This window comes from Neophocaena asiaeorientalis, unplaced genomic scaffold, assembly GCF_003031525.2.
Source record: "Neophocaena asiaeorientalis asiaeorientalis breed wild unplaced genomic scaffold, Neophocaena_asiaeorientalis_V1.1 scaffold505, whole genome shotgun sequence".
Lineage (NCBI taxonomy): Eukaryota > Metazoa > Chordata > Mammalia > Artiodactyla > Phocoenidae > Neophocaena > Neophocaena asiaeorientalis.
In genome coordinates, this window is record NW_020174704.1 from 1,577,657 (window position 1) to 1,680,552 (window position 102,896).

A 102,896-nucleotide genomic window follows, 5' to 3' on the forward strand; every position below is an offset into this window, starting at 1 on the left:
AAAAAAAAAAAAAAAAAAAAAAATATAGTTAATTAGAAGCAAATATTTATAAATTCATAAAACAAATATTTACAATAAAATATATATTGCAAATATCCCCTTTTGAGGATTTTTCTCTGCGGAATTTCTTTAAATGAATTCAGAAAGTTTGGATTGAGATTGTTTTTCTCTGTTTCTTGAAAGATTCCTTGAAGCAAATACAGATGCTCTTCATTGATCAAGGTAAGATCTTCTGCCTTGAGAATTCCACTGTGCAGAGTTTTTGAATGGTAAATTCTGGAAGGCAGGGCTATTTTCATGATAACTCTATATGACTGATCATAGGGTACAAGAGGTAGAGATGAATCTGGACAGAGAGGCAGAGAGCAGTTCACGATGTGTCCTGTATGTTATGTACCATCTACAAAATTTGGGTCTAGATCCTTATAAACAATGGAGAGTCATTGAAGAGTTTTAACCATTTGTGTAGTGTGACCATATTGCATTTTATAAATATAACTCTGTCAATGTGAGGCCTGGATTAGAAGAAAGAAAGCATGAAGGCAGAGAGACCAGTTAAGAAGTCAGGGAAATGACTTAGGAGGCAGAAGGGATAGATTCAAACAATACTTAAAAGGTGAAATGGCAAGTCTTAGAGACCAATTAAATGTGAAGGGTGGGGTAAAGGAAGACATTTAGATTGGTTTCCAGATCACTCATGGCCAGAATGATTGGGTGAATGACGGTATCATTTGTTAAGGTAATTTGGAAAAGGAACAGGTATTAGTGGGAAGGTGATAAATTGCTTTGCACACATTGAATGTTCAATGAATGTTCTATGGAACATTCAAGAAGAGCTGTGTGTGGGAGCCAGCTGTATATACTAGTCTAAAATTCAGCAGAGAGGTTTGAGCTGGATCATGAATTCTGGCACGATTAGAATATGCTAACCAGAGGCACGAGATGAGTTTGCCTAGAGTGTTTTGTGGAAGAATGAAGCGGGCCAGGACCAAATCCTGGGAAATACCACAGTTTAAAAACCATTATATTTATTTATTTATTTATTTTAAAATATTTATTTACGTATTTATTTACTTTTGGCTGTGTGGGTCTTCGTTGCTGCACGCAGGCTTTCTCTAGTTGCAGCGAGCGGGGGCTACTCTTTGCTGTGGTGCATGGGCTTCTCATTGCAGTGGCTTCTCTTTGTTGCAGAGCATAGGCTCTAGGCACATGGGCTTCAGTAGTTGCGGCACATGGGCTCAGTAGTTGTGGCTTGGGGGCTCTAGGGCGCAGGCTCAGTAGTTGTGGCACACAGGCTTAGTTGTTCTGTGGCATGTGGAATCTTCCCGGACCAGGGATCGAACCCGTGTGCCCTGCATTGGCAGGCGGATTCTTAACCACCATGAGAGAAGTCCCAAAACCAATACATTTAAATAAAGTGTTTTCATCACGCCCTCCCAAAATTCGGTCCTCTCTTCTGATGAATATCTTTTCAAGCACTTAGGCTCAAACCTTCGGGTCATATTCCTTCCTCTCCTGCTGAGTCTATTCTCTTCAAGTGTCTCCTCTCTGACCCTTACTCTCCATTCTCCCTGCCCCTTCCCTAGACCCCTAATGTCACCCACCTGGCACGAGCCCTCCAGCCTCAGATAAAGCTCTCTTATCTGAGATCATCGGGGCCAATGGCTTGCAATGTCGTTTTTAAGTCTGTTTAAGCAGGGAATTGTAAAAATAATGACACTTAGATACCTTATGAACATATAAATATACACTCACTCACTCATCTTTTGATATAGCCATAACATTTTCCTGACTGTTGATCCATTTATTGCTATTCTTTTTTTTTGTTTTTGTGGTACGCGGGCCTCTCACTGTTGTGGCCTCTCCCGTTGCAGAGCACAGGCTCCGGACGCGCAGGCTCAGCGGCCATGGCTCACGGGCCCAGCCGCTCCGCGGCATGTGGGATCTTCCCGAACCGGGGCACGAACCCGCGTCCCCTGCATCGTCAGGCGGACTCTCAACCACTGCGCCACCAGGGAAGCCCCTTGTCCCATAATTTTGAGTTAGAAATGGTTGGAGAAGCCCCTCTCTTTGAGGACTACTTGCTCAATGTTTTTATCCCCAACTCCTACTGCCCTTTACTACCGGGTTCCACTGGAGTATGAAGTGGAACTGGGGGCCTGGACTTGCAGTCTCAGCCAACAGCGCCTCAGCCCAGGGGCCTCCAGTGCCTCCCCCCACCATCTTACCTGTGCTCCGATTTTGTCAGATGGCTGCCAGCACAGTATCGCTGGATGATTCTTTTTTCCTTCTGCGAACTCCTTAAGCTCTTGCTTAAGGAGCATTAACGTTGACTGTGTCAGTTAATGCCAACCTCAGTTATCTCAGGCCATCAGGAGAAGTGAAATGATAGTGTATGTGCTCCCTAGAAAATCACTTCTGCTTTAGAATTTCTTCACATACCAATCTGTGTTCAATAACAACATTTTCACAACATTGATCAAAAGGGGGCAAAATGATCACGGTATGCTGTGGATAAAAAAAGGGTTGGCGATATTTCGCTACTCTTGGCAGCTCTCTCCTATCACTAGTCCCCAAAAACTCTTCCTGCCTCTTTTTCCCCTGCAGGCTCTTCTTCATGTCCTTGCCTTTGCCTGGAGATCCCCGGAATTTTACCTGTCTTTTTTAGCTCAGTTCAACATGCCAGCTCCTTTAAGTAGCCATGCTTGGTGGCATCTTATCCAACTTTGTGCTCCTTCAGAATTTTGTTTATAATGCTTTTAAATCCTCTTCTTGGGATTAACGTTATCTGTAGATATGGATTATGTCTTTGGCTAGGTAGTGAGGTCTTTGTTAGTGTTTATGTCCTCTGCACTTAGCAGAATACCTTTCACATAAGAGATCCATAACACAAATTTGTTGAGTTAAATTTCTGAGTTAAATTTCTGAATGACAAAGAATGGTGAAATATTATACTAAGGTTATAATAGTACAATAAGGTTTATATGATATGTATTTATTATATATGATTATAAGCTTCAGAAATTTAAATCTGATTAGAGTCTTTGAGTCTGGTGTGTATGTGTACGTGTGTATATAGATATATACGTAAGTATAAAATATATATATTTACATGCAATGTAAATTAGTGTCTCATTTACTTCACATTTCTATAAATTATTGTTCCCAGTATTTGGGCTTAACTTTGTATTTAATTTCAGAAAAGGCTTCAAGGGACTTACCTGGGAGAACCAAGGAATTTTAGTGATGGCAAGTTATCATACACACCTAGTGTTTAATCTGGACAGTTGGTAGAAGTGTACCCTAATTATTTGGTTCTGATTAAGAATTAATAAACCCTTACAGCAGCTGAATGTGAAAATTTGAACATGAAAAGTGATAAAAAATATGACAAGAAGGAGCAAGAAAAAAATGTTAATTTTTAAAAGTATTTATTTATTTTTGGCTGCGTTGGGTCTTCATTGCTGCGCGCAGGCTTTCTCTAGTTGCGGTGAGCGGGGGCTACTCTTCGTTATGGTGAGCGGGCTTCTCACTGCGGTGGCTTCTCTTGTTGCAGAGCACGGGGTCTAGGCGCGCGGGCTTCAGTAGTTGTGGCTCGCGGGCTCTAGAGCGCAGGCTCAGTAGTCATGGTGCATGGGCTTAGCTGCTCTGCGGCATGTGGGATCTTCCCAAAGCAGGGATCGAACTCGTGTTCCCTGCATTGGCAGGTGGGTTTTTAACCACTGCGTCACCAAAGAAGCCCAATGTTAATGTTTTAACATAGCTTTTACTTTAAGTTAAAAAGTGTTATTAGCATATTTCTATTTCAAAATATTTGCTAGACTGAATAGCTTCTACTTTGGAAGTGAGATAAACTACATAAAATAATTGTTTAGAAAAAGTACACATGAATGAATTGTTCCTTACTAACAATATGATATACATCTTCCATTCAAAGATATTAATATCAATCCTTTCTTTATGCAAAACTTTTTCCAGCTACAGCATTTCAATTAACATACCCATCTATTTCCATATGAACAGGATCTGTGCTAATTTTACACTAATTCCTAAGATGAATAATTGAGATATTGGATGCAATGCCTCAAAAAACTGAATCTTGTTTGGCGCTTGAAGTAACAGGTCCTGAGCCATGAGTTAATCAAGAAAACTATAGATAGGTCTTCATTAACATACCAAGAATCAGCCCACCAATAACAAAATCACTGAACATGCACATTTAACGGTGCCAAATTCAATCACATTTAACTCAGCCTGAAAATATCAGTATCTTAATAATTCCTCGTGTTTATATAGATGAGAAACTTTCCTGTGGAGAGAGCAAAGTTCTTTTGCATATCTTGATTAACCACATTTAAGAGCAAGTGCCATTATCCGCACTTGACAAAATATCAAAAAGGTGAAGTAACTTAGCCAAGGTCATACTGACAGAGAGAGATCTAAATCAGCTCTAGACATCTTGGCTGCAATTAACACTCTCCTGAATCCAGAAATAAACAAGACAAAATATATTTCTATACTTGGATGCTTCCAAGATATTATAAGGTCTCGAATGGTACTGTCACCCACCTGTGCCTCCCTCCCAGTGCTATATGCAATGAGAGAGGAAGTGTGGAAAGCAAAGGAGGCACCTGCCAGCTGTTTTGAAGCCTTGATTCTGGAAGAGGATGTAAATGGAAACCAGAGACACATCTATGTACCCAACTATTTTGAGCTGTGGCTTGGTCATAAACATTCTGTAGTATGGTTCAAGGGTGCTGTAACGTGATTCTTTGTGACCATGGAATCAGACACAAAGCACCCAGTCATAATATGGACCCCTTTAAAAATGCTAGAGGATGAAGCTTGCCATGTATGTGGTACTGCGGAGCCCCAGATGCTGGTCAATCATGGAATAAGGGGTAGAGGAAGTCTGAAAGGGAGGTGAAATTGGCAGAGTTGTCCTAGGCTCTTGGTATGTCCCCAGTCCTTCCTCAGGTGTAATTTTGCGGCCTGGTTGGTACTTGTGTCTGGATAGAGAAATAGTTAAAAAAAAAAAAGAGAGAGAGAGAGAAGGAAAGAAAAGAAAAACTCAGATTAGAAGTTAGGGTTGATACTAGATCTGGATTGGAAAATAAAAGGTACATCTGTCCTCGTTCCTCTGTCCTGCGGCACTGGAAGTGAAGCTCATTTGTCACCCTGGACTAGATGCTCTTTAGAAATCCTTCTAGTTATATCATTTTCGTATCCTGCTTAAGTAAAGAGCTTTTGAAAATTACAGAACAAAAAATTTTTTTCCCAAATGCTCTAGTCTGTTAATTGCTCTCTCTGAATGCATGAAAGTGTGATTGTTTTCTTAAAGGTATAACTTAATGTGGATACAGCACTACAAGGTCATCTCAAGCGGAACAGGTAAAAGAGCGAGATGTCCTCTGTTTAGATACATCAATATCTAAAAAAAGCTCACAGAGGGCTTCCCTGGTGGTGCAGTGGTTGAGAGTCTGCCTGCCGATGCAGGGGACACAGGTTTGTGCCCCGGTTCGGGAAGATCCCACATGCCGCGGAGCGGCTGGGCCCGTGAGCCATGGCCGCTGAGCCTGCGCGTCCGGAGCCTGTGCTCCGCAACGGGAGAGGCCACAACACTGAGAGGCCCGCGTACCGCAAAAAAATAAAAAAGCTCACAGAGAATGTCAACTGACTGATTCAACACATTTCCAGAAGATGAAGGTATATTAGAATCCTGAAGAAAACCAGGCAGAGAAAACTTTGCTCATTAATCAGCAATTACTGGTAGCTAGGGAATATCACAGGTTTGATAAAGTACCAGAGCCCACTAATGGCATGAGAGCTTTAAGTCTTTGGTCACAAAGTCACAGCAAGACCTTGTTCAGATTTACTTTGCAGCTGTCTGGGCTTGAAGCTGTTGCTGTGAATAACAGATCTGAGATTTTTTTTATGCCCCCGTTTCTGTGCTGCACTTGCTCTTGGTGAAAACAAAAGCAGACCAGAGCAGAACAGCAGCTAGAGATTGGCATTACTGGTTGAGAACTTTGACACATAGAAAGCTAAACTCCTCCAGCTCATGTAGTCTTGGCACATGCCAGAATTCGGTCTCCAAAACTCTGCTAATACTGGCTGCTGGCTTCCTCAATTACCTTGAAAGATGGGCCAGCTACAGTCTTCTGAGACTAAAGGGATACCCACTTGGGCTATCACCTCATAGATTTTTCTCTTGAATTGGCCTTTTCAGTAAAATGAAAATAGAATCTAGATTACCTCCCCCTATTCCCAAGGAAATGTAAAACCATCTAAAGGAGCGGCACACATATTTAACAAGATTCTATCCACTTACCACCTTATTCAAGACTCCAGTTAAAGTTGAGATATTGCTCTGTAATATTGGGGCTTGGTCATGCTAACTAAATCTTCATAGGTCAGATACAATATTCGCGAGTGAAATGGCCTAAAGCTTTCTATTCAAAGTGTAGTTCAAGGCTTAGTAGCATCCATATAGCCTGGGAATTGTTATAAGTTCAGAACTCAAGCTCCACCCAAAATCAGAATCTGTCTTTTAACGTGATTCCCAGGACACTCAGATTCACATTAAAGTACTGGCATATATGACTTTTACTATTTTTACAACAAATGGTATTTGTCAGGCATTCCTTGTGAAAGAATGTCTACTTAGATTCCTACTTGCAGTCAGAAGCACAGACAGAACTGGAATAGAATAAACCACCAAACACAATTTGTATGTAAGGTCCAACTCTCTGTCTAAATGAACATAAATTCTTATTAATGGGAGAATAAATAGTGATATTGTCCTTACCAAAAAACGGCCCCTCCCATCTTCAGAATATGACCTTCACAGAAAGTAGCTCAAAAACCCACTCTTCTGAATTTCAAATACTTGTGTTGTTTCCCTAAAGAGGTACTTTTCAGTGATTGCATTAAGCTTGCTTCCTAGCTGCACTAAAGGCTATGGAAAAATATTCATTATTAGGGAAATAGGACATACAAATATGAAATTAGCTCAAGACCTCTCATCCTATAAAATAGTCCAACATTATATGAATAGCAATCTACTTAGGAAATAGTAAATAAAGTGCTCAGTTCCATAACTGATTGATCCAAGCTGACCATTGTTAAATCTCGTCTGGCCCGTCTCCAAGACGTTTGTGTTGTCCTGGCAGCCGCAGGCGTTCTCAGGGGGCAGGAGACCAAGACGCCAGCGGAAGGGGGAATGCTGCCAGGAGCCCATCCTGGATTCTCACCCTCGTCTTTTAGTGACTTGCTTTGTGAGTCATTTGATTTGGAGGAAAGACCCCCTACTCTAAAGCAATCAGATCTGTCACCATTAAAGGCTGAAATGATAAGCAAGAAAAAAAATAGCAGAAGGATAGTGTATAATAGAAACTTTATCCTTGGTAACGTTTTGAGGAACCCATTAAGGGGGAAAGTCAATTTCTCCTCAAAACTTGGAAAACTTCTACCAATTTATAACCAGAAGAAAGAGAGAGATAAAAAGAAAGCTACTTTTAAATTTATTTTCTATGTTTCTTTGACATAGAGGAATTTTTCCCAATAAGGCACTGAGGATTCTAACCAAGAAATCCCAAACAGTTATAGTATCACAAAGGATGATACTTACAGATACATTTTTAGGGTGCTTCTTGCCAGATGATGTTTGTCTGCTCACACGCTATCCAGAAGAGATAATGCTGGATGAAGGAAATAGGTCGTCAGTGGGTACTGGGTTTGGGGGAAGCTTTATAATAAAGGTTCACCAATTAGTGTAAAGATTTCATTTTAAATTATGCATAATAAATTATTCTTGGTTCATTTGTATTTACTATATAGGTGATATATTTTTTTAATAAGTTTATTTTTGGCTGCATTGGGTCTTTGTCGCGGTGTGCGGGCTTCTCATTGTGGTGGCTTCTCTTGTTGCGGAGCACAGGCTCTAGGTGCACAGGCTTCAGTAGTTTTGGCTCGCAGGCTCTAGAGTGCAGGCTCAGTAGTTGTGGTGCATGGGCTTAGTTGCTCTGCGGCATGCCCGGACCAGGGCTTGGACCCGTGTCCCCTGCATTGGCAGATGGATTCTTAACCACTGTGCCACCAGGGAAGTCCCTGTGATATTATTTATATTAACTTGATGGGGAAAATAGTTATGGCTCAATAACTAAAAGAGGGTACACTTCTTTATGTTCCAATGGATATACGTAACCTAGAAAATCATATTTTCATAATTTTCTTTTAAATAAATGCATAGATTATATTACAGTGGGGACAGGCTATTCACACTTGTGCCAGAACACAAATAAATGAATGAATACTGAGTGTTTATCCGGATAATCCAGTCCCCTCAAATCTTCCACTGAGGAGAAAATAGTTGTAAGGGATTAAAGACTTTGAATTATATGGAACATTACTACTGAAACTCTCAGTCACATATCATTTTTGCTTTACCTGTATGGACAGAGAATCTTTGCTTTTCTTCTGTGAATAGACCATAGGGATCTGCCTAATGCAGACACACAGGAGCTCTTTTAAAAGCATCTCCACTTCAAAAAGGAAAAGTAGGAAGGAGAGGGATTGTAGCCTCAACTGGGTTTAGTGGAGGTCCTGACCACAAGCTTCATTTTCACAGCTGTGTGCTCCAGCCATCATAGAACCACAGGTGTGAAGTTACTTCAGGAAGAGATCTATTCTGTCCACTGTCTCCAGGTGGTATTTCTCCTATATTATTCTTGACCAGTGAGAATCATTTATCAATGCTAAAATTTTAAGTAAATGATTCAAGCTACAGAAGAAAGAACAGTACAACTCAAAACAGCACAAACAGTCTGAGTTAGATAAGTTATTTTAAAAATATATTTTAAAAATATTTAAAAAAATATTTCAGTATATCCCTTCGAGGCCTGTGTAGATTGTCTAAAGTTTTATCTGGTTATCTTAAACCATCTTACTGGTTTGTAATTAGTAGTCACTTTTCAAAGATATTATAAGTTGTAAGTTAGGAGACCTATATTCAAGTCTTGGCTTTGCCAGCAACTTACCATAAGTCTTTGGGTAAATTACTCACATTTTCTGGGCTTTTCTCACCTCTGGTGACAATGGGAAGGATCAGACTAGAATGAACTTGAAGGTTCTGTTCTGACATTTTGTACTGGAAAGACTCAATTTCTGATCTTCAACACCTTGTAATAAATATTAATAATATTCATACACTGCCTAGTACTTTATAGCTCACAGATTACTTTCAAATATATGATTTCTTTTAAATCTCTCCAGTGCCTGTGAGTTAGGCACATTTCATAGACCTGAGAACAAGCTCAGAGAAGTTGTAACTTATTCAAGATCACAGAGTTACTTACATAGCAGAGCTAGATAGACAGGTCTTCCTACTCCCAAGTTCAATTTTCTTTCTATTGTATTCAGCTCTTTCAAGGTTATGGTAATATAGAAGCATGATTAGTTTAGTTTTTGTTAAATAATAACATGAAAATGTGGTATCATTAAAGAACAAAAAACAAGAACCCCAAAGCCTCTGGATTTAAAGTCAGAGAACTAAGTTTCATGGACAGTTCTGACACTTTGATTTGGGGAAGTCACCTAACTTCTCTGAGCCCCAGTTTCCTCATCAGTAAAAAAAGGGGTTTGGGGCTTCCCTGGTGGCACAGTGCTTGAGGGTCTGCCTGCCGATGCAGGGGACGCGGGTTTGTGCCCCGGTCCGGGAAGATCCCACATATGTAAAAAAAGGGGTTTGGGGCTTCCCTGGTGGCACAGTGGTTGAGGGTCTGCCTGCCGATGCAGGGGACGCGGGTTTGTGCCCCGGTCCGGGAAGATCCCACATGCCGCGGAGCGGCTGGGCCCGTGAGCCATGGCCGCTGAGCCTGCGCGTCCGGAGCCTGTGCTCTGCAACGGGAGAGGCCACAACAGTGAGAGGCCCGCGTACCGCAAAAATAATAATAATAATAATAAATAAATTTAAAAAAAAAAGGAGGTTTGGACTACATAACTTTTGGGCTTACTTCTGGCTTAAAATTCTTATTTTCTTCTTAACGGCTGTGACGATTTCTAGACTAATTTTGTGATAGGTTAATATTAAAGTGAAACTTTTCTAGACTGTAAGAGGTTTAAAAAAGTACACTGATAGACCACTTTCACTATTATTCATGCTCTTTGGCCACCTGCAAATTAAACACCTTGGACTAATATTACTGACTGAATGCCATTTTCCAATAAACTAGTTAACTTAAGATTTCACAGAGGGGTAAATTATTTTGGCTGAGTTATGTAGGAAATGTATGGAGTTGCATTTTCTGAGAGGTCTTGACAGAAGAACTTATTTGGGAACCAATGACAGAAAACCTAAGGGAGCTCACCACGAAGACATTTTGGGTCCTCTTGGCAGCGTATTGAATGACATCTCTGCCTCTCTGGTATAGTATCTTATTGCCATACTTACTCATTGCCCTGAAAGTTTATAACTGGTAGAAATTTCTTTTTAAGATGAAGAAAAGGGACTTCCCTGGTGGCGCAGTGGTTAAGAATCCACCTGCCAATGCAGGGGACACGGGTTTGAGCCCTGGTCCGGGAAGATCCCACATGCCTCAGAGCAACTAAGCCCGTGCGCCACAGCTACCGAGCCTGTGCTCTAGAGCCCGCAAGTCACAACTACTGAGCACGTGTGCCACAACTACTGAAGCCCGCGCGCCTAGAGCCTGAGCTGCACAACAAGAGAAGCCACCGCAATGAGAAGCCCGTGTACCACAACAAAAAGTAGCTCCTGCTCGCCGCAACTAGAGAAAGCCCGTGCGCAGCAACGAAGACCCAATGTAGCCAAAAAGTAAAATAAATAAATAAATAAATAGATGAAGAAAAATCACTTGAAAATAGCAAAGGGTTTGACGGTGAGTGTTTCAAGAGTTAGAGACAAAGAAGAGTTTTGAACCTGCTGCTTCTTTGCCCGCCTCCCCTTCTGAGCAGAACATTGTAACTTTTGAAGCTAACATAGAATGGATCATAAGCAACTTGCTGAGCTGGTGACTTTATGCACAATTAAGCTTTGTTGGGACTTTCTTTATTTGTAATAGCGCTGTTACGGCGTGGGATGCTATTCAGCTCCAAACAACATTCCATTTAATAACGAGGCATTAGTTCACCCATTAAATCAGTGCCATCATGAACTGATAAGTATCACCCTTTTCCTTGGCCTCAGTTGGCTCTTCTGCCCAGCAAACAAATCACGGCAATGGCATGGCCCTTGGGATGAGAAGGATGGAGGGAGGATAGATTGAACAATGATGATCGAAATTCCATCTACTCACAGAAATGGAACTTTGCCGTGGTCTTTTCCTTTCCTTAAATAGAACCTTATGTACGTTCCAAGCAGCACTTAAGTGCCTTTAAAAACAACAGCACCAACTACTACGTCTCTTACACACACACACACACACACACACACACAGTAGGAAATGTATGGAAGGGCATGCAAAGGATGTGCACTGACAAATATGAGTAAGAATGTTCATAGCAGCATCACTTGTAATAATCAAAACTAAAAGTACATCAGGAGTAGAATAGATAAATAACTTATGGTATATTTGTACCACAGAAACTCGAGAAACTACCACTACACTCAATAATATGAATAACTCTCACAAACCTAATTTTGAGAGAAAGAAACCAGATTCAAAAGACTGTACATATAATGTATGAATCCATCTACATAAAGGCAAAAGTTAGCAAAATGAATCTCTGGTATTAGAAGTCAGGATAATGGTTACTTTTTTTTTTTGCGGTACGCGGGCCTCTCACCGCTGTGGCCTCTCCCGTTGCGGAGCACAGTCTCTATGACAATGGCTCACTGGCCCAGCCGCTCCGCGGCATGTGGGATCTATCGAGACCGGGGCACGAACCCGCGTCCCTTGATTAGACCGGGGCACGAACCCGCGTCCTGTGTATCAGCAGGCGGACGCTCAACCACTGCACCACCAGGGAAGCCTGGGATAACAGTTACCTTTGAAGAGGAGTAAAGGGTAGAGATTTAGAAGAGCAAAGAGAGGCTTCTGAGTGCTAGTAATTATTTTTTTTTACCTGAGTGATGAATACATGTGTATGTTCACTTTTCATCAAACTCTGCATTGTATTTTGTCTTTTTCTAAAGACATTTTTTACTTCAATGAAAAGTTTATTTAGAAATTATATGAGAAATGAGAAACTGTTTTAGTAAGACTGAGTCTGAGTGCTCTGTGGACATCAGCTCAATTAAGTCTAGCTGGCAACCATAAACAGTCAGTTTCATTTACTTACAATTAATTTATTATTTGTAATCCACTCTTTATTTTAGAATAAATAGAGATTTACAGAAAAGTCGCAAAGATGATACAGAGAGTTCCCTTACATCACTCATCCATTTTCCTTTTATTGTTAATACTTTATGTTATAATAATACGTTTGTTACAACTAAGAAACCAGCACTGGCACATCACTACTAACTAAATTCCATTCTTTATTCTAGTAGAACTAGATTTCCCACTAATGTTCTTTTCATGTTCCAGGATCCCATTCGAAATACCATGTTACATTTAGTGGTCCTGTCTCCTAAGGGAGAGGGCTCTGGTCTGTGACAATTTCTCAGTTTTTCTTTTTTTTTTTTTCCATTAACTCGGCAGGTTCCTTATAGTTCAGGTTTTTTATAGGATACCTGGGCTTTCTGATGTTTTCTCAAGGTTAGACAGGGTTTACAGGTTTTGAGGAAGACTATCACAGAGATGAAGTACCCTTTTCCTCTCACCGTATCAAGGCACATGCTATCAACTTGGCTTATCTCTAACCGTGTTAACTTCCATCTGGCTAAGGAAGTGTTTCCCAGCTTTCTCCACAATGAAGCTACTTTCCCCTCCTTTCCATATTCTTTGCAAGCAAGTCACCAAGCGCTGGCCACACTCAAGGAGAGTTGAGGGTGGAATGGGGATTAAGCTTCAATTCTGTTAAAAATTTTCCATTTTTATATTCAATTTATACTGCACATCATGTATTAGCTCAGTCCATGTATATAATTTATAAATAAATATCCTTATTATTTTGCCTCTTTAGGAGCAATTAGATAGCAAGTAATGTGTAGGTCAACCTTTCTTCATTATTAAACGTTTTCCATCCTAATGGAAACCTTGCAATATGCAAGATAAATATGCAAACTAAAAAAAGGGTAATATTGTATCTACTCAAAACACATTAAAATGATTAAGGGAGACCGTAAGAGCATCTTCTTCAACAGAGGTAATGATCGCGGCCTTCGGAATGTTGGGAGGGAGATGAGCCTGCAGGAAGGACTTGTATCTGGGACAGAAGAGGTTTGCAAACTTGGTGAATTATGCCTTTAGGAGCGCCTATAACTTTTGTTCCACTTTTCCTCTGAGAACCTTAACATCAGTAATCCCTGTGCATCCCCTGACCCAACAACTCTGGACTGGAGAAGTCCTAGCAGGCTGATGAGAGGAAGAGATTATTTCCGCAGTACATTTGCAACCGCTGCCTTCTGGGGAGTAACAGGCAATTTGTAGGGTACGACTCCGGCAAGGAAAGCAGTAGGAAGCTCCTCCCCTCGGCCTAGGAGGGGCGGTCCAGACGCCGCCGTGGCCCCGCCCCGTCCCTGACCACGCCCCTCCGCGAAGCCTGCTTCTCTTCCTTCCGGGTCGTGCTCGGCCGGGCGCGCCGCCTTTGCGCCGCTGAGCGGAGCCTGGGAGTCGCCCCCGCGCCCCGGCCTCCCTGCGCCGGCTGGTCGCTGGTGGAGCCTACGGCGCGCGCCTCTACCGGACCCTGCAGGGTACGGCCCTTCCATTACTTCTCCCTCCTGCGGGTCTCCGTCTTCCTCTTTCGGCGCTGGGGCTGGGCCGGGCCCGGGCGGAGCCGCGCTTCGGGGAGCCCGGGCGTCCGGCAAAGGTCCCTCCCCGGCCTTACCGGCCCCGCCGCCCGCCTGCGCTTGCGGGGCTTGCTGGTGACCCTGCAAACAGCTTACTTGCCTCGGGCGCTGCTTCTCTGCTCAACTGTCCGCCGGGCGTGAGGCGTCGCCCAGTGCGCGCGGCGCAGGGTTGTTTACACCGCGGGGTTGGCGGGTAGTGCTGACCCTGCAGCCCTGAGTCGGCCACCTGCCCGCCTGTGTACTTGCTGCCTCCTGCGCGTGCTTCCTTGATTTCTTTTTGGCACCCGATGGTTTTTACCTAACCAGGCCCATGTCTTAATTCAGGACTGCCACGAGATACCCGGCAGCAGCCCAGTTTCTGTGTTTTAGGGATATCCTTAGAATACAGTGTGATGATGAACATCCACTTGGCCTCCTTGTCAGCATGTTTGCAATGGGAGTGGTTTTGGATTTCCTTGATGGTTTCCCAAATGCTCGTTGCCACAGAGCCTCGCTTGCAGTCACTAATTAAAATATACAAATAACTAGAAAGTCAAGATGCTATAAACCTGTGGTCAGGTAGTTGCGTTGGCAAGGATGCTGTGTCTGGCTTTATGCCCTGGAGGACTCACGGCAGGTGTGGGGATCTTGCTTGCTTTGATCTGTTAGAGTACACAAGCTGCCTTTACTGCTTCTTGGTATTCTTAAGTTCAGAATATAAGTACATTTTTTTCCACTTAAAGCTCACTTCATTGCTTCTGTTGTCCTATATTACATATTGTACCTGTTGGTTGAGTAGAGGGAGATTTTCCTGAGACATCAGTGCTTCTCTAGCCCTTTATTAGATACTAAGTTCTTGGGGGAAAGGGACATGTACTTATTTTTCTAGTGACAGTATGCATCACCCCGTAGTAGGTGCTCTACTCATTCATTGAATTGGATCCTTCTTTCCACACTTCCTTTCTGAGTACCATATCTTTTCTTTCTCTCCTTTTTTCTTTTTACTACTGTCCCAAATTTTGGCTTCTCTGAGTCCTGCATTTTCATACTCTTCCCTTCTGTTATGGACTTGAAAATCAGAGAGCTCATCAGCTCAATGTAAGATGGTTAATTCCTTTTTACTAGCGCCGTGATCCAGTAATGCAATTATAGTCCTCTGTACAGTGACATCGTAAAATGTTGCTGTTATCTTTTACTTCTAATTATGGCCAGTTAACAAAAACCGCCCTTTCTTTCTTTACTGGGTTAGTCTCATTGTCTCATCCTCTTAAATTTTGCTGTGATCAACATAATCGGTTTTAACTTCATAGATCTAACTCTGGTATCCTCTGAAGAAAGACCTTTTGCCACGTGAATTGTATATAAGTATCCTCCTCTCTTTTCTTCTAGTACTTTTAATGGTCTTATTCTTCATATTGAAATCTTTAACCTACCTCAATTATATTTTAGTATAAGGACGGAATTAAGGCCCTTTATTTCCTCTCTTGTAGTTGTTAGTCGTTGTCCCCATCATCATTTGTTGAATTCTGTTTTTCCCTACTGATGGCAAGTACTGTATTTATCTGAGGCCCTAATTCTTGTATATTCTTGGGACTTTTTCTGAATTAATGTTTAGCAATCTCTGGCTTCCTGTACTGACACCATACTGGTCTTATTACTTTAGCTTTATAATGTGTTTTAGTGTCTAGTGATTCAAACAGTGCCTAAATATTTTTGGAATGGACACATTTAGTGAGGGTAAGTTGATTTCCTTTTTTATCCCTTCCTCCCTACTCCACCCCCTCCTTAAAGTTTCTTGCCTCTTGTTGAAATTATTTTTTAGCTTGCCTTTCTCATGGTCAGTTGAATCATTAACCATTGTTAAATAAATCCCTTCTCTTGCTAACTCACAACTTGCCATGTTAGAGTTGCTCCTCAGAGATGTACCTAGAAAAGCAGCTTGATTCAAAATCTGCATGTCTTTTGACTTTGCATTGTGTACTAGTAAGTGGAGTGTGTCTCTCCTCATCAGCTGTGACTCAGGATGTTCTGTACCTGGTTTCAGTAGATCTAAGGGATAAATGCCTATAGAAGTGATCCCTGGGACTGCACCATGCCCATTTGTATTTTACTATCCCAGTTGAACATCTTAAATGTAATGATTTTCAAGTGTTGCTATAATAGATACTTCCAAATGTTATTGGATCATAAAATAAATGTATATGTTCTTTAAAAAAAAGTCAAGTAATACAGAAATAGCCAAAGGGGAAAGTGAAAGTGTGGTGTGCCCACCTATCTGGTAACCCCATTCCCCAGAGATCATCACTGTTTAATCACTTGTTCTCTTTCCTTCCAGACATTAAAAATACATGTGTATAAGCCTATGTGTGTTTAATAACTGGCAGTATACTACATATAATTTTCAGTAACTGCCAGTTGGTAATAACTGATGAACATCTTTCTGTGTCAGTGCATATAACATTATCTTTTTAAAGTATTTTGATATTTCATTGTAGGAATAACCCAAAATTTATTTAACCAATCCTCTGGTGATATTTAGGCTATTCCAAATTTATTTCTGTTAGAAACAAAGCCTCAGGGATTACTTTTATGTGCACATATTTGCACATTTACTTAGTTCCTTAGTGTGAATGTTTAGACGTGGAATTGCTGGGTCAAAGGCTATATACGTTTTGAAATTATGATAGATTGTTCCATATTTCTCTTCAAAAGGTTGCCATAAGAGTAAATTTATACAATTTCTGAGAATGCTGCCTGCTGTTGCTGTATCATTGCCAGGAATTGTCAAGGCTGAGTTTTACCCTACTTGCAAGCTCATAGTTTCATGGTTGCTGGTAGAAGACATGAGATCCTGGGTCAGAGACAAAACACAGCAATTACAGTAGCCAGAGGATCATCATTGTCTTGTGCCATTTCCTTGAACCCTAATTTCCACAGGGTGATGTGATGAGGGTCAGATGATTCTAGCACATGAAGTAGATTGTATTACAAGAGAGGAACCCTGAGCTTAGGGAACCTGACTCGTTCATAATAGGCTGCAAGTAAACCTGCCTAACCTTTGCCCTAGAGAGAGACATTATCTTTATTATGCTGGATAGTAAAAAAAAAAAAAAACCTTCCCTCTACTCCAGAGGGAGACCTCTCTTTATCTGCCAACAACGTTTGCTGTATAAATACCCTTGAAAGGATAGTTTGGAACAGAGATTATCAGTGACCCTGCTTATAGGATATGCAGAAATGTGAGAGACATGTGAAGAATTTTCCTGAAAACAAAATCACTGCTAAAATGATACCATTTTTTACATTTTAGTAATTTTATGGATGAAAAGTAGTATTTTTACTGTTTCAATTTTGCATTTGTCTGCTTATTGATGAAGTCGAATATCTGTAAATGTTTTGTTACTTACCTGTTCATATTCTTTGCTTAGTTTTCTGTTGAAGTGTTCCTCTTTTTCTTACTGATTTGTAATAGCTCTTTACATGCCATGCTATCAATGACCTGGTACACCATTTCTAGTATTTTTTCATAGTTTATTCTTTATAATGCTGTTTCTGGGATCTTTTGCCATGTAGAAATCTTTAATATGTATGTTGTCAGTTCTGTGTTCTCTTCCTTTATGGCCTCCTGAGTTTCCGTTCCAAGGTTTTTAAAATACTCTTTGTACATATTCTCTTATTGGATATTTTGTATTATATATTTAGATTTTTAAAAAATGGTTGCTTTGGTGCTTCCCTGGTGGCTCAGTGGTTGAGAGTCCACCTGCCGATGCAGGGGGACACGGGTTCGTGCCCTGGTCGGGGAAGATCCCACATGCTGCGGAGCGGCTGGGCCCGTGAGCCATGGCCGCTGAGCCTGCATGTCCGGAGCCTGTGCTCCGCAAAGGGAGAGGCCACAACAGTGAGAGGCCCGCGTACCGCAAAAAAAAAAAAGGTTGCTTTGATAATATAGTTGACCAGTGAATAACATGGGTTTGAATTGCATTTGCTAGTATGACGTGGATTTTTTTCAATAGTAAATGCTCAGTACTACACAGTCCACTGTTGGTTGAATCTGCAGATGCAAATCTGAGGATGAGGAGGAACTGTGTATATGCAGGGCTAACTATAAGTTATACATGGATTTTCAACTGCACAGAGGTCCCATGCACCTAACCCCTGCGTTGTTCAAGGATCAACTGTATTCTAAATTTACTTTTCTAAATGTATAGACATTTTCCCAAAGCATTTTTGATAAGCTGTCCTTTCCCTGTTTTTGGTTTGACACATTCATTGTACTATATCCTTATTTACTGTTTTCTCAAAGCTGACAAATCAGTAAGCAAAATATATTAGCCTCTTACTGTGACTGTGAATTTGGTTGGATTCATCCTTAAAGATGTTTGTTCTTAGTGGATTTTAATCTTATAAAATATAAATTTTTTGGTTCTGTTTAATGATTTCTGACATTACTGTTGCCATCTCTGTCAGTTTTGTGTATACTGGATAGATCTTTATTGCCCATATGTTTCTTTCAGTTATTCTGCATCATTTTGCTTTACTTGCCTCTCTTTAAATGTAAAACATCATCTAGCTAGACTTTCATTTTTCCTTAAAACCTTCCCCCCTCCCAAATTGAAAATTTGTCTTTATTTATTATTTATTTTGCATTGTTAGAAAACTTTTTAAAAAAGATAATTATAGATTCACAAGCACTTAAAAGAAATTATACAGGAAGATATTGTGTATATACTTCACCCAGTTTCTTCCTGTGGTAACATTGTGCTGTAGCACAATAATACATGCAGGCAATTGACATCGACACAATCTGCACACTTTACTCAGATTTCATCAGTTTTATCACTACAGGCACTTGTGTGTGTATGTGTGTTCTCTGACATTTTATGTAGATCTTGTCACCACCACCATAGTCAAAATACAGAATCACTCCATTACAAGGATTGCTTGCAAAAGGGCTTACTTCTTAATAGGAAAATTTAACCTATTCATATTTACATTTTTTCTCCCCTGCAAGTTTGGAAATTCTAAAACCATGTAGAATTGACTTTCTGTTGCCCTCACACCTCCATTTAATAAGGTGAGACCTTGACTCCTTGCCTTCCCCACATTCTTGGTTCAATTGATTTGATTTCCTTTTTAAATCACTTATCTTCTGTTTTTTTTCCCTAACCATCCTTTTCAACTTTACCACTACTGCATCTATAATGATTTAGACTTAACTATAAGGTCACTGGTTACTTGAATATTATGTCTTCCCTTTTTAAAAATTATTTACTTTAGTTCATTTGTTTTTTGACTGGAATACTTTCTTGAGTAATGTTTTTAAGAAGAGTTATGGGAAGTATACTTGCATGTCCAGAAACAGTTTTCTGTTTGTTGTTTGTTTATCTATGTGAATAAGAGTTTGAGTCAGTTCTTTTTCCTTAAGAATTTCTAAAATATTACAGTATCTTCTAGCAATTTTTTGAATTTTCATCAGCTTCAATCTCTTCTTGAATTCACTTTATATAGATATTAGGTTTCTTGCATCTGTGTTCCAGGTTACTTATTATTTTTTTCATTTAGATTTTCAATTTATTTTGAACACCATGACTTTAATTTCTACGAACTTAAAAGAATTTTTTTTCTAAATTCGCTTGTACTTATTTTATGGATCCTATGCCCTATTAATTCACACTAAAGATAATAGTTATTATTTTAAAACTCTTCTATCTTTTGCATTAACTTTTGTTGGAGACCATTTGCTCTAATTACCCAAGTTATTTCTATGTCTTTAAGATGGATAATTCTACTCATATATATAAATTCAGATCTGTAGTGACTGATTTGTTCCTGGTTGGGAATCTCTCAGAAGTCATGAAGGTCTCTTTTCTGGGCAGGTGGTCCCCAAAGGCTAGGTGAGTGGCTGGGGCTCTGAGATCAGGCTTTGCCCTGCGCATAATGAATGGGCAGGACATGCCAACTAGTAGATATCTTTCAGGGTGTGCTGGTCAAAAACAGACTAATAAGCTAGGATGCCCATAAACAAGCCAATTCTGGGATACCAAATCTCCAACTTGACTGTCTTGGTCCACAGCAAAGACTGAAAACAGAAGCATACAGAAGGGTTTCATTGCTGTACAAATTCTTTTGCATGGCCCCTTTGTAGTCATTGGAAGCAACCCTGTCTTCTCCCCTAACTCCCTGGTGACCACTGATCTGCTTTCCTTCCCTATAATTTTGCCTTTTCCAGAGTATCATGTACATGAAATTAAACAATTAGGTAGCCTTTGTGTGTCTTTCAGTCAAAAAATGCATTTTAAGAGTCATCTCTGCTATTGCCTGAATCCGTGACTCATTCCTTGTTATTACTGAGTAGTATTTCATTGGATAGGTGTACCACTGTTTATCCATTTGCCTGTTGAAGGGCATCTTGGATATTTCCAGATTGGAATGATGATGAATAAATCTGCTATAAACATTTGTGTACAGGTTTTTTGTTTAAATATAGGTTTTAATACACTTGGGTGAATACCTAAGAGTGGGATTGCTGGATGGTTTGGTAAGAGAATGTAAACTTTATAATAAACTGTCAGACTTTCCCAAAGTGGCTGTACCATTTTGTATTCCCACTGGAAGTATTTGTAGCATCCAGTTTGATATCTTAAAATTTGAATGATCTGTATTTAACTGTTCCCAGATTTAAGATATTAAACACTATCTGTCTTAGGGTTTATTCTTTTGAAACTGCTCTTAAGTAAAGCATTTGCTAGGACACACAAAAATATGTCATAAAAGACAAATGATAAATTGCCCTTAAAAATTGAAAACTTTTCTCTTTAAAAGATATTATCAAATAGATGAAAAGGCAAGGGCTTCCCTGGTGGCACAGTGGTTAAGAATCCGCCTGCCAATGCAGGGGACACAGGTTCAAGCCCTGCTCTGGCAAGATCCTACATGCCGTGGAGCAGCTAAGCCCATGAGCCACAACTACTGAACACGCGTGCCACAACTACTGAAACCCACGAGCCTAGAGCCCGTGCTCTGCAATAAGAGAAGCCACCACAATGAGAAGTCTGTGCGCCGCAATGAAGAGGAGCCCCTGCTCGCCGCAACTAGAGAAAGCCCGCTCACAGCAACGAAGACCCAATGCAGTCAAAAATAAATAAATAAAATAAATTTATAGGAAAAAAAGAAAAAAAGAAAAAAAAGGGAAGCACAGACTGGGAGAAACTATTTGCAAAAGATATATCTGATAAAGATTGTATCTAGAATGTATAAAGAACTCTTACAACTCAATAAATAATAAGAAAACAAAAAAACAATGAAAATGGGCAAAATAGACATTTCACTGAAGAAGATACGTATGGGAAATAAGAACATGAAAAGATGCTCCACATCATTACTAGTCCATTGAGAAATGCAGACTAAAACCGTAGGGTATCACCACCCACCCACTGGAATGTCCAAAGACTGACAATATTAACTGTTGATGAAGATGTGGAGCAGCTAGAACTCTCACTTATTGCTGGTGGGAATGTAAAATGTTACAGCCATTTTGGAAACATTTTGGTCCTAGAAACAACCCAAATGTCTATGAGCAGGTGAATGAATATGTCTGTATAATAGATATGATTTAGCAAGAAAGGAGCAAACTGTTACATGTAACAACAGGGAAAAATCTCAGTTATGCTGAGCAAAATAAATTAGACACAAAAGTACATACATATTTCACTTATATGTTAACTCTAGAATAAAGGACAATCTGATTTATAGTGACAGCAAGAAGATCCGTTTATTCCTGGCACAGGGAGTGGATGGGTGATTGGGAGAGTCGAGATATTCTATATCTCGGTCCTGGTGGTGGTTGCATTGGTATATGTCTTTGTCAAAACTCGTTGAACTGTACACTTAAAATGGAGTACATGTTTTGGAATGTAAGTTATACCCCAAAGTTAATTTAATAGTATTACACCATTTTAATTAATGGCTCTTTTAGCTTGAATGGCTAGCAGTGACATACCTATGATCTTGTACTTGGATTTTTGTTAGGAAGGCCAAATAAATTCAGTATATTTTTATTAGGTAAAATGCTCTTTATTTTAATGTACAAATGTATAGTTAGTATTTGGCTAAAATAACTTCACATTTACTTTGTGGTTTTAATAGCTAGAGAGAGATTTTTTCCTCTTTAGTGTGTCCATTAAAATTATCTGCCACCAGATATTCCTAGTTTTTAATACTGTAGGTTTTAGTTAAATATACATTGTGTGTCGGCTAGAGGTTTAGGGTTATTATAATTCTTCCCATTCAGATGGTTTATTCTTATTCATCATTAAACAATTAAGAAACATGTAAAATAGAGATAATATAGCATTAGTGACATTTGTAAGTAAGGTACTTTATAGTGTCATACCTGTGTAATTAGAAATATGTCCCTCTTTGTCACTTGTGAGATAGTATCTTGGGTAGGAAGAGGTTTCCAGATCTATTGTATCAGAAAATCACCATTCATTTATCCTACAGTTGTGTGTGTGTGTGTTTTTAACATTGACTCCTTAATTCCTTTTTCGTGCTACTAAAGATTGCTTATGAAATATTTCGTAAGTTTAGATATGCTTGTTAAAGTCTAGGAAAGAAAGAGGAGAAATAAGACATTCTGTAGAACTAACCATTGTCAATTCCTAGTTTAAATTGATTCTAAACCTCCTTTGTTTTCTGACAAGTGTATTCCTAGTTTCACTGGTTAGGCACTTCCTGCTTAGTCCTGGCCATTTGCTCATTAACTCAGCAGAAATTTTGAAGAGCCCACTGTGTTCCATACTTTTTGTATTTTCAAAACTGACCTTGATTCCTGGAAGAGAAATGGATACTGTTTACCTCTTTGGTTTTCAAGATTTTCCCCTGGCCTTTAGGTTTTTCTTCCTGGTTGGTTCCCTTGCCTTCTCCTTCTGCTTTATATGCCTGGATTTTCAAAAAGCCTTGAAGCTGGATGGGAGGCTCTCTTCTCTCTGTTCGTCCACATGGTTCAGTTAAGAGCTCAACCTGTTTATTCTATATTGGGGCCTTGTTGATTACAAACTATAGTCATAATAAAAATGTTTCAACTGGAGGAGAATTTACTTAGAGGAAGAGAGAGAAACGTGAAGTTATAATATTCAACCCCCCATAGTCTCCTCCCTGACACTGTCATATTTTTTCAATATAGTACATTGTAAGTAATTAAGGGATGCTTTTGTTTAGACTTTGCTCCTCCCTATAGCATATCTAATACCTGAACAATATGAACCTCTTTTTACCCTTACTCTGATATTATTGCCTCTCTTGGCCTGTCTCTTTTCTTTTGCTTGAGGTTATCCCTTTTTTGTTTAAGAACTTCTTTTTCATCCACAGTTTTTCCAGTTCTCCATAATCACCGCATGGTCTTAACATAGATTTGGAGTGTTAAAAAAAATCATCATATTTGAGAGAATAGCTTTCTTTTACTTCTCTAATCATCTCTTTCATGAATCTTTCTTTAATTTCAATCAGAGTTTCTTTGTGGCCAAGGTCAGGTCTTTTTACGTATTCAAAGCTGCTTTTGTACTAATAGAAATTAGTACAAAAAGTTACCACTGTTTTACATTCCCTTTGAACAGTAAAATTTCAATATATATATACTATTCCTTATTGGAGGGCTTCAAGGAAGGTAATACATTTGATTCTTACCTATTGTGTTTCTGTTTTCCTTATCCATTTCCCCCCTCTTTTTCTCTATATCAAGATATGGAACTTTTTTTGCTTCTTTTTTTGGTCTACATGTGCCTTGTATTGAAGGGTTTTATTTCTGTGTCTATTTTAAACTTATATATTTAAATTCTCTTCTGCCATCTACTCTGCCAGTCTCCCCAAAAATGGATAAATGTTTATTGAGTATATATTGGCATGTGCTAAGCCCTAAAGATGTAGTTCTAATTAAGACACATTCTTAGAACTTGAGGTGTTCGTAGTCTATTAAGGTAGAAAAACTATCTCAGCATGTAAGAAATGGCACACGAAATGTAAGAGCAAGGAAAAAGCGGGTAGTAGATAAGGTCTGAACCTTAAAGATGAGTAAGAGGGTGCCAAGCAGAGGAAGAGCAAGGGAATTCCAGAGCCACACAGCCTCAGTGGGAGACTTGAAGATGCAGAGGTGTGAAAGCACAAGTGCAGTTGAGGCCGTGGTAGAGGTTCTGGTGGGTCTATAGGAAGGGTGGGGTGTTTAGAAGTGGAAGGGACAGGGAGAAGACTGGTCCAAGGTAGGTGGGAGGTTCTCATGTATCATGTTATCAGGAAGACAGCCTTCCTTTAATGGGACCTCTGTATATTTTAGAAGAATGAGGAGGGAGAAGGCCCAGAGAGGAGGCTGAGAAGTTACCAGAGGGGTGGGAGGAGATAGGAGAGCATAGAAGTTACCTGAGAAGTTACCAGAGGGGTGGGAGGAGATAGGAGAGCATAGAAGTTACCTGAGAAGTTACCAGAGGGGTGGGAGGAGATAGGAGAGCATAGGAGAGATAGGTGGCGTAGAAGCCTACAGGGGGCAGGCCAGGGGAGGGGGCTGGTTATGTCAGCTGCTGCACCAAGTTCAAGTGTAATTCCATTCTTTTCTTGATTGATATTTTCCTCCATTCCCTCGTGTCTTGATGTCTAGACTCAACCAGAAAAGTCCTTTCCTGAAAGCAGTGTCTCCTGATCAGTTTCATCAGGATTCAGAAATGACAGCATTTAAAGTTCAGCCATTTTTTCTTGATCTGTTACCACATGACGCCTTCTGTGACATTTTGGTAACATCCTGCGAGGCTGCCAAAACCCTCGTTTTTTTCTGTCACTTCATTGACACATCTCTGTGGGCTATTTTACAAGTAAGTATTGTGTTATGACTTGCCTTCAGTGTAGGACTCTGCCTTTTTGCCTGGCCTTTTTATCTTTCCCATATCTTTTGACTTTAATATAAGTTGAGAATCCTCTTTGGAGATTTAAACTTGTTTTCCAGGTTATTCCATCACACCATGAACCTAGGCTTTCGAGTTCATCCCAACTGCCTCCTTTTGTTGATTTCATGAAAAGCCCTTTTCCTTCCTCCTCTTTCCTCTGCTGTCTTCTCTGCAGTTCCTGCCATCCTGCTTCTCTCCGCCTCATCGACTCCCCATCTCACTTCAGATCTCAGTAGTAAACATATGTTCTCCCTTGTCTATACCTCTTAATTTCTCTTTTCCACTGTTATTGCTTTCTCTGTAATTGTATTGTTTAACTTCATTAAGCATTTTATAATATGAAAGATGTGGTTGAAAATAAACTTGTATTAAAATGATATCATGTCACATAAAGCAAGTTGTTTCCCGAGGTGTATGAAAGTCTCCTGATGCAGGTTAAAATGGCTGTTGTTTTGTATTCCTTGATTGTGCTAGTATAAAATTTCAGTGAGTTGTGGGGAATTTCTTACTTCGTAATCATTGTTGACAATTGATTAGATAAAATAACTTGTAAAATAAAGATCACCCTATTTCTATTTCAGACTTTTTGTTAAATGGAAAATAATATTTTTTATGTATTGTGAGAATCCTTAAAATTAATGTAGCTTTGTTTTGTTTTGCTCAAATGTTTTATTATAGTCAAAATTATTTGAAAAGCACATTTAATATATTACAGACATTTCACTGTAAAAATGATCCTTGTATAATGTAGCTTTTTGAATGAACTGGAAAAGAAAGGTATATACCTCCCAAAAGGTATATCTTATAGTCACCCTCTTGGACAAATTTAGTGTACCAGACTAATATTTGTTTATTTGCACCAGGTGGGAAAAATCATTTTGTCTTTGAATTCCATTCTCCTCCTAAAGGGGAGTTATTGTATCTTTTGCATTTGGTTCAGTGCCCATTGGGATATTCACTGGTTATCACAAATTGCCTCAATGCCTTGGCAAAAGTCCAGATAGTACATGGACAACTTAAACTTCTGCGTTGGTTGTTGCTGCCCACATGAGTCCTGAAACTGCGGCTCTCTTCCCTTTTTCAGCTTCGTTTCCCAGGGAAAAGTAGAGTGAGCTATCCTTTCGTCTCCATATGTTCGTCCCCACCCCCCAAATACTTTTATGTGTCATCTTAGTTGACTGGAAAGGAGTTTAGAATCAAGAAGGATGTTAACAATGGGTTTACACATTTCCCTTTTTTATTTCCATGCCGTGTTTGTTTTCAAAAACAGGTTTTAACTTCATTACATTTTTCCAAATAGTATGGCTGGAAAAAGAATAAATGTATTTGCTTTTCCAGTGCTTTCTTTCCAGTGCTTTTTTTTTTTTTTACACCGCTTTTCCTTCTTTTAAAATTTTTTGTCATTTTAGCTTTACCTCACAAAAAATTAACTCTAAAGATTATTGTTATCCATAGTTGGAAAAAATCAAGCATCCATTTACATCTCTCCACTGAGAAGTTTGAACTTCTTCATATGTAAATGTGAAAATGTAAACTTCATGTGTAAATGTAAACTTCTTTATATGTTATAAAGTTAGAACTCACTTGTACATATGTTACTTCAGTGCAGAATTTTACTTAATTTTAACAACAGCTTAAAAATGCTATTGCCCACACGACAGTCTTGCTGTTTTTGATATTATCCCATAATCTATGATGGTAAAAGCTAGCGGGGAAACAGTTGTAAAGTTCATGGCTTGGTAGGTCAAATAGAATTTGTCTTCCACAATTTGTCTCAACCTTTTTGCCAGGAATGATTATGAATGTTCACATGAATGATGATATCTTATTTTGCAGGTGTTTCTTTGGTTTTATAAACTATTACTTTCTGATAAATGCAGTTTTATAAAGAAGGTAAAAGGAGCTCGGTTGCAGCAATTTATAGACTGTGGAGAGAGAGGTGATGTCCATAGATTATACAGTCAGACCCATCCATCCACCTTGGCAGATGGGTTTCTGTCCTTCCCTTGAAGATTTCCAGGAATAAAACATCCACAGTCTTCCAAATTAGCTGAGCTGTCAGTTGAGTTGGATACTTGTACATTATTCTTTATTTCATAAATTTCATTTTTGCAGTTTAAATTTGTTTCATTAATTTTCTTTTAAGAAAGAGATGGGCCAAGTAACTTCTTTAGAAAATTACACTTCTTAATTTACCTGGGGGCCTATTTTGAAATAAAGTGTATGTGGTAAAAGAAAGAGCTATTTCATTTCAGGTTTTGGTGTTAAAGATTTGATATTTGTGCATTTGTAAATTTTTTTATTTGACATATTTATACTTGTGGTAGGTGGAATGTTTGAATAAAGAGGTGATATTCTAGATAATTATTTTCCCCACATTTATAACCTGTCCTATACTTCAGCACTTGGTGTTGTATGTCCTGAGGTGAATCTGATTTGTCAACTCATGATATGTCAGCATTAGAGCATGTGCTGCAGAAACTCATTTATTTTAATACATGCTTTGTTAGTCTTTTCAGGAAAAGTCTTGTTCAGAGTGTTCTATTATTTCTTGTTTTTAGGGTGCAAGTTCTTCCATTTAGTGTGTCTGCCTACTGACTGTCCGTCCCTGTGGTTCATTTTCTTTTACGGTCTGCAAGTTTGTACTGTGATGCATCTTTAGTAAGGGTTTAGTCAGTCTCGTGTTGTGGAAGCATCCCCGCAAAGAGGTTCACATCTGCCCCTACCAGTTCAGGACCACTCTTTCTTTTTAGATCTTTTGGCTTAGGGATGGTGTAGGGATTCTCAGCCATGAAGACAGTGTGAATTTAGGCCCACACTCTGCGTGGTACACGCCTAACAGGGTTCTGATTTCCCTCCGGTGACTTTCCGCCACTGCCTAGGTTGATGTCAAGTGTACTTTGGCTTCCTGGCCGATGAATTAAGTTTTCGCGTTCCTGGCTTTACAGATAGGGTGATTTTTCCTGAATTTGGCTTTATGAAGTTTCTTCGAAATGTGACCCGTGGCTTGAAATAACCTCTCTGCATGTGTGTTAGAAAGCCCCCTTATTACAACCACTAAGACCCATAATTGGTTCCCGGACTCATACTAGCTTCAGCTCCTGCTCTCCGCCCTTTGACTTTCCTCTCTGTTTCTCACAACTGTGGGTTTTCCTCACATGTTTCTAACTCAGCTCTTTATTTACTGTTTTGCCGGTTATATTTTCGTCAGGCGTTTCAGTGTGGTTCTGACTGGGATTGAGAGGAAGAGGATGCTGTTATCTAATTTTAAATTATTTTAGATTTGTATAATTTTTTTGTTTGCTCATCATCTTTCTGTCAACACGTGACATATTTTGTGCCTACTGTGTACTGAGTACTTTGATAAATGAAATCTTTGGCTAGATTACTTCTTTCAAGAAACTTGGTCCTAATGTAGGCCCTTGTGGAACAAGGGTATATATCTGATACAAAGGTGGTACCAGATAATAAGCCTACTTATGGAATAAAGTGGCTGGAAAAGGAATGTAGAGGTAGAGTTAAAGTAAAATAGGAAGGGTGTTCAGAAAGTGAAAGAGTTTACTGCATTAGACAAAAAGAAATGGGTCTAGCTTGAGGAGAGCCTTGAAATGTCAAACCAAGGGATTTAGATTATATCTTGTAAGTAAGAACAAAAAGCTGTTAGAGGTTTTGGGTTGGAGAGGCGTTTAATGTTTTATAATCTTAGTGTTAAGGTTTTGCTCTACTGAAGAAAAGTTGTTTTATTTTCCTTCTTTTACTTAGGAGAAATTAAACTCAAGACTTTACAGGTAGAAAAATGAATATGCTTGATTTCCCTGTTTGTGTAGACAAGAGATTACTAGTCAATGCAGACAGGGGCCAGGCCTGTGTTGTAAACTAGTAGAGCTGGCTGGGAACAGGAGCGGCCACCAGGCCTCTTCTCAACAGGGTTTTCTGGATTGTTAAAGGTTGCAAACTCATCCAAATTTTAAAAATCACCAAATATATTTGGACCTAATATATTTGCTGGCATGGTTTGACCCATAAGCTATGGGTTTGCAACCTCTATATAAAAAGGGTTCATTAATAATATTCTTATTACATTCTGTCATAAAATTTTAAAAATATATTAATTATTCAAAATTGTCCACACAATTCAGAAAGATGTGATGTGTTCAATTTGAACGTTCTGTATCTAGTAAGTAGCTATTTATCTATGATAATAAACTTGTTGGGATATTTGACTTCCTAAGTCAGAAATAAAAATATTTTCTAAAACTCTTGTCTTACAGGTAAAAGAATGTCATATTTCAACATTGGTACCTGAAATCAGAGTGTAATTGCCAGGCCACATGGATGAGTGCCAACCTTTGCATTTCTGGTGTGTATCCTGTGACCATTCTATCTGGGGTGAGTGATTTCTAAGAGTAGCTGGCAACAAACCAGATGCCAGCCAGCCATGGACTACCCTCACAAATGATGCTAGGGGTTATAAATTAAACACTGTCTGGTGATCTGTGATGTGTAAGGCAGTTAATATAGTTGGTCTGGATTAACTGTCAGCTCCAGAAATCTATATTCCCATAATGTGAAATCTGTACTTAGCATGTTCGGAAGTGAGTCATAATTAACAATAGGGAATCATTTGTTTAAATGTGAAGTTATAAAATGCCTAAGATCCTTTTGGATTTACAGCAGTATTTTAGTGGTTCCCCATATATTTTAGATAATTTTAATTTTAAAAGTTCAAGGACTTAGTATTTCTTGAAGGATAGTTATAATTTTGCATAAAATATGTTTTTTTTGGGTCATACATCTGCCATTGCCTTATAATATCAGTTTTTCTTCCCATATAGCATAAAATTGTATACATTTTCAGTATTCAGTTTTCTTAAAAGTACATTAGATAAATTATACCAGAGAGTCTCATTTACGTGAATGTTGTTTTTCTCAGTTTCATTCTGGGAAATTGCATTGGGTAAAAAGCTGTTTCTTACCTTATCCATGCATTTTTCTGTTTATTTAAATTATTTTACTTCAACAAGCCATTCATTTTTTTAGAACATCCTTCGAAGAGTTCGCGCGTCTTACCGAGGACACCTGACCTTTTGAAGCTTCATAATTCACACCTAGATGCCACCAGTCTTTCCCATGTTAACAGTTCTGACTATGTTTTATTATATGTGCCTTCGGCGCCGAGCCAGGACAGCTACAAGAGGAGAAATGATGAACAGCCACAGAACTATAGAAGCAAACAGCCAGACTTCCCCTCTCAATGCAGAGGTGGTCCAGTATGCCAAAGAAGTAGTGGATTTCAGCTCCCATTATGGGAGTGAGAATAGCATGTCCTATACCATGTGGAACTTAGCAGGTGTACCAAATGTATTCCCGAGTTCTGGTGACTTCACTCAGACAGCTGTGTTTCGAACTTACGGAACATGGTGGGATCAGTGTCCCAGCGCTCCTGTGCCATTTAAGAGGACGCCGCCTAATTTCCAGAGCCAAGACTATGTGGAACTTGCTTTTGAACAACAGGTGTATCCTACAGCTGTTCACGTTCTGGAAACCTATCATCCTGGAGCAGTCATTAGAATTCTAGCTTGTTCTGCAAATCCCTATTCCCCAAGTCCACCAGCTGAAGTCAGGTAAGACTCATTTTTTAATGACCATGTTCTATGGCTGAAAGGTTGTGGTAGTTTTAATACTGGAGGTCTTTTTTCACTGGAAGCATTCTCTTAAGTCATTTAAACAAATTGGATTTTTAAAATTTTCCTTAGTTTTCTGATAGGGAAAGAAAGATCAGACATATGAAATGTAATGCATTCTTTATACCTATAAAACCTCACACCATAATAATCATGGATTGCGAGATTTGTGTGTGAATTTACTATAAATGAAAAGCACGATTTGAACTAATTGGGACATGGGCCAATCTGAGAAGTTAGTTGGAAATATGATTTCTAACAGATTTTCAAACAGACATCATATTACTGCTTTTAAGTACTTTGAGTAACTCAAAGTCGACCTACAGAGTGACACTTTAGAGGAAGTCCGTAGGGGATTAGATTTAATCTTTAATCTTAGGATGTTTTCGTAACAAGTATATTCATTTAAAAATAAATGCTGGGGACTTCCCTGGTGGCGCAGTGGTTAAGAATCTGCCTGCCAATGCAGGGGACACGGGTTCAAGCCCTGGTCCAGGAAGATCTCACATGCCACGGAGCAGCTAAGCCTGTGTGCCACAACTACTGAGCCTGCGCTCTAGAGCCCACGAGCCACACCTGTTGAAGCCCACGTGCTACAGTTACTGAGCCCGTGTGCCGAGAGCCTGTGCTCCACAACAAGAGAAGCCACTGTAATGAGAAGCCCGCGCACCGCAAGGAAGAGTAGCCCCTGCTCGCCGTAACTAGAGAAAGCCCGCGTGCAGCAATGGAGACCCAGTGCAGCCAAAAATAAATAAATAAATAAATTAATTAAAATAAATACATATTGCCTTAAGTATTCATGCATTCTCCCTAAAGGCGCTCTCTCTCTCTCTCTCTCTCTTTCTCTCTCTCTCGTTTCTGTAGTTCAGCCTCCTGATTTTTTAAAATATAATTATTTGACTAGGTAATATATTCACATGGTTCAAAAATCTAAAAATTACATAATGCAGTCTTGCATGTACCCTGTTCCCCATGTGCCTAGGATCCACCCCTCCCTCAAAGAAACCACTTTTATCCACTTCTTTGCATTGTTCCAGAGTTTCTTTATGAAAATATAAGCAAATACAAATGTATTTATTTTATTTTTCTTTATACACAAAAATAAGCACACTATTTGCATTGTTCTGTACCTCATTTGTTTCACTTACTGGTGTATATTGTATCTTTTCATGTAAGTGCAAAGAGAGCTTCATTATTCTTTTCTACAGTTTCAAGTAATGCCGTGTATGTGTACCCCAACTTATTAACAACTCCCCTATTGATGGGTTCTTAGTTGTTTCGATACTTTTGCTATTATTAATATTAATGAGTGAATAACCTTGCCATGAGTCACTTCGCATGTGTGCAAGTATATCTGTGGGATAAGTTGCCAGAAAGATTGCTGGGCCAAGGGTCTATGTATTTGTAGTTTTAATACGTAGTGCCAAACTTCCCTCCAAAGAGGCTCTCCTATTTCTGTTCCCACCAGCAATGTATATGCATGCATGTTTTCCCGAAGCCTCACCTACAGATTGTTTTAATAAATTTTAGCATTTTTGTCAATTTGTTAGGGGAAAAATGTTATCTCATGTTAACTTTCATTTGAAATGCTTTTATCATCTCTGAGGTTGAGTATCTTCTCATGTTTAAGAGCCATTTATATTTCCTTCTCCTTGAACTGTCTGTCATGGTATTTGTCCATTTTTCGAGTACTTATTGATCTTATCAGTTTTTAACCTTTATATTGCTTGATTCATTCATTAAGTATTTGAGTGTCTACTATGTGCTAAATTACTGTTCTGGGTAATGAGGATACATTAGTGAACAATGAACAAAATAGACAAAAATCTCTGCCCTTATGAGCTTATTCTAGCCCAAGGGCAGTCGGTGACACCTGTTAAACTGTAGGAGCCCAGCTGCCTGTGGAGGAGGAGTGAGGGCCCAGATCACATTGCACGTTGCATCTAACACACTGCTTCCTTGAAGTCCCTGTCCCCTCAACTCCCAGGGAGCACCTCCCAGTCTACCAGGAAGCAAATGCAGAGTACAGCTCAACTCAAGCTGGAGACTGCTGGTATAATCTTTATGTGTTCTTATCAGAACGATTTTGATAATTCATTGTGAACAATATTATTAATGGGTCGGTTTTTTTTAAAAACAGGAAACCAGCATCCTTTAATATACAGGCTTTTTTTCCTGAGAGGAAAAAAAAATACTTTGAGTAGGATCCTTTCTTATGTGAGAATTGTTTCATTGGACTCTGTCATTTTTTGCCTCTTTCCTACAAAGCTATCTAGTTTTTTTCTAAAAAGATGAACCAATATGGGGATAAGATCTATGCAACATGTAATGTCTTTCCTCTGATCTAAAACTTAATGTCTGCATAACTGATTTTGAGTATGAATCATGCTCTTGGGTTCCTAGCTGAGAGCTGTAGTGCGTGATTGTGATCAAAGTGACAGCTTTATTTATAGATGTATCTCTACTTTGCCTAACTGATTTTTAGCCTTATTCCACAGAAAATACCATTAACTTTTAAGAGAAAAAGAAGCTAACCAATATATATTATTGCAGAATAAAAAAGGGCCTTTTAAATTTTACTGATTATGAAACCAGTTTCAGTGTTTAAAAAAACTTGTTAGAAAATACCAAAAAAGAAAATATATAAAAAAAAACCCCACAGTTCTTCTGCCCAGATTCAGTAACTGTTAACGTTTTGGTGAATTTCTTTAGACAATCAGAAACATTGATTGAACACCTTCTCTGCTCACTCACTGCCAGGAACAAAACAGAGCCAGACAGATGTGGGTCTTGTTCTTTGAGTTTTACAGGCAAGCCTGGAAGAGGGCCGTGAGATTGCAGGTTGCATGTGCGGGCAGACGGGAATGCCTAACCTGTGGGGCTCCGAGAAGTCCTCCCAGAGGAAGTGACTTAACTGGGACCTGAGGGTTGAGTGAAGCTTTAGTTTGGGTAGGAATGGTGGAGAGAGAATACTATGTGCAAAGGTGAAACCATGAGGTGAGATCTTGGTGTTCTAAGAAGTGAGAAAAGCCCCAGAGTGGAGAGAACAAGCTGTTGAAAGGCCACAAGCTTTGGGATTTCATAGAGCTCTTGGATCCAGTTTCCCAGAAGCAGACCTTGAGAGGACTGTTCCTCTACCAAAGGTTTGTTAAGGAAGTGCTTCTGAAGAAACTGGTAAGGAGTGGGGAAGATAAGGGAGTGGGGAAAGCACTGTAGGGAAGGGAAGAAATCAGGCAAGGATGCAAAGTCCTGTGAAATCCCAGTCAGCCTGGAGGCACAGTTGCCCGGGAGCTGGGCTCTTATGCTCCTGCCTGTCTGTCTTGGGCTGTGGGCTGGGGGAGTAGGAAGGGGAGATGGAAGTCTTCCAGGCACATGCCACTCTCAGGATGAAGAGGAGGCTCTGGGAGCCTATGTAGTTCTCTGTAGAAGGCTGCAGGTGGGAGCCCTTAGGAACAAGCCCACACATCTGGGACATGGGCACCAGACCTACCAGGAGATCTAAGCAGAGCACAGGTAGAGAAAGGCAACTCCAATAAACTGGTAAACATAATGGTATAAACATAGTGGTATTGATAACAAAAGTTAGAGAACTGATATAGGGTTGTCAGATTATTTACTTTGCTACCAACATCATTCTTCATCACTATCATTTCATAAAAGAAACCCCAGTTTATACTGAGAAATGAGCATATTCAGAATCTTGAATGAAGAGCGGTTGGCAACTTACGTGTAGATGTGTGCATGTCTGTATATATACCAGTGTATTCTTTATTTTTTCACATTTAATCATGGAAAGCTCTATCACACACTGTGGCTTAGGACCCACTGGACTGTACTGCCTGTTACTTTAATTAATTGCATAGGGTTTTATTTCTCCCTTAGGAGTTAGCAAATAAGAGAGTGTGTTGGAGTAGCTCAGGAATTTATGGGAAATGAACTTGTCCCAGAACATTTAAAATTTAAAAGCAATCTTTCTCCATTTTGTCTGATCGCATTTCTTTGTTCGGTGAGTGAGGTAGGAAAGTTACAGGTAGTTCTGTAAGATCTCAGAGTGTTCTGACTTCGGGCCTAGTGCTCTACTAAGAGAAAAGAAAAACGGTAGTATAGAGTGTCCTGGTTCTGAGTATAAGATCTTAACAGATGCTTGTGTAAGAGTCAGAAAAAAGGCTAGTGCAGGGTTACACATGGGAAAGAGACGGAAAAGAGGAGGAAGAGAATGACAAATTGAGGTCATATTAAGGAGGCTGACTGGAATGAAGCTATTTGGGGATAAAATTTAGTGGTATGGATTTTTTTTTTTTTTGAGTGTTGAAAGCATTTTCACTACAGAATATTGAAGTTAAGAAGGCAGGGAGAAAGAAAGTGGCCATCACAGAAAGCATTTGTTGCCAAAGGAAGTTGCTTAAGCAATGATTTCACGAATTGGTCATAGTCTGGTCCCCTTGACTTTGTGAGTTGAGAAGCATGGTTTTGTCATTTAAGTCAGAAATGATCAGACCCTTTATCGGTTAGTTCTTTTTAAAGCAGATGCCACTTTGTTAGTTACAATTAGAGACAGGCTGGGAAGCAGGGAGTGAGTAGGTATACCTATTAGAGTACTTAATTTTATTCTAGTTTGTTTTCCTATTCTATCCCTTCACTTTCAGCAGGTAAAATGGAACAGTGTTGGCAAGAGAACTTTCTTTTTGCTGGTTACTAGTTGTGCTTACTAACCGGAGGAATTTTGGTTATAGGGAAGCTCTTTGCATCCATGTGCCTGGCTTCCAACCTGAATATGTTAGAAAACTTGCATTCTCCGGTTTACATTGATGAACATCTCTCTTCCTCTCTTGTCTACCTGCTGCTTCCTGGGAGCCCTAGAGAGATGTTCTCAGTGAGTAACAACAGGTCAGCAGTTACAGAGACAGAGTGCTTTGTGTCCAAGCACTGGACCTATAGTAGGCATTCAGTGCAATCAACAGAAGGAGAAATAAGTGGGCTGGTAAAGAGAATGCTGGTTACCAACCCAGAATTAAGGGCTCCAAGTGCAGACAAAGTGCAGCCTGATAGGGATTCCATGCCGAATTTTGCACATGACACTGTAGATTTAAAATACTTACAAAGGACATTAGTGTTTGTCAAATTTGTCCAGTAGATGAATACAGTGTGTGGGCATATATAGTCAGCACGTAAACGTGCAGACTACAGAGGCCATGACTTAAAGCAGTTTAATCTCATCAACACTGTTCTGGGTCTAGAGGATTAAGAGTCAGGGCTATCTCATGGAAAATTGTGTGTGTGTATGTACACACATGCACGCACACGTGCATTTGCTTGTATTTGCTTATTTTCACTGACTAGCTTTTTAAATTCTGGCATTAATTTTCTAGAATAAAAAGAGATTGGCATAGGAAATATAGCCATTATTTTATAATAAACTTAAGTGGAATATAATCTGTAAAAATATTGAATCACTATGTCACACACCTGAAACTATTATAATATTGTAAATCAACCATACTATAATTAAAAATTAAAAGATTGACATATTCTCTTGTTGGATAAAGTAGATATCTTTCTCTTTCTAACTTTAAAATAATATATTCTAGTTCTATTAGAATTTTAAACAAAAACACCTAAATACACATACCCCTAAATCAATTTGTATTGGTCTCAGAGTTAATGTTAATTTAATTCAACTGGCCACAGATCTATAAAATAATTTTTCCATCTTTTTACCACTTTTCTTTATTACTTCTTAGGCTATCAAGAAAAATCAATGATGAATCAATGATGAATCAATGATGAATATAAATAAACTAATGATACTTGAATTTTTTTTTATGTTTAGACATTTAAAAATATTTCTAGGGCTTCCCTGGTGGCGCAGTGGTTGAGAGTCCGCCTGCTGATGCAGGGGACACGGGTTCGTGCCCTGGTCCGGGAAGATCCCACGTGCAGTGGAGCGGCTGGGCCCGTGAGCCATGGCCGCTGAGCCTGCACGTCCGGAGCCTGTGCTCCACAACGGGAGGGGCCACAACAGTGAGAGGCCCGCGTACAGCAAAAAAATATATATATATATTTCTAATAACTGATAAGGTTTGATATTTTTCAACTTTAAGTATGCTCTGATATTTAAACTTATATGTATAACTAAATACATAATGTTTATGCTATATAAAGTCAGAAGCAAAAATGATGCTAACATAGCATTAAACATTTAAACATGCTAGAAATGTTAAGGAAGTCATTTTAAAGCATCATCTTAACCTTGTCCATTATGCAAGGTAGAGAGAGAGAGAGAGGACTTTAGTAGATTAATACATTATTACAGTAGAATATTTCTGCTCTAATCAGTGCTTGGCAAGGGACCTGGCAGAGGTGATTTCTGTATTACATTTTCAGTTTCTGTTAAGGCTCATAAAAACTTCTAATTGAAGCTAAACAATAAAATAGGCTGCTTTAGAGTCCACATGTGTTGTGAACCAGTACAGGCAGTTATTTCACAGGGTCCTGAGTGGTCCTTGTTTCTTGGACATGAGACATTCCTCCAGCATCATTTCATGTCATTTTCCAGCAGCAACAAAAGGATGAGTAAAACCACAGTTTGAATTTTCTAATACCTTCCACCATTTACCCCAGGATTCTTGGAAATGTACTGTTCAAAATTAGGAATGCGTTTTCCCACGAACATTGTTTTAAATGTTTTGTACTTCTGTTCTTGTATGGCTAGCTCTATTTAACGGTGTGGATTTTCAGTAGAGTGTTCAAATCAATTCCATTGTTAGAAACCCTAAAGATTTTTGCATTTAGGCTTTAGGGGCACTTCTTAGGTCTAGGCTGGCATTCCAAATTTGCTTTTCTGCCTTGTCACAGAAAGTGAGAAGATGCCCAGCTAGCTTTCCTTTCCTCCTCAAATCTGCCGCAACCTGCTCTGTTCCTTAGAACTCTTCCCCTGCCTCCCAAGATTGGATGTAGAGAGGGACCAGTCTCTCCATTCCTACTTTCAGGTTGTCTCTGAATACAAATACTCACAGGTTCTTTATATGTTTGATGGGTTTTATTCCTAGTTTTCAGGAGAGAAGTAGCAAATCTAACAAATATGGGGTGATTATAAGGGTTCTGTTAACTGCAAAAGTCCTACTGTTATGGTTAGTGATATGTTTACTGGAATCTCATTGAGTTTCTGCCTTATGTTTTTATTCCTAAACGTAGAAATTAACCAAACTTCCCTTCTCCTGAGAGTGGTGCTATATGGCTTTCTTGCCCCCATCTTGGCCTAAAGACTATTATGGTACTTGTATGTCGATGACCTCTATAGTCTCAGCTCAGATTTCTCCCCTGAGTTTCATACTCTTTTGTCTATTTCAGTTCCCTAAATGCCTTGCTGTAATCAGTTTTTACCTGGATCTCAATAGGCCATTGGCTTATCAAGAAAAAGAGGGAGAGGACTCAAATCAATAAAATTAGAAATGAAAACGAAGAAGTTACAATGGACACTCCAGAAATAAAAAGCATCATAAGAGACTACTACAAGCAATTGTATGCCAATCAAATGGACAACCTGGAAGAAATGGACAAATTCTTAGAAAGGTATAACCTTCCAAGACTGAACCAGGAAGAAATAGAAAATATGAACAGACCAATCACAAGTAATGAAATTGAAACTGTGATTAAAAATATTACAACAAACAAAAGATCAGGACCAGATGGCTTCACAGGCTAATTCTATCAAACATTTAGAGAAGAGCTAACACCCATCCTTCTCAAAGTCTTCCAAAAAATTGTGGAGGAAGGAACACTCCCAAACTCATTCTATGAGGCCACCATCACCCTGATACCAAAACCAGGCAAAGATGCTACAAAGAAACAAAATTACAGACCAATATCACTGATGAATATAGTTGCAAAAATCCTCAACAAATACTAACAAAGAGAATCCAACAACACATTAAAAGGATAATACACCATGATCAAGTGGGATTTATCCCAGGGATACAAGGATTCTTCAATATACACATATCAGTCAATGTGATACACAATATTAACAAATTGAAGAATAAAAACCATATGATCATCTCAATAGATGCAGAAGAAGCTTCTGACAAAATTCAATACCCATTTATGATAAAAACTCTCCAGAAAGTAGGCACAGAGGGAACCTACCTCAACATAATAAAGGCCATATACGACAAACCCACAGCAAACATCATTCTCAATGGTGAAAAACTGAAAGCTTTCCTCTAAGATCAGGAACAAGACAAGGATGTCAACTCTCGCCACTGTTATTAAACATAGTTTGGGAAGTCCTAGCCACGGCAGTCAGAGAAGAAAAAGAAATACTAGGAATACAAATTGGAAAAGAAGAAGTAAAACTGTCACTGTTTGCAGATGACATGATAGTATACACAGATAATCCTAAAGATGCCACCAGAAAACTACTAGAGCTAATAAATGAACAAAAAAATAAAATTCATAAAAAGTAAATAGGCCGTTCGGGCAACGAAATGAACTGACAATATATTGGAGGGGGAAATTTTGATATGATTAATAAGCATATGAAAACATTTTAAGTGTTATTAGTAGTCAGTGAATTATAAATTGTGTCACAGAGACCTGGGTCACTGTGGAATTAGAGATTAATTTTAAAAATAAAGAGTGCTTTCAGTGGTCATTCTTATATATTGTTGGCATAAGCTTCTTTGAAAGCAGTTTGTAGTATGTATTGGGAGACTTAAAAATGTTCTTAATCTCTGACATAAAATCTTTATGTAAAAGTTCTGCTAGCTAAAGTAAATAAATAGAAATAGAAGTATTTATTGAAGTATTTTTGTCTGTGTTTTTAACTTTCTCTGTTATACTAGAAAACAATATTAGAGAAATGGTTATTTATGCCATATATTGGAGAATATTATATATCTAATGATGCTGTGTTACAAAGAATCTTTAAATAATTTTGGAAACTAATTTTTTAAGAAGACCTATATAAAGACATGGAATATGAGTTAGGCCTTGAAGAAAAGATGGGCAGATAATTGTAGGTTAGGCATTTCATTGGGAGGGGAAGACAACATGAGCAAACAGCTTCGTGTGGAAATAAGTTTATTATCTGGAAAGTAATGATTAACCTGGCTGAAAAGTAGAAGTTCATTTTGAAGGAATAGGAGAAAATGTTATTCACCTGTTACGTGTTAGCTACTTGCTATGTACTGAGGATACAAGGATGACTAAAAGATGACAATAATGGAAACTTAGGAGAAGGGCATATATGAGACAATTTCATGAAAACTCTGATAAAATTTAATGACTAGATAAAAGAAAATCAAAGAAAATGATAGTTTTGGGACTTCCCTGGTGGTCCAGTGGTTAAGACTCCGCACGCTTCCAGCGCAGGGGACACGGGTTTGATCCCTGGTGGGGGGATCTAGGATTCCACATACCGTGTGCTGTGGCCAAAGAAAAATATAATGAAAGTTTTGAATTTGTATGGCACCAGTAACAGAAACAGAGAAGGAGACCTTCGTGAGGCAAGGTGAGCAGTTTAGTTTCCACAGTTGGTTTAGGGCATGCACACGGGAGTGCTTTCTACTGTGTGCGTTAATACTTCGTGTTTACTTTATCTGTAAAACTGAGTGTTGTTCATGTACCGCTGACTACCTATTCCAGTTTTTAACTTACCAAAGTGAAATCTGCCAAAAAGGACTTTCTAGGGAGTTGTAAAAATAATTTAAGTAGTAAAAATATTTTAAGTAATAAGGTCTATGTCATTTCGGTTTAAAATTTATTTCATGTCCTGGAAACAATTCTTGGTTTGATCCTATCCACCTTGTTTAATGCTTTTGCTTCACACTGTAACGTATTGGGCTGGGCCCCTAACATTAAGGTAACAGTAAATCTCATTCTAAACTGTATTATAGGGAAGTTTCTTTCTTTGGCAGATGGGAGATTCTTTGGTCAGAGAAACCTACGAAGGTGAATGCTTCCCAGGCTCGCCAGTTTAAACCTTGTATTAAGCAGATAAATTTTCCCACAAATCTTATGCGGCTGGAAGTAAATAGTTCTCTTCTGGATTATTACGCTGAATTAGATGCCGTTGTATTACATGGTACAAAGGACAAGCCAGTGCTTTCTCTCAAGACTTCACTTATTGATATGAATGATCTAGAAGATGACTATGAAGAAAAGAATGGATGTGGAATGGACAATCTGAACAAAAAGTTTAGCAGTATTGCCCTCAGGGAAGGGACAAGTAATGGATATTTTGATAAACTACCTTATGAGGTAAGCCAAAGATATTCAGTAGCATTATTGGACATACTATCATTTAAAAATGTTTGGATGTTAATGTTTATTTTGCTAGATGTCAGAGAAATCGGAGCCTTAGCAAGGTATACATAATCTGATGTATTGTGTATTTTGATTTTGGAAAGACTAGACAAAATTGTGTTCAGTAACTTCACCACCTTTGTTTTGGATTGACTTTAGTGATTCTGGATAAGCTATTAAATATATGTTATTTTATCACTGATTAACAATAACCAAAATACATAAAGCAATGATAAATTACACTCCACTTTAATTCATAATTACACAGTGTTAATATGGGCAATATGTGCTTAACTTGATACCGGTTATATTAAAGATGATTTGCTATGAAAAATAAGAGTATTAATTAGACTGTGAGAGAAATGCTAATTCTGTTTAATAGTGCACAGTGTCTCCAAGTGTCATATACTCTTCTATACTAACTCTATTCTATATTCTAACTAGCTATGATTTTTGGTCTAGGCAGATATAGAGTGCCTTTTACCTAAAGTCTTGTTTTCAGTGTGTCACTGCAGGGGTGTTTCCAGGGTATATTTAGCACTCCTGGCTCCCAGGCATCGAATGCCATTAGCACACCCCCTGGGGTGGGAGTAGGGCCAGGCATTCCTTCCCCTGCTGAGAAGAGCTGTGTGTGGTTAAAAATAATATAATCAGACCTTTTAAAGAAAAATTTTATAAATTTAGACTTTAACCAGTTCAACTATCCTCCTTCCACACTGGTGGGTATTTCAGGTTTCATTGTAATAATACAAGTAGCTTAACTTGCATGGAACAATAAGGTAGCCTCTTGAGTGCCTAACAGGAGCTATAATGCCTGTTCAACATTTCACAGTTCAAATGCTATGGTACATCCTGTGAAGTAGCTAAAGTTGCCACATAAAGATGAATTTAAGGATCTAAGGTAATTCAGTCAGTAAGCCATGGAACCAGGATCCAGCCCAGGCCTTCTAGGTCAAGTCTTGTGTTATGGAAGGAAGCTTCATAGGTGGACAAGACACCCTGGCCCTTAGAGGGAGGAGGGAGGAAAGATGGAGGAGCAGCTGAGCTGGGAGAGAGGAGCGTGGGATGTTGACGGTGTTGTTCCCTGGGGGCTTCAAGGAGGGTCTGTCCTGGCAGCAGTGGCAGCAGCTCATCTGGAGGAAGCTCACTTCCTTGATTCTTACCCGTTTCCTAAAACTACAGTATAGAGATTTAAATTCAGGAAATGTATTTTAAAGAGTTTGTTGAATTTTATCCAGACCTCGTAAAATGCTTAACATGTCACATTCAAATGAATAACGGGAACTTCAGGCAAAGGGAAGAGAGTGTCCAAAGGTGAGAAGAAGTGAAACTGTGTGACCTGTTTGGGAACTCCAGTATTTCACTGTGGCTGGAATAGGATTTGATAGCAGAAGCTGCAAGAGATGAACTTGGACACAGGCTCAGGGCTGCCTCGGTGCATCACTCCATAGGCCACCATCCACACAGATGACAGTGATTGGGACATCCCAGCCCTGGCAGTGCACAGCCCACCCTGCCACGTTGTAGAGGGCTCTGTGGGTTTTACCAAGAGGTTTGCATTTTCTCTCTTCAGCCAGTGGTCCTCAGGCTGCTGTGTCTCTCCTGTACATCGCAGAATCATTTGAGGGGAGTCATAGAGACCTTAGATTTTATAAATCATGTACTTTTGGTAAAAAATTAGAACAAATCCAAGATTATACCTGTAATAATTTCACACTCACTTTCTTGTGTTCTCTGAATTCTTCATATGCTTTTTTTTAGTGGGAGAAAAAGATGTGGAATAATAGCTAGCATTCCAGAAATTATCCATAACATGCAGGCATTTTTGCACATGCTTTGGCCCACAGTTAGAATGACTGCCCAGGTGTTTGGCCTCATGTAAAGTTTGTTTTTCGTATGTGTCATGGTATGAAGATTGTGAACCTTTTCTGTAGTCAGTAGGGAAACATTGAAAGTTTTATTTACTTTAAAAGAAGAATAACAAAATGAGGTTTCCTTCTTAGATTATTCTGTTGGTAAATGAAGAATAGACCAAAAGGAGGTCAGGGTGGGAAGCAGGGATACCAGTCGGGGAGCTACTGCAGAAATGTAGGCAAGAAGTTATGAAGCTCTGGGTACTGGAAAGTTTGGAAAGGAGGTAAGCCGGAGAAGTATTCTAGAGATGCAGAAGGTAGAAATCAAAGTAACTATTGAATGTGGACATGAAGCAGAGCATCACAAGGACTTTTAGGCTTCTGGTTGAAATGACCTGGTGGATGGATATGCCATTAATCATAAACCAGTGGGTGAAGGTGGAAGGCTGCATTGACTTGGAGGTGCCTGTGATTCATCAAAGCCAACTTCTCTGATTGAGAAGTTGACAGTAGGCAGTTGCTATTTGAGTTTGAAACACAGGAGGAAGGTCTGAGTTTACATTTGTGTGAGTCTTCTCAGAAGAGGAGAGGGCTACCGTGGTAGATGAAACTGACCAGGAAAACTCGGAGGGTGTGAATAAAGGGCCAAGAATAGAATTCTGGGATTACTAACATCTAAGAGTCCAGGAGAGGAAGACAAGTCAGAAAAGGCACTTGGGACAAGGATGAGATTGTCTTAAAAACAACGATAGGAAGCTAAAGAGGTATAGAGAACAGAAAATGGGTGTGGTTGGCCACACCGCTGCAGAGAGCTCAGTGACAAGTGCCCACTGGTTTTGGTCATCGGGAGATCTCTGATAATCCTTTACCATTATCGGTTCAATGGAACTATGACCATAGGGTGAGAGATGAGAAAAACCTTACCATATCTGGTTAAGGCATCAAGGAGCGGGGGAGAAGCAGAGACAAAAAGTGTTTGCTCTCTGAGCATAAGCAGAAAAATATTTCTATTAAATATACACCAATCATGGGCAAGACTGTCCACCAGTAGTGAATAATACTTGGCATCCTAACACTCCACCCCTTCATGTCACACTCAATAAGGCATATCAAAATGAGGAAGAGTATGAAATTATTATAGATATTATTTGCTCTGATTTATCTTTTAAAAGGAGAAAAGACGAGTGGCAGAAGATGTAGCAGGGTGGGAAGGTTTCTGTTTGTGATGCAAGCTGGGAGAGATTTCAGTATGCTTTTATGCTGTAGGGAAGGAGCCAATAAAGAGTAAAAGCTTCCAGTACATGCAAGGGGTTTAATCAATACAACAAAATCACATAAACGAAACCAAGAAATAGAATCAGTCGTCCTGAAGGACATTAATTAGCCATGATGAAAGCAGTACAATGCATAAAGAGTTGATGCTGCAAAACACTGAATGATCTCACAGTGAGTAAAAAGAGAAACTCTTTTTTTAAAAGTTGCCCAAATTATATAATCCAAGTTATTTAAAGGAAAAAAAAAAACCCACATTTAAATATGTCAAGTGACATAATGTTTCCTTCGTTGAAAATAATTGTATTATGAGTAGAGTGGGTTTTGAGGGCAGATCAGCTGTGTTTTGAGACATACAACATCCTACAGACAACATCTTACTTTCACCGTGGTGTCAAATGGTACTTTAGGCTAGGATACCCCCATCTAAAAACATCTTTTGACAGACACTAGATACTAGATGAGTAATAATTAATAGGTATTATCTTGTGGGCCTGAAGCCTGTTATCTTTTGCTTAATCACAATCCAAAAGTGCTTTTTCACATGCCAATGTCATGTTCTCAATAACTTCATTATTCTTTTTCTACTTGGATATTTGCTTAAAATATAATATTAAGGATCAGAAAATGTTTTCACACAATATACATCTTTTAATATTGGTGACTTTGGAATGATGCCAGCAATTGCTGGGAGTTATTTAAATTATAAATCATCTGGAAAAAAGTAAATTATTTATCCTCTGATACATGGATATATTTAACTTTTAATGCCTCTTTGCACTAACTGCTTAAAAATTTTACTGAAATAGCTTTTAATATTGTAGTTAAAACAACAAATTTTAAATTCATTCTACAACTATTTAAGGTCCTACGGTTGCCAAGCCCAGATGGCTCATAGGTTCTTTCAGACATTTAAGAAGTGATCAAACCCTGTATTATTTAAACTCTTTCAAGGCATAAAGAAAAAGGAAAGTTTTTAACTTCTTAGTGAAGCTGTTATAATACTCTAGCACATAAAAATAAAATTACAGACCAATTTTACTTCTGCAAACAAAATATAGTGAATAGAATTATTTTAAAATATAATACAGGGGCTTCCCTGGTGGCGCAGTGGTTGAGAGTCCGCCTGCCGATGCAGGGGACACGGGTTCATGCCCCGGTCCGGGAGGATCCCACATGCCGCGGAAAGGCTGGGCCCGTGAGCCATGGCCTGTGAGCCATGGCCGCTGAGCCTGCGCGTCCGGAGCCTGTGCTCCGCAACGGGAGAGGCCACAACAGTGAGAGGCCCATGTACCGCAAAAAAAAAGAAACTCAACCTTCTCTCTCATCTAAAGATTTTTTTACCATTTAGCAAATATTTGATATTTTTTCTTAGTATTTCTTGGTTCAGAATAGACTATTTAGCAGTGATTCTTTGAAAATTAGTTTAGGAGCCCCCGACTGTTCACCATGAAGAAAAAACAAATCTTGAACTAGTTCAAAGAAACTGTTTTAATTAGAGATAAAAATCTTTTTGGTTCCTCCTCCTTAATACTTTTTTGTATCTGTTAGCTACTCCCTAGTCACTGCCAGTTGCCTTAAGCAGGCCCCTGATTCCTCTTCCTTGGAATCTACAGTAGCCGCCAGGCGGGTTTCCCTGCCTGCCTCCGGTAGTGCCCCCTGCAATGATCTTTCTAAACCATAAATATGACTCTGTCACTCTGCAGTTACATAAATCCCTTCAAGACTCCTCATTGCTTTCAGAGTAAATCCAGGCTCCTCGGTGAGGCTCTCTGTGATCCAGTCCTTACCACTAACTAATCTTTCCTCTCCCCAGTTTTGCCTCTCACTCTTTAAAGCTGAGCCTTGCTGGTCCAAGTCCGCTTTCACTGAGGTTAGGCCTGTGTCTTGTGTCAGGCTCTAGTAGCAGCCTATGCGTCTATCCAAGCTATTAAAACATATCATCGTACTTACCAGTCCCCACTGGACTCTGGAAACCCTGAAAGTGGGAGCTCTTCTCACCAGTGTTTGACGTGTAGTCGATGTTTAGTAAATGTTAAGTATGTGAAAAATTGTATTATTCAATAGATTACCAAAATATATCTTTGCACTGTAAAAAAAAAAATAGTCGACATGAATTGAATATACTTTGAATGCTCTTGAAATGTAATATATATTGCCTTATGTATGTATGGTTACTACTGATTTGGATAATTCTGTTGAGTTATTTAGTATGTGAAAGTATTGTTATAAAATGTATGATACTATTGTTCTTTATTAGATCATATCATATGCTTCAAAAAGTGATATTGTTTTTTCAGTCTGGGTGATCTTGGTTTCTCTGTTTTATGTAGCTCATTCAACTGATTCTGAATCATCTGACACTACCAGACCTGTGTAGATTAGCACAGACTTGCAAACTACTGAACCAGCATTGCTGTGATCCTCTGCAGTACATCCACCTCAATCTGCAACCATACTGGGCAAAACTAAATGACACCTCTCTGGAATTTCTGCAGCCTCGCTGTACTCTCGTCCAGTGGCTTAATTTATCTTGGACTGGCAATAGGGGCTTCATCTCTGTTTCAGGATTTAGCAGGTCAGTGCCAAGCCTTGTTGAGGTTATTTAAATCAGCAGGCTATACTTACTATGTGGTAGTTTCGATAATAAAAGTTTGAAATTATATATCGCGTACTTTAGATCATGTTCAGAGTGCTTCTGCTTACAAAAGTGGATGAGTTAGTTTCACCATCCTCTTCAGCTAGACTTCACAAGATGGAGGGAAATTATGCCCTTTACCTCATATTTTTTAAATCCCAAGGAACTTTCAACAGAGCTCCTTTTTTTCTTTCTCATATTTTCAGCACAGATGATTAACACATTCTAAAAACTATTTCCAAATCAAAATCTACCTCCCTAATGTGATTTGTCAGAAATGGAAAACAATTTATTATAGAACATTTTTAATTAAATCTTAATTACATGTGCAATACATCACCCAAATTTAGAAGCTCATTTAAACTAATTATGTTGAAAATGCAATTGCATGTTAAATAGGCGACCACACTTGCAGACCTGCCCAGGTGTTTCTGCTCCTTTCTATTTAAGCATTTAGTTTCCTTACTATTAAATGTCACCTGTTAAACATTTGAAAGCTTGCACGAGTACATATTCATTTAGTAATGCCATAGTCATTTTTCTTGTGAAACAAACAGGTGTTTTTCTCCTAACCTTGATGGTTATTCTCATTGTATGTTACAGTATAATCCGTTTCATTAAGTTAAACAATGAAGAAGTAGACACTTTGGGGAAATTACCTGTTTGTTTGTTTGTTTTTTGCGGTACGCGGGCCTCTCACTGTTGTGGCCTCTCCCGTTGCGGAGCACAGGCTCCGGATGCGCAGGCTCAGCGGCCAAGGCTCACGGGCCTAGCCGCTCCGTGGCATGTGGGATCTTCCCAGACCGGGGCACGAACCCATGTTCCCTCCATCGGCAGGTGGACTCTCAACCACTGTGCCACCAGGGAAGCCCTACCTGTTATTTTTGATTAACGAATAATCTCCTATCCTGTTTTTAGAAGTTAGAATGAACTACAGCCCTCCCTACACATATCCCCAGTGGATACATTCCTGAACAGTGGTTTATGAATTAGAAATCTGTATTTTGAGCTTTGTTCCCCTTGACTTAAAGTATAAAAATAAAGATGCAGTTCCAGAAATAAATATTTGATACCATTAGATTCAGATGAAGTCATGTTTGACATAGCACCAATGTGTTCAAAATGCTAATATTGATAGTTTATGCATCAAAGTAAAAAATAAACACAAGCAGTAATGGCTTATAGCACATGTTGAAACCATGGATGCACTGAGTTTCTTTCTTTTCTGCCAGAAATAGAGCCAGGGGAAGGGGTTCTTAGATAAAACAGGATGGGATTGTGGGTCAGAGTCTAAAGATTTTACAACAGGCTATGTATACAAAATTCTTTTTTATTATGTAAATTTGCTTAAAAGGGGATATATATATATTATATATATATATAGTAGAAAATTAGGCATTTCTTTTTGGCAGTGTGATTTTGGTAAATTTTCCTAGAATCCACATTTTGAAAATTGCTGGATCTTTGACAGCTCTCCAGTGGAACACAAGCTTAGTCCTTTCTACTTCCTTTTGCTGCAGACACACACACTTCATTGGCTAATTTTCCTCGCTATTAATGGGACCAAGAAGAACTGAAGCTAATGATGACTGTGGGTATTGAGAGCATGCACTATAGATCATAAACCAAGACTAACTGACTCTGAGAGCAGATAGAACCATTGGTATCAGTAAGCATTATTTTACGTTATAAGGACTTTTGGGTGTTTTAATCCCTCATAGCTCTTTTTTCAATGTTTCCCACCATTAGGAACTAACTTTGTTTTCACTCTTGGTGTGTAAGGCATTATGGTGAGTGTCGTGGGCCATGTAAAGAGATAGATAAATAGTTCCTGCTACAGAAAAGATAAAGATATAAGAATAAACATTTAAACATATCCTTCCTATATTTTATAAATAAAATAACAGGGAGGCAACTAATGAGTTAAAGAAAATATTGGTAATGAATGGCTGAAGTCCAGCTTCTTTGGCAAGATGTTGCATATAACCATGGTATAATGAATAAAATGTAGAGATAGTATTAAATCAGTTTTTAAAAACTTTATGTAGCTTCTTCGGGTGCATGAGCAGAAACATAAGTTGTGAGAAGAAAATTTCGCAATGCTATTGTTGACATTTTAGACACGTGATGGATAAAGATCTTCTTTTATGAGCTTAAAGCTCCAATCTACTTTCTAACCAGCAATTTCTCTTCCATTTTCAATTCAGCCATTTAGTTGCCATGGGGCTGTTTAAATAATCACAAAAGTACATACATTAATTTAAGTTTTCCATATTTCACAGGAATATTTCAGCCAGTAAAACCATAAATAAATCTTGATAGCATTTCTTTAAGTATAGTCATTGTTCTCATTAAGAAAATAAAAAGGTTAAATAACAGGGAGAGAGACTCTTTTTTGGGTGGGAGATACTGGAGTTTTGCCTACTGATTGCTGTTGGCCCCCTTGACCTGACTGCTGAATTGATAGTCATTATGGCTTATAGGCAGCATTCCCAGAATAAACAATAAATATTCATGGCTTGATTATTAATGAATAATCTATGAGTAAGTATGGTCTATTTATGCTCATTACTGTGAAGAAGACTTACTTGTAATACTTTAAAGAGAAAAAGTACATTTTTAAAATAGAGACCAATGATGATGAGCTTGCTTTTTTTTTTTTTTTTTAAAGAAGATTTTGTGGGTAGGGGTTTATTAATTAATTAATTTATTTTTGACTGTGTTGGGTCTTCGTTTCTGTGCGAGGGCTTTCTCTAGTTGTGGCAAGCGGGGGCCACTCTTCATCGCGGTTCGTGGGCCTCTCACTATCGCGGCCTCTCTCGTTGCGGAGCACAATTTCCAGACGCACAGGCTCAGTAGTTGTGGCTCACGGGCCTAGTTGCTCCGTGGCATATGGGATTCTCCCAGACCAGGGCTCGAACCTGTGTCCGCTGCATTAGCAGGCAGATTCTCAACCACTGCGCCACCAGGGAAGCCCGAGCTTGCTTTTTGAGTAAGTCTTTGGGAAAAGTTTGATATAGTTTATTTTTGTTACCTAAAAACCTTATCTTCACAAGCTGGAATTGTTTCACTGGATTTTAAAGAACTTAGGAATTTATTTTATTCAAAATAACAGGGAAATTGGAATAATAAGAACTTAAAACTTTTAATCAGTTATTAAAATCCTATCTACAGATTTGTGATTTGTAACTTCAAGTACTGCTCATTTATATCATTACTCATTAAAATCACATCTACTGTAATTCCACTTTTCTCTTATAAGACACTTCCCTAAAGTCTTGGATATGCCTTTGCCTCCCTGCCTGTTGGTGCTCTGAGGCTTAATCATATCATTCTGATGTTCAAAAAGTCTTAGGTTCTATTTATTTTTCCTCTATCGTTTTTCTTCAGGTAGTTGCTCAAAATAATCACCTTGAGCTCCACCTCAGTTATGTAGAGATTTCTATCCCTCACCCTTCTACTTGTTCCCTTCAGAAAACATTATTGGATGCTTTCTAGATTTAAGAACTTGATGTTTTGACACAGAGCTACAGTTTTATGGAATAGAGAGCTTTTTGCTTATTCATATATTTGTTTATACAGTTGCCTGCCTGTGTTTTACACTGTTGTCTCTTTTAGATGGTCAATTCCTAGAGATTAAAGACAATTTAAGACTTTCTTTTCCACTTCCTTCTACCATTGCTAGATAGTACCGTACACAGTTAAGCAAGAAGTTTTGTTTTTAATGACTTTATTTTGGATCGGCTATAGTAAATAATGCTCCAGCTATTTGGGATTAAAATTATCTTAAATATACTGTCTTATAAAACTCAAGTGAGGGTCAGCTAACAAAACATGAGATTAGCAATCAGAAGCCGTGGATATTTATACCTAATTCTCCCCTTTACCTTGATACTTCAGGCAGCTTGTAAGATTTAGTGCCTTTTATGTTGTGATGAATAAACTCAGATTAAATCATTCATTCATGTGATGTTAATTATTTTAGGGTGCAAGTTACCATTTAGTAAATTACTTTTTATGTACTTATATTAATCTGGACAAATGAATTCACCTCATAAAGATAAGCAACTTATTTCTCTCTCCAGAGACTCCATTTCTCGTAGTAAGAGACCTCGTTTGGGATTGTTTATCTGAACTTAGGTCTTCTCTTAATATCCTCAATATCAAGAAATACTTGATGAGAATTCATAACATGGTATGAACAGGCTGCAGGAAGTAGACAAGCTATAATTCTCCTTTCAAATGACCGGTATCACAATTGAGATGAATAAATAGATGACCAAGACAAAAACATGTATGTAATTATGCGTTAAAATAAAACTTTATGAGGAGCATTAAGGAAAGAAACAAGAGTTGTGTTCAGCTAATTAATTGATTCTGCTGCTAATTCTGCCTTCTTGGAATGGAAATATTATGAAAAAGTAGGTAGTGTAGATCTTGTAAGTTTAGGAAGAGAGACTATGGGGATATTGACCAAATAATCTCAGTAAAAATATGCAATATATAAAAAAGAAGAGAGAGAGTCATAAAGGTAGATAAGCATGATCATTATCTTTATTGTGCTTCCAAATTTTTTCATTCATTCAATCAATTTGGGATGTTTTCTAATCTATTAACAGTTCTGGTGATTTACTTTCTATCTTTAGAAGGGAAAAGTTCATTAATGAGAGCAAAGAGAAAAGAAATGCCAAAGTATTCCAAGTCCAATACCAAAAAGAATTGTAGAACAAAGTGCTTTGCCAAATAATGAAGACCTTCTAGGAGTATCAAATCAAAATAGGATACTCCAGATCTCTGACACCCTACATTCATTTCTAGATTGCTAGCTTATAAATAGTGAAGAACTAGCCATAACTACGATGTATACTCAGAGTAAGGTAAAAATGTTAATTTTGTCATATTTCTTAGGAGTTTGACCCTCTTAAGGGAAAAATTCTCTGAGTCCATAAAACTTAGTTTGTTCCAGAGTAGAGGAAATTGAAATTCTTCAAATGAATTTTCACCATTGGAAGATTTATTCAACAGAGTCATCCAGTGCTTTTTACATGCCTGAGATCATGCTAAGTACTGGGTACACCAAGAATCTGTTTCAATTGCCGAAGGATTTGAGGCACCTTATAAAACTCAATGTAAACAAATCAGTATGTAAGGAAACTGGTTAACAGAAAAATAAATTATGGTTGAGAAATAGGTGAGCCTGAGTTCAGTTCAGTATGAAGAAGGTATGTCATAATGTAGTACACACTGCCTCCCTTTGAAATAGATCCTGAGTCTGAATATTGAGCACAACATTCAGTGCCACCACTGGATCCAGTGCACCATCCTCTCTTCCCTGAATATGGTCGTGGTGTCCTGAGGGTCCCCCTGTTTTTACCCCTGTTCTCCTTCAGTCTGTTCTCCACACAGAAACCGGAGTGACCCTGTCAAAATACAAGCAGGTTGTGCCACACCTCTGCTCAGCACCCTCTTATGATTGAGGATCCCACCTCCCTCAAAATAAAAGCCAGAGTCTTTATAGGACACACACTCTGAACTGCCCTTACCTCTCTGATCTGCTCCCCATCTCCCTCTCACTTTGAGCCTCCTGACAGTTCCGTACTCTAGGCGTTGTCTGAGCTGTCCTGCCTCAGAGCTGTTGCGCTTGCCCCTCCCTTTGCCTGGAGTGCTGCTTCTCCAGGGAACTGCTTTGCTCACCCCCTCACTTCCTTTGGGTCTTGATTCACCTTCTCAATGAGGCTTCCCTTACCACCCTGTCTACCCTTGACACTTCCTGTTGTCCTTCTCTGCTTTTATTTTCTCATTGGCACTTTTCACTCTCTAATATACTATTAATTTTACTCATGTAATTGATTTGTTTATGATCTACCTCTCCTACCAAAATGTAAGTAAGCCCCATGAGAGCAGGAACTTTGCTTTGCCCACTGCCAACTTCCAAGTGCCTAGAGAATGCCTGGGTCATAGTTGGAGCTCAATAAATATTTGTTGAGTGAATGAATTAAGGTGCTTGATGCAAACTGGCAATTTAGCTACTATAATACAAAGGACGCAGCAGTGAGACAGGTCAGAGGAATGTAAGGAGGGAATAGCGAGAGGACTATCTGAGAATTTGAAGGAAGGTGAGGGCGGTTGTGTGAAATGCCACAATAAATCAGGTAATACGAGGACTGGAAAGAAAGGCCGTTTAATTTAGCATTTAAAAGGAAAGGATGAATTTAGGGAGAGCAGAACATACGCTGCAATGGATTAAGAATAAAGGGATGTTCTTGGATGTTTGGGTGTAAATAAGATGTGTGGGCTACTGAGTTATTTGCAACATTTAAAATAAATTTGTAGCAATTAAAGTTTTTCATTGTTGTTTGAATGTGTGTTGGCCAAGATTTCACTTTTATTTTAACGTTCGTGGGGTACTTTGGTCTTTGCAAACTGCTTTCACATTATTGTGGGATGTTTAAAACCACAGTGTGGTGAATGCTGTTAACATTATTTCTAGTCTGCCTTCCACATCTGAGGAAATGCTGAGACTTGGGTAAATGCCTTTTCCAAGGTCACATGCTAGAAAATGGTGGAACAGGGCAAAATATCCATCTTTTGACTTAGAAGTCCAGTGCTTTACTTGCTTTCCTTTCATAAGTGATTGATTTAGTCAGTTTTATTTTGCATGTGTTATTGTAAGCTAATAATTAAATCATATAGAAAAAAGATGCGGCATAAATAAAATAACAGTATGTGACTGATGCGACACTGAGATGGGCAAGAAGATGTCAAGAGACCTGGACGGGGATGAGTGGTGCGTTTGTTTAAGGGATAAACAGGCGCACCGCTTGTTGATAAAGTTTCAGGGGTATGAATATATAGTACCTGATGTGTAAAAGATATAAAATATCTTTTACGAAATTCACACGGAACATTGTTTTCACAGGTTTCTGAAGGTCTGTGGATCTGAATTAGTGCGTCTTGAATTATCTTGCAGCCACTTCCTTAATGAAACTTGCTTGGAGATTATTTCTGAGATGTGTCTAAATCTACAGGACTTAAATCTCTCATCCTGTGATAAACTACCGCCTCAAGCTTTCAACCACATTGCCAAATTATGTGGCCTTAAACGACTCGTTCTCTATCGAACAAAAGTAGAGGTAAGACTTACACCTCTGCTAGTGTTAATAGCCAACCGAATATTTAGTTACCTGTAATTGCTCATAATAATGTGATTTCTGATTTTCAAATAGTTTAAGTATATGATGCAACCTGACTATTCTAAAATCATTAGAGCTGGCTGATTCAGTCATTTCAGAATTAGTCTATTGTGTTGTGGGTTTTTCTCGTTTTAAGAAAACGTTGTCCTCTGTGCTCTTAGAATTTTTGTAATGCTGTTCATGTTTGTAGGTAAAGAAGCAAGCAATGGGCTGAGGTGAGCCGAAATGCTGGCAGGGAATGAATTAGAGAAAGAGGTGGGAGGAAAGTATGTAGGAGAACATTTGCTTGGAGTGGGAGGAAGCAAAGTGGAGTTTATTCAGGACCAGACTTTGGAGTTAAAATCCCTAATACATAGTTTAGGAGTTTATCCAGGACCAGACTTTGGAGTTAAAATCCCTAATACATAGTTTAGGAGTTTATCCAGGACCAGACTTTGGAGTTAAAATCCCTAATACATAGTTTAGGAGTCTCATTAAAGAAAACTATTTATTGATCTGCTTGCTTTTTTTCACATAGCTCTAGGACATCTTACCAGGTCATTACATATACTACCACCTGACTGTTTTCATTTTATTTTTTTATTGGAGTATAATTGCTTTACAATGTTGTGTTAGTTTCTACTGTAGAACAGAGTGGATCAGCTATATGTATACATATTACATTTTACCATAATCTACTCAACTGTTCCGCAAATGGTCAACATGTAGGTTTTTCCAGCTGTTTTTCTTTTGCAAACCACCTAACGATAACATTATTTTGCACAGAGTTTTATATGTACCGGTTACTATTGCTATTGGATAGAGTTCTGTAAGTGGTATATCTGGTCACAGTATGTGCCTGAGCCCCTGTGATAAACATCCACTTACTGCCATATACTTGTTTCCTCTACTCCAGTAATGTTGGCCTTCTTTCTATTCCTTGAACATTCTGATCCAGTCCCAGCTTTTTCTCCTCTGCCTGTCTGGAATATCCTTCCAGCTCATTATATGGCTGGCCTCTTCTCAACTCAATGTCCAACTTAAATGTTTTTTTTTCAGAGATGGCTTCTTAGACATTGATAAAAGGTAACCCTCCCCCGCTTCTAGTTTGCTTCTGTCATATCACCCACAGTGTATTTTCTTTTTAGCAACTTTATCACTATGAGATTATCTTATTGGTTTTCCTACTATCACCTGTCTCCTCACATTGGGATATAAGTTTCATGAAAGTAGGACCCTTGTCTGTCTTTTTCATTGCCGTGTTCCTGGTATCTAGTATCATACTTGGTAAAGATTGGCCATTCAGTAAAGATTTAAATGAATGCGTAAGATAGCCAAATTACTTTTCCAAAATGGTGTACTCCACTCTAGTGACCCCTTGCCTGTCTTGAATGTTGCCTTGGCCAAGTATTCAATCTCTCTGTTTCCTCATATCTAAAGTGGAGATAATAAAAATACAGATCTCATAGGGTCATTGTGAGAATTAATTACATGTAATGTACTTAGAGGGTGCTGAACACATAGTAAACTCTCAATAAATATTAGCTACTAATAACAGTAGTAAGACTACGGCAGTTTTGTAGTATGTTTTACTATGTGTTAGGAAAGTCTCCTCTCTATTCTTTTTAAACTTAAAAAAAAATCCTTGTGTATTATTCTTTCAGATATATCTTTCAGCAAGGATTTTATTAGCAGTGCCTTTATTATATTTCATTTGGCTCTTTAATAAGGCTTCCTATCTGTTCATATAGGTCTTGTTTTACATCCAAGAACATGTTATAGTTTTATTCACTTAGGTTTTATATCTTTCTGGTTAAATTTAACCCTTCTATTTTTTAGTCTCAGATACTATTTTATTTAATTTTAATTGGTTATTGTTAATATAAAGAAAAATTGGGCTTTTGTATATTTATCTTGTATCTGCTCACCTTACTGAATGCTTATAATTGTTCTAATAACTTATGTCTTGGTTTTTCTAATGATACAGTTATATAATCTGGAAATTAATATACTTTTTCTCTCTGTTCCAATATTTAAAGTGTTGCTACGTTAAGTAGAACTTCATAAATAATGTAGAATAATAGAGTCACAATAGGTATACCAGTTGTATTTCTAATATAGAGGGAATGTTTTTTTCTGTTTTTAATATTTATGTAACAAATATTTGCATGCCTGTTACGTGCCAGGCACTGCTCTAGGCACTAGAACTTCATTAGTGAACTAAATAGAAATTCCTCATGTAGCTTACTAATTTTATATATTGTTTGATGTTTCTTTCTGATAAGTAGTCTTTATCATTCTCATTTGATTAAGAATATTTTTATCAAAAATGTATATTGTATTTAAAAATTTTAAAGCCTCCATTACCACACTGATCTTTTTTCTTCTTTTATTTATTAATATAATGTCATGTTGAACAATCCTTACATTCCTGCGGTAATTCCTACATTTTTTTTAAACATCTTTATTGCAGTATAATTGTCCTACATGTTTTTTTGTTTGTTTGTTTTTTTGCGGTACGCAGGCCTCTCACTATTGTGGCCTCTCCCGTTGCGGAGCACAGGCTCCAGACGCGCAGGCTCAGCGGCCATGGCTCACGGACCCAGCCGCTCCGCGGCATGTGGGACCTTCCCGGACCGGGGCACGAACCCGTGTTCCCTGCAGCGGCAGGCGGACTCTAAACCACTGCGCCAAGAGGGAAGCCCTGTCCTACATGTTTTAACTTAATACGTAGCTGGGTTATTTTCCTAATGTTTTGGAGCCAAGCTTTATCACTTAGAATCCAATACTTTGGATTCTAGCTTTATCACTTACGAATTATGTTACCTTGAGAAAGTTTCTTGACCCCTTGTGCTTCAGTAAAGTGGAGATGATGATAGTATGCCTTTCAAAGAGTTGTTATGAGGATTAACTGATTTAGTATATATAAAGTGTCTACAACAGTACCTGGTTCATTGTAAATATTCTTTAAGAGTTAAGACTTATCAATAGTTTTTACACCTGCTTTCTTCAATGAAATTGAGCTGTGTTTTTCCTTTTCATGCCATTTTATCAGGTTTGGAGCTGAGATTATGACACCTTAGCAAAATGATTTGTGACATTGACATCTTTTTCTTTGATCTGGAATAACTTTAACAAATGAGAATTATCTGTTAGATAGAATTTATCTATAAAACCATCTGGGTGTGTAGCTTTTTTTATTGGTAGATCAGAGTAGATATCTTTAGCTTGATGTAGTTATTAAACTAATCTGTGGAAGTCTGAATATAGTATTCCTGGTTTGGGGCAACATTTTTACCTAGAGTTTAACTGGTGACCTGCTTTGTTGGAAAGAAGACTTTGATTCTAGTTCTGGCCCTACCAGTGACAAACTTAGCTCACATAGTCTCTCAAATTCCAAGATTCTTTCTTTGTAAAATGAGAGGACTGTTGTCCCTGAATGCCAGTTTAAAGATAGTGTTAGCCCATGTTTTCACTGGTCTGTGGTGAAATGACTCGTCATTTATGTGGGTGTAAAATTGTCAGCTATCTTTTCTTGGGTAGACCTATCTATTCTGAAATTATGCCACACCTGCTTTTTACTGGTGTATTTACTGTTTTATATTGCTCTGTGTGTCTGATATCCTCTGAGCAAGATGATGCCTCATTTTAAAATATTCTGATTAAATTTAACTTTAAGAAGAAATGTAGCATAGTTCATTAATAAGTGAACCTTCAGGAAGAAAAATCGGGTAAAAACCAAGAAATTATATCAACTTGCTAGGCATCTTACATCTGTGATGATTTGTAAAAATGTATTCCATGTGATGCTTTTGAAATGTCATAAATTAGCATGATCTAAGTGTCAGGGAATCATTACATAGTCCACAGTTTTCTTCCATTTACCCCAAGAAACTGATAGAATATGACTACATATTTTTTTAAAAGTGTGATTTATAGGAATTGAGAAGATTTCATCTCGAGTGGAGACCTATACATATGCATCCAAGTCTAAATAGCATCAGCTCAGCTTCCCTCAGTTACTTAAACATAGATGTGAAGTCACTGTATGACTGCATTAAGTAAAATTTGGTTTGTACCATATGTTACTACCTGTTAAAGTTTGTTTTTATTAGTCTATCTGCTAAAATACCATAAAATCATTTATAAACTTACCCTACACAATTTTTCTGACATTTAGTACGTAGAAAAAATTATAAAATTGATTTTCATTGATCTACAGTTAACTTACAATAAAATAAAAAATAGTGTCATCTTAGTGATATAAATGGCAAAATTCAAAATTAAGAAAAACCTACCCAGGCAGTGTTTACTTTTACAGCTTCCCAGGTCTCTCTGCCTATACTTTATTCACTTCTGTTATCTTGTCATTCTTGGGATCTGCATCAGACTCCCCCACGGGCACCAAGTAACTCAGAGGAATAAAGGGAAAAGACAACACAATCAGCTGGTCTCTTTTAAAACAAACAGAAGCCACAGCATAAGCACCTCCCTTGTCACTTAGGCAAAGCATTATGTCACCCCCTTTTCCCTTCCATATGTTCACTGCTTCAGCCCTGCACTCAATGATGTTGGTGGATGGGAGAAAACAGAGTGAGAAGACAAGATTTAGGGGATTGGCTTCTCTCTAAACCTTCCACGTAATCGCTGGCAGTACATTCAGATGTTATAAACTGTCTTGGAAAGAAGGAATAGCAGTTGACTTCAGATGCCTCTGATGGCTCTAAGGAAATATATGAGGAGAAAAAGAAGATATGAATTTGAACTTCCTGGGAGAGGTTTTTTCTTTTAAAGAATACATATTATCCAGTGCCACTTTTACCCTTGTTTTTCTAAACACTACATAATTATAAAATAAGAAAAAATAAGTATTTCAAAATATTGACTCTATTGTAGTGTATAATCTTCAGAGAGGTCAGATTTATGATGTAGTAGAGTTATATTTATGTGCCTATATATAATTTACATTAATAAATGTAATGTATTTATGCCATCTTATAAGATTGAAGCAAATCTGTGTGCATAGTGAATATAGCTTTAGAGGATATTGGAGACCTGGGTTTTAGTCCCAAAGTTTGGGAAAACTTACTGAATACGTTGTTTGCTGTCCTAGACATTCTGCATATTATTTAATCCTTTACACTAGTCTATTGAGAGTAGGTGTTACTCTTAAATCTTACAGATGATGAAATGAAGGTCCCAAAAGATTAATGTTTCCCAGTGGCACAGAGCAATAAGTTAGAGTCAGGATTTGAACCCAGATTTGGTGGCCTCAGAGTTACAGTGAAAATTGTAAGATATATAAGAGCATAGGATAGTAGTTATTCTAATAGCTTGGCTGTCTATCTAAAATAGAGCTTTTCTCTTTACTGCTTAATCCTTTTCTAATCCATAATTGGTAAGGAAATATAACATTGTAAATAAGATACACAACATTTCGATCCAGTGTAAAATGCAAACTATTAAGTTATATTCTGTAAACATTTTCTAGTCTAAAATATCTACTATAGACAAATGGACTTTTGCCTTTTATTTTTATTATGAACAAACTTAGTTTGAAGTCTTAGTTCTGAATTTATAATAACAGTTAGTTATTCAAATTACATTTAGTATAATTTAAGTAATAGTTTGTAGAGTCCATAGTTAATGAACTACCTCAAGCACATGGTATATATATATAGGCCAACTCTCAATATTACACTATAGTGGGGAGCAGCATTGGAACATATAATTTCCCCAAATATTTTAGCATGTAAAGTGGTGCATTGTTGATGTCCAGGTAGTGTGTTCCTAAGTGGTTAGGTAGAGCCAGACATATTGCAGGTCTGGTTACTCAATAAGAATGAGAATGCAGAGAACAAAACTATAGTAGGGTCAGAATTGCCTTATATGCAGGTAGGTAGATCCTGGTGTGCTGATGTGGCACCTCCCTGAGCCAATGGCGAAACAGGCAGTGGGCCCAGGGCACTGGGCTTCTCTGTACCTGACATTTTACCAACAAGCCCTGCTGTGTTGACCACTGAGCCTCATGTGTAACCTTGTCAGACACTGGGGCTGTATCCCAGTGCATTTCATTTGTACTGCTTAATTGCTGCTTTGGTAGTCAACTGTGTGACAGCAACCTTAAAATAAGCCCCAAGTGTCATTGTCACCAATTTTTGAGCCCAGCCTTTTATGACCTGGCCTAGCTCGTTAAGATTTTTCTCCCCAGCTCCACTGCTTTGGCTAATACCATAGCTAGTACCCTACAGTGAGAGGAAGCAGCAATAGGATCTTGTTCAGACTTTAGGTATGGTTAAAACTGCTTAGCAGTGAGGTCTGGGTGTTGATTCAGACATTATTTGATAATTTAAAAGCTGGGAAGATATTTGTTATTTGGTCTGTATCAGAGATCAGTGTCAAAAACCTCAGTCCAAGAGAGTTCCAAGGTGATGGAGGAGTAAGAGGACGTGGAGTTCATCTCTCTCTATGGATGCATCAGGAGTACATCTACAGATGCAACAGTTCTCACAGAACACCAGCTACACACTAGCAGAAGACCTTGGACACTGGGAAAGACTGTAAAGATCCCTGTATAACTGGGTATGACAAAAGAAAGAAGGGAGAAGGAGGAGGAGAGGAAGCGGGACGGGACCTGCACCCCGGGGGGTGGAGGGGTGGGAAGCTGAAGCAGGGGAGAGATTCCCGCATCCGGGGAAGCCCCCTCACTGATGGAGAAATCGGCTGGGACAGAGGGAAGCATTTGAGGCTGTCGGAGGAGGGTGAAGCGACCAATCTGTGGCAGATGGGACAGAATGAAAAAACTCAGTCGTTCTCTTGGCTTTCCCACTTGAAAGATTTATGTGCTTGGGTAAGTCACTTATACTAAGCTAAAAGTTCATTTATCTGTTAAAAAAAAAAACTTACCCTATCACATAGGCTATTGAGAAGCCCAAATTAGGTCGTACATGTAAACAACAACACACTTTATAAATTAGATGGACTTGTGTAAATGTGAAAATGATAGTATAGGTTTACTCAGCATAGTCCTATGCAGTCATTCCCAACTTCGTGAAGTATTCTTTTAGGTCTTCCTAAATAGGAATATCTTTTCCATCATGTGCTAAGAGAGGTTTAGGCCGAATTACTGCTTTCACACTTATGATCTGTTTCTGGTAAAAGGGATGTTCATTCCTAACTTATAAACTCCCTGATGGGAGGGACCATGTTTGACTGTTTACTTTTTACAACCAGTACGTAGAACAGTGTCTGGTATTCACTATAGTGAATATGTCTAGTAGATATTCAGTAAACTTGTGTTGAATGAATGAGTGATAACTCTCGCTTGTCAATTCATTTTTTCTTTATTTGCTAAGTTAGTAAGCATAAGTTTGCCTTTCTACAGAATAACCACATCAACTAAGCAGAGGGGTGGGTGGATCTACAACTTGGAAAACTTGTAAGAAAATATTTGAACTGTATTTGTCCAGAATTTTTAGCTCTAAAAAATAGTGAAATATAGTTCTATTTGTTTGGTTAGTTTATTTCATGAGATCTTTTTCTTTCTTTAGGTATGTTTAGGATTGCGATGAAAAATCGCTTCATCAGAGAAATAGCAAATGTCTTCTTATAACATCAACCAAAAAAAGAACATCATTAAATAACCTCTTTTCAGAGTTAGGTGTATACATTTGTTGGATTTCAGCAGTTGCGGAGCTGTAAATGTATGCCTGGTGAAAAACAAGATAGTACTAGGTGATGGAGAGACAGAAACGACCCTCAAGCTGAGATTTAGACCCTGTTTATTGCGTGATCCCAGCATAACTAGTGAAATGAGTGGTTAATTGCAGTAATTTTCTTTCTACTGAATTTGGTAGATCTTTTAGAATTGTGTAGGCAAGACTTTTAGGCAATAGATGGGAACTTAGAACAAACAGGAAGGAGAACTTTAGTTGTACTTAGTTTCTTCTGCCATTCGTGACAAAGAAGTAATTATAGTAGAGTGAGGTATATAATGATTGGAAAGACTTTAAGCACCTTTAGTCCTTTTCATCTCTATTCACAAGATTCTTATTATTTATGATAAACGTTAACTGCAAGTACTTCTTTAGCCATACATGATGATGTATTCTCATGAGAGGAGGGTTATAGAAATTTAACTCATTAAATAGACTTTTAAATACTTAAAAGGAAAAAGCTTTTATTTTGAAATAATTCTAGGCTTACGAAAAGTGGCATAAAAAGTAGATTTTCCTCCTATATGCATATTTTTTTCCTGAACCATTTGAAAATAAGTAGAAGATATAATTCTCTTTTACCCCTGAAGGGACATATACGTGCAACCTATTCGTAAATACTTGTGCCATGGGCTGAATTGTGTCTCCCCAAAATTCATATGTTGAAGTCATAACCCCCAGTACCGCATAATGTGACTGTATTTGGAGATAGGGCCTTTAAAGAGGTAATTAAGTTAAATGAGGTCATTAGGATGCGGCCTAATCCAATATGAGCGGTGTCCTTATAAGAAGAGGAGATTAGGACACAGACACACACGGAGGGAAGACCATATGAAAACACCGGAAGGAGATGGCCAGTTTCAAGCCAAGAGGAGAGGCCTTAGAAGAAACTAACCCTGCTGACACCTTGATCTCAGACTTCTAGCCTTCAGAATTGTAAAAATTAATTTCTGTTGTTTAAGCTACCCAGTCTATGGTACTTTGTCATGGCAGTCCTAGCAAACTAATACAACTTACAAAGGATAGCATAAGGATAACTTTTTAACATATTGCATAAAAAGTGACTTCAAGAGAAGTCCTTTGCATTGTCTAAAACAATCTGGATTAGTGTTAGGAATTTGAGCCTATTTACCTTTTCTTTGTTTGGGAAAAAATATCTGAAGTTGGGGTTGAGATGGGGCATGATAGGTAGCTCAGTAAGAATGTCATTCTGTTGCTTAGCAAGAAAACCAAGAGTGTTTTTTTAAAAGTTGGAGTTATAAATGGAACACCTGCATCCAATTTTGATTGCCTCACTTCAAGAATGATAGAGCATAAATTGAAAGAATCTGAAGTAGTGCAAAAACTGATTATAGGTATTGTAGGGGACTAGTATATGACAGTAATCCATAAGTGTGGTTCAGCAACTGTTTACTTGTCCTGCTAGGCAGGGATGACAGTTTCATGGACCCCACTGCCTTCATCTTCATGAACTAGAAGACAAACAAAAGTAGCTGATCTTTACTTCTGTTGGATATCAACACTCTCCTCCTAGTTTCTTTTTTCTGTGCCAGTTTATTCAGCAGAGTGAATATATAAGTAAAAATGCATACCACCCTGTCTGTTAATGAAACCACCTGAGCTTTCCTACAAAAGATACATAAATGATTTGATTTAGTGCCACGAATTTGCTTTCTGACACATAGATAATGGTGTTCTCCTGACTGCGTTCTTATTTGATTTAGGGAACACATTCCTGTATATTGGTAAGTAGAAGCAGGGATGGTCTTTCTTTTAGTAAAGCAAGTGCATTTAACAGACTTAAGGAAAAGAGTGGCCTCTCACCAGGGCCACTGCTGATTATTAACTAAGATCGAACAATTGAAGCAGGAAGAACCTACTTTGGTCACCTAAATTGACTAATGCAGGCTGTCATTAGCTGTCACCTAAAAGGCAGTCCATTTCAGACAGATTTGTTTAGACAACATATAAAACAAAGATATTAATAATTACTTTGTTCTTAAACAGAATCAAGAATTAAGGTTTTAATAACTTTTACTATATTATATTCTAAAACTAACAAACTTTTAAAAGTCTTTATGTCTCCAGGCAAGAATATGTCTATACTTCTTTTCTATCCTGGATTGCTTTATAGAAGTGCCAGTGGGAAGTGCCAGGCTTTTTGGTGGGATTGAGTGTGTGTGACCTGCATGATGGGCTATGATTCAGTCACAGTTGAGAAGCTTCTTGGGGGTCAGATTCATTATCATCCACATTCATGACAGTAACCAGTATACCGGGTATAAGAAATCTACCTGGTAAGGACACATTCATTAGAGATAGCTGATTAACACATTCTCTCACTGTTGGCATGTCACAGGGGAAACCAAATTACAGTTATAAGACCTGTCTGGTGAGTTCAGAATGAGAACAGTGAGCATTAGTTATGTGACTTAAATGCTTAAAGGCATCAACACAAAACAGATTGATACCATCCTCTTAACAGGAAGGAAGGACATGCTTTTGGAAGAAAACAGATAAAGTCTTTGGACCAGTGCACCCTCTTCAGCTGAGCGTCGTTTAGATGAACAGTGTCAATCAACCAATGTGTGCTTCAGATTCCTATGCTCCCTTGGTGGTCCAACCCTTACCCCTCTGATCAAAATATTCTTTCTTTTACATAGGTAATAAGGTTACAGTCAAGTCCAGCCGGTGTGCAAACTGCCATGACTTTTTGACTGCACATCTCTGCCATCATCCATCATGGGTTGATACGGAAATTGATCAGTTTAGTCATCTGTCAGCGAAGATATATTCAACTCTATTATTATAGGAGAGATCCACTACAGTGGTAAAAATAGGCTCTGAAAGGAGACTGCCGGGCAAGGCAAATGTGTGTGAGTTAGTCTTAGGTTTTGTTCTTTCACACATATGGCTTTTTGGAATTTAACACATTATTTGAACCTTATGCTAAAATTTCTGAGACTGTGGTCTAGGGTAGGTCTACAGTTAGGTTTAGAGAACTTTCCTTTTTTTTTCCTCAAAGGCATGTATAAGAGTTTATTAATTTATGTCATTTATGATCTTGAACATTCTCTTTTTAGAGAACAATCAGAAGTCTTACTTTTCTACCACAATGCTGATCTTCAGGTTTAACCTATAAAAGACAATATTATTTTCAAGTTGTGATTATGTATCAGTATATAAACTATACCGTATTATATATTTAAACTGTATAAAAGGACAATTTGGTTTATAGCAAATATCTATAAAGTAATTGAATTGAAATATTCTAAATATTCTAAATATTCTAAATATATAGGAGCACAAGTACTTTAAATAGGTCTTAAAATACTTCAACTTTTACTCTATATTTCCCTTCCCCAAATTTAGAGATTGGAACACTGGGGCAAAAAAAAATTAAATTAGAGAAAGAGAAATTCATACATATATGTAGATGGATCTTCAATTACAATAATTGAGTGATTGTGTTCTTAGGATTTCTTTGGTGGTATTTCTTATGTAAATTTATAAATTTTCATTTAATGAGCATACTTTTATAAAATCCTATCTCATTACTTATAGTTATTGCTGTGATATGTTTGAAATACATCATCAGTGAAAGTATACTTGTGATCAGGTGATGTCACTAGTCTCTCTGTTTTAGCTGGTGCATGTCTGTGATATATAAACATCTATTTCTTTAAGATGCTTTCTAGGAATCATGGTTTGTTTATTTTTTGCCGTGCCATGCAACATACGGGATCCTAGTTCCCCGACCAGGGATGGAACCTGTGCCCCCTGCATTGGGAGCACGGAGTCTTTTTTAATAAATTTATTTATTTATTTTTGGCTGTGTTGGGTCTTCGTTGCTGCGTGCGGGCTTTCTCTAGTTGCGGGGAGAGGGGGCTACTCTTTGTTGCCGTGTGCGGGCTTATTGCAGTGGCTTCTTTCGTTGTGGAGCACGGGCTCTAGGGGTGAGGGCTTCAGTATTTGTGGCGCATGGGCGTAGTTGCTCTGCCCCATGTGGGATCTTCCCAGACCAGGGCTCGAACCGGTGTCCCCTGCATTGGCAAGCGGATTCTTAACCACTCAGCCACCAGGGAAGTCCCGGGAGCACGGAGTCTTAACCACTGGACTGCCAGGGAAGTCCTTAGGAATCAGGACTTAGAGAAATACAGACTTGGGATCCTATCTTCCTATACTGAGTGTTACAAGTAAGGGTTGTATTCTTTATTAAAGATGAGCAACAGTTAATTTTTAACTGCAAGAATTTTTAATTGCAAAAATTAGTAATTAGTTATAATAATTATAAACCTGTATTAATATAAAATATGAACACAGTATTGCATATGTGGTTTATGTAAGGTCTCATTATAAAATGTATATGGTATGCATAATTATAACTCTACTAAGTTACAAATCTGGAATATCTAAACCATTTATGTGAGTATAAGTACCAGTTATCACTTTATTAAGTATTTTTGCTTAGCACTTTAGTAGTGTGGAGCATAGGAGATTTTGAACTTTATGGGTAGCATCTCTTAAAAAGCTGTCAATGAAAATTTGAATTCCTGCCTTCTTTTACCTCTTAATAAATTTCCTTGTAACAAGTAGAGGCAATAATAATTCTCTATAACTTAATAGTTATCCATTGGATTTTGAGGCTGCTGAACAGAGTTAGTAGGTAAATTTTAGGTTGAATATAAAAGGGTTCTTTATTTCTTTTTCTAAAAAATATTTATTTATACTTTGGCTGTGTCAGGTCTTAGTTACAGCACACAGGCTCTTCATTTTGATGCGCGGGCTTCTCTCTAGTTGCGGTGTGCGGGCTCAGTAGTTGTGGCACGCAGGCTCTCTAGTTGTGGCTCATGGGCTCAGTTGCCCGGCAGCATGTGGGACCTTAGTTCCCCAACCAGGGATCAAACCAGCATCCCCTGTATTGCAAGATGGATTTTTAATCACTGGACCATCAGGGAAGTCCCCAAAGGATTCTTTCTTTATGAACATAAATCCTACTACCAGGTGCCAGCTTCACCTAAAGTATGTTTTGAAAATTTTGTAAAAGAAATTAACATGGAGCCAGTCACTTCTTAGTGACTCCGGTTCCACAGTGATTTAAATAAGGTTGGCCTTTGTTTAAAAACTGCAAACTCATTTGAAAATGAATCTGCTGCATTGCATTATTAAAGCTGCTAACTATTTAAATTGTGTTTTAATTTTATAGAGCTACTCTTGTGCTTATATTGAATTTTACTGGTCTAACCAGCAGAATTTGTCAATTTGTGAAGCTAAAAGATATCTTAAGTCTTAAGTAAAAGGTTCATAAAATTGTTCAGTTTTTATTTCTGAATACCTTTTTTTGTAGTATGCTTAATATAGGTTTAATCCATCTATTTGTGTGTTCTACAAGGGTAAAAGTGATGCAAGTACTCGTTAAGGTAGAATTGTTTTCTTAAATTGGGGGTGGGCGAATTCTTTCTGTGAAGGGCTGGATAGCAAATACTTTGGGCCTTGCAGGCCATATGGTCTCTGTCATAACTATTCAGCCCTGCTGTTGTAGTGTGAAAACAGCTATAAACAATACATAAATGAATGGGTGTGCCATGTTCCAATAAAACTTTATTTACAAAAACAACCAATGGGCTGAATTTGGCCCATGAGCAGTATTTTCTCAACTGCTCTAAATCACTGAGACTGTGGTCTCTCTAAAATCAGGTCATTTTATGTCTGGAAGTGAAGAGGTAGTTTCTCCTTTTTGCTTTAGCATCAATAGTAGTACTTTAATTCTGAATACTAATGGCATAGAGAAAGAAGATACTAAAGATATTCTAGGAGGAAATCAGTTAGCTGGATTTGGAGAGATGGCAAGCTGATCTATAGATGTGTGCTCTATACCTGGGTACTCCCACCGTCTCTGGCTTATCTTGAGCTCTGCTGGAGGAAGTCAGGAAACTGTTAACTTGTGCTTTCTCACCTCAGTGCTACCAGTCAACCCTTTTATTTATCTCTATTTGACTCCTTGTTACATTCCTTACAGCATCCCTTCCAAGGTCATCCTTATCCCCTTATAGCTTGGTCTCAGCATTTGATCTCACATCTCTTATTTAGCAAAGATGTGTGATATTCAATATGAATCTCTTATGTTCTATGTTAGTTCCTTTTTTAAGGTAGGAATGAAAAATGATAATTCTACTACTAAATGAATTTTTTAAAATAAATTTGTTTATTTTTTAAATTTTATTTTTGGCTGCATACGGTATTTGTTTTTCTCTTTTTGGCTGCATTTGGTCTTCGTTGCTGCGCTCGGGCCTTCCTTAGTTGCAGTGAGTGGGGGCTACTCTTCATTGCAGTGCATGGGCTTCTCATTGCGGTGGCCTCTCTTGCTGTGGAGCACGGGCTCCAGGCATGCAGGCTCAGCAGTTGTGGCGTGCAGGCTCAGTAGTTGTGGTGCACGGGCCCTGCCGCTCCGTGGCATGTGGGATCCTCCCAGACCAGGGCTCAAACCCGTGTCTCCTGCATTGGCAAGCGGACTCCCAACCACTGCACCACCAGGGAAGCCCTAAATGAATTTTTAATTCTCAATTTAATATGCAGACTGTGTAAGTTATTATAAAATATTTGCCTGAATAAGTATAATAGGCCATTAATTCCTCTTCTACGACTTGAAATGCATCTACCCTTACATAGGTGTTTTTTAGATACATAATTATGAGAATATTAATTCAAAAGTGATCATAATGTATAGTAAAGTTATGTAATTTTCAAGCATGTTTTTAAACCCTGAGTCATGATAAAGGTCACTTCTGAGAAAGTATGTGAATGGATGGAGGGATACACAAATAGAGTAGATAAGCAAAGAAGGCAAAATGTTAAGATTTGATAAATCTGAGTTGTGACTACGTGGGTGTTTATTGTCTTGGACTTTTGTACTTGTCGCATATGTGAGGTTCTTCACTGTAAGGAATTTAAAAATAGATGACCAAACAATTTCCATGAATCATGAATGAGGTATATGTATATGTATTTTTTTAATTTAAAATTTCTTATCCACAAGAGTATGTGGAATTCTCTCTAAAAATTCTCTGCTATGTTCTGGATCTTGCTCTGGGAAAATCTTATAAAACAACTTTGTGATAAGATCTGGTACTTTAATAAAAACAAACCTAATGTCATTTTCCCATCAGTAAGTTAAAATAGCTAAGTGTTACGGAGAATCTGAAACTTATCTTCATATACCTCTTCTGATGTCAACATTCTGAGAGCTACGTGGCATTGTCTTATAAATGTTATAAGTTGTGTTGAAACTTAAGCATAAAATCAATATAAACTTTTTTTTTTTGCTTAAATTTAAAAAAATGCACAACAGTGAAACAATTAGTCTTAAGTTTGGTACCAATCTAGGGCCTATTATAACTACTATTATTTTATTTTTGCCCTAAGTTTATTTTAAATGAAGTACTTTGTTACTTTATTTTCTCAATAAGAATCTGAATAAATGTTTTGTGTTGTCATTGGCACATTCTTCAATCCCTCCCCAACTGATAATTTGTTCACTTCTGAACACTTGGAATAGATTAAACAGAGGCTGTATAATATCATCTTAATTTTGTTAGATATGATTTATTTAGTTCAGATGTTTAGAAAGTTTGCCACATGTTTGTGTAGTATTTTTTTAATTTATAAAAGAAAAAACTAAAAATCTGAATGCTTTGCATTGCTCGTTTTTAAATTTTTCATGGCAGGCATGTCATCAAGTGAAATTTTGACTGTTCAGAGATATTTCAGGAACCATGATTATGTAGCAGTCTCGGACACCTTTGGGTTTCTTTAGTGGTGAGACCGTTTCCATTGCACAGGATGGATGGGCTGAAATGGCAGGAACATGACTAGAAAGTGCACGTTTCAGTCAGCATGGTGCTAGTGACAGGTGCTCGATGGTTGTTGGGATCCTTGTCAACAAAGAGAATTCTTTGACATTAAAGTCACGGGCTCAATCCTGATTTGGGGTGGCTATTGGCAGTTCCATCAGCCTGCAGCTGATCAGTGAATGTCAGAGCTGCCGCTGTTCTACAGTTGTCACCAACCCTTGGTGCTTTTTTTTTTTTTGGAGGGCGGGAGGGATGGTTTATCTTGTCTTGTTCAGCCTTCACCAGGCTTTCAAATTGCTTACGTTTGGAAAATGCACTGAGAGGTCATAGGGAATATAGGTGTCTTTAGGGCATGCAAAATCATATACAGAGTGACGACTTACTACGTGGAGACGAGTAATGATTACCTTGACTCCAAGCCAATCAATGGTGTGAACACCTGGGGACTCATTAAATGGCATTTGTGGTGTTTGTAACCGAGGTTTTGAGCTCTATTTCAGGAAAAGCAGTGACAGCCTTTAATGTCTAATTGACCTCTTCTCTTTGTTTCACTTTCTTGTCCTTTCCTTATTTGCCTCTGATGTGGTTCCTGATGGCAGCAAACAGCCCTGCTCAGCGTTTTGAACTTCTGTTCAGAGCTTCAGCACCTCAGTTTGGGTAGTTGTGTCATGGTAAGTATTGGAAAATTCTTTATTCTCAATTGCTGCTTCCCTTTTTCTTCCCATGGGTGACTTTTATCCTGACCCTCCCCACACCCACCCACAGCTTTTCAGATTTATGGATAACTATGTGCAAGCCGCTTTAAAACATTTTTCTTAAATGGGAGAATTTGTCTTTGTAGCATTGACATTATTTATCTGTGAGAACAAGGAAAGAAGTATAGCGCGGTGCAAGGAGTGTGGTTCTGCCTCAAGCCAGATGTTATCTCAGACAAGCTATTTGCTCTCTGGGCTTCTTTACAAAATAATATATCAATCATACCCAAATGCCAGTAGTCTGGTAAGTTTTTCACAAAGCTAATTTTAGTTTTTGAGTTCAGAGATTATTTTCTGGAAATGCTGATGATAGTAGATAGGTTTATTTTGTTTGTTTTACTGTCCTTACTGAGTAAGATGAAAAGATGGACACCAACCTATGTTGGAACTAATTTCTTTAAAACGTTACTGGTCTGTGAAATCCAAAAACCTAGGGACTGTTGGAATAAATAATCTTGACAGTCCTTTCAGATATAAAATTATAATTTATATGTCATTGGAAGAGTTCATGGGATGAATTAAATGTTTTTCAACTAAATTACATGGTTAATAAATAAGACTGACACTCAAGGGACAGTAGAACTCTTGTGTGCGCGTGTGTGCATACGTGTGAGCCTGTGTGCGTGTGTGCATGCATGCACACTCACAGGAAATGCATCTCCCAATATAACTGACTGTGGAGCGATCCATACCTCTTTATTTTCTTACCTGCCCCCCCATACCCAAAGCAGATTCAGGAGATCCTAAACCATTCCAGTTTTGCATCCACTTATTAGGAAGACCTGAATAAGCAGGATGGTTGCAAGATCAGAGAAGTGTTTAGGCCTTATTAAACCCCATGTATGGGCTCAGGCCCATCCCGGTCTCCGGAAACAATCTGAGAGCCCGCTAACTCAGCATTAGGTTTCCCTTCTGGTCAACTTTTTACATTAGTAAGGCATTTCATGGGCTTCTGTTGGGTCCTTCTAGTAGCTCTTCTAGATGGGCTAAGTGACACTCCATGGCACTTTCTGTGACAATTTACCAACCAGTTACTGTCACTTGGACTTTGCTTATTGTTAGCCTGCCTTCTTTAGATTGGTAAGGACCCTGCTTTGACTTTGGCCAGAGGTATCTTATTCTGCCTGTTAATTACCTCCCCATAACCTAGAGCAGCATTCTCTAGAAAAGCAGGCCTCTAATCACAGACACTTTCGAGTTGGAATTATGTATGTTTATAGTTGGAATTAGGTGTAGTTGAAGTCAGCATTTTCCTAAGTTGACCTATGGAACATTAGTCCTAAAAGATATTCAAGTTAAAAAGTTGTGTATTATAGGGGGAAAGAAGGGGGAATAGGAATTCTGGGTCTAAATTAGGAAACGATGCTCCTATATCCTCCCCCTGGAGTTTTCAATGGTATGTCCTGCAATAAAGAAACAGTTTGCCTTTGCTTAAACCAGTGTTTTCCAACTTTACCTGACTAATGAAGACCATTTTTAAATTAAAGTATGTAGTTACCAGTATTGTTACAATTGATATTTATTTGCCAGGAAATGAAGTTTTAAGGACTTGACATCCGAAGTTCAGAAATACTGCTAATATTGCTGATACTGCTACTAACGTGATGATTGAAACATTTCATACTTGTCACAGAAGTACTGTTCTTCACAGCAGGTCTGGGTTCACCAGGATAGTAACACAGACAGCTCTTGGTTGATACTTTAATACCATGTTTATTTCAGTTTCTTTCCTGTCAGCTGACCAAAAGGCAGGATGATTCATTTGATATTTTATTTTTGACTATCAAAATAATAGCAATCAGAATCATGGGTTTTGGAAAGCTTTTAATTTGCTTCTTCCCAAAGGAGCTAATTGGCTGCGCTAAGGATCAAAGCTACAGTTTTGTGTTGTTTGGGTCCACTCACTTAAGAAGATAGTTGTATTTACCCAAATCGATTTCTCGTGGTCTTCTGCATGATTGTTCCTGAAGAACCTTAGAAATCATCACCACTGTTTCTAATCTATCAGCTCTTTGGTTCTGACTCAAAATATAGCCCCCAACCTGTCCACTTCTTCAATGCCACTGCTTCACCTTGATCCAAGACCCAGCATCTCTCCTCTGCGCTAGTGCAGGCCTCTTCACTGGGCTTCCTCCTCCATTCATACCCACCTTAGACCATCCTCCAGAGCCCGGAGGGGTTTTTGTTTTAATGTGAATCATATTTGTTTCAAACCCTCCATCGATCTCCTTATAGTTAAAATAAAAATTCAAAGTCCTTCACGGCCTGATGGCCTGGCCCCTGCGTAGCTCTCTGGCTTCACAGCCTGCCCTCTCTCACTCCCCTTGGGCGTGTACCCATCGTATTTCTGTTCCTTGAATGAGTCACGCTCATTCCCGGAGATCCCGGCAGCCACCACTCCCTCCCTCAACCTCTGCCACTCTGATCACTCTCATGTCACCCTGTTTTATTGTTTTACTTATCACTCTCTGAATATATTTTGCTCATTTATTTGTCTGTATGTCTTTCCAAGAAATGTGAACACAGTGTTTTTTTTTTTGATTCACTGTTGCTCCTAGCATCTGGAGTGATGCTGGCACATCATAGATGAAAATATGAATAAACCAATGGACAAAAGGAAGTGATCATGGGAAATGTTTGCTGTTTTGTTTCCTTTTGACTTCTGATGATAATGCTGATACCTGATTATAACAAAATCAAATGAAACTCCTAAAATAATCTGTTTAAAGAAACATTATTAAAACATTCAAAGCCCATGAACTGAAATGTTTAATTCTTGAATAGTAGAAGCTTATCCCACGATCATGAGGTAAATCATTGGACACCTCCAATAACTGACAGCAGCTAACTTATCACAATCTAAATTATTTTTCAGGTTGCATTTTCAGTCCCCAAATGCCTCATTTGACCCCAAACTAGTATCCTTATTAGTACCATCAGCATATTCACTTACTATTTTAGAGCCTAGCTAAGTGCATGCCTTTATCAGGGAGATCTTACATGTATCAGAGTAGCAAGAGCACTGTCAAAATGGGAGGCATACAAGGACAATACATAATCCTCCAATTCTTTAAGAGGGACTGAGGGTTTCAGACTGCTTTGGGATTTAATTCATTAACGTCCTCTGTCTGGAATTCTGTTAAATGGATTTTTAAGTAAGTGATTACTCTCGCTGTTTTACGAAACGGTGGCAGGTCTGTGAGATGAGTGGGCACATCTGTGTTAATGGCAATGTGGGTATGTTTGCACAGAAGCAAACAACAGGAGGTGATTAAGAATGCTTTAACATGCTCAAAACGGTTTGTGTTTCTGAGCATAATGTGGGAAAGATTGAAATTATTTGATTTCCAGATTGAAGACTATGACGTGATAGCTAGCATGATAGGAGCCAAGTGTAAAAAACTCCGGACTCTGGATCTGTGGAGATGTAAGAACATTACTGAGAACGGGATAGCAGAGCTGGCTTCTGGGTGTCCACTTCTGGAGGAACTTGACCTCGGATGGTGCCCTACTCTGCAGAGCAGCACCGGCTGCTTTGCCAAACTGGCACGCCAGCTTCCAAACTTGCAGAAACTCTTTCTAACAGCTAACAGGTCTGTGTGTGACACAGACATTGAAGAACTAGCATGTAATTGTACCAGATTACGCCAACTGGACATATTAGGTAAGGATACAATCTATAAATTTCTTTTAAAGCCTTGACATAAAAACTAACCTCAGACTTTTTATAGGGAGAAAAAAAATTCTTGGATACAATAAAAATGTTGTCCTGATAATTATAACTGTACTTAAGTAAAAGAGTGAGGGCAGTAACAGAATTTTATAGTTGAGCCTATCAGAAAGCTCTAAATAACCATAATTCTTGGTCTAGTAAGAAGAGTGAGAATTTGTGTGAGCTGTGTTCTCTATTATTATTGACAGATAAGAAGTTAATCCGTTTGTTTAATGAATTCAAGACACACACACACACATATGGCTTCTTGATGTTAAATTCTTGATTAAGGAATCCTGTGAAATTTCCATCCCTGATGATTCTAGTTTTTAGGAATAGTTCTACCCTAAGGCAGAGCTATTGAAAATCCTTCCCAGTGCTGGGATTCCTTGTGTCTTTTTTGCAATTTACAGCCAGAAACCCTGTGATATTTTGTTACTTCTGACACCGGCCAGAAGTGCTAGCAATGCCACGGTTATAATTGCCCACACAGTGGTGAACCCAGATAGCACTTGCACTGTGTTGCTAGTAATCTATTAATACTAACAGATTAGTCCTTGAAGTGCTAATTATATCCTTTACTGTTTATTGAACATTCAACCAAAGGGGAACCTGAAGATTTTCAACACTTACGTTTGTAGTTTCAGTTAAAATCTCTCCACAGTCCAGGCTTATGGTACATTTGTAGATGTTGCTTATATAGTTGCATGCTACTTATTCAAGTTCCTTGTAGGCAGAAATTCTTGCTTAAAAATTTAGGAAGGGGAAATTAGGCATGTGGGATTAACAGATACAAACTACTGTATATAAAATAGATAAGCAACGAGGATATATACGCTGGAATTATATCAAGTATCTTATAATAACCTATAATGGAACATAATCTGCAAAAATTACTGAATCACTGTGCTGTACACCTGAAACGAACACAATATTGTAAGTCAACTGTACTTCAATAAAAATAAATAAAATTTTAAAAATCAATAAAAACAGTTGACTAAAAAAAAACCTTAGGCAGAAATTCTTGCCTATTATATGTACACTTTAGGCTAGATACTTCATCTGTGTTATATTCTCCTTAATCTTCATCGCTCAGGAAGCTGGTATCATTATCTTTTCATAGATGAGGATACTGGAGCCAGCACTTAATATGTGGCAGAGCAAGGGTTCACGTACAAGGGTTTTGTCTCCACGGTCAGTACTGTCTTTTCAAAACACCACACCACTTACCTTGCTTGTTTCTTTGCCTGCCTATCTACCTTCCCCCTTGAATTAGCCTAGACTTTTTTTAATAAGGTAATTATTTTGAAACATTCAAGAAAAAGTCATGAATTCACAGGGACAATGAGGAAAGGCAGTCAAGGGCCTTTTAAAACGATCACTGATTGCGTCAGGCTTCACCTCAGAGGATGGTGCCATTGTTGTTTAAAATCTAGTTTACGATTCTCCCTCCAAAAAACCCTCAAATAAACCCAAAACACATACACTTGAGATGGAGAGTAGCCAGTATCTGAAAGATGTGCTACCAAAGAAGTCGGTAACACTGATCCCAAAACAAAAGCACAGTTGTGATGAGCAGTGGGTTCAGTTGTCAGGTGGCCTAAGTTTGGTCTATAAATGTATGAATTACTTGACAGAGACATAAAAGAAAAGCAGGTACGAAGTATAAAGACTTCTTTTTGAAGACATTTGTGACTTTCATGAGCGTAAGAGCAAGGCAGTATCATTATTTATTATGTCAAATCTAATTACCGATGCAAGATGCGAATATATTGGAACATCTTATTTCAAATATAAAGAGCACAATGAAAAGTAATATCACTAGTGGTCAATAATTAATATTGTTAACAACAACATGACTATGTGCTTTATACTGTTCTGAGCATATAGTAACTGATTTAGTCATCACAGCAACCTTATGAGCCACAGAGGAGGAAACGGGTGGAAATAGGTTAAGGGATTTGCCCAGGGCTCATAACTAGTAAGGAATCTGGACTTGAACCAGAGTCTATGCTTCTATCCACTGTGCTATATTTTCTTTACTTTTGTTGTTTTTTGGTCTCCTTTCATCGTTTAGTGTTAGAATCCTTTTTTTTTTAAAAAAAAGTATTCTTAGTTAAACCATGCTGATATTCATTATTTTATGTGTCATTTTGTGATTAGCACATATGAGTGTTAAGTGGCAAATCTTCGTCATACTAAACGTACTTATCGATCAGTACAAAGCCGAATAAGACACAGTCCCTGTCTTCAGGAGTTGAAAACCTAGCAAGAAGGAATAAAACAAGCATATAAATAACTGTAATGCAAGCCAGAAGCAAGTCCACTTTGATGGGGCTCAAAGAAAAGAGAGTATATATATGATCAGAGAAATAAGGAAAAGCCTAATTTAAAAGGCTAATAGATATTTGAAAGGTATCCTTAAAAAGTGAGCAGGAAATTGGGGGAGAAGGGCATTTTAGGCAGAATGAATAGCATGAAACGAAAGCAAAGGTGTTAAAAGTACAGAATATCTTTAGAGAATAGGCAGTCTAATTTGATCTAGAATGTTGGTATAATGGAGGGTATCCTGGAGAGTTTTGAGCACCAAGGTGAGAAGTATGTGCAAAATTAAACAAGGAAGAGGTTTTACTGGGTTTTAATTAGGGATATGAGTGATATTATTTAGAGCTGTGTTGTAGGAATACTTATCTGGAAATGAGTAGTAGGTGAATTGGAGAAGGAAGAAATCAAAATCTAAGAGATTAGCTTCAATAATCCATCTCATGAGGGTCTATACCAGGGTGATGGCATTGGACAGTTAACCACCATTCCTTCATTTTTTCATTCATTACACACTTATTGAGCATATACTGTGTTTGGCATTATTTTAAACACTGGAGATATTCAGTGCCCTGAAGGAGCAAGCTGACTGAAAACAAAATTGTGTCCTAAGTAGATAACAAAACAACAGCACAAAGTACCCTGAAAACATAGGACAGGTGACCCTAGCCCAGTTAAATGTTCAATCTCTGACTTCCTTCCCTAGCATTCTCTTAGGCTTCAGGAACTCCTAATTTATCAGGAAACTCAGATTCTAATGACCAAGACTGGCAAATAGAAAAAAGTCACAGCCCTAGGTGAAAATCTCCACAGAGCCAAATGGCTTAGGTGAGGTTCTCTGATCTTATATAACAGAAACCCCCTCAAGATAACTTAAGCATACGAAAAAGGCGATTATTATGAAGATACAGGTGTCCATCTCAGATCCCATGGGTAGAAACTGGGTATGGTCAGACCTCAGGAGAGACTGGAAAACCATCAAAACGCGAGGAAGCTTTTTTCTCTTTTTCGTTCCTTCTCCTATCCTGCATACTCAGGCCCCTGTCCCTAAGCCACACCCTCTGCCGCTGTACACTTACAGAGACATTTGTGTCTGCTTCTCCCTTTGGTTTTGCTTTGTTCTTTTCTTGTCATGCTGGCCATCTCTGTTCCTCTGGGTACACATGGCTAAATATAGCAGCCCTGACCCAATTTTCCATGTCTTTAGTTCAAGAGATCAAATGGGCACTGGAGGCTTTACTGAATCCCAATTCTAAATTCCCAGGAGAATCTGCATTGGTTTATCATGGGGCCAGTCGCAGCCAGGGTAGCAGTATAGTTACAGCTTCTGGTAGAAGTATAGTTACTTCTCCCTTCTCATGGCAGGGAGGGGCGAAGAAAGGATTTCTTAGAGAAAAAGGCATAGACTAGTGTTTCAGAACATTTAATCCCCATCCCAGGTATATATATGTAATACGATTGTGATCATTATTTTTTCTCCTTAGAAAAGCTATAGTTACAACAGATGACATCTTAGAGCCTAGTGATATTTGGTACTTATTGAGTGCCTGCCGTGCATCAGGTGCTTTACATAATTTATATGATTTATAACCCATCCAACTATCTCATAATCACTTCAGATTTAACATGGGCTAAGTAGTACTCATCATCCATCATTTGTCTTCCAGTAATGACATTTTATACCTACCACTTACTGTAGAACTTATCAAATTGTGTTGTAGTTATTTGCTTTCAACTCTAGTCAATGAGTTCCTTAAGGCAGACATGTGTCTTACTCATCTTTGTATCTCCAGTGCCTGAAACAGAAGTTTCTACAGGGTAGTCGCTCAGTAATTGCACTGCATGGAATTAGAGGTTGAATCATTAAGTATTGCTGACTGATTTGACCCATGGGTTCAGGAAAATGAGATGTGTAAACAGTTTTGAACTGGGGTGAACAGAAATAGGAAAGTCTGGAGGAGCTGATTGGAAAGGGTAGGAGGTAGGAATGAAGATAGAATGGGTAGAGATTGAAAAAATTCAGGTCCTAGATACCAATTTGGCTGGGAAATTTTATTTTTTTTTTACAGGACTATTTCAATATGAAGTCTTGTTTTAAGAAATGTTTTTAATTTGTAAAAGTCTATTTTAAATAATAAAAAGGGGCTTTTTCAGGATATTATATAAATGTTATATAATATTTTGTTTGGTTTTTTTTAAACAGGAACAAGAATGGTAAGTCCAGCATCTTTAAGAAAACTCCTGGAATCTTGTAAAGATCTTTCCTTACTTGATGTGTCCTTCTGTTCACAGATTGATAATAGAGCTGTGCTAGAACTCAATGTGAGCTTTCCAAAAGTGTTTATAAAAAAGAGCTTTACTCAGTGACTTCATATATGTCTTATAATAAAGTTAATGTGCTTTTGTAGGGTTTTGTTTTGGGGTTGGTTTTGTTTAGTTTTTATAATGGTGGGAATATCTTAAGACATTTGTGGATTTTAAAGAAAAATATGGAAATGTCCATTAAATCAGTGATGTAAACAAATGTTTTCACAAAATATTGTAAGCACTTTCCTTCAAGAATATGTGAGTGGCTCATATTTTTTTTGTCTTATGTTAATCAGTGATATTGTGCTTTAGTCAATAACTAGATGTTTAATAAGAGAGTAATATGGAAATATTTTAACTTATTTTGAACGGAGCACTTTGAACAATAAAATATCATGATATTTATGTAAGAATAAAGTTAATTTTTCACACTTCCATGTAAAGATGCCTTATTAATTATAAGCCTTATGACCTGGCCAGTATTTCTTTTGGTATGTACAAAATTGTCAGAGTTGGTTGGAGAAAGAATCTTACTTTTTATCTGTTAAGATTATTTTTTACGTTGATATACTAATTCTTCAACTTGAAAGTTTTCAGTTTTTCCAGTTTTCTTCTGATATATTTATCTATTTTACTACTGGATAATAACAGTAGTAAAATATGGGCATAATCAAGAACAAGAGGTAAACTATTAAATGAAATACTTTTCCAGCTGTTCAGCAGATGCCTTAAAAATTTGCCAGAGGGAAAGGTTTAAGACTTCTGAATTATATGTGGATTTTATTTTATTTTATTTTCTCTGCCCCAGCACCTTAAATGATTAGAAATCAGGGACAGTGGAGAAAACAAAGCAAACAAACATTGTTTTGTCAAATAGTAAATTGATTTAGTTCTGCTGCTAAGAAAGTAGACAGAAAATATTTTGTGGAATGAAAAGGCAGGGCTGTTTTGAATAGCAAACTAATACTAAATATATAGTATAACAAAATTTACTTTCCCACACAGGGCAAAATGTTAATTTCCAATATCCACACATCCTAGAGTGATCCCGTAGAACTCTGCTGTCCAATACAGCAGCCACTAGCCACATGTGGCTATTTTATTTAATTTTAGTTAAATTTAATTAAAAATTCCATCCCTCAGTTGTACTAGCCACATTTCAAGTACTCAGTAGTTACCTGAAGCTAGTGGTTATCATATTGGACAGCACTAGTCTAGAATTTCTTGCTATAAGGTGTAGTCATTTAAGAAAAAGCATATTTCGTTTAAAAATTAGCACAGTTAATATATATCTCTAGGAAATTTTTGAGGATACTCTCAATAGTACATATATGAAAGCATTTTACCCCCAAAGTAAAGCTAGTGGAGTTATACATATGGAAAATAGTAGGCATTCAGTAAATACTGAATGAATAAGAATATATTATTGAATTAAGCCATATGTCAAATTTAAAAATTATAAGTGTTATAAATTACTAGTAGTACTGTGTTTATTCTTCTATAGAATATAAAGAATGTAATACGTGACATTTAAAATATTAAAATAGTAATCCAATCTCCTCCATGTAAGAAACCATTGTATGAGAGCTGCTGTCTTGTTGGTATGCCCCACGATGTCTTCTATTTAATGGCAGAAGCAAAGGGCAGTTGGAAAAGGGCTTGGTTATCCTCTATTATTAGCTTCATGCATTTGGATTTTCTTTTCACCCAGGAATGTATGTAAACATCTTAAATGTTTTATTCAGTGGACGTTTTAGGAGGATGAGATTTATAATTGGACTACCAACTGGGTGAAGCAGTGCTTTTGTCTTAAGCTAACAGCTGCCATTGAGTTAATGCTTACTTTGTGCCAGGCACGCTTTCCTGTGTTTTGCATTTACTAACTCACTTAGTCCTCTTAACAACCCTGTAAAATAGATACCATTGCTTACTCCCATTTACAGGTGAGGCAGAGAAAGATTGAAGAACTTACTCATGATCCCATAGCTGCTAATGGCAGACCAGCAGCATACAGACTCAAGCCATCCAGCTGTAGAGACAGTTCATTCAATCCATGCTTTTAAAAGTGTCCAGGTAGTATCTGGTTCTAGAGCAGAGGTCAGCAAAAAATGTTCTGTAAAGGGCCAGATAGTAAATATTTTAGGCTTTGTGGGCTAAGAGGCAAAATGGAGATTATTATGTAAGTACTTATGTAACTAAAGAGAAAATGAATTTCCACAACGTTTTTATTGACAGAATTCAAGACATAAGAATAATTGAGAACAGTTTTTTGTATTACAGTTCTACTAAGAAGAAGAAAGAAATACTTTGGGGGAGGATATTTCACTTAATTGGGATTCAGTGTTAATATTTCCTGTCATCAAAATTGATTGTACATATTCATCTGTTAATGTTGAGCTATAGTAAGATTTTACATATTTTGTTTTTGAAAGTATCTTTTCATACAGATAAGTATTGCCAGATACTTACATTAATCCACGAGAAAATGATTTTCATGGAGAGTATTTATCACTTGGAAGGCATTGAAAGAATTCCATTAGGTTCTTTCTTCTCTTGATATTTTTCTTTTAGAATGTTATTTCATTGCAGATTACTCACTTCCCGACTCACTTCCTGGTTGAAGGTTAGGTGGAAGCTCCTCATTTGCATAATTGAATGGATTTTGACAAATGGGTATTTCCTTTACACTTGCATTGAGGTCCTGGACATATCCTTTGAGCTCAGAAAGCATATCTGCTGCCAGTTCATGTGAGAATAGAGCTCCTGCCGCTTATCTTACCTTTGATAGCACGGGAAGTATATAAAGCAGCTTGACATGACTTCATGATTCAAACACTGTTAGTTGTCATCAAAATTACTTTACTGTAGTCTGTTTCACATCTAAGCACTGTTTTGCTGGCTTCACCTCCAGAGCTTCTGATTCAGTAGAATTTGCATTTCTAATGATAGTCAGGTGACGCTCACGCTGCTGGTCTGAGGGCCACCCTTTGAGAAGCACCACTCTCCAGTCCTCCTTGAGTCGGAAGCTTTTCTCTGAATCCCAGTGAATTCCCACCTACAGCGCGAGTAGCTATTCTCACTGTTGCACACTGTTTCAGTTTTTGGTTGCATTCATTACAAAACATTATCAAGGCTGCAACAGAAGCTAAATTACAAAGCCATTCAGTATTCTGTAATATTGGTTGAGTGCATTTCTTCTGGTTCCGAAAAATCTCAGTATCAGCTCTGATCTCAAAAACTCAACAATAAAACTACCACTGCTCAGCCAACAGACTGTTGTGTGGGAGGGCAAATCAGGATATTCGGCTTCTACATCTGATGAAAAAATAACAGCTGATGACGGAAAGATGAAGTTCACCATTGACACTGCTAGTTCAGTAACATAAGATTGAATCATACATATTCCACAGAGTACCTGCAGATGAATAATACAGTACATAACCATAGGTTTTAAACATTGCATTTTCACAAACTTTGTAAATTTGACCAACTAAGCCCTTGTTTACCCCACACATATTTTTACCACAAGTTGTAACACATCTTAGCAGATTCTGCTTCAGGTTACACTGAGCTCGTGTTTTCTTAACTTCTTAGAAAATATTCTTGTCCGTAATTGTCCTATGCAGACAACTCATGGAAACCAACTCTTCAGTCACTTCAACCTTGGCATTGACTCATCAAATAAATCACAATAACTAGGCAGTATCAGTAACACCTTTTGACACATCAAGAGCCAAGGAGAACAACTCAGAATCATTTGCCTTGGTTTTTTATTGACTAATGATGTTGTTCTCAATGTTCTCAATTCTTTGAGCAACTGTTCTTGCCAAAAGGCTAATTTAATAGTCTTAAGCAAGTTTACTTTGGACACATTTCTTTAGCTGATGAATCAAAAACAATTTAATTAACTCACCATTGGTAAATGGCTTTCCTTGCTTGGCTAACACATGGGCCACTCAGAAACTTACTTTGGCTGTAGCTTTATTGTCATTTTTTAATTTTTGTAAAGAAATTCTGCTGTGATGAGATACCTTGTTTTCAATTTTCTAACTTTTCTGGCCACTGCATTCCTATGAATCGAAAATATTGTGGTGAGTGCTTAGTGTGGTAATTCCACCGTGTATTATATTCTTTCAGAGCAGCTACAGGGTCTTTGCATTTTAGACACAACGCTTTGCCATCTAATTCGATAACAAAATAATCCATACTCCTCCGTGCCTTAAACACATGACACTTGAAGTCTACTTTTTTGTTGTTCCGACATTATCGGTATGCACTGGTAATAAAAAATTTTGAAATACTGTGGAATGACAGTATGTGTGGCATTCAAAATGTTGGTAGTAATAACTATCACTACAATTTGTAACGTGCTGAGCAGTAGTGCAAAATGATGAGAGCACTGCATAGGTCTCTGCTGCTACAGCTCAACGCTGCCATTGTAATGTGGAAGGCACCATAGACAAATAAGTGAATACGTGTAGCCACGTTCCCGTAAAACTCTATTTCTGGACACTGAAAGTTGAATTTCATGTAATTTTCATGTGTCACAAAATATTCTTTTGATTTATTTGTTATTAGCCATTAGAAAATGTAAAAACCATTCTTAAGTTGCAGTCTGGATTTGGCTTGTGGACTGAATGTGCGACCTCTGAGGAGATTCTCAAATCAGTTAGTTAACCCAGGTTTGCCCATTCCTAATTTTATAAACCACATTCAAACCTGTCCTCAGCTTTTAATCTTTCTCATTTACCATTTGGATTTTAAAATTAAGGACAGTATTTTACTGACCCAGAGAAAAAAACTTTTTTACCATAACAAGAATTTTGGATTTTTTTCTTTTTTATTGAGGTATATTTGACAATTTAGAATTGTATATATTTAAGGTATACAATTATTCAATTGATAATTCGGTATACATATACATTGTGAAAAAAAAATCACATCCAAGCTAATTAACCTGTCTATTCAGATAGTTAACACATTCTTTGGATGGTGACATTAAGATCTACCCTCTTAGCACATTTCAAGTAAAAAGTATTGTTAACTCTAGTCACATTGTTGTACAATAGATCACCAGAACTTATTCATCATGCATAACTGAAACTTGGTACCTTTTGACCAGCCTCTCCCCATTTCTCCCTCCCAAGTCCCTGGTAACCACCATTATACTCTCTGCTTCTATGAATTTGACAATTTTAGATTCCACATATAAGTGAAATCATGTAGTATTTTTCTTTTTATCTGGAAAAAAATTTATTGATGTCTCTCTGGAAGTGAATCAAGTGGACGTACAGCAGCAAGAAACACAGCATTGACCAGCTATACACCATTATAAAGTAAATTATAAAAAAGAAATACCAAGACAGTGAGAGAGTGAGAAATACTTACAAAATACGTTCAGGGGCTGTGATGCAATGTGGACTGACCACACTGGACCCACAGCTGCATGAGACCTAAGACTGGACACTCGTGGGGCTGAGAGAATTGGTGAGGATGGGTCAGCAAATGCAGCCCCTTTATAGAGTAATACTTCCTGGCCCCCAATTCCATGGGTCCCAAAACTCCAGGTGCAGGGGAACTTTCCTACACCTGAAACATGCATGGGACACAAAGAGGATGGTACATCGTCTGATCGGGAAGAGTTTGGAAAAGGCCCCTCATCCCCTCATCTCCTGGTGCTCGGGTTCTCCCCAACGGCCTCTCTCCTAACAATCTCCCCACTTGGGGAATCCGCACCTTCAACATCCTGTTTCGAACAGTTTGCAATTTGTCCGGAGGATGAAGGGGAAGGGGGGGGCACCAATCAGAGACAAGCCCTGGGTGTTTGGACAGGCATCATGTAGTATTTTTCTTTCTGTCTGGTTTATTTCACTTAGCACAATGTCCTCCAGGTTCAACCATGTTGTTTGCAAATTGCAGGATTTCCTTTTTTTTTTAAGGATGAATAATATTCCATTTTATACATCCCCTCCCCCACCAATGCACAAACACCATATTTCCTTCATCCATTCACCTATTGACAGACATCTAGGTTGTTTCCATCTTGGCTATTGTGAATCTGTGAATAATGCTGAAATGAATGTAGGGGTGCACTCTACAGATCCTGGTTTCACTTCCTTTGGATGTATACCCAGAAATGGGACTGCTGCATCGTATGGTAAGTTCTATGTTTAATTTTTTGAGGAACTTCCATACTGTTTTTCATAAAGGCCATACCAATTTATATTTCTACCAACAGTGTACAAGCGTTCCCTTAATAAGAGAGAATATATAGACTATCCATTAAAATTCGAAGCCAGATGACCCATTGTTACTAGCATTGTCAACTGACTTTTAAATTTTTTATAATTATCTTAGAATTTTGGTAAGACAAATTATCTTCCCAGTGGCTCATAATAGATAAAAGGTATGTTCCTGACTCTGGGAGCATAATTAAAGGATCCTCTCAACTTAAATGGCTCTGAAATAAGACCCTAAAAATAGACAACGTGTAGCAAAACGTTTAGACAGTTAATATACTTCCTCTCCTTCGGAGTGATTAATTGTGAACCAACATGTAGCAAAGAAAAACACTTCTTTTCAGAAATATTTCTATTTTTTGGTGTTTCCTAGGAATTAGAGACTGAAAACTCATATTTGCTAGTGGAATAATACTAACGAAGGAGAGTCAATAAAAATTACATTTGGTTACCATATATATTATTAATGAATGTTTGGCTTTTCATTTTTTACTTTAAGGTATAAAAGGATGCCTATTACTAACAGAGTAATTTTCGTTTTCAAAGCCATTTATCACACGTTTATTGGTGTTGCATGTTATTTTCCCCCCATTTACCACATTTAACATTGCTACTTCAGAACTTTTTTTAGCCACTCCAAAACTTTTGTCAATGACCCTTAACAAAATGTTAGCTATTGCCAAAACACTACTTCTTGCAGCTATGGTTTTATACTTGCAGCCTAGTTCTCTAGCAGTACATTAATGTCAGTAAGCAAATGAGGTGATGATTGGCAGCTATAGCTACAAGTCAAAAGGGAAGAGAGAAATTAATCAGAGATGATTTATTATATATATTTTATATATTGCTTTATAAATGTGGATAGAGGCCAAGATTTTTCCTTTGGCAGAGCAGAGTGTATTTAATGTTTTTGCCTATGAGTCTGAATTTTTGGCTTAAATTTTTGTGCATATGAATACCATTTAATTGTCTATTCGATTTTGAAAGGAAAAAGGCTGTTATGTCAAAATCGACATTTTTCAGAGGAAGGAAGATTTTTTATCAATGTATTTGGTAAAGTAAATTAGTGCAGTCTTAGCTGTAAAATTTTTAAGGAAAAATTTTAAAGCAAAGCAGTCATATGATCAGATAAATTGAGTAAATTATGCCAAAGATAAAACAGTTCCGTTACAAATGAGAATCTGTGCAGACAACTGACTGAGATGTTTTAAAATTTTATTTGAGTAAAAATGCTGTTCATGGGGCTTCCCTGGTGGCGCAGTGGTTGAGAGTCCGCCTGCCGATGCAGGGGACACGGGTTCGCGCCCTGGTCCGGGAAGATCCCACATGCCGCGGAGCAGCTGGGCCCGTGAGCCATGGCCGCTGAGCCTGCGCGTCCGGAGCCTGTGCTCCGCGGCAGGAGAGGCCACAACAGTGAGAGGCCCGCGTACCGCAAAAAAAAAAAAAATGCTGTTCAGTGTCTAATGATTTTTATTGTTCATATTATCCTGTACTTTAGAGTAATAAGATAAGCTTGAGTATCTCATTAGTTCACTTTCAAAACTGATCATTTCAGGACACTGCTGAATATAATGGAAGGTTTGGGTAAATAGGTTTGTGTCACAGCCTCTATGAAATTAGATGAAAATAAGCCTGGAAGATAAGCTATCGTCTATGTGCTGAACGCTAACAATCCATCCTCGTGCTATGAAATGACATCAGCTCGGGTCCGTTGTAAACTCTAAAATTGCTTGCATCTGCAATTAAACCGTAAGCTGCATTCACACTGTTATTTACTTTTCCTTTATACTTTCTCAGTAGTTACCCCAAATAAGATTTATTTACTTAAAGTTGGTTTAGTTTGTTATTTAAAACAAACCAGGGAATTCCCTGGAGGTCCAGTGGTTAGGACTCCACACTTTCACCGCTGAGGGCCCGGGTCAGGGAACAAAGGTCCCACCTGCCATGCAGTACGGCCAAAATAGTAATAATAATAAAATAAAACAAAACAAAACGAAGTTTGATACAGTGTTTTCCTACTTTTACTTATAAGGTGTCATGTACCTTATTTGTTTTTTGTAGAAGCCAATTCCTTCATTACCAATAAACTCCTAAGTTGTTCCACAGTTCTTGGTCACACCCAAACTACTTTTAGTGAGCTAGAATGGAATAAATGACACAAGATAAAACACATTCATCTATTCATTTAGTCAGCAGTATATACTGACAACAAAAATGTACTGACATCTGTGTGCTAGGCAAAGATGCGGCGGGTGGTTACAGAATGTATATAAACAACCACAGAGCAATTTTCAAAAATGGTATGTACAAAGTAAATTTTATGGTGAATAAGCATAGGATACAATGGATCCAACAAAGTTCTTTACTAATGAACTTCAGAACCTTTAATATCTAATGGACACTGTGAAGGTGGGGATAGAGTGAAGATTTGTAGTGTTTGCTAATTTTCTGCAGAATACCTGTAAACATTTCTTGGAAACTTTAGTTTCTCAGAGCACAGTTTGGAAAATGCTGCTACACAGCATTATATGGTGTATTATCAAAAGTATTCACTACAATAATTTTTAATATATTTGCTAAAGATTATACATTATAATTTGTTTCTAATAAAAATATTTTTAATTTTTATTTAAGAAGATTAGGAAGTTGACTAAATACTTTGATAATATGAATTTTAAAATAATATTTCTGAGCATGATTACTTTACATTTTGGCCCAAAATTTCTCACTCAATTTTTATTCATATATTAGGTTTTTAGAAGAAATATGAATCATGATCTAGTCATTGGAAATGCCTAAAGGAACTGCTGTACCATCTGATTATTTTTATTATTTTTTATATTTAATTCAGTATTAATAACACTGAATGGCAGTAGAATTTCACTGTCAAGTTGCTTTATTTAATATTTGTGCTAGCCCATATACTATTCTAATCATCAATTGTGTAGTAATAGAAAAAAGTAGAAATGTTAGATTAACTTCTGATCAGTGACTATTTTTAAAATATTTAATATGTAATATATTTTTTAAAGGCATAGTAATAACAATTCACTACTATCATCTGTTGCTAAAGTCTTTTAATAAAGGAATGTGGTAATTTATTATGAGAATTGTTTTTTCCCTAATAAATACTTTTAAATGAACTCTATTAGATGTTAGTTACATATATATACATGTATCTATTTGTCTCACAAAAACAGTATGTGTTTATTTTGTTAAACTTTTTTTTAAGTGGGAAGTTATGTTTCAGCAATGTGTTCTATAGAATATTTATGAATTGCTGCTAAGATTACAACAATACAAGCTAGAGAACTGTTAATACTAACACACATTCTGGCATACCATTCTTACTTGAGATGTTTTTGCTGACAGACACCCCAAGTAAAGAACTGATAGTGCTGAAGCCCTGCTAACTTGTTTAAAAGTCTTAAAAATAATTGCACCCAGTAAAACCTAAAATAAATATTTATACATTTTTATAATCAGAAGTATTTGTAAAGTTGAAAGACCTTTAAATGTGTGTTTTTAGCCTACTTCATCCTTACTGTTTGTCAGCGGTGTCTGACCATGTGTATCTACCCAGAAAAGAGAAACACTATTAGACTATTAGATGACTGTTCAGCTTCTGTCTTTTAAAATATCTTCTGATTTCCCATCTATGGGCACTCCTTGCCAAAATCAAGGGTCTCATTTCTTAAGCTGGGTGCATCAGTTTTACCAGTCTCGAGTCTGAGTGGCACAGGGCTCCTGGCGCATCATCTAGTCTCATGCCTCAGTGCCTTCTGTCCTTCTGAAACCTCTGTAACAAGCCACTAGCTTCCATTGTAACTGTAGCCTTACATCCTCCCTCATAAATCAAATTAGGCCATCTATTTTTTAATATTTTGAACTTTAAAATACCAAATGTTAAAGAAGGTGAATTTTTAAGCCCAGTGGTACACTGATAAGTGTTTAAAAACCAACTCTCTGGCAGAGGGGGAAAATTTGTAGTGCCCTGATTTGTAGTGCTTTCCAATTTTTGTCTTATAAATTCTCCCACTGTGACTGATTTCAAGCTATCAGTGTGAAGTCCCTCAAGCCTGAGTTGGGATGAGATGCACACTTTGCTCTTTTGAGTTGTTATGAACTGGCTGTAGTTCACCACTGCCGGATGACGTTATTAAACGTTGATCTCATAATTTCTGAGAAATAGGCGTAATAAGCTATTGCTAGTTTTCCCCCAGAGGTGTAATCAAGTGGTCCTTCAAAATCTATGAAATTCTTCCTTGCCATTGAATACGTTGAAAGAAGAAAATTCAAAAGCATTTTTTTCTAAATTAATATTCAGTAATCAGTAGGAGAATTAAGAATACTAAGAAGAAAAACTTTGAAACAACTCACAAGGAGAAGCAAGTTGTTTTCGCTAATGTAAAACCGACACTGGTCATGTACACTGATAGAGAGCATTGTGTGTTTGTGGGATTATAATTTTAAAAAGCATTTCCCTATATTTCCATGGACTGAACATTATATCCCCAGATATATTGTGACATTTCCTTTCCGCATGTTGGTGCAATTTTACATTATGAAATTGTCATGTAGATTCATTACACCTATTTTCCAGACACAAATGACCATAACTCAAATATGCACCTATCGTATATCAACCTCTAAACTACATAAAAAACATCACTAACATATATGCAGGCGCATTGATAAGATATTTACACGGTTTTGTTATAACAAAGACTCTTGGCTTGGGACCCTCAACATTTTTACTTTTGATATTTTTCTGCCTCAGGTACCAGATTTTTGTCCTGGATATGGAAGCATTTGTGTGCTAGCTTTATCAGGTTGCAATGAATAACAACCTCAAAAATGTCAGTGGCTTTCAATAACGTTTATTTCTCAGTCATGTGGTAAGTTGGCCTCTGTGGGCTGTTGGCTGTGGCTGTCCTTCAAGATGTGGTTCAGGTTCAGGTCTGCCCCACCAGGACCCAGGCTGACAGAGAAGGCCTTACCTGGGGTATGCCCTGTGGTGGCAGAGGGCGCGGATGCGGGAGAACTGGCAGCAACGGGAAATGCATCTAAAAGTGTCTTAAGTGCTCTACAGTAGGTCCTTGTTGGTTACAGGGAACTCTGCTCAGTGTGATGTGGCAGCCTGGATGGGACGGGAGTCTGGGGGAGAATGGATACACGTATATGTATGGCTGAGTGCCTTTGCTGTGCACCTGAAACTATCACAACATTGTTAATTGGCTGTACCCCAACATAAAATAAAAAGTTAAAAATAAAAAATGAAAGCGTCTCAGTGGATATACTGTTCATCAAGTCTGTTCATATTCTGTTGGACAGAGCAAGTCATGTGATCAAGCCCAGTCACTAGACAACAAGGCTACTCATCCTGCTGGAGCTATGGTTAAGTCATAGCCCACAGAGTGGGGAACAGATGATTCTGAACAGTGATACCACAATGTACCACATATATTTGTACTCACTATGAGTAGCCAGAGGACGTCAAAATAATATGAAAGGAAATAACATCTTAATGTTTAAAAAAAATCTATTACTGATTACATTGGCTTAGGTTCAGGATATTTAGAAGGATCCTCACTCTTTGTATTTCATGTTTTGGAAAATAAAATAAAATTTTCCCAAATATCACTGTCACTTAATTTTGTAGGAAATTAAAAATATGATAAACTTGGGGCTTCCCTGGTGGCGCAGTGGTTGAGAGTCTGCCTGCCGATGCAGGGGACACGGGTTCATGCCCCGGTCCGGGAGGATCCCACATGCCATGGAAAGGCTGGGCCCGTGAGCCATGGCCGCTGAGCCTGCGCGTCCGGAGCCTGTGCTCCGCAATGGGAGAGGCCACAGCAGTGAGAGGCCCGCATTCCGCAAAAAAAAAAAAAAAATGATAAACTCACAGAAATATTCCTAGATAAGTGATGGTGTAGTCATGGAAATAACAGAGGGGAAACGAGAGTCATGAGACCACAGTCTGGACTGTGCTTCTTTTTGGCTGTTAATTCAACTTTTCTGAGTCTCAATTTTCTCATCTGTGAAATAAGAAAGTTGTTCCACAAGTTTCCTAAGGTCATTCTTACTGTAAAGCTCTCATTCTAATGCTTTCTTATCATCATCTAATTAACAAAGCATATCCTTCTGCAATTTTTATTATAGTTTAACTCACTGTTTTTTTTTAAATTATGGCAGAGCGATAGAATTTTAATTTTCTTTTATTCATATTGTGCCCGATTGAAAAATAGATGTGAGACCAAGTAATAGAATGCAATCCTACTTGTTTTTATCTTAATATTTAAACTACTATTCTTCCATTACTCTGAGATTTACTGGTTTAAACATCATTATATATAAGAATCATCTGGAAGCTTGTTTAAAATGTAAATTTCCTGTCCCCAAACCTATGGAGATTCTGAGACTAGATAGAACCCAGAAAACTACATTTTTAACAAGCACCCCAGGTGTCTAAACTAGTCTAAGCAGTACAAATCCTATAAATTATTTTGGTAATAATAATTTTTTAAAAACCCACATACTGGGATACTATACACTTAGCATAATAATTTAAAATTAGTTATTAATACCGTGCTTCTCAGCTATACATTCGTTATTTGGTGTTTGTATTTTGTCTTTGTGAATTTAGTTCTTTCATCACCACATTTAGTGCATGGGACCTCTGTAAGTGATGGAATTATTTCATATATAAATTTTAGAAATGTGGAAACTAAAATATCTTAATATTCCTTTGAAGTAAAAGTGCTTTGATTAGTGTTAGCCTTCTCCAAATGCATACAGGGCAGATCCATCTCAGAATGAAATGAAAATGAAATACTACAAACTTACAACTACTGTTGGATTATTACATCCAGTCCCCTGCTTCTTCCCTTGTTTCCTTTCAATCTAATTTCCATATCCGTATACCCCTTTTAACATGTACTCACATCATGTCATTCCTCTTCTTAAAATCATCCAGAATAAAACCCAGAGGGGCTTGCCGATGCAGGGGACACGGGTTTGTGCCCCGGTCCGGGAAGATCCCACATGCCGCGGAGCGGCTGGGCCCATGAGCCATGGCCGCTGAGCCTGCGCGTCGGGAGCCTGTGCTCCGCAACGGGAGAGGGCACAACAGTGAGAGGCCCGCGTACCGCAAAAAACAAAAAAACAAACAAACAAAAACCAGAGCCCTTATCCTATCAGATCTTAGTTCCTCAACAGTCCCCTCACCCTCAGCATCTTGCTCCCTAATGAAATGCTCTGCCCCATGTATCTTCACCACGCCAGCTCTCACTTTCCTTAGATCTCTGCTCAGATATTGCCTACACAGAGAGGCCCTTATTGACCATCCAAAATAAAGTAGCATAGTCTCTTCTCTGGGCTCCATACATTGCTATATTTTTGTTCATGAAAGGACTATTATGACTATGGTACTTTTGACTATTCGACAAACTATGGATTGATTTATATCCATCCCTCTTTCATTTTTAGCTCTATAAGCACAAAGACTGCTTTGTTCATTGCTAAATCTCCAGGGCTTAGAATAGTACCTGATACATAGTAGGTACTCAATAAATATTTGTTGAAAAAAATTTTGGAGATTATCCACAGCTTGGCCTTGTCTCTAGCATAAGGCAAGACTATTAAGATCCAAGTTTTATAAAATAGGCAATATTTTAAAAGGCAGTTTTACTTTTTCTTAATTTCCCATCTATTTTGAAAGTCATTTTAATTTATTACTTTCAGATTTATCATCTCTTTTGCAAACTCTCTTCTTTCCATCTTTTTCTTGTCTATCTTTTAATTATGTGTGATACTTTATTTTAAATGGTGGCAATTTAAAGTGGATATTTCATTCCAACAAGTTTTAATTACTTAATTGAATATGAAACTCCAACTATGAATTCAATGTTGGTGAAAGGCACGAGATTTACATTCCCATAAAATGAGCACTTATCTTCATGTGAAGCATATACAGGATAGTATATGAATGGGTAATAGCATTCAGGATTTCCTCTGAAAACTAGAAACCTTCTTGATTAAAAAACAAACTAAGGATAATTTATTCCTCAGCATCCTCTGATACATGCCCGCTAAAACCAACACATATACTGGTAGAGGTTTTTCTGCCATAAAAATAAGCCGACTGGAACAGAACTGAGGTTATTCAGACAACAGGTCCAAAGCACTATGAAAACTGAAGGAAACAAGTAGCTGTTGAAAAGTTTACAACATTTTTAGTAAAATAAGATTAAAACACATTAAAACAGTCCACTTATTTGGACATTTTCCCCACCCAAGACTAGATTGCCCTACTTGTCACTTACTGCCTGGCCTGGTGCCTCAGTATTCCCTATATGACAGTACACTGTCAGGTATGAAGGTTTGGGTCACCTCACCAGGTAAAGAACCAGGACCAGCAGAGGTGCTCACTAAAGGCAAAGGGAATACGGAATGGGTAGTGGAAGGAAGTAGTCAGGAACACCAGCCAGGACCATGTGACCAGTTATAGAAATTGTCATATTTCTTCCTTATTTTACTATGAATATGTTTGTGTGTGTGTTTGTATAGCAAATATCTTTGTTTCTTCCTTCTCCTATCTCCTTATCAGGTAATATGAGGTACTCTCTTTATATCATAATATTTAAATATTGTTAACTTTCCATTGTAGTATTTAAGTTAAGGATATCAAGAAGAGTAAATGTCATCTAAGGACTTTGCATCCTCTCCTCAGGAAAGGGTTAGTGCACTTTTGGTTGTATGCAGAATAATTGTATCATGTTAGGTGGAATTGTGACCTTCTTATTGTCTTTATTTGGAGATAAGTATGGTTTTAGGAGATATGTATGGATATTGACAAGGAGTGCATTTGGAATGGTTAATTGTACATGTCAACTTGACACTATGGAGTGCCCAGCTTTTGGGTCAAATATTATTCCGGGTGTATTCTTTGTGTTTGGGTGAGATTAACATTTAAATTGATGGACTTCGAGTAAATCATAATGCCCTCCCTAAGGTAGGTGGGCCTTACCCAATCAGTCGAATGTCTGAACTGAACAAAAAGCTTGGCTTCTCCCAAGCAAGAGAGAATTTCTCCAGCATACTGCCTTCAGATTTCTTTTGCAGCACTGGCTCTTCCTCTTCCTACTGCAGACTACCTTTGGGCTTCAACTGGAACACTGGTCCTCCTGGGTCTCCAGCCTGTCAGCCCACCCTACAGATTTTGGACTTCCCAGCCTCCATAATCCCATGAGCCGATTCCTTTACGTATGTATATACATACATACATATATATCCTTTCTCTGGAGAACACTGCCTAATCCAAAAAAGCTTATGACCTACATATTATATACAAGAAAATAAAAACATTTTATTAACTAGATTCAGAATATTGTGTAGGTAATAATGATGTCATACAATCACTCAAGGCTAGCAGAAGTTTACATTACATATACTCTTCTATCGCCATGCTCTTGCCTACCTTACAAACACCTACTTTACTTTTTTTTTTTTTTTAAATATATTTTTAAAGAGATTTTTATTTATGTATTTATTTGGCTGTGCCGGGTCTTAGTTGTGGCATGCGAACTCTTAGTTGCAGCATGTGGGATCTTAGTTCCCTGACCAGGGATCGAACCCAGAGCCCCCTGCATTGGGAGCGTGGAGTCTTAGCCACTGGACCACCAGGGAAGTCCCTACTTTACTTTTTAATAAACATCATTTTTGTTGGACATTTGCTTTTTTATGAACATGAGACCCAGAATATTCAAGTTACTTTATCACTACAGACATTTTTTGTAAATTCTATAAGTTAACATAACCCTGATGCACAATGAAACCCATTTTCAACTTTGCATATTACCAAGAATGGTAACAATTTTTTTCTTTCAAAATAGTAGAAAATGTTTCTGTTGTATATAGTGCTAATATCTGTAGGCTGAATACAAGCTAGGAAGGAAAATAAAAATCTTATTTAAATATGTTGGTGACTACAGACATTAAATCAATTACACATGAAATTGGGCCACAGAAAAAAGTGCAAAATCATGGGATATATTTTCAGAATCATTTCAGAAACTTCTGTGAGTTATCGGGGCTCTGTAGAACAGTTTACAAAACAACATACAAGATACTAGAGTATAACATTTGTAAGCTTCCTACAAGAAAAAAAGCAATTTTTGAAGTTCCTTCAAGGACAAAAGATAATGGATATTTTTATAGTTTGCATCTGGACTAACTCTATTAGCATCATTAGTGGTAATGTATTCCAGAAGCCATTTAATGTAATTATGCAGATAATATTTTTTCGTTAAGAATGTTGTGGAATTTCAAATAAGTACATTTTTAGATGAAATCTTTTAATCTTCTAAGCGTAGTTTCCTAGAAAGATCTATTACCTCTATAGTAAGAAATAAGGAAACAGTAGGGTTAGAGACAAATAACCTTCTCTTTTGTAACTCAAATATTGATACAACCTATTTCTTTAAGTTGCTAAGTCAAGATAGAAGAGAGAAAGAGCTCTCCAAGTATCTTACTTTAAGTCATAGCCAACAGATGATTAAAATACAAGTATTACTGTATTAAAAGTACATTGATTATAGTAGACACTTTATTTTATTCCATTTATTTTGTCTATTCAAGCCACATATTACCGCTTCCTGAACCACCACCCTGATTTTCTTTAGGAACACTCAACTCTCAGACTCTCAGGACATATGGTTTGGATGCAGCTGATTCCTTGGTTTTAGAAGTTGGCATGTGAACTCAGGACTGACCAGAGCATTGCAACCCTCCTTACACACACCTGTACACACACACACACACATTTACTGTTTAAAAAGATGGGCAATAAGAGTAGTTCTGGGCCTCAGGTGGAACTCTTCGAGCTAGGGCTCCTCACTGTACAGAATACAGACTTACACCTTCAAGCCTGCAGTTCCAGTCACCAGAATGCATTCAGCTGCCAGGAGATGAAGTGAGCCAGACTGAGTCCTGCTGATGCTTTTTGTCCCCTGGGATTGAGTCATTTCAGAAGGGTTATGTTGTCTGATCCAATAAATTCCCATTTTTGTTTACTTTTGGGTTTTGTTTGATTTTGAGGGTTTAGAAGCCTGTTTGATTGAATTTCAGTAGCTGCAAATGGGAGCACCCTAATAGTCAGATCCTGCTATTTTGAAGAAATAAGCAACCCCTCCTCCCAGCCATTTCCTATAAACGGCAAGTTCTCTTTGTCTTTTCCATTCATCCCCTCTGTAGAGTACCATCTCACTTCCTGCCAGATCCCGTCTTCTCATTTTTTTTTTTTTTTTTTTTTTTTTGGATCACTAAGCAAATAGTGGCCAGCCAGGGGGGATGGGGGCAGAGAGGGGGGGCAGTCATGCCTAGTTTAGCGCTTCACAAGGTCATATCTGTGTAGACTTTCATCAGACTAAGGCAAATGAAAGAAATAAGAACAGTGTAGAGATTTTTTTTTTGTGGTACGCGGGCCTCTCAATGTTGTGGCCTCTCCCGTTGCAGAGCACAGGCTCCGGACGCGCAGGCTCAGTGGCCATGGCTCACGGGCCCAGCCGCTCCGCGGCATGTGGGATCTTCCCAGACCGGGGCACGAACCCGTGTCCCCTGCATCGGCAGGCAGACTCTCTACCACTGCACCACCAGGGAAGCCCCCTGTCTTCTCATTTTATTAAACACTGCTAAATCATTTTCTTACCCTACTCTTCCTAGCTTTGAATTCTCCTCCAACTAAGGATTCTAATTGAGTCAGCTGACACATAATACCTATCTGTTTCTGTTGTTCTGGAAATTGGTATATGTACTTGGATTATAAACTCCTCATGGCAAATATAAATAATACTGATATCAGAGGAGTTCAGGGCTCCCCACACGCTTAGGGAGTCACTTGGACTGGTTGTGTCATTTGGACTGGTTGTGTGAAAAATTTCATCTAGTGTAAAGTCTCTGTTCATATTAGACATACCTTGGAGGACTGTGAGTTGGGCAGGAATGGCACCCCAAGAACTTAAAAAATATTTGGTTTTACTATGATGCAGAACTGGTAAGACTTCCCTCTGTGGACATTTTCCTACGACTTCACCTTACCGCGCAAATGTTCCTGAGCTATAACACAAGCCCATTCTCATATTACCTTGTTTCAGTTAGTTATTCCTGTGTTGTAACCACCTCACAATGTCTGGCTTAAAACAATGATGACTTATTATTCCTCTTGATTCTGTGGATGGTCTGGGCAGTTCTGATCTTGTGTGAGCGCCGTTGTGGCTGCATATGGCTAGCTGGCTGGGCTTGGGTTCAGCCAGGTTGTTGGCTGAGGCATCTCATCTATCCTCTCCCCTCAGAGGTTCCAAGAGTGCAAAAATAGAAGTGACAAGGTCTTTTAAAACTTACCTTGTAAGCCATGTAGAGTCATGTCTATGGCCGCATTTTCTTGGTAACAGCAAGGACCAACCCAGCTTAGGTAGGAATGGTGGTGGGGGAATAACTCTACCACCTGATGGGAGGAATGGCAAAATCACATTGCAGAAAGGGTGTCGGATGGGGGCTACTGTGTGACGAGCTTTGGAAACAATCTACCTCCCTCTTGTTTTTATTTATAATGGAGAAAGAAACTAGTACACTTTTAATTTCCAAATTGTCTTGATATATATAGTAGAATCCTTCCTGAACCATGTAATACTTATAAAAGTACTCCAAATGAAAAATAATGTTTTCTATTTGAAAGTACCTATTTCTGAAGGGCCAAGTATTAGTACATACAGTTATTAATAAGTACACATACATTCCAGTCTGTTTTCTTTGGCTTATATACACAACAAAGCTGATAATTTGTAAAATATAGAGATTTTGCTCCTATTGAAAAAGGCAAAAACACATTGTAATTACTAATTCTGCCTTTTACTCTGCTCTGCAGAGCTTCAGTTTTTGAAAACATAACTGGTTTGGAAGAGCCATACAGGCCTTTGAACCAATATGTTGCATTATGTAAGTCTGAAAAGTATAGCAGTGTACCCAAGATGCCTTTTGCATCTGAGATATTTAATATTGTTTCTATGAAGTGTGGTTTATTCAAAAGTTTTATATCATTTATATGAAGTTTTAAAACAAAAAAATAGAAATGCATGTATAAAAAATATGTAGAAAAATATTTTAAAATTCATGGATGGCAAAACTGTATTCAGGATAGCAGTCACCTCTGGTGGGGAAGAGAGGAGAAGGCCATCACAGAGCCATAACTGAGGGGTGAATAACATTGGCAATGTTTTATTTCTTAAATGGTGTGGTAGGTGTGCAGGTATTTGTTATATTTTTCTTTTGATCTTTCTGTATGAAATACTGCAAAATTATAAAGAGAATGGTATACATTAGAGTTATCAAATTAATTATGGTAATGATAAGAAGAGAGGCTCCACTGGACACATACATCTTCCAACTCAGAGCCAAAAGCCTGTCCCATCCACTTATTTGCACCTGAGAGGTTTTCTTATATGGCATATTTGTAAAACATTGCAGGGGGTGGGGTGGGCTTGGAGTAGTATGTCTACATCTAAAAAAAGTGCTTGTGAAAGTACTCCAGAAAACTTTCTCTTAACATATTAGGACTACATCTTATTCTGACAAATATTGCAGAAAATAGTTTCTCATTTTTCTCCCAAGAGCCCCCAAATATTAATTTCTAACAAATTTTTCAGGTGAAAAGTTCTTTTCTGAATACTATTTAGGAAGCTTCTAAGAAAAAAAAAAAATCAAGATCCTCTGCTTAGCTTGGTTTTAAATGGGAAATAGCAAATAGAACCACCAGGGAATTCCCTGGTGGTCCAGTGGTCGTGGCCCGAGGTGGAACAGTTTGTGCTCTATCGTTTAAGTCAGGTAGTCTCAGTTCCTTTATACCATATTCAAGAGAATATTGACATATTTGTATTCCATTGGCCTCTATTCAAATTGCCTGCCTTCCCTCCTAACAAAAAGTAATCCAGTATACCATTCCTATCCTTTGAAGGCTAGGAAATCTTAGAAAGGGGTTTCTGCACTTTAACTGGGAAGTAGTATTAAATGTAAACAAATATCCCCAAATCTAACCCCTCCCAGTTTTAGATGACTTGACATGTTAAGGAAGGAAATTTAACGGATGTCTAAATTTCTTTAAAATAGACTCCTTTCTTTAACTTCCTGGGAAGCAAATAAAGATTTGGATGAAAATATATGGTAGAAGATACATGAAAAAAAGAAGTGATATGGCTCAAGCAGGCCTCCTTCTGGGAAGTTACAGGAAGCCTGGCTGTGGTCCTTCTGTAAAGGTTTCACAGCCCGTGGATCCCGCCTACTATGTATGAAAAATGTGTGGCCTCTGATTTATGTTCATTTTCTCTTCCTTCCTGTTCTCTCCAGCTCAGTTACAGAAATGCCATCTAAGAAAGAACCTCGCATATGGTAGGTAGGTGCTTAATAAAAATTTCTTGAATTGAAATTAAGTTGATTTTACTAAGGTCTGGTTAGAGGTAGGTTCAATAAACAGACAAATATTGCTGAGAAAGCTGCTATCCTGATGGCTTCATGAGACTCGTGTGTGTGTGTGTGTGTGTGTGTGTGTGTGTGTCTGTGTGTGTGTGTGTGTGTGTGTGTGTGAGAGAGAGAGAGAGAGAGAGAGAGAGAGAGAGAGAGAGAGAGGGAGTTTTCCTTGCTTCCCATTCTCTATCCTGGGCCAACTGATTCCCCCGAGGTGTAATCATGGCCTCACCATTCTCTTCCTCCTTTCCATCAGCTGCTGTCTCTTTCAGACTTCTCCGACCACTGTGGAGTCCGGGCTCTCCCGCAGGTCCCCAGCTAACCTTCTTGCCTTCTGTCCTCCCAGACCTACCCAATGCACTGCACCGACTGCCTTCCTGAAACCTGATATTCATCGGATCACTCCTCTACAATGGCTCTTAATTGCCTTTCGAATCTAATTAAAACTTCTTCAACACCCTCTACTAATTAACTCCATTGGAGGCTCCCTTAGCAGCCTTCTCAAGCCAGGTGCCGGCTCCAGTGCTCTGGCCCAAGAACCAAACCAGATCACCTGCTTTTCCTGCTTCCCCGCCTCCCCTTGGGCCAGTCACCTCCTACCTAGAGGGCCCACTCCAGTTTCTTTTTTCTGCCAAAGCACTCTCTCTCTCTTTTTAACAAAAAGAGTGCTAAATTACCTTTGCCTTCCAAATTTGATTATTCCAACTAAGGATCCTAATCAATGGAACTTGGGTGTGTCCTTTGGGAAACGCGTGTGGGTTCACGGTCCAGGCATTAGCAACGCCTTGTTGCGGGAAGCAATGCCCACACATCTTGGTTCAGGACTCCATGCACTTGGTAGAAGTCCTGCGGTCCTGGGGCTAGTGTTTTGGCTTTTCCTGCAAACAGGTGACAGTGCATCTAGCAGTCCTTGGCTCCCGCCCAGAGGCCGTCCGGGTGCCCTCTCGCTTCCCTTCCGCGCGCAAAAGGCGCGCTGCCCTCGGGGCCTTCGGCAGCCTCCGCAGCCCCTCTGCCCCCATCGTGGCGCGGCGGGACCAGGGAAGCTTCAGGGGCCTCCAGGCGTTCAGAAGGAAACCATCTAGGCGAGAGCCGTTGGATCGCGGCTGGGGCCGCCGGGGAGCGGATCGCGGGACCTCAGGTCATTTCCAGGCCGGGCCACCTCCTCGTCTGCGCGGGGCGGCTTCTCCGGGTCCCGGGGATGCGGGATGCTGGGGCCCCCGATACTCCGCTCGGCGTGGCGGCTCCGGGCCCCGACCGATCGCCTCTTGCCTCCCCACTTGAACTCCTGGGGAGACAGTGTTTGTAAAACTTGGCCCTGGCCCAGCCCCGGCCGCCCCACGTTAGCAACAGGAAGAGGGAGTGCAGCTCTGAGCGGCCCTGGGCGAGCCTCGCTCCGCCTGCACATTGGGCGCCCCGGACCTGCCCGCCCCTTCGGGGCTCCCGTGGGACTCGAGCGCAGACTCCGCCTCGCCCGCACCCGACCCGCACGTGGGACCCCAGCTCCGGCGCGGCCCCTCCCGGCTGTGCGCCCCAAGGGGGGCCTCCCGGGGCCAGCGAAAGGAGGCACTGGCCGGGCCACTCCTTAGGGTGGTGGAAGGGACCTTAGGGTGGTGGAAGGACTCTCTGAGTGGGATGGAGCCCCTGAGCGGCGAAGGGTACCCCGGAGTGGGGGACCGACTTCCGCCACAGCGCCTCTCCGGGAGACTCCAGAGTGTCGCAGAGCGCCTGTTGGATCCAAACTGTCTTTATTTGCAAGCCCAGTGGCTGGACGTGGCCCTGGAGCGCTGGAGCTTTCCACAGGTGGGAGGCCTGTATCTATTCACGATGAGCTGCTGGTGGTTAGTGCTCTTGTTGCTGCTGCTACTTTACGTGTGTGTATGATTGGTTTTTAAGTGTATGATCCCAGTATTCCCTTCCTGGCTAAGGCGGGCAGCTATAAATGACTCCCGGAGAAGGATGCAATAAACGTCAAGAGGTTGTAAGATGTCAAAGACATGGAGTGGTTTGCAGGAGTCCTGGGATGTGGCGCTGGAGGCCCTCATGACGGTTTTAGCTACAAGCCAGGGCCTGAACATCCTAAATACAAAAAATCTCATGCAGCGGCAGCCCGGTTTTAAAGCTAATCAGAATTGGTGATGCCTTTCCTGGATAATGCAATTGAGATGGTCGTCCCTGAATTTCTCTTTCCCCACTCTGGTAGACATAAGACTGCATCATTGTTTTTAAGTTAAAAACCTTTCTTGCTGGACAGTCACAGCAGAAGCCTCCGCTGGCATTGGCAACAAGAGCCCTTTCCATTAGACTCACATTTTATATGCATTCCTGGACATCATTTCATTTGAGCCTTACTTAAATCCTGTTGGAAAGAAAGAAGTGGTATTAACCACATTCTGCAAAGCAAGAAACTGAGATTCAGAGATCAACGGACTCCCTCAGGTTGCTCACAGAGAAGTGCAGAGCTGGTGCACAAGTGCAGGTGTTCTGACTGCAGGCCCAGTTCCAAGTCCATCAGTACCTCCAGGCCCTTGTTCTCCTCTTCTCCCTCCTTGTCATGTTACTTGGGAGAAGGCAGAGGGGGAAATCGCCATCCATGGTGAAAATGGCCCATAGAGTGAAAGAGGGACTAATTCACTGGGCTCTGAAGAAAGCAAAGCTCCGCTCTGCGTGCTGAATTGACACCCCTGGTAGGTGCTGAGGGAGTGGGGGAGATGTTTTCCCTATTTTGGAAAGTTCTTTCATGGATGGTTCTCTATTCAAGTTACCGATGGAAACTCTCTTTTGAACCCTAAAACTGAACAAACCTACTAGATAGGAAAAAATCACAGGTGAAACCTAGGTTGAGTTAAAATAGCATTTACTGGACACCCTTTTTCCTGATATTAACCATTGCTTCTAGCCTGGTATTCTGGTCTTGATGGCCCTGAAAAGCAGGGGCTTCTCTGAGAAACTGAAGACTTGCCCACCACAGTCCAAACGTGCAGGAACCAAGGACTGGGGGAGCGCGCTTTCCTCTTAACTTTGTTTGGGAACTTTTCTGGTGTTGCATGTATGGTCTTCGCAGACGCAGTTTTAGGAACCGAATGGTTTAGAAACTACTTAGTTTCTAGAACTGGATGTTTAGAAACCTTTGTATGAGTCAGATGCATAGAGTAACCTTCACAAGCGTTTGGTTAGTAGTTGAGGGAAAGAACGCAGAGTGAGGAGGCAGAGGAGGAGGATAGGGAAGGAGAACTAGGATCTTCAACAAAACATTTGAACAGATTAGGAGGCTGTAAAACCCAGAGTAATTCTGAGCCGATGCCACTGTGGGGCGCCAAAGTTCTACTCGGCTAATGCCTGCGGCCGTCTTGGGTGCGAGGACAGAAAGTCCTGGAGAACAGATGCACCGGGGGAAGAGAGGGGGGAGGAAGGAGGGAAGGGGAAGGAAAGAGGGGTGGGGCTGGGGTGTCCTTTATTCTCGTTAAACCCGCCTGGGAGACTGTTACATAACAAGTCTGTGAGTGCGGGAAGAGGACTTTGTTAGAAGGAAAGAAGGAGGGTGTGAGTGGGGGGAAAGCTCTTAGAAAAGAAGAAACTCTCGGACCACTGAGCTGACCAAGGAGCACAGACGCTCCTCTTCGCTTCAGAAATTCTTGGGTTTCTTCTCAAACTGGGGCCACGACCTCTTTTAAAGAGGGCGAGCGAGGAGGGGAGAGAGATTTGGAGAGGCTCCGATCCCCACCATGACACCAGCTACCCCCAC

At 38.6% G+C, this 102,896-nt stretch overlaps 1 protein-coding gene across 6 annotated transcripts; it reads left to right on the forward strand.

The window, feature by feature from the left end:
• Positions 1–13,687: 13,687 nt before the first annotated feature.
• Positions 13,688–78,832, forward strand: FBXL4 (F-box and leucine rich repeat protein 4). Of its 6 annotated transcripts, none has more exons than XM_024759325.1 (10): positions 13,688–13,813; positions 29,088–29,205; positions 29,857–30,440; positions 40,418–40,760; positions 46,264–46,508; positions 53,488–53,701; positions 69,905–69,976; positions 73,412–73,724; positions 74,896–74,966; positions 78,298–78,407. In XM_024759325.1, exons 3-9 carry the CDS (start codon positions 29,929–29,931, stop codon positions 74,919–74,921), a joined length of 1,725 nt encoding a protein of 574 aa, XP_024615093.1. In that variant the 5' UTR covers positions 13,688–13,813; positions 29,088–29,205; positions 29,857–29,928; the 3' UTR covers positions 74,922–74,966; positions 78,298–78,407. The 6 variants fall into 6 exon arrangements, with proteins under 6 accessions (XP_024615093.1, XP_024615087.1, XP_024615091.1 ...); XM_024759320.1 differs by lacking the exon at positions 74,896–74,966 and adding an exon at positions 24,534–24,744 and having other exon boundaries at positions 13,691–13,813; positions 78,298–78,823; XM_024759321.1 differs by lacking the exon at positions 74,896–74,966 and adding an exon at positions 15,552–15,625 and having other exon boundaries at positions 13,699–13,813; positions 78,298–78,823.
• The last annotated feature ends 24,064 nt before the right edge of the window (positions 78,833–102,896 follow it).

Bases quoted from the DNA above. Each gene is read 5' to 3' on its own strand.
- FBXL4 (XM_024759319.1), top strand. From the start codon at position 29,929: ATGCCACCAGTCTTTCCCATGTTAACAGTTCTGACTATGTTTTATTAT. The intron at 40,761-46,263 runs GTAAGCCAAAGA...TGTTTTATGTAG, and splicing joins TTGATAAACTACCTTATGAG to CTCATTCAACTGATTCTGAA. The intron at 73,725-78,297 runs GTAAGGATACAA...TTTTTTAAACAG, and splicing joins ACGCCAACTGGACATATTAG to GAACAAGAATGGTAAGTCCA.